The sequence below is a fragment of the Salmo salar genome, chromosome ssa21, assembly GCF_905237065.1.
Source record: "Salmo salar chromosome ssa21, Ssal_v3.1, whole genome shotgun sequence".
NCBI classification, from domain to species: Eukaryota; Metazoa; Chordata; class Actinopteri; order Salmoniformes; family Salmonidae; genus Salmo; species Salmo salar.
The window spans coordinates 32,486,209-32,630,387 of NC_059462.1; the positions used below are offsets into that span (position 1 = coordinate 32,486,209).

Below are 144,179 nucleotides of genomic sequence, written 5' to 3' on the forward strand. Positions count from 1 at the left end.
CAGACGTTTACTGGCACCGGCCATATATAACGGAGATCATCCGTTCACCTACGCTGCGTCTCACAAAGACACGGCGGTTGGAACCAAAAATCTCAAATTTGGACTCATCAGACCAAAGGACAGATTTCCACTGGTCTAATGTCCATTGCTCTTGTTTCTTGGTCCAAGCAAGTCTCTTCTTCTTATTGGTGTCCTTTTAGTAGTGTTTTTTTCCCAGCAATTCGGCCATGAAGGCCTGATTCACGCAGTCGCCTCTGAACAGTTGATGTTGAGATGTGTCTGTTACTTTTACTCTCTGAAGCATTTATTTGGCCTGCAATTTCTTAGGCTGGTAACTCTAATGAATTTATCCTCTGCAGCAGAGGTAACACTGGGTCTTCCTTTCCTGTGGTGGTTCTCATGAGAGCTTGTTTCATCATAGCGCTTGATGGTTTTTGCGACTGCACTTGAAGAAAGTTCTTGAAATTTTCCGAATTGACTGACCTTCATGTCTTAAAGTAATGATGGACTGTCATTTCTCTTTGCTTATTTGAACTGTTCTTGCCATAATATGGACTTGGTCTTTTAACAAATAGGGCTATCTTCTGTATACCACCCCTACCTTGTCACAACACAACTGATTGGTTCAAGCGCATTAACACCTGTTAATTGAAATGCATTCCAGGTGACTACCTCATGAAGCTGGTTGAGAGAATGCCAAGAGTGTGCAAAGCTGTCAACAAGGCAAGAGGTGGCTACTTTGAAGAATCTCAAATATAAAACATATTTTGAATTGTTAACACTTTTTTTTGGTTACTACATGATTCCATACGTGTTATTTTATAGTTTTGATGTCTTCACTATCATTCTACAATGTAGAAAATAGTTTTTTTTAAAATAAATAATTGAATGAATGAGTAGGTGTCCAAACTTTTGACTGGTACTGTAGTTTCACCCCTGACCAATTTCCTTTCAGGAGGGTTAAGAGAGAGAGAGAGAGAGAGAGAGAGCAGGAGGGCTGACAGTGAAAAAGAGAGAGAGAACATGGGGGTTGGCAGAGAATTAGAGGGAGAAGGAGAGAGCAGAAGGGATGAGGGAGAGAAATTAATGGCTTTCCAACAGTACAGTACAGCTGAGCCTATTCACTGCTTCTGTAGCGAAGCTTGTTTCTAAGCAACCACTTAATCAATACCTGCTGCATGCCAGAGTTGGGCACTACGCACAAAAAAAATAAAACACTTACACATGAAATTACATGAACCAACTACTACTGATATTCCGTGCATGGCTTCTGTAGGAATGACATCATTAAGAGACGCAATTAGCGCTCTGTGTGTGTGTGTGTGTGTGTCGATATATATGCACCTATGGATGTTCCCATTCTGTGTTCTTTCTGAGAATCATTGAACAGATCATTAAAATACATGTACGTGTGCGTGTAGTTGTACATGTGGGTGCATGTGCTGACACTATGTATGCACATGAGAAGGCGTTAAGTGTTACAGTAGGCTGTTTTAAAGTTGGGTAAATCTATTTGATGGGATGAAATGTTTAAATACAATAAAAAAATGGTGATAAAATCAAATCAGTGTATTAGAGTAATCGTAATAACTCCGTACACGATAGAGCAAGGCAAAATCAAGAGAGTATAAAATAGGCTTTTGTTGACATTTCAGCTACAGTTTTTCAAGACAAGTTAAATGAAATAAGCCAAATGAGAAGTCTTGATTATAAATCTCTCCATTTCTCCATGACATGTCAAAGAGACTGCTTGAGCAGGACACCCAAATCTAATCTGATTAATCTCAAGAAGTTTCATTTCTTGAGTATTTATGATTCATCAACTCATGCACTATATTGCGTCAACTCAAATGAACCATACCGCCATGGTGTTTTACCAGTATTAGAGCAGGGCAGTTGACTGTTACCTGCAAATCTTTCAGTGAACACAGCCAGAGTCTTTCCCCCTACACTGTGCATGGTCATTGGATGGTCCCGGAGGGCTCGTACCGACGCTGCCTTCTCCTCAAATGCAGACAGGGTGATCAGGTCCTCATTCAGTGTGAATGACACCTGAGGGACACACCACAGACCCATGAATCAGCTAACATCCCAGTATGGGTGCAGGCTTTTGTTCCAACCAAACAGTAACACGTCTGATTCAACTAATAATATTCTATGAATCTATAAACATGACATCCAATAATTCAACTTATATCCAATAATACAGCTACTGTTTTCTAGAATACTTCCAAAAGTTGGAGGTATTAGAGGATGAGGAGCAGTGTATGGGTTTACAGTGACACCATGTGGCGACAAGTACCAGACTTACATCTGCTTTTCCTTGTTTCCTGTTGGACAAAATACAAAAAGGAAACTACAACATAGACTACACACATTTTCTCATTAGACAACTGACTCCTACATTTTTTTTTTAACAGAATTTAGGACATTGATAACTGACTAAACACCATGGTGATGGAAGTTCTGATGAACTCCACCAGAAACGTCCTTCACCGTGGAGTTGAGATTAGTCAGCTAAGACATTAAGGCCTATTTACATGCAACATCACCAACTACCCAATTGAGCATAATGTCCACTGCAGAATTCAACATTTCTATTTTTGGCATTGTTGGAGCCCTCTGAAAATACATCATGTTTTCTGTAAAGAACAAATGTGGAGTTGTAGCCAAAGGCCAGTTCTTACTTTCCAACCTCTCCTTTTCCTGGGGCGTTGGCGCACTGCTGGGCTAGGTACTGGAAACCTGATCAGGTAAAACAAAGTGAAAAAGAGACCGGAGCAGAGGGGTACTGTAGTTTAGCTAGCTAAATGCTAGGCTAGGTCCTCAAGAAAACTGACAAGTGTGACCAATATGTTTATGGATATGACTTATCGTTCAAATACATTTTAGGCAACAAACCTTTACTAGCCATATGCCGTGGTTTTGCTTAGCTCCAGTTAAATCAACCTCGGTTTTTTCAGACATAGCAGCAAATCCTTTGATTATGTTCTTTGCGTGCAGTTGATAACAGTGGGGTCACAGACAGTTGACGACCCGAGGGGGAAAAAAACGCAGAAATTTGATCAATGACTCTACTGCAGCGACATGAAGTTACCACCCATCCATGGTTGAGAGTAAAAAAGATATATGTATTTTTTATTATTAAACTTCAAATTGTTCAAACATATACGACACTTGAATAATACATTCAAAATGCATATTTTGTAAAGAACATAACCAAGCACACACACACACACACACACACACACACACACACACATATATATATATATATATATATATATATATATATATATATATATATATATATACACACACACACAAACGTCAGAGGTTTTATACTGTACATTCAATTACACATATCATATCAGCTTGTATGTCTCAAAGGCAGCACTGCGTTTAAGGACATGTTTGTTTTTAACAAATCTTAATGATTGCACAAAAATATCAAGCTAACTTTTTTTTTAAATCAATAATAAGGGGGTAGTCTTCAAAAATCTACATTTGTGTACAAAGAATTTGTCTAAAACAATTATATTATTGACCAGGAAATTGAAATCGTTATCATCTTGTAATAAACCAAATTTTATGTCATTGTATGTCAACTTGTCAATATTAATATTCTTTGAAATGAATAAATCATGTAACTCCACCCAGAATGTGGTAATATGATTACAATAAAATATGTTCAGTAGTTTCAACGTCATTCCCACAAAATGTACAGTCATTACGCTTTACAGTGAATTTTGATCTTTAAAATTCATTTGATGGATAAATATAATTTAGAATTTTTAAATGATTCACTTTGGCCTTGGGCGGTATTGGGAAAGACAAATATTTTGTTCTTATTTTCTTCGTTACAGATACATAAAAAAATGGACAGATATAATTGATTTTTAATTGTTTTTGGAAATAACTTGTCTAACATGTTTATTGTTACACTTCTTATCCCACAAACAGCCATCTATGTACAAAGACAGTAGGCAAGGAGACACATCTGAACATAACATCCCTTTCACCAGCAGTACAAGACTTGAAGGAATAGCATTTATTACTGTACAGTATTGCTTAGGGCAACAAGGAAAGTCATGTGTTATCATAAAATCATTATAGCGGAGGATATTACCACTTTCATCTAAAAGAGCTGGAACAGACCAAATATTTTTGTTCATCCATTCTTCAAAGTATATGGTCTTGTTATGGTACAGAATACACCTATTATTCCACATTGGTGTGTTATGTGGAGTAAAGTTGTGTTTTATATGCCAATTTCTAATATAATAACACTTGTTGGCGAAATGCAGAAAGTTTCACAGGTAATTTGTTAATATTGAAGTTACATCTAAGCAAGAAATCTATTCCTCCAATATTTTTTTTAAAGAAAGTGGAGACACTGAACCACAGGCCATCCATATCACAGAGAAAAGACTGTAACCACATTAGTTTAACATACCATTCATACATTCAAAATCAATAACATTCAAGCTCCAATCCTTGTATGGTCTTAAAACATCACCCTTTCCTATGCAATGAAATGAATGGATGGTCATGTATGGCCGTAAGCTCAAATGTATCAATACCGTATAAAAATTGTGAAATTGGACAGCTTTGATGAATTACACGATTAATGTTGAATCGTGGAGAGATATAAAAACAAAGAGATTCACACACTCCATATGTATAACCTCCCAGTAATGTATTGGGTAAAAAAACACCAATGTTTCAGCGTCACTGTAACGCCTTCAGGGGAATGTCATGAATGCTTGAACCAGGTTATGTAGACAAACAGTGCAATTACTGCAACCAATGACAATAGTGAGGGGTATGTCGTAATTGCTAGGTTGATCAGAATGAATTGAGCGACACTGTTAAAAGACAATAGCCCACAGCATATTGAATATATTATGCCATTGTTATCATTGAGGTAATATGTACATGTAGGTAGAGTTATTAAAGTGACAATGCATAGATGATAACAACAGAGAGAAGCAGTGGTGTAAAAGGGGGGGGGGGCAATGCAAATAGTCTGGGTGGCCATTTTATTCGATGTTCAGTAGTCTTATGGCCTGGGGGTAGAAGCTGTTTAGAATCCTCTTGGACCTAGACCTGGCGCTCAGGTACCGCTTGTCGTGTGGTAGCAGAGAGAACAGTCTATGACTAGGGTGACTGGAGTCAATTTTTAGGGCCTTCCTCTGACACAGCCTGGTATAGAGGTCCTGGATGGCAGGAAGCTTGGCCCCAGTGACGTACTGAGCCGTATGCACTACCCTCTGTAGTGCCTTGCGGTCGGAGGCCAAGCAGTTGCCATACCAGGCAGTGATGCAACCAGTCAGGATGCTCTCGATGGTGCAGCTGTAGAACCTTTTGAGGATCTGAGGACCCATCCCAAATCTTTTCAGTCTCCTGAGGGGGAATAGGTTTTTTCATGCCCGACTGTCTTGGTGTGCTTGGACCATGATAGTTTGTTGGTGATGTGGACACCAAGGATCTGAAGCTCTGCCTCGCAAAACTCTTTAAATTCTAAGTCTATTGTAGGAATATGGCTTTTAATTTAAAAAAAATAATAATTGCAGGTCGGAAGTTTACATACACATAGGTTGGAGTCATTAAAACTCGTTTTTCAACCTCTCCACAAATTTCTTGTTAACAAACTATCGTTTTGGCAAGTCGGTTAAGACATCTACTTTGTGCATAACACAAGTAATTTTTCCAACAATTGTTTACAAACAGATTATTACACTTGCAACTCACTGTATCACAATTCCAGTGGGTCAGAAGTTTACATACACTAAATTGACTGTGCCTTTAAACAGCTTGGAAAATTCCAGAAAATGATGTCATGACTTTAGAAGCTTCTGATAGGCTAATTGACATAATTTCAGTCAATTGGAGGTGTACCTGTGGATGTATTTCAAGGCCTACCTTCAAACTCAGTGCCTCTTTGCTTGACATCATGGGGAAATCAAAAGAAATCAGCCAAGACCTCAGAAAAAAAATTGGAGACCTCCACAAGTCTGGTTCATCCTTGGGAGCAATTTCCAAACGCCTGAAGATACCACGTTCATCTGTACAAACAATAGTACGCAAGTATAAACACCATGGGACCACGCAGCCATCATACCGCTCAGGAAGGAGATGCCTTCTATCTCCTAGAGATGAACGTACTTTGCTGCAAAAAGTGTAAATCAATCCCAGAACAACAGCAAAGGACCTTGTGAAGAGGAAGGAAACAGGTACAAAAGTATCTATATCCACAGTAAAACGAGTCCTATATCGACATAACCTGAAAGGCCACTCAGCAAGGAAGAAGCCACTGCTCCAAAACTGCCATAAAAAAGCCAGACTACGGTTTTCAACTGCACATGGGGACAAAGATCGTACTTTTTGGAGAAATGTCCTCTGGTCTGATGAAACAAAAATAGAACTGTTTGGCCATTATGACCATTGTTATGTTTGGAGGAAAAAGGAGGATGCTTGCAAGCCGAAGAACACCATCCTAAACATGAATCAAGGGGGTGGCAGCATCATGTTGTGGGGGTACTTTGCTGCAGGAGGGACTGGTGCACTTCACAAAATAGATGGCAACATGAGGAAAGAAAACCATGTGGATATATTGAAGGAACATCTCAAGACATCAGTCAGGAAGTTAAAGCTTGGTTGCAAATGGGTCTTCCAAATGAACAATGACCCCAAGCATACTTCCAAAGTTGTGTCAAAATGGCTTAAGGACAACAAAGTCAAGGTATTGGAGGTGCCATCTCAAAGCCCTGACCTCAATCCCATAGAACATTTTTGGGCAGAACTGAAAAAGTGTGTGCGAGCAAGGAGGCCTACAAACCTGTCTCAGTTACACCAGCTCTGTCAGGAGGAATGGGCCAAAATTCACCCAACTTATTGTGGGAAGCTTGTGGAAGGCTACCCGAAACATTTGACCAAAGTTAAACAATTTAAAGGCAGTGCTACCAAATACTAATTGAGTGTATGTAAAATTCTGAACCACTGGGAATGTGATGAAAGAAATAAAAGCTGAAATAAATCATTCTCTCTACTATTATTCTGACATTTCACATTCTTAAAATAAAGTGGTGATCCTAACTGACCTAAGACAGGGAATTTTTACTAGGATTAAATGTCAGGAATTGTTAAACTGAGTTGAAATGTATTTTGCTAAGGTGTATGTAAACTTCCGACTTCAACTGTATAAATATATATTATTTCTGTAGCAATCAACTTTGGTTCTGACCTTTTATATTAACATACTATGAATTTAAAGCGTTCCTTTCCTTTTCCCAAGTCTGCTAAAGTAAGTGTTTTCTTTTCTCCTATCCACTTTGCCTTTGATCTGTTGGCCTTCTTTATGTTAACATCATCCCATTTTGATTGTAAAATGTGTATCTTATTTTTGTCATCAACAGACAAATCTGACTTGTTACAAAGGATATTGATTTCGAGGGCATGACTGTCTTTTACACTGAAAAACCTTTTTAATAAAAGAAAATTCACATATCTTAAATTTGAGATATTCCCATTTACTTCTGTACGCACATAACTCTCATCCTTAAGAAAATCAGCGTTAAATGTCCAAAAACCCTTATTAAGAGATTTATGGATTGTAGGTTTTAAATCTAGAGATATGACACAATGATCAGTGAGAGGAGAAGCTGAAATGGAAGTGTTACAGACATAGGTGGCTAAATAAGTCAATAATAAATTCTTGATTTACTGGGACCATTGGGTTTGAACCATGAAAATTGCTTAATAGCTGGTTTCTGAACTATCCACACATCCATTAATGCATAAGAGTCACAAAAGTTGGAGATAAGACTATTATAATGCACATAATATCTGGGGGGATATCTATTAGTTGACTCATCTGGGGCCATGTTGAAATCACCCCCAACAATTATATTCTCTGTAGGATATAACCCTTTTAATTCTGAGATAAGATCTTTCAGCTTGTTAAGTGGGATTAAGTTTTGGTTGTTGTCATTATAGCCATACACATTCATCATAGTAAAAAAAGTCCCTTCAACATTCAGTAACACAGCTAACCAGTGACTATTTTCCATCAACTTTGTTGAATGAAATAATTGTATTTTATTTGTCAACATGTCACGCCAGGATAAGCCTACACGAAACACAGACCTTTATATATGAAGTACAGTAGTTCTAAAATCCCAGACGCAAAAATGAATGGTGAAAAAACTATTGGAAGCATTACTGGGTTTTACCGCTAGGTTTTATGGGTATTAGGATGTTTCCACTGTGCCAAACTATTGTGCAATTGTGAAAAGCTTTCATGGTGAATTTGGTCAATTTTATTTACTGAAATATATTTTAAAGAGCACACTAGCTCTTAGCGTATTGATAAAGTTGTAACTATATATGGACCAGGTATTTGATTACAGTAAATACAGAGTTTAATTCTAGATGGGATGAGTTCTGTTCACTCAATGATTTATTGACATTACTAATCTATCACTAAATAGAGCTTTTCCACATGACTAGATCAAGGGAACAACTTCATTCACAATTGGGGTGATTAGGCAGATACAGTATGTAGGCTATTTATGTGGATAACCTGAACATTTTAAGTTCTCAAATATAAAAAATATTTGAGGTCAGACCACCAGGTCAAAACACTGTCCCCTGCTGCTCGTGTTGTTGACTAGACACATATCCTGTTTTCCTCAGCGATCTCACCACATTGTGACCCAGCGGCACCATGTCCTGGTCCACACAGCCCTCTGACTCCTAAACGACAGCTCTCAGAGCCTCTCAGCCTGACTACCGTTCATCACCTTCACATTTACCTCAGAACCTTTCACCACATCAGGGCACTTCACCCACAGACTTCCTTCAGCCTGGCAAGACTTATCTTCCTTATGGGAAAGTGTCGAAAGGCTATGAACAAGGACAGAGTTAGAGGCCAGCAGATCATGCGGTTACTGTACGGTAGTATCCACATAGGCACTCACTCAAGCTCGAGCACACACACATTACTGTAAGAACACACACGCATGCACAATCTCAATACACATGCTTTCAGGACCAGTCGGGTTGATGCATCAGAGAGTGATTAGCAGTATGGAGAATCCCTGGTGTACTCTAAGTTCCTATTCAGTAGATTCCCCACACACTTTTCTCAGGGCTCAGATTTCACTGTGACTGTGTCACAGTGGTTTTTCCTTAAACCTGAGAGAAGTGTTGACAGGCCTCTTGCATAACGTCAGAAACAGCTGAAAGATCCTCTATCCCATTTTTCATCATGAGCTAAATGAACACTGCCATGGCTATGACATAGGGCTTTGATTCTCCCGTCAAGGTCAACATTATTTTGAGGTTTACATTTATGTAATTGTTTATTTCACTTGCTTTGGCAATGTAAAGACATGTTTCCCATGCCAATAAAGCCCCTGAATTGAATTGAGAGAAGTATGGATAGAAGGAGAAAGAACCAATAATTCACCACTATTGTTGCTTTGATCATAAACTCTGTCCTATCACTCACTGCCCAGCACCCAGTAGAAGGATGGTTCATTCATGAACATTAGATTCAGTTAGCTAAGCAGTGTAACAGGACGATACAATACATCCCAGTCTCATATATCTACAGAGAAGGGGCCAAATTGAATCATGCTATGGCCACTTAACTTACTGTTAAAAGGAGAGCAGTGTTGTTTTACACCACTAAATATTTGTTTAGCACGCTGTTTGGCACTGTTAACTGTAATAGTCTTGTTATTTTAAAAACTATCAGTCAGATATTGTTTATTTTTCATTGCTCCAATTCATTGACTGACATATTGTGGGCTGTGCGTGACAAGTCAGTGATATGTGAAATGTATAAGTGCTGCTCTGTTAGCTGTAAGAGATGTGTGTTTATGAAGTGGCACCATAGAGGAGCTTTAAACGGTTGTTTCATGTGTGTTCAACTTACCTCTGTTCATGGATCATCTAACAAAGATGTAATATCTCCCTGTCTCTGTCACTCAGATAAGCTCCTTCCTCCTCTGGGCTAGAGAGACAGGACCAACGGGCAAGAGTAGAGCAGTTGTCACACCCTGATCTGTTTCACATGTCTTGTGCTTGTCTCCACCCCCCACCAGGTGTCTCCCATTTTCCCCATTATCCCCTGTGTATTTATACCTGCGTTTTCTGTTTGTCCGTTGCCAGTTCGTCTTGTATTGTCAGGTCGTCCCAGCGTGTTTCCTGGTTTTCACTGCTTTCTAGTTTTTTGTTTCTAGCATTTCTGGTTCTGACTTTTCTCCCTGCCCTGACCCTGAGCCTGCCTGCCGTCCAGTACCTGTCGGACTCTGATCTGGTTACGAACCTCTGCCTGTCCTCGACCTGCCCTTTGCCTGCTCCCCGTGTTATAATAAATGATCTGAGAACTGAACCATCCGCCTCCTGTGTATGCATCTGGGTCATATCCTGAGTCCTGATAGCAGTATGTGTAAATGACTGGATATGTATATGCAGTGCCTTCAGAAAGTTCTCTCACACCCCTTGACTTTTTCCACATTTTGTTGTGTTACAGCCTGCATTTAAAATTAGTTATTTTTTGTCACTGGCCTTCACGCAATACCCCATAATGTCAAAGTGGGATTATGTTTTCAGCGATGTTTACAAATTAAAAATAAAAGTAAATAAGTATTCAACCCCTTTGTTATGGCAAGCCTAAATAAGTTCTGGAGTAAAAATGTGCCTAACAAGTCACATAAGTTGCATGGACTCACTCTGTGTGAAATAATAGTGTTAACGGAGGGAAGACAGTGATCATGTTCTTTGCCAGAGCCAGCTTGTTAGCACTACATGAGTAACTGGAAAGAGTGAGAACACTGTAATTACCAAACCACTTCTGATGACCAATAATTGACATTAACCTCCAGACCAGGGGATGCCCAAGCTTTTGGACTCAGAAATGTAACTTCAGTAATCAGCTGCAGCCCACACTTTGGGCAGCCCTGCTCTAAACAAATCAAAACATTCTGGGCATGTAATGGCCAATCCAAAACTGAAAGTAAACATTAACAATGTGCTCAGTAAAATGACAATCCAATATCTCTTCTCTGATAGGATGGTGGAGCTGAATTGAGGAGGGATGGCTCATTATTAAACATCTTATTTCTTTTTATTTTATAATTCATTTTCTACCCCTAGTGAGTGTAGTATGTTAAATGTGACATGCATGACACCACTCCATTTGAACCTGTCCTCCACAATTGAACTACACCATTTAACTACACTTAACTTACAAGCCCTGCCTCTCCACGTGATCACAGACACTTATCTTCACAAGGATCTTCCTGGATGCAAGGGACAGTGTGCCGGAGTCTAATCTGCCAATATATTTGGGGCCTTCCTTTGAATCAGTGCCTTTGTAACATAGACGCAGGGAGTTGGGAAGCAAGTGCAGTTAGTGAGTTTAAACATGATTTTTGAAAGACTACCTCATCTCTGTACCCCACACATACAAGAAAAAAATGACATTTTGACAGTAAAATATAGCAACTATAGTCCAATTTATTCAACCAAAATTCATGACAATCACTGGATTACGTTGCACATCAAAATATCTTGAATCATGGATTCCTGCTTGTACATGTTACATGAAACAACTTATTTCTTGAATACCAGTAGTCTATTTATTATACTTAATGGCCCAGTGTTTTACAGTGCCTTCAGAAATTTCTCACACCCCTTGACTTTTTCCACATTTTGTTGTGTTACAAATTATTTTCTTCTCAACGATCTACACAAAATACTCTTTAATGTCTGTAAGAAAAAATCTTTTTTTTTTTTAAAGATGAATGAACAATAAAACCGTAATATATACAGTACCTTCAGAAAATATTCATACCCTTTGACTTATTCCACATTTCGCTGTGTTACAACCTGAATTCTACATGGTTTAAATCGATTTTTTTTCTCACCCATCTACACACAATGCATTTTTGTTTTTAGATAGATTTTTGCACATTTATCGATAATGAAATAAAGAAATATCTTGTTCACACAACTATTCACATCCCTGGGTCAATACTTTATAGAAGTGCTTTTTGCAGCGAGTACAGCTGTGTGTCTTTCTGGGTAAGTCTCTAAAGAGCTTTGCACATCTGGATTGTACAATATTTGCTCATTTCTATACTCTTCAAGCTCAACCAAGTTTGTTGTTGATCGTTGCTAGACAACCATTTTCATGTCTAGTCATAGATTTTCAAGCCGACGCAATTCAAAACTGTAACTAGGCCACTCATTGAATGTTCCTGCCGTCTTTGTAAGCAACTCCAGTGTATATTTGGCCTTGAGTTTTAGCTTATTGTCCTGATGAAAGGTGAATTTGTCTCTCACTGTCTGTAGGAAAGAGAAACTGAACCAGGTTTTCCTGTAGGATTTTGCCTTTGCTTAGCTCTATTCCGTTTCTTTTTATCCTAAAAAACCTCACTAATCCTTGCTGATGACAAGCATATCCATAAAATGATGCAGCCACCACCATCCTTGAAAATATGAAGTGGAACTCAGTGATGTGTTGTATTGAATTTGCCCCAAATATATAGTGCATTCGGGAAAGTATTCAGAGCACTTGACTTTTTCCACATTTTGTTACGTTAAAGCCTTATTCTAAAGTCGATTAATAAAGAAATATCCTCATCAATCTACACACAATACCCCATAATGACAAAGTGAAAACAAGTTTTTAGAACTGTTTGCACATTTATAAAAACAAAAACAGAAATACCTTATTTACAGTGCATTCGGGAAAGTATTCTGACCCCTTGACTTTTTCCACATTTTGATACATTACAGCCTTATTCTAAAATCCAAATCAAATCACATTTTATGTGTCACTTGCGACGAGTACAACAGCTGTAGACCTTACAGTGAAATGCTTACTTACAAGCCCTTAACCAAGTTAAGAAAAAAAAAGTGTTAAGTAGAAAATAGAAAATAAAATTACAAAATAATTAAACAGCAGCAGTAAAATAACAAGCAGGACTATATACAGGGGGAACCGGTACAGAGTCAATGTGCAGGGGCACCGGTTAGTTGAGGTAATTGAGGTAATATGTACATGTAGGTATAGTTAAAGTGACTAAGCATAGATTATAAACAGAGAGTAGCAAAAGCGTAAAATGGGGTCTAGGTAGCCCTTTGATTAGCCGGGGGTAGAAGCTGTTAAGAAGCCTTTTGGACCTAGACTTGGCGCTCCGGTACCGCTTGCCATGCAGTAGCAAAGAGAACCGTCTATGACTAGGGTGGCTGGAGACTTTGACAATTTTTAGGGCCTTCCTCTGACACCGCCTGATATAGAGGTCCTGGAAGGCAGGAAGCTTGGCCCCAGTAATGTACTGGGCCATACGCACTACCCTCTGTAGTGCCTTGCGGTCGGAGGTCGAGCAGTTGCCATACCAGGCAGTGCTGCAACCAGTCAGGATGCTCTCGATGGTGCAGCTGTAGAACCTTTTGAGGATCTGTAACGATCGTCTGGAAGAGGGGACCAAGATGCAGCGTGGTAAGTGGTCATAATTATATTTAATGAAACACTTTAAAACAAACAAGAAAACGAAAGCCAACAGTTCTGCCAGGTGAACACACACAAGACAGAAAACAACTACCCACAAAACCCCAAAGGAAAACAGGCTGCCTAAGTATGACTCCCAATCAACAACAACGATGTACAACTGTCCCTGATTGAGAGCCATACCAGGCCAAAACAAAGAAATACAAAAACATAGAAAAAAGGACATAGAATGCCCACCCAAATCACACCCTGACCAAACCTAAATAGAGACATAAAAAGGCTCTCTCAGGTCAGGGCGTGACAGTACCCCCCCAAAGGTGCGGACTCCGGCAGCAAAACCTGAACCTATAGGGGAGGGTCTGGGTGGGCATTTCTCCGCGGTGGTGGCTCTGGAGCGGGACGCAGACCCAGCTCCACCACTGGCTCACCCCACTTTGGTGGCGCCTCTAGAGCGGGGTCCCTCGTTGCGGGCCCCGGACTGGAGGGCGACTCTGGCTGCGCCGGACTGGCTCTGGGCGCAGGCACAGGATTCACCAGGCTGGGGAGACATGCAGGAGGCCTGGCTCTGGGAGCAGGCACAGGACTCACCAGGCTGGGGAGACATGCACAAGGCCTGGCTCTGGGCGCAGGCACAGGATCCACCAGGCTGGGGAGACATGCAGGAGGCCTGGCTCTGGGAGCAGGCACAGGACGCACCAGGCTGGGGAGACATGCAGGAGGCCTGGCTCTGGGAGCAGGCACAGGACTCAACAGGCTGGGGAGACCTACTGGAGGTCTGGTCCATGGAGGAGACACAGGATAGACCAGGCTGTGGGGGAGCACTGTAGGCTCCGGGCTGAGGAGCATCGCTGGAGGCTCCGGGCTGTAGGCCGTCACTGCAGGCTCCGGACTGTAGGCCGTCTCTGCAGGCTCCTGACTGTAGGCCGTCTCTGCAGGCTCCGGACTGTAGGCCGTCTCTGCAGGCTCCGGACTGTAGGCCCTCTCTGCAGGCTCCGGACTGTAAAACGTCGCCGGAAGCTCTGGACGGGAAACTGTCGCCGGAAGCTCTGGACACGGAACTGTCGCCGGAAGCTCTGGACGGGGAACTGTCGCCGGAGGCTCAGGACGGGGAACTGTTGCCGGAGGCTCAGGACGGGGAACTGTCGCCGGAGGTTCTCGACGGGGAATTGTCGCCGGAGGCTCTGGACTGGGAGTGCGCACTACAAGGCTAGTGCGAGGAGCAGGAACAGGACGTACTGGGCTGGGCAGGTGCACTGGAGAGAGAGTGCGAGAGGCAGGCACATGCTTACCACAAAAATCACGGGTAGTTGACTCAGGCCTCACCCCTGGTCCAGCCAAACTACCCGTGTGCCCCCTCTCAAAAAATGTTTTGGGGCTGCCTCTCGTTCTTCCCGGGTAGGCTCCGATATCTGTCGATCACCTGGCCCCAAGTCCAGTCTCTCCTCCCAATCCACTCCTGATGAGACCAGGTGTCCATCTCCTCCCGAGCACCTGCTTGATCCAGTTGTGGTGGGTAGTTCTGTAACAATTGTCTGGAAGAGGGGACCAAGATGCAGCGTGGTAAGTGGTCATAATTATATTCAATGAAACACTTTAAAACAAACAAGAAAACGAAAGCCAACAGTTCTGCCAGGTGAACACACACAAGACAGAAAACAACTACCCATAAAACCCCAAAGGAAAACAGGCTGCCTAAGTATGACTCCCAATCAACGACAACGATGTACAGCTGTCCCTGATTGAGAGCCATACCAGGCCAAAACAAAGAAATACAAAAACATAGAAAAAAGGACATAGAATGCCCACCCAAATCACACCCTGACCAAACCTAAATAGAGACATAAAAAGGCTCTCTCAGGTCAGGGCGTGACAGGATCTGAGGACCCATGCCAAATTCCTCCTGAGGAGGAATAAGCTTTGTCGTGCCCTCTTCGTGACTGTCTTAGTGTTTTTGGACAATGATAGTTTGTTGGTGATGTGAACACCAAGGAACTTGAAGCTCTCAACCTGTTCCACTACAGCCGCGTTGTTGAGAATGGGGGCGTGCTCGGTCCTCCTTTTCCTGGAGTCCACAATCATCTCCTTTGTCTTGATCACATTGAGGGAGAGGTTGTTGTCCTGGCAGCACACGGTCAGGTCTCTGACCTCCTCCCTGTAGGCTGTTTCATCGTTGTCGGCGATCAGGCCTACCACTGTTGTGTCATCGGCAAACTTCATGATGGTGTTGGAGTCGTGCCTGGCTGTGCGGTCATGAGTGAACAGAGAGTACAGGAGGGGACTGGGCACTCACCCCTGATGGGCCCCTGTGTTGAGGATTAGTGTGGCAGATGTATTATGTATTACGTCAGGAAGTCCAGGATCCAGTTGCAGAGGGAGGTGTTTAGTCCCAGGGTCCTTAGCTTAGTGATGAGCTTTGCGGGCACTATGGTGTTGAACGCTGAGCTGTAGTCCAGGTGGGAAAGGGCAGTGTTGAGTGCAATAGAGATTGCATCACCTGTGGATCTGTTGGGGCGGTATGCAAATTGGAGTGGGTCTAGGGTTTTTTGGATAATGGTGTTGATGTGAGCCATGACCAGCCTTTCAAAGCACTTCAGGCCTACAGACGTGAGTGCTACGGGTCGGTAGTCATTTAGGCAGGTTACTTTAGTGTTCTTGGGCACAGGGACTATGGAGGTCTGTTTGAAACATGTTGGTATTACAGTCTCAGTCAGGGACAGGTTGAAAATGTCAGTGAAGACACTTGCCAGTTGGTCAGCGCATGCTCGGAGCACACTTCCTGGTAATCCGTCTGGCCTTTTGAATGTTGACCTGTTTAAAGGTCTTACTCACATCGGCTACGGAGAGCGTGATCACACAGTTGTCCGGAACGGCTGGTGCTCTCATGCATGTTTCAGTGTTACCTGCCTCAGAGAGCATAGACGTAATCTAGCTCGTCCGGTAGGTGTGTGTCACTGGGCAGCTCGTGGCTGTGCTTCCCTTTGTAGTCTGTAATTGTTTGCAAGCCCTGCCACATTCGACGAGCGGTCGGAGCCGGTGTAGTACGATTCAATCTTTGTCCTGTGTTGACGTAGGAGGGCATAGCGGGATTTTTTACAGGCTTTCGGGTTAGAGTCCCATTCCTTGAAAGCGGCAGCTCTACCCTTTAGCTCAGTGAGGATGTTGCCTGTAATCCATGGCTACTGGTTGTGGTATGTACGTATGGTCACTGTGGGGACAACGACATCGATGCACTTATTGATGAAGCCAGTGACTGATGTGGTGTACTCCTCAATGCCATCAGAAGAATCCCATATTCCAGTCTGTGCTAGCAAAACAGTCTTGTAGTTTAGCATCTGCTTCATCTGACCACTTTCTTATTGACTGGGTCACTGCTGCTTCCTGCTTTAGTTTTTGCTTGTAAACAGGAATCAGGAGGATAGAATTATGGTCAGATTTGCCAATGGAGGGCGAGGGAGAGCTTTGTATGTGCCTCTGTGTGTGGAGTAAAGGTGGTCTAGAGTTTTTTTCCCTTCTGGTTGCACATTTAACATTCTGATAGAAATGAGGTAAAACTGATTTGAGTTTCCCTGCATTAAAGTCCCCTGGCCACTAGGAGCAACGCCTCTGGATGAGCGTTTTCCTGTTTGCTTTTGGCCGTATACAGCTCATTGAGTGCGGTCTTAGTGCCAGTATCGGTCTGCGGTGGTATATAGACAACTACGAAAAATATAGATGTAAACTCTCTTGGTGAATAGTGTGGTCTACAGCTTATCATGAGATACTCTGCATCAGGCGAGCAAAACCTCGAGACTTCCTTAGATTTCGTGCACCAGCTGTTGTTTACAAATATACATAGGCCATCTCCCCTTGTCTTACCAGAGGCTGCTATTCTATCCTGTCGAAAAAGCTTAAAACCCGGCAGCTGTATGTTAATCATGTCATCGTTCAGCCACGACTCTGTGAAACATAATATAATACAGTTCTTAATGTCCCGTTGGTAGGATATACTTGCTCATAGTTCGTCTATTTTATTATCGATTGATTGTAAGTTGGCTAATAGGACCGATGGAAATGTAGATTACCCTCCCGGCGACGGATCCTTACAAATCACCCAGACTGTCGTCCACGATACCTCCGTCTTTTCCCCTGCGAATGACGGGGATGAGGGCCTTGTCGGGTGTCTGGAGTAAATCCTTCTCATCTGACTCGTTGAAGAAGAAGAATTTCTCTAGTACGGGGTGAGTAATCGCTGCCCTGATATCAATAAGCTATTTTTGGTCATAAGACACGGTGGCAGAAACATTATGTACAAAATAAGTTACAAATAACATGAAAAAACATACACAATAGCACAATTGGTTACGGGATCTCCTTCGGCGCCATTGTGTCTTCTAAAATGGATTCTAAAATACAAATCCTCATCAATCTACACACAATTGATTAAATGTTTTTTTCCCCTCATAAATCTACACACAATAAATACCCCATAATGACAAAGCAAAAACAGATCTTTTTTTCTTTTTTGAAAATGTATTTAAAATAAAAACAGAAATACCTTATTTACGTAGGTATTCAAACACTTTGCTATGAGACTCAAAATTGAGCTCAGGTGCATCCTGTTTTCATTGATCATCCTTGAGATGTTTCTACAACTTGATTGGAGTCCACCTGTAGGTAAATTCAATTGATTGGACATGATTTGGAAAGGCCACACCTGTCTATATAAAGACAGTGCATGTCAGAGCAAAAACCAAGCCATGAGGTCAAAGGAATTGTCCGTAGAGCTCCGAGACAAGATTGTGTCGAGGCACAGATCTGGGGAAGGATACCAAAAAATGTCTCCAGCATTGATGGTCCACCGATCAGGCCTTTATGGTAGAGTGGCCAGACAGAAGCCACTCCTCAGTAAAAGGCACATGATAGCCCTCTTGGAATTTGCTAAAAGGCACCTGAAGGACTCTTAGACCATGAGGAACAAGATTCTCTGGTCTGATGAATCCAAGATTGAACTCTTTGGCCTGAATGCCAAGAGTCACGTCTGGAGGAAACCAGATACCACTCATCACCTGGCAAATACCATCTCTACAGAGAACTATGGTGGTGGCAGCATCATGCTGTGGGGATATTTTTCAGCTGCAGGGACTGGGAGACTAGTCAGGATCGAGGGAAAGATTAATGGAGAAAAGTGCAGAGAGATCATTGATGAAAACCTCCTCCAGAGTGCTCAGGACCTCAGACTGGGGCGAAGGTTAACCTTCCAACAGGACAATGACCCTAAGCACACAGCCAAGACAATGCAGAAGTGGCTTCGGGACAAGTCTCTGAATGTCCTTGAGTGGTCCAACCAGAGCCCGGATTTGAACCTGATCGAACATCTCTGGAGAGACCTGAAAATAGCTCTGCAGCGACACTCCCCATCCAACCTGACAGAACTTGAGCAGATCTGCAGAGAAGAATGGGAGAAACTCTCCAAATACAGGTGTGCCAAGCTTGTAGAGTCATACCCAAGAAGACTCTAGGCTGTAATCACTTCCAAAGGTGCTTCAACAAAGTACTGAGTAAAGGGTCTGAATACTTATGTAAATGTGACTTTTAATTTATTTATTTTTTATGAATTTGCAAACATTTCTATAAACCTGTTTTTGCTTTGTCATTATGGGGCATTTATTGTGTGTAAATTTATGAGGGGAAAAAAAACATTTAATCAATTTTAGAATAAAGCTGTAATGTAACAAAATGTGGAGAAAGTCAAGGGGTTTGAATACTTTCAAAATGCACTGTTAAGGCTTTACACTCAGTCATTTAGGTTTGTATTGTGGAGTAACTACAATGTTGTTGATCCATCCTGAGTTTTCTCCTATCACAGCCATTAAACTCTTTAACTGTTTCAAAATCACCATTGGCCTCAGGCTGAAATCCCTGAGCGGCTTTCTTCCTCTCCGACAAACTAAGTTAGAAGAAAACGCCTGTATCTTTGTAGTGACTAGGTGTATCGATACATCATCCAAAGCGTAATTAATAACTTCACCATGCTCAAAGGGATATAATCCTTAGGAGTCTATTGACGCACCCGTGCATTAATCTTATTAACATAATACAAAAATCCCCATCAAAATCCTTCAGTTTAAACTAGAGATATCTTTGTCTCAATCCACTGCATCTACCTATGTCAGCCTTCCGCATCTGCAATGGAAAGTTTTTCAGAAAACGTCTGTAGCATCCGAACAGTTTGGCCTACATACTATACTGAACAAAAATATAAATGCAACATGCAACAATTTCAACGATTTTACTGAGTTACAGTTCATAAAGGGAAATCAGTCAAATGAAATAAATTCATTAGGCCCTAATCTATGGATTTCACATGACTGGTTGGGGCGCAGCCATGGGTGGGCCTGGGAGGGCATAGGCCCACCCACTTGGGAGCCAGGTCTACCCACTGGGGAGCCCAGTCAATCAGAATTCGTTTTCCCCCACAAAAGGGCTTTATTACAGACATAAATACTCCTCAGCTTCATTAGCTGTCTGGGTGGCTGGTCTCAGACGATCCCGCAGGTGATGAAGCTGGATGTGGACGTCCTGCGGCTTGCGTGGTTACACGTGGTTTGCAGTTGTGAGGCCTGTTGGATGTACTGCCAAATTCTCAAAAATGACATTGTAGGCGGTTTATGGTAGAGAAAATAACATGGAATTATCTGGCAACAGTTCTTCTGGACATTTCTGTAATCAGCATGTCAATTGGATGCTCCATCAAAACTTGAGACGTCTGTGGCATTGTGCTGTGTAACAAAACTGAACATTTTAGAGTAGCCTTTTATTGTCCCCAGCGCAAGGTGCACCTGTGTAATGATCATGCTGTTTAATCAGCTTCTTTATATGCCACACCTGTCAGGTGGATGGATTTTCTTGGCAAAGGAGAAATGCTCACTAACAGGGATGTAAACAAATTTGTTTACAAAGAGTAATAAGATGTTTGTGCATATAGGACATTTCTGTGATCTTTTATTTCAGCTCATGAAACATGGGACCAACACTTTATATGATGCATTTACATTTTTGTTCACTATAATATGACCTGGGCCTCCCGAGTGGCGCAGCGATCTAAGGCACTGCTAAATGACTTAAGCGTCTGCTAAAGCGTCTGCTAAATGACTTAAATGTAAATGTAAAATCTCAGTAATTGAGATGTCACTACAGACCCGGGTTCGATCCTGGGATGTGTTGCAGCCGGCCGCAACCGGGAGAACAATGAGGAGGCACACAATTGGAACAGCGTCGTCCGGGTTAGGGGAGGGTTTGGCCGGATGGGATGTCCTTGACCCATCGCGCTTGCCAGTTGTATGGTGTTTCCTCCGACACATTGGTGCGGCTGGCTTTGCAGCGATGGGACAAGACTGTAACTACCAATTGGATATCACGAAAAATTGGGGAGAAAAAGTACAAAAGTTTAATATGACACGGGAGACTCTCATGAATACGATTGTATTCTCCATTTTGCTCCACGACCCCCACAACTCTCACGGGACTCGTCTGAAGGTAACCTGGTACCGGTTTAGAAATAATGAATGGAAGTATAGAGGTAGTTTTTGTGCCAACAAAAAAAGGGGTTAAATACAGTGACTTCAGCAAGTATTCACACCCCTTGACATTTTTCACATTTTGTTGTGTTACAGCCTGAATTTAAAATGGATTGAATTGAGATTTTCGTCACTGGCCTACACACAATACCCCATAATGTCAAAGTGGAATTGTGTTTTTCAAAATGTTTAGAAATGAATTAAAAATGAAAAGCTGAAATGTCTTGAGTCAATACGTATTCAACCCCTTTGTTATGGCAAGCTGAAATAAGTTAATGAGTAAAATTTGCTTAACAAGTCACATAATACAGTATGTTATGGGTATGCTTGTAATCGTTAAGGACTGGGGAGTTTTTCAGGACAAAAAATAAATGGAATGGAGCTAAGCACAGGTAAAATCCAAAAAGGAAAACCGGATTTAGTCTTCTTTCCACCAGACACTAGGAGATGAATTCACCGTTCAGCAGGACAATAACCTTAAACACAAGGTCAAATCTACACTGGAGTTGCTTACCAAGAAGACAGTGAATGTTCCTGAGTGGCCGAGTTACAATTTTTACTTAAATCTATGTCAAGATCTGAAAATGGTTGTCTAGCAATGATCATCAACCAATTTGACAGAGCTTGAAGAAGCTTGAAAAGAACAATGGGCAAATATTGTACAATCCAGGTGTGGAAAGCTCTTAGAGACTCATAGCAGTAATCGCTGCCAAAGGTGCTTACAAAGTATTGACTCAGGGGTGTGAATACTTATGTGAATTAGATCTTTCTTTCTTTTTCAATACATTTGCAAAATTTTCCAATTTTTTTTTTCACATTGTCATTATGGGGTATTGTATGTAGATGGGTGAGAAAAATAATTATTTCATACATTTTCAATTCCTTATGATCTTTTTTTGGACTGTCTGTTTTTTCATTTATGAATGTGTTATTCAATGTGTTTCTATGGGCTATTGTAGTAAATATATATTTTTTTATACCTACATTGGTCCTAAAATTCCAAATCAAATAGCTGAATGATCCATGGTATGACCATGTCACGTCCTGACCATAGAGAGCTCGTATTTTTCTATGGTAGAGTAGGTCAGGGCGTGACTGGGGGGTTTTGTCTAGTTTATTTTGTTCTATGTTTGGTTCTAGTTTGTGTTTTCTATTTTTTTTGTCTAGTTAAAATTTTCTATGTTGTGTTCTAGGTTATTTTTTCTATGTTGGGTTTTTGTCTAGTTTACATTTTCTATGTTGTGTTCTAGGTTCTTTTTTCTAGGTTGGGTTTTTTGTATGATTCCCAATTAGAGACAGCTGGTCATCGTTGTCTCTAATTGGGGATCATATTTAAGTTGTTGTTTTTCCCACTAGTGTTTGTGGGAGATTATTTTGAGTTTATGCATGTTGCACCTCTTTGTCACGTTTTTTTGTTTATTGTCTGTCTTGCGTAGTTTCACATAGAAATAAAGATGTGGAACGATATGCACGCTGTGCCTTGGTCTCTTTCATACGACAACCGTGACAGACCATCTTTAAACAATTCCATACGTTAGCTTAGTAGAAACCCCCCTCCACACTACGAGGTTGGAATAATACTGTGTAATGATTTGATATTGAGATAAAGACCGATGCATTGGGCCTTTAAAGCACTATGAATTACTCATGATTTGGGTCTGACCAAATCATGGGCTGGTACCACCAAGTGTAAAAGTTGGTGATACCAGTGGAAAATGTTAGTCTGGAGCCTTGTAATAGTAATTAACACTCATGGAAGGTGTTGATTCAGGGGAACATATATGACAGGCACTAATTTGCAATATAGCCTAAGTCATTACCTTGATGTTGATAACGTATAAGGCTTAAGCAGACAGGCAGAGAACAAGAAGAAGTACATAGTGACAGCAGAGAATATGCTCAGACAGACAGCACAACAGGGGAAGCACACAAACTGTCTAGAGCAGAGGAACAGTTATAGTGGTGAGCTGTATCTCCAGTGGTGTTTTTACATATTGTATTAGTTTTAAACATGAGCTAGATAAAAAAAAGTGGAGGTCCCTCTCACCAGTCACTTGTACAGAAATGGTTGAGAAACACTGTACAGCAATTTTATGTGTTAGCACTACTGCCTGTGTCTAAAGGCATATAGGGTCAGGGTGTATGTGTGGGGATGGGGTGTTTGTGTTTGGCTGGTGGCCCACCGGGGGTATGGGGGTGATATGAGTTGACGGAGCACACAGTGATATGGGATGGTGTAGATAAAATGCTGAATTTTTGTCCCAGTCCGCCCCTGTGCTATTCAACTAAAGAATTGATAAAGATACCAAATATTTTATTATATTCTGTAGCACTGTAGCAGTGGGGCTCTATATACAACACTAGCCAGGGCTATAGCCTACATGAGAAGAAAAAGTAATGAATGAATATGCGGGCCATAGGGTATTTAAAGTACTGAGTACAACAGACACATTTTCTGGTTGGCAGACTGTCCAACAAATAAGCCATTGGTTCCCATTCTCTCTCTCACACACACTCACACTCTCTCTCTCTCTCTCACACACACACACACACACACACACACACACACACACACACACACACACACACACACACACACACACACACACACACACACACACACACACACACACACACACACACACACACAGGGGAGGTTGAGTGGACACAAGGTCCAGACAGAGGGACTGACACTCTAGCCCATATCACTGGGCATGGCCGCTCTTCTCCCGACCCTAAGCCCCTGTTGTTTCAAGAATTCCTCTTCTGTTCACCAGTCACCAGTATGCTGAACTGAACTACATCCACAACAGCCTCCCTAGTATCAAGAGCTGTGAAATGCAGTATAGCCTATTGGTTTGCCTTTGAACACATTGAGGTGTAATTTCTTGTGTCTAACAACGTGTTGACTGGCTGTCCTGTGAAGGTTAAAAACCTGGGTTCCAGAGGTGCCCAATTTACAGTAGACCTACTGTTGTGTTGCATGTTGAGTAATACATCACAGAGAGATCATACATGTACATCACAGGAACACCTTTGTCATTCCTATCAGAGAAATGAGTGTTTACAAAATGAAAGCCGCGCCAGGTGTATACATTGAGCATTATTGTTAGGGCAGGACAATAGTGCTCAGTGTTTTGTTGTGGATTGCCAATGTGATTTAAAGCTGCTGACTACACCAGACGCTTACATTGCACTCGCCTCTCACTGGCTCTCTCTCTCCCTCCGTCATTTGTATGGATGGACACAGTCTGTCTGCCTGCACGGTTTGGTCATAGCCTGCTGTTGCCTGCCTGCCTGCCAGTTACCCACAATGGGCACATGTTCTCTCTCGCTCTCTTTGTCTCTGTCTCGCTATCTCCCCCATATCGCATTTCTCTGATTCTCTCATTATTTCATTCACTCACTTAATCTTCCTCTCTCTTCTCTCCCCTCCAAACACATTCAGTATCTCTCTCTCTCGACAACTCTCTCATATGCTCCATAAAGCATCCCACAGTGTAACAATCCGAAAGGCCTTCTGGTGTTTTAATGAACTAGTTGGTGGCTGTGACTGAGCCAAGGAGTTAGGGATGGGAGGAGGTGAGAGGAAAGATAATAGGAGGAAAGGAGAGGGAATAGGAGGAGAGGAGAATGTCTTGACGAAACAATAGTCAGAGAAGTTGGCCAAACAAAGCACATCCAGATTGGATCAGACTATCTGCTGTTATTCACTAAGACATTCACAACAACAGGTGGGTCTGTTCTGATAAAGCAGAAAGCACCGGAACACAGGGAGGTTGAGACACACACACACACGCATGCAGGCACAAATACACACACAACCAGAACACACTTCCTGGCAATGGGAGGGGTTGTTGACCTGGAGTACCAACACAATACACAACACACACACACACACACACACACACACACACACATACCTCAGCCTGGTCTCATAGACTAGACGTAACATAGTAAATGTAAATCCGAGATGCTTAAATTAGTATATGTTACGTTTGGTTTCGTTACATAAGCTCCCGCTGGGCTCCTGTGTGGCGTAGCGGTCTAAGGCACTGCATCTCAGTGCAAGAGGTGTCACTACAGTCCCTGGTTCGAATCCAGGCTGTATCACATCCGGCCATGATTGGGAGTCCCATAGCGCGGTGCACAATTGGCCCAGCATTGGCCGGGGAAGGCTGTCATTGTAAATAAGAATTTATTCTTAACTGACTTGCCTAGTTAAATAAAGGTTACATTTAAAAAAGATATATATATAAAAAATAAGAGATGGTTACAGGTGTGAGTCTCATCACGGACAAATTTAGCATTTTAGCTAATTAGCAACTTTTCAATTACTTATTACTTTTTGCGACTTTGCAACTACTTGCGACTTTTGCAACTACATGTTAGCTAACCTTAACCCTTTTAGCTAACCCTTCCCCTAACCTTAACCCTTTAACCCAGGGGTGGGGAATTCCAGTCCTTGAGGGCCTAATTGGTGTCACAGTTTTGCCCCAGCCCCAGCTAACACACCTGACTCCAATAATCACCTAATCAGGATCTTCAGTTTAGAATGCAATTTGATTAATCAGCTGTGTTTGTGAGGGATGGAGAAAAAGTGTGACACCAATCAGGCCCCCGAGGACTGGAGTTGCCCACCTCTGCTTTAACCTATCTCCTAAACTTAACACTAACCTTAAACTTAACCCCTAGCATAGCTAACGTTAGCAATCTAGCTAGAATTCGTAACATATGATACATTTTCAAAATTTGTAACATATAGTATTTTTGCAAATTCATAACATATCATACGAATTGTAATTCGTAATATATTATACAAAATGGATGATGGACATCCACAAATTAATACATACCATGCGAAACTTAACATATCATACTAAATTGTATTTCACAGATGTACGTACAGAATAATACAAAATGCTCTGAGACCAGGTTGCAGCCCTGCATGTAGAATAATCCTCAATGCAGTGAACACATGTGTCTGGTAGCTCTGTTCTGTCTGCAGAATAGTCCAGTACCTCTCTGCATGACTTTTGTTTCACAGTAAAAACACAACTGATCTTGTTGTTTGTGTTGTTCAGACCAAAAACATTTCCTTTTGTTCTTTTGGTCAGACATTAAAGGGAAAACAGAAGTCTGTGGCCCTATGATAACTGCATAACTATACATGGCTGATGGAACACATATGTACTTTGAGTGATTGATCACCTCATGTTGATACTCTCGTCTTCTGTTCATGAAAATGTGATTGGCATGATGACACTGATAATAACACATTTCCCTATCCATCTCATAAGCCTATTTGAAATTATGTTAACCACATAGAATTTTATCCAGTAAAATTGCCCAAGGATAATGGGAATATTCTGTAAGAGTCATTTAGTCCCATCGTCTGTGTCCATCGGTATTTTGATGATCTATTCTAGGTCTTCTGAAGCTAGTTTTTGTGAGTTGCCTGCCTGTCTCTCCGCTGTTCTCCCCCACCCTCTTATCCCCAGACTGCTTTATGTCTGGCTAGTCTGGGCGTCAGTGAGCATGCGCGGTCGCCATGTTAGCAAGTTCTCTCCTCCCCCTTCGGTCTCGTCACACACCAACAGCTCGAGTCACAGTGCAAGAAGGCGGACTGGCTGTAGATAGCTCTTGGAACAGGGAGTGATACAGCAAACATTGGACTATAACAAAGACTTGTCTGAATGGATTAAACTGTTTTGTGAGACATTTCAGTGGATATATTATCCCAAGGATAACCATATATCGGTAAAGGATTGCTTGTTTAATTTTTTGGGGCTTCTGAGAAATTAAATAATGCGACTCTCCACAGTGTGTGGATAGTGATGGAGCGAGCTAACGTTACACTTCTATCTCAGCTCTCGCTTTAGATGTGTACTACATACTCTCTTTGTGTTATTATAGCAATTTATTTTAGATAGCTACCTATTGAGATAAGATATTAAACGACGAAATGCTGGCTTGTGTGTGAGAACATACGCGTATGTGACTGGATAACAAGCCCATCAGCTGACGTTAGCCCAGCTAACTAGCTTGTTAGCATTTCGGCTCGCCAATCGACTGTCAAACGCGAGCATTCTCCGTCACGAGAGGGGACGTTTATATACCCATAAAAGCTAAATAATCGAACCTTGTCTTTAAGACGGATTTATTTATTGTCAGTTGATATTATATTGTTAAATATCAGTCTTTTGACCTAATCTTTGTCAAAACGGCGGCCCCAAAACATTGTAACGTTAGACGAGACTATCAGAGGCTAGCCGCTACCCCCTGGAATCTTTCAAAATGCACCATCCTGATTCTGCAGGAGACTCTGGCAGCGTCAGAAAGATGGCGCACCCGGCGAATTTTCCTAGAAGGGGTAGTAACATTAACACTGGTGCCGGGAGTGGCCCCATGTCAACACCAGCTAGTTCGGCTGTTAGCAACAGCCACGTCCCCGCTGAAGACTACCAATCCCCCCTCCTGATGCAGTCTCAACCCCTTGTTGGATCATCCTCCCCTGGGCCTCAGCACCCTCCCCACAGCCTGAATCTGCACTCCCAGCCACAGCCCCAGGCTCTGTCCTCTGGGTCACAGGTGAAGAAGAAAAGCGGCTTCCAGATCACTAGCGTGACCCCAGCCCAGATCTCTGTGAGCACCAACAACAGCATAGCAGAAGACACAGAGAGCTATGATGATCTGGATGAGTCTCATACGGAGGATCTTTCCTCTTCAGAGATCCTGGATGTCTCCCTCTCTAAGGCCAACGACATGGCTGGGGGTGAGAGGAGTTCCTCGGAGGAGACACTGAATAACTTCCATGAGGCGGTCACACCCGGGGCAGTCTCCCCCAACCAGCCCCCCCACTCCTTAATCCAGGGACCCCAGCACGGAGGGATGGTTAACGGGAATGTGCACCACCATCATCATCACCACTACCACCATCAGCAGGGGCAACATAATCATCCTCACCAGGCCCTGGCTCAGCCTCCTTCCTCAGCCCCCCACTCAACCCCCACGTCTGGAGGAGCTGGTGGTGGCCCAAAGATGCCTTCTGCCATGGGGGTCCTTCTGGAGAATGTTTCAGTGGGTTCTGCCAGTGTTGCTGCTCAGCCTGTAGCAGTTGTCCCTCTCCCTGGAATGCATGGCTCTACTGCTGGTGCTACCATTAGCATAGCTAATCCCCTGACCAGCAATATTAGTATTGTGGATATGTACATCTCTTCCAATGTGCCTGTGATGGGGGGGGTTAGCACCAGCGCTAGCAGCAGCAGTGGTGGTGGCTTCCCCCCCAGTGTGATGAGTAGCAGTGGTGGGGTTGGAGGTTTGATGGGGAGTAACTTTGGCAACACCAACTCCAATATCAATTTGATACAAAATCAAAGCTCTGGAACTGTGAACTCGAGCATCACTATGAATTCTGCTGCTGCCACTGCCTCTGTGGTGTTGGGGCCCTCCAGTGGCACCCAGGGTGGAGGAGCTGCCATGCCCCAGCCAGGGAAGAAGAGCTCTGGCATGGCTTCAGCCTCAGTCCCCTCCTCCCAGCCAGCCCCAACACCAGCTCCTGCCACCACCAGCTCCCGTTTCAGAGTGGTCAAGCTTGACTCCAGCTCGGAGCCTTTTAAAAAGGGCAGATGGACATGTACTGAGTACTATGACAAGGAGACCCCAGGTTCAGCCCCTGCCCTCTCGTTCCCTGAGGTTTCTCTTCCTAGTGGACGGGGTGTGGAGAGCATGCGACCGTGCGGGCCTGAGATTGTGACAGGGGGGTCGGAGAGAGAGGGCATCAGTGGGAGTTCAGTGAACAGCACAGTCAGCACACTGAGTCACTACACAGATAACGTTGGCAGTGGAGAGGCCGGAGCCCCCCCATTACTCCAGCCCCAGTCTCACTATCAGGACTACTCCAACCCCCCTAAGGCCTTCCAGACCTCCCACCCCAGCCTCCCCATGGGGGTGTCCCAGCCTCACCTGCTGACCACTGTGGCTCCCTCAGTCCCCGCCAGTGCTCATCAGCCTGCCACCATCAACATGGCTGGCCTCAAGACCACCCTAGGCCACCCTACCACTCCCATGCCCCAACAGCCGCTCACCTACGCCCAGGCAGCCTCTATCCCAGCCCCAGCCTCAGCTCAGGGACTAGTGGGGGTGCATCAGCAGCAGATGAGCTATGCTCTTCCCCAGCAGCCTTCTGTCCCTTCCCATGCAGCCCCAGTGCACAGGCTTAGCCAGGTTGGAGGTATGCATCCAGACTACCCTCACCCCCAGGCAGGCCTACCCCAACCTGCTCTCCCACAGGCCCTGCCTGGACCTGGGCAGATGGGAGTCCCGCAGCAGCAGGTGGTTGGCTCCATGCTCCAACCCCAGGGTCTTCTCCAACAGCAGCCCCAGCAGACCTCTCTCCAGGCCTCTGCGGCAGGAACGGGGCTAATGCCTCAGATGGGCCCAGGAGTGCCCGGGTTTGGGCAGCAGCCACAAGGACACCCTCTCCCCCTGGACCATCAACAACAGCAGCAGTCACTCCCAGGCCAAGCCCAAGGACTTGCCACCCAGCTGCCAGTCCCCCCAAACCAGGGCTGCCTAGCCTCCATTGTGCCTCATTCTAACCCCCAGAACGACCCCCAGCCCCAGAACAGCAGTGGACTGGCCCAATCTCACCCCCAGTCCCAGCCACCCAGGGTCAGCATGCCCCAGGCTGTGGCTGCCCAGGCCAGCGCCCTGTATGCCAGCCTGCCCTCCTTCACCACCACCCAGCTGGAGGATGCCCAGCGCCTGCTCTTCCAGCACCAGTCTGCCTTCCTGGCACAGGCCCTGCCCAAGCTGGCTGGGGAGGGTGGCTCTGAGATAGGCACAGGGCTGGGGACTGAAAGTAACCCTGCCGCCACCGTGGTCAGTGCCTTAACCGCCTCTGCCGGACTCTTCAAAGCTGTGGACGGAGACGATGATGGGTGAGTCCCAAATCTAAGCCTTTAATATAGGTTTTTGATCAATTGATTGCTTGATTTGATTTGGGGTATAGAACAATATTTCTTAAACATATCCACTAATCCACTACAGTAGTAGGCCTGCTGATACAGACAATATAACTAAAGAGATGGTCCCATGTTTTCTCATTTATCCGCAGCAAACAGTTTATTCCCTAATGTTGTTTCTGATGTGCTGAATGGCATTCAGACCATAAAATGTTTAGTCAGTGTTGGCCTTAAAATACAGTGTTCTGAACATGACGTTGCATTCTAGCCTTGTAGCAGTGAGTGCACTTTTTAGGGAGGAATCGGGGGAACCAGGGTACAACCAATTATTTATATATACACTAGATGACTGATCGGGGGCGCTGTGTTGAAGCCACGTGCCTCCATCTTGGCACTCCCCCAGCTTTTGTTAAAAAAAAAAATAATAATATTTTGCTAGACAGAAATGCAATTGTCTACTTTAGTTTTTTCCACATGTATACTATTACAGACACCTTAATGCATGCTATTACAGCCTTATTATAAAATTGATTACATTTATGAAATAAAAATGATATTACATTTACATAAGTATTCAGAGCCTTTACTCAATACTTTGAAGCACCTTTGGCAGCGATTACAGCCTCGACTTCTTGGGTATGACGCTACAAGCTTGGCACACCTGTATTTGGGGAGTTTCTCCCATTCCTCTCTGCAGCTCTTCTCAAGCTCTGTCAGGTTGGATGGGGAGAGTCGCTGCACAGCTATTTTCAGGTCTCTGGCTGGGCCATTCAAGGACATTGAGACTTGTCCCGAAGCCCCTCCTGTGTTGTCTTGGCAGTGTGCTTAGGGTTGTTGTCCTGTTGGAAGGTTAACCTTTGCCCCAGTCTGAGGTCCTGAGTGCTCTGGAGCAGGTTTTCATCAAGGATCTCTCTGTACATTGCGCTGCTCATCTTTCCCTCAATCCTGACTAGTCTCCCAGTCCCTGCCGCTGAAAAACATCCCCACAGCATGATACTGCCACCACAATGCTTCCATGTAGGGAAGGTGCCAGATTTCCTCCAGACGTGATGCTTGGCATTGTCTTGGTTTCATCAGTCCAGAGAATCTTGTCCTGTAGGTGCTTTTTGGCAAACTCCAAGCGGGCTGTCATGTGCCTTTTTACTGAGAAATGGCTTCCGTCTGGCCGGTCTACCATAACGGCCTGAATGGTGGACTGCAGAGATTGTTGTCCTTCTGGAAGGTTCTCCCATCTCCGCAGAAGAACTCTGGAGCTCTGTCAGTGACCGTCAGGTTCTTGGTCACCTCCCTGACCAAGGCCCTTCTCCCTATGATTGCTCAGTTTGGCCAGGCGGCCAGCTATAGGAAGAGTCTTGGTGGTTCCAAACTAATTCCATTTAAGATCGATGGAGGCCACTGTGTTCTTGAGGACCTTCAATACTGTAGACATTTTTTGGTACCTATCCCCAGATCCGTGCCTGGACACAATCCTGTCTTGGAGCTCTACGGACAATTCCTTTCGACCTCATGCCTTGGTTTTTACTCTGACATGCACTGTCAACTGTGGGACCTTATATAGACAGGTATGTGCCTTTCCAAATAATGTCCAATCAATTGAATTTACCACAGGTGGACTCCAGTCAAGTTGTAGAAAAATCTCAAGGATGATCGATGGAAACAGGATGCACCTGAGCTCAATTTTGAGTCTCAGCAAAGGGTCTGAATACTTATGTAAAGTTATTTGTTTTTTATTTTTAATTAAGGTGCCAAATTTTCTAAACATGTTTTCGCTTTGTCATTATGGGGTATTGTGTGTAGTTTGATGAGAGGGAAAAAAATGTTTTTAGTACATTTTAGAATAAGGCTGTAACGTAACAAAGTGGAAAAAGTCAAGGGGTCTGAATACTCTCTGAATGCACTGTACATCATTGGGTACTTCCTAGTGGAATGGTGCAACCTGCTGAGTGTCTGTGGTTGCTAGGATGTGTGCTGTGGTGGTTGAGCTAGTCTGGTTTGGATTGGGGGAATCCAGGTCGCCACGGCAGCACCGTGTGTGGGTGAATGGGATGCCAGACTGCGTGTGAGATGGTAGACAAAACAGTGTGAGACAGCACCTACTGTCTGAGAGAGCTCTATGCTAATCTGCCCCTCCTCCACCTTAGACACTAGACAGTGCAATGCTCAGCTGGAGGTGACATTTTGACTACTTCAGACTGCAGTGACTGCATTTAGTGTATGTATATACACACACATGCGCACACACACACACACTCATAGTGCCCCAGTCGTGTCAGCTTTTGACAGACGTCACAGACAGATCCATCCTGCTGCACAGACCACTTTCTGCTACCACAATATTGTTTTCACCCTTTCCAATCAGTGCAGATGAGAGGAAACAAGGAGAGGCTGGATTGCCATACACACTCAGCACTTTGATGTCTTACTGCAGGGAAAAGGTGGTTTAGGGTCCATGAACATTTAATGATCTGATAGAAGCCATTTAATGATCTGATAGAGGTAGGATAATGCAGGTGGATGTAATACTGGAGGGAAACTTGCTACTTATGTTAAATAATGTAATGTTAACTTATTGATTTGAATGTAAAGCTTTGCACACTAGCAGCTTTTAGGTTACCAACTTAAACTTTTTTTTACTTTTGTCTAGAACCGGAGTTTAGGTAATGGTTCTGGAATATGGTACCTCTGTGTGATCAGTTTAGAGCACGCCAACTTTGTAGAGAAGTGTAGTGAACCAGGGTTTTGGACCAACAATAACTTTGTCTTAATCGTTTTGAGTATTCTACAGCCAGCTAGACGTGGTCATGTGGAGGTCTTTGCTACTGTTAGAAACCCCTGGGCTGCGGCTCACCTCCCCAGCCGTAGCTATATTGGACCTGAGGGATGGCTACTGCTGTCACATGATGGTGTACTCTGAGGAATGTGTAATCTAGGAGGATAATGTGGATTATAGTCTTTAATAAACGCAGCATTTGAGCTCGCAGCCCAAAGCCCTTTTCACAAATGAGCAGATTGTCTTGGTGAATTAGCCTCCTAACCAGCGGTTTACCTTCTGTTTAAATAATTAATAACATTACATTGACTTGTATTGAGTTTAGCCTTATTCACCTCAATAAATACAATTATATTTTCTGCAAATGGGGATAGTATGGTCATTGATGTTGGTTAGATGTGTAGGCCTAGTTTTTTTCAGTACTTCACAGAGCTTGCTGCAACAGATGTCAGTAGGATGATGTTGGTGATAATGATGACTGGCTGTGTCAGTGGCACGCCTAAACAGCCTAGGCAGCTCCGCTGTCAGAGTTAATCAGCACAACCAACCAGCGCAGGCAGCGGGAAGGAATGAATGCTCACTCAGTGTAGGGTTGGGCGATGTCAAACTTTGTCCTATTGTGATTTAAGTACCCATAAAACATTGATATATGAAGGTATCGCCCTATATTGGCCAATATTTGTTTGGTTAAAAACGAAACAGAAAAATACATCTTAAAAGGACTGCTAGCACAAGCTCGCATTCTACGGGCGTGACAAGAGAAATCATGTCAAAATATATTTCGGAGCCAAATCTCTTTTTATCAGCCTTCCTTCATTTGGAGCTGTTGCACGAAAGAGGTGTGTGTCTGTGTGTGCCGACCCGCAAGTGACAGTAAGAAGCCTAGCTGGCTGTGTGATGGGTTGTAAATCATCAAGGTCCCGGCTGCAGGCAAACAACTCTGAGTTCCCCAGAACTGGATAATTATTCAATGATTAGCATTTTTTGCCTAATCTTCCTCTCATATCAGGCCTTACTGCCTAATTCTATACGTGGTAGGTAGGTTAGCCTATTTTACTAATAATAGGCTATGGAAATAGGCTGTGTAGAGTAGGCCTTTCATCAGATCTTTTTTTTTGGTCACATGCTTCGTAAACAACAGGTGTAGACTAACAGTGACATGCTTACTTACGAGTTGTAAGTAAAGATAAAAATTGAAATAGTGACACAGTGAATAACGAATAGCAATAACGAGTAAAAACATGGCTATATACAGGGAGTACCAGTACAGAGTCGATGTGCAGGAGTACGAGATAATTGAGGTACCTATGTACATACAGTGCCTTCAGAAAGTATTCAGACGCCTCTTTGCAAATGTATTAAAAATATATATATATGTCAAAATGGCATGTGTATATTGAGGATTTAAAAAAAAATCAGTAACATAATACCCCATAATGACAGGTTTTCTAAATATATTTGCAAAAATGTATAAAAAAGCAAAAACAGGTTATCATTATGGGGTATTGTGTGCAGATTGCTGAGGCAATAGTTTTCTTAAATCCGTTTTAGAATAAGGCTGTAACGTAAGAAAATGTGGAAAAAGTCAAGGTGTCTGACCGCTTTACTTTTTCCACATTTTGTTTTTCTCAGTAATATACCCACAATACCCCATAATGACAAAACATGTTTTTAGACAAAAAAACAAATACGTAAATAAGGTAAGTATTAAGACCCTTTGCTATGAGACTCGAAATTCAACTGTTTCCATTGATCATCTTTGAGATGTTTCTACAACTTAATTGGAGTCCACCTGTGGTAAATTCAATTGATTGGACATTATTTGGTAAGGCACACACCTGTCTTATATACGGTTACACAGTTGACTGTGTCCCCAAGAACACAGTGGCCTTGATCATTCTTAAATGGAAGAAGTTTAGAACCACCAATACTCTTCCTAGAGTTGGCCGCCCGGCCAAACGGCGCAATCGGGGGAGAAGGGCCTTGGTCAGGGAGGTGACCAAGAACCCGATGATCACTCTGACAGAGCTCCAGAGGTCCTCTGTGGAGATGGGAGAACCTTCCAGAAGGACAACCATCTCTGCAGCACTCCACCAATCAGGCGTTTATGGTATGACAGCCCGTTTGGAGTTTGCCAAAAGGCACCTAAAGGACTCTCAGACCATGAGAAACAAGATTCTCTGGTCTGATGAAACCAAGATTGAACTCTTTGGCTCGAATGCCAAGCATTATGTCTGGAGGCAACCTGGCACCATCCCTACGGTGAAGCGTGGTGGCAGCATCATGCTGTGGGGATGTTTTTCAGCTGCAGGGACTGGGAGACTAGTCTGGATCGAGGCAAAGATGACCGGAGCAAAGTACAGAGAAATCCTTGATGAATACCTGCTCCAGAGTGGACCTCAGACTGGGGTGAAGGTTCACCTTCCAACAGGACAACGACCCTAAGCACACAGCCAAGACAATGCAGGAGTGGCTTCGGAACAAGCATCTGAATGTCGTTGAGTGGCCCAGGCAGAGCCCGAATTTGAACCCGATCTAACATGTCTGGAGAGACCTGAAAATAGCTCTGCAGCAATGCTCCCTATCCAACCTGACAGAGCTTGAGAGGATCTGCAGAGAGGAATGGAAGAAACTCTCCAAATACAGGTGTGCCAAGCTTGTAGTGTCATATCAAAGAAGATCGAGGGTGTAATCGCTGCCAAAGGTGCTTCATCAAAGTACTGAGCAAAGGGTTTGAATACTTATGTGAATGTGATATTTCACTTTTTTTTAAATGTATTTTTTTTTGTTATACATTTGCAAAAATGTGTAAAAACGTGTTTTTGCTTCGTCATTATGGGGTATTGTGTGTAAATTGATGAGGGGGGGGGAATAATAATGATAATAATAATAATAATAATTTCAGAGTAAGGCTGTAATAATGTGGAATAAGTCAAGGTCTGAATACTTTCCGAATGCACTGTAGATAATTGAAAGTAGATGCAGCGTATGTGGTGAATGTGTGTGTGGCGTCATTATGCATGTGCGCGCATGTTATGTGTTTGAATGCAGGTATTCCGGATAGCCATTTGATTAGCTATTTAGCAGTCTTATGGCTTGGGGGTTAGAAGCTGTTCAGGGTCCTGTTGGTTCCAGACTTTGTACATTAGTACCGCTTGCCGTGCGGTAGCAGAGAGAAGTCTATGACATGGGTGGCTGGAGTCTAGGGCTGGGCGATATATTGAATTAATTCGCACGGCGCACCTTCCCACTCGCACACAGACACCAAGCCCCTTACTCTGCCACTCACATCAACAACGACGATGAAAGATCACTTCTTCCACTCTGACAACAAGCAGTTTAAGCTCTCTATTTGCATTTGAGGTTTGGTCCAACAGAATGGGTCATATGGACACTGAAACAGATATTATTTTACTGTAATAGAGAAGTTAACCTTTCTAATGATACCCTTTTTATGTAGAGCAGACCATACCAAAATGAGAGTATGAATGAACATGATTGTGAAAAATGTACGCTCAGTTTCTGTTGCGCGTGTCATTGCAGTACCACGTACCACTAGCAGCATTTTTGCAACAGACTTATGTGCTAGCTGTCTAGTCAGTGTTTTTTATAAATGAGCAATAAAATACCGTAAATTCTGGACTATAACCCGCAACTTTTTTCCCAGCTTTGAACCTCGCGGCTTAAACAATGACGCGGCTAATATATGGATTTTTCCTGCTTACATTTTTTTGGGCGGCATGAAGCTTTCATTAGACCAATGAAATTGCCGAACAGGTTAAGGTCAAAAACTTATTTGTTTACTGTTTAGATTAAATCGAGCGCTCTCAAACTTCCCATCATTCTGATTACGGTAGTCATTTTGTCACCCTCATCATGGCAAAGACACGGAGAAATGCATATGATGCAGCTTTCAAGTTGAAGGCGATTGATCTGGCTGTTGGAAAAGGAAATGGAGCTGCTGCACGGGAGCTTGGTCTTAATGAGTCGATTATAAGACGTTGGAAACAGCAGCGTGAGGAATTGACTCAGTGCAAAAAGACAACGAAAGCTTACTGCTCATTTTTTTTATGTTTTGTTACAAGCCGTGTTTCGTTAAAGCCTATTTATTTTTGTTACAAGCCGTGTTTCGTTAAAGCCTGTGTAAAGTTAATTTGTTTCAATGTACCGGTAGGCACCTGCGGCTTATAGACATGTGCGGCTTATTTATGTTCAAAATAATATATATTTTTTAAATTCAGTGGCTGCGGCTTATATTCAGGTGCGCTTACGGTACTAATTTATATCAGGAATTGGCAATCTGTTCTAATTCTGAGAAATAAGCATCTTCTTATCCATGTAGGCCACTTGATTTCAACAATCTAAACAAAGTGAACAGGCTATGTTGTTCGAACAGTTGGAGAATGACAGGAGGATGTAAGCCTATTCATAAGATTTCAACTGTTCTACCTTGTTAGCAAGCGAATATATCAAAGTTGGCATGACTTTAAATATAAAGATTGGCTGGCCCATCACTAGCACGTTAGCTTGTGCTTGAGAGATTGTTTGAGACCTGTGTTCATTTTCTATGCCTGCTACAATACGTTGGTCATCATTAGTGGATGTGATGGTTCTGGTTAAATTTGTAACAAATTGTCCTTTTCATAGACTTAAAAGTAAGATCAGTGACTATTGCAAAAAAGCAGGTTTAAGCTATTTTGATAACATTTTTAGTGGGTCTTATGGTTGAAGGCTTATATTTAGCCTAGTTATAATTTTACAAGCCCTGAATTCATTACATTATTCCTGACTGTTTGAAATGCAGTGTATTGACCTTTTAATTGTGCAACAAAGCTTATTTGGAGTGAACGTTGAAAAATCTAGGTCCAGTGCCTTCAGAAAGTATTCATAACCCTTGTCTTATTCCACATTTTGTTGATACAGCCTGAATTCAAAATGGATACAATTATTTTGCTCACCCATCTAAACACAATACCACATAAGGACAAAGTAAAAACATATTTTTGAAATGTTTGCTAATTTTATTGAAAATGAAATAAAGAAATCTAATTTACATAAGTATTCACACCCCTGAATTTATGCATGTTAGAATCACCTTTGGCAGCGACTACAGCTGTGACTCTTTTTGGCTAATTGTCTTAAGAGCTTGCCACTCCTGGATTGTACAATATTTGCCCATTTATTATTTTCTTAGTTCTTCAAGCTTTATCACTCAGGAAGATTCACTGTCTTGGCAAGCAATTCCAGTCTGGATTTGGCCTTGTGTTTTAGGTTATTGTCCTGCTGAAAGGTGAATTCATCTCCCAGTGTCTGGTAGAAAGCAGACTGAACCAGGTTAACCTCTAGGATTTTGCTTGTACTTAGCTCCATTCTGTTTCTTTTTTATCCTGAAACTCTCCTGTCGTTAACGATTGCAAGCATACCCATGTCATAATGCAGCCACCACTATGCTTGAAAATGTGGAGAGGTGTGCGGCCCCAAACATAACACTTTGTATTCAGGACAAAAAGGTAATTGTTTTATCACATTTTGGCAGTATTACTTTAGTGCCTTGTTGCAAACAGGATGCATGTTTTGGAATATATGTATTCTGTGTAGGCCTCCTTTTCACTCTGTCAATTAGGTTAATATTGTGGAGTAGCTACAATGTTGTTGATCTATCTTCAGTTTTCTCCTATCACAGCCTTTAAAGTCACGATTGGCCTCATGGTGAAATCAATGTGCGGTTTCCTTCCTCTCTGGCAAATAAGTTAGGAAGGACACCTGTCTCTTTGTAGTAACTAGGTGTATTGATACACCATCCAAAGTGTAATTAATCACGTCACCATGCTCAAAGGGATCTATTTTAATCCATTTTAAATTCAGGCTGTAACACAACAAAATGTGGAACATTTCAGGGGTGTGAATACTTTCAGAAGGCGCTGTATATATTGTGAATTACTCATAAATTTGAATACATTTAGATATGATTTTCAGGCTATATTGCCCAGCCCTACTGGAGTCTTTGACATTCTCTGACATCGCCTGCTATAGAGGTCCTGGATGGCAGGGAGCTCGGCCCCAGTGATTTACTGGGCCGTACTCACCACCCTCTGTAGCGCCTTGCGGTCGTGTGCCTTTCAGTTGCCGTGGTGATTCAGCAAGTCAAGATGCTCTCAATGATGCAGCTGTAGAAATGTTGATGATCTGAGGGTCCATACCAAATATTTTTCCCTCTTGATATTTTTTGCTCAATTTCATACCTTGTTGCATGCGATATTTGTCATTCAAAATAAAGCTGTGATAGAGAATCGCCTAGACTCTGACTTTCACAATTGTTCCCATTTGAAAGCGGCAACTTTAAGACACTAAACACTATTAGAATAGCCTATTTGGGAAATGCTCTTAACTTTACCTTGTCTTAATGCTTTTGATAGGCTATTTGAATTAATATGGCTTTTGGCCATTTGGTTTGCAATGACAGGTAAGAGGGATGCATGCATCATATCTTGTATGGTAGACTATGCTTTGCTCAACTGTAAGGTTTGTTCAAACTACTTGTTCTATCTTTCTGGTGTTTGTTCTACTTCTCTCATTATTAAGGGAAAGGGGATACCTAGTCAGTTGTACAACTGAATGCCTTCAAATGAAATGTGTCTTCCGCATTTAACCCAACCCCTCTGAATCGGAGAGGTGCGGGTGGCTGCCTTAATCGACATCCACGTCTTCAGGGAACAGTGGGTTAACTGCCTTGCTCAGGGGCAGAACGACAGATTTTTACGTTGTCAGCTCGGGGATTCCTTCCAGAAAACGTTCAGTTACTGGCCCAACGCTCTAACCACTAGGCTATCTGCCTATCATGTTTTTAGGTTATTCTGAAGCGACTTAAAACTTTCAGAGAGCGCTTAGCTCGCCGTTAGATAAATGTTTTGTTTGATCATGAAGTATCACGGCCGGAGAAAGTCAGCATGCATTACAACTGAAGTCATATTCATATCCAATGGAGATAAAATACAAAATTTGACTTTTAAAATAAGTAGACACTTGAGCGTCCACAAAACAAACAAAAGAAAGGTTCCAACTATATGGCCCAGAACATCTGACATTGAGAGAAAAAACTGAACACATTTTCTGACTGGACATTTTGCGCTGCTAATGGTGAATATCTTAGCTCTGTGTACATTGTTCTGTTGCATTCTGCTCTTTACTGCGTGGTGCCAGTCAAGTTGAAATAGGCTATACATCGTCTGTCACCATCGACGATGGCTGTCAATCATCTTTGATATCTGAAACTACCATAATATTGTTCAACCCTAACTCAGTGGTAACCTCATTACATTTGCTGCACACTCAACCAGGGTGTTAGTGTTAGGAGAGCGTGAGCAAATGACTGCCTACTAGGACTGTTCTGCCTCTATAGTACTAGATGACTGTTCTGCCACTATAGTACTAGATGACTGTTCTGCCTGGATTGTACTAGGCTAATTGACAACATGCCTTCCACTGTTTTCCCTCTCATCCTCAATGCTCATAGTGGCCTGATTTTTACCACCGTCAAATGCAAGGCATATGGAGTCATATTGCTGATGTTTGTTTTTTTCTGTTTAGTTGGATCCCATTCAAAACACAAGGTTTCATCACGTTATCTTTTTGGTTGCAAACCCTGCAAGTACCTATGGCTCTTGTCCTTAGCCAATAATAGACACATTGGATTGTCCTTGTGCCGGCAGATTCCTCAATTTCACTGATATGCATCTCTTTATTAGGACCAGGAGTTTTTTCACAACATTCACAGCCCTAACTCTGTTGTTGGACATAATGATGAAAACCTCTCACAGTGAATTGCGGTGTTGTTAGGTTGGGCTATTTTGGAGTTTCTTCTAGTTTACCATGACTGATACAAGTGGCAGTCATTGTTTTGTAAAGGACATGTCACTCTTCTTCCATGTAGACCAGGGCTGCCCAACCCACTTCTTGGAGATCTACTGTCCTGTGGGTTTTCAGTTCAACCCTAATTTAACACACCTGATTCTACTAATTAGCTGCTCAACAAGATCTTAACTAGCTGAATCAGGTGTGTTAAATTAGGTTTGGACTGAACCTACAGGACAGTAGATCTCCAGGAAAAGGTTTGGGCAGTCATGATGTAGGCTAATGATGCTGTGAAAACCAATTAAGGCATAAGAAGAAAAGGTCACCTGAAGAAGACCTCTGTGATGCAAGTTTTTCTCCATGTAGACTATAAATTACTGTCGTAGAGCAGCCAGCAACACTGTGTCGTAGGCCAGGACTCCTCTTTGTTCTAATGAGCAGAGACAGGCCATTCGGTCTTTGTTTGGTCCAACAGATTAATGACCGCTAGACAGCCAGGCAGGACAGGGCAGGCAGCTTGGTATGTTTATTTTAATGGCCTGCTCTAACCTCACTGTTGCTCATCTACAGTCCACTGTCAGTGTCTTGTCTTCATGTGGGAATCTCTCCTCTCGCTCTCTCTCTCTTCCGGGATACATGCCATCTTAGCCCTCCTCTGAGCCACTATGTAGATTTGTGAGTGTTGCATGATGTGTGTGACTCTTACATTAAGAGGTAGTTAATGGAAGATGTAGACTGAAAGTGGTATGTAAACTCAGCAAAAAAAGAAACGTCCTCTCACTGTCAACTGCATTTATTTTCAGCAAACTTGTGTAAATATTTGTATGAACATAAGATTCAACAACTGAGACATAAACTGAACAAGTTCCACAGACATGTGACTAACATAAATTGAATAATGTGTCCCTGAACAAAAGGGGTGGTCAAAATCAAAAGTAACAGTCAGTATCTGGTGTGGCCACCAGCTGCATTAAGTACGACAGTGCATCTCCTCATAGACTGCACCAGATTTGCTAGTTCTTGCTGTGAGATGTTACCCCACTTTTCCACCAAGGCACCTGCAAGTTCCTGGACATTTTCTGGGGGGAATGGCCCTAGCCCTCACCCTCTGATCCAACAGGTCCCAAACGTGGAATTGAGATCCATGCTCTTCGCTGGCCATGGCAGAACACTGACATTCCTGACTTGCAAGAAATCACGCACAGAATGGGCAGTATGGCTGGTGGCATTGTCATGCTGGAGGGTCATGTAATTACACTTAAAAATCTTAATGTATTCGTTTTCTTCCAGACCCCCCCCAAAAATGTAAGCGTTGACATGAAATCAGAAAATCCAATTTCATTGCTTCACTATGAACAATTGTAATTTTAAGAGTGAAAAACAATCTAAAACCATATATTTTCCAAAATATGTTATGTAAAAATGTAACAGAACTTTTGGCGATATTGCCAAAATATATGATAATTTTCAAATGTGACGGTGTTTTATGTTTTTGATTAATGAAAGTTCTACATTTGCTTTATGAATAGTGCGTGACCCTAGGGTGGCAACACACACACACATTATATATATATATATATGTATATATATATGTGTGTGTGTGTGTATGTATATATATATATATATATATATATATATATATATATATATATATATATATATATTCTAAATTATTTCAATGGGTGTTTCTCCATTCAGATTGTTTTATACTGTTCAATTCAACTTTAAATCATTTCCTGCATTTCCATCAATTTCTGCACTCATTTGAGATCATTTCCACACTGCCACGATATGGGCAAAAATACTAGGCCTTATTTTTAACCAAATGTTGCAATTGCGATTTAGATCAAAACCCTTGGGTGAACTTTTGGAATCATGGAAATAGAATGTTTATTATAATTCTATAGTTAGAATATAAATAATAGTGGGCACTTTGAATACAGTGTTTGACATGAGAATGAATGAAAATGCCATGTATGAGTTATTGTGACAGAGTAGGAACCAAAGTGATGTTCATTGTTTCCTATGGGACCCTATAGTCTTTGGCTGCATTAAACTTATTCATGCTTCGCCTATTCCTCTTTGATTTAGAAGATACTGTTGCACAAACAACATGCTGATTTTGGCCTCCACCAGTACTGCTATTAGCTAGCTACGTTTGCTCTGAGTCAGTACTTTTATTAGCTAGCCAGCTAACTAGCGATTAGCATTAGTGGCTAACACAATTTAGCTTAACTTACTAAGAAAATACAATCTAGCTGTTTGCAGATGTGAGAAACACAAACTAATATTGTAATTATAGAACGCTTGTCGCGTTATATTAAGGTCAAAGTAGAAACAACATCGTCATCAACATTGTTGCATGTGCTGCATTGACCATGCAGACTGAACGAAAGTGTATTGTGGTCAAGCAACAACATGCGCTCCTTGAGTGATGAGGTGGGACTAGGTCTGTGTGGAAAGAGAGCGGAGAGGGATGACTCAAGTAGCGTAAACTATAAAAATGGACGTTACACACGGCGTATCACATTTAACAAACCAAACATTTAAAATACCGTTATAGAAGGTAAAGTAGAAACCCAAACGGGTCCGTGCATCGGTATACTGCCCAGCCCTAGGACCCCCTTAGTAGTAGTTTATCAACCATTTTTTACAAGGTATATTGACAAAGAACAGTGCACTACTTTCTCTTGTACATTAAGAACCTGGGAAGAGATGCAGAGGAGAAGAAAACAATGTGCCTATTTGAAAGCTAGATACAAATAAGTAGCTTGCGACGTTTCATTTTTTTAAGTAACTTCCATGCTGGAGAAGGTTGGAGACCTCTGGTCTAGTGAGTGTGCATAGGTCCAGTGCAAGATGGTCAGTGCAGATGGATTGGGTTCCATTACTTGACTATTTAGCAGTCTTATGGCTTGGGGGTAGAAGCTGTCTCGGAGCCAGTTGGTCTGAGAGCCGATGCTTCTGTACTGTTCCCCGGACGGTAGCAGAGTGAACAGTCTATGGCTTGGGTGGCTGGAGTCTTTAGAAATGTTCTGACATTGCCTAGTATAGAGGTCCTGGATGCTTGGGAGCTCAGCCACAGTGATGTACTGGGCTGTCCGCACCCCTCTGTAATGCTTTGCGGTCTAGGGCAGTGCATTTGCCATACGAAGCGGTGATGCAGCCAGTCAAGATGCTCTCGATGGTGCAGCTGTAGAACTTTTTGATGGTCCGAGGGCCCATGCCAAATCTTTTCATCCTCCTGAGGAGGAAGAGGCGCTGTCGTGCCTTCTTCGTGACTGTGCGGAGGTGTGTGGACCATGTTAAGTCCTTAGCGATGTGGACACTAAGAAACTTGAAGCTCTCTACCTTCTACACAACATCCCAGTTGATGTAGATGGGGGCGTGCTCTAACCTCTTTCTCCTGTAGTCCACGATCAGCTCCTTGGTCTTAATGACATTGAGGGAGAGATTGTTGTCCTGGCACCATACTGCTAAGTCTCTGACCTCCTCCCTGTAGGCTTATTCATCGTCGTCAGCACACAGCACACAGTCCTGGGTGAACAGGGAGTATAGGAGATGACTAAGCGCACACCCCTGAGGGGCCCCCATGTTAAGGGTCAGCATGGCAGAGGTGTTGTTACCGACTCTTACCACCTGTGTCCGACCTGTCAGGAAGTCCAGGATCCAGTGTCAGATAAAGGGGTTCACTCCCAGGGTCCCTAGCTTGGTGACAAATTTGGAGGGGACTATGGTGTTGAATAGGGAGATGCTTATCTGTGTTGTCTCTGTTGTGAATGTGATGTCTGTGGCAGTAGGGCAGGGAGCCATAGGAGTGAGTCTGTGTGAGGCTGTCATTGTGTGGAGATCATCTAGATTAGCTCCCAAATTAACACCAGGGACAGAGAGAAAGTGGCTCGGGTCAGCCCAGTTTGGACCAGTTTAGACCAGTACTTAGAACTTGGAACAAACTGGAGTGAAGTGGGGAGCATGTCATCAGATGGTCACTAACTGAAATATGAAAAGCACTCAGACATCCAATGATTCTTTATGCAGGTCCTTGAAAATGTTTAAGTTATGACTTAGAGAGAACATGTTGGAGCATGTCACCGGTCACTATCTGGCCATGCTACAGTGAGGGAAAAAAGTATTTGATCCCCTGCTGATTTTGTACGTTTGCCCACTGACAAAGAAATGATCAGTCTATAATTTTAATGGTAGGTTTATTTGAACAGTGAGAGACAGAATAACAACAAAAAAATCCAGAAAAACGCATGTCAAAAATGTTATGAATTGATTTGCATTTTAATGAGGGAAATAAGTATTTGACCCCCTCTCAATCAGAAAGATTTCTGGCTCCCAGGTGTCTTTTATACAGGTAACGAGCTGAGATTAGGAGCACACTCTTAAAGGGAGTGCTCTTGATCTCAGTTTGTTATCTGTATAAAAGACACCTGTCCACAGAAGCAATCAATCAATCAGATTCTAAACTCTCCACCATGGCCAAGACCAAAGAGCTCTCTAAGGATGTCAGGGACAAGATTGTAGACCTACACAAGGCTTGAATGGGCTACAAGACCATCGCCAAGCAGCTTGGTGAGAAGGTGACAACAGTTGGTGCGATTATTCGCAAATGGAAGAAACACAAAAGAACTGTCAATCTCCCTCGGCCTGGGGCTCCATGCAAGATCTCACCTCGTGGAGTTGCAATGATCATGAGAAGGGTGAGGAATCAGCCCAGAACTACACGGGAGGATCTTGTCAATGATCTCAAGGCAGCTGGGACCATAGTCACCAAGAAAACAATTGGTAACACACTACGGCGTGAAGGACTGAAATCCTGTAGCCCCGCAAGGTCCCCCTGCTCAAGAAAGCACATATACATTCCCGTCTGAAGTTTGCCAATGAACATCTGAATGATTCAGAGGACAACTGGGTGAAAGTGTTGTGGTCAGATGAGACCAAAATTGAGCTCTTTGGCATCAATTCAACTCGCCGTGTTTGGAGGAGGAGGAATGCTGCCTATGACCCCAAGAACATCATCCCCACCGTCAAACATGGAGGTGGAAACATTATGCTTTGGGGGTGTTTTTCTGCTAAGGGGCCAGGACAACTTCACCGCATCAAAGGGACGATGGACGGGGCCATGTACCGTCAAATCTTGGGTGAGAACCTCCTTCCCTCAGCCAGGGCATTGAAAATGGGTCGTGGATGGGTATTCCAGCATGACAATGACCCAAAACACATGGCCAAGGCAACAAAGGAGTGGCTCAAGAAGAAGCACATTAAGGTCCTGGAGTGGCCTAGCCAGTCTCCAGCCCTTAATCCCATAGAAAATCTGTGGAGGGAGCTGAAGGTTCGAGTTGCCAAACGTCAGCCTCGAAACCTTAATGACTTGGAGAAGATCTGCAAAGAGGAGTGGGACAAAATCCTCCTGAGATGTGTGCAAACCTGGTGGCCAACTACAAGAAACGTCTGACCTCTGATTGCCAACAAGTGTTTTGCCACCAAGTACTAAGTCATGTTTTGCAGAGGGGTCAAATACTTATTTCCCTCATTAAAATGCTAATCATTTTATAACATTTTTGACATGCGTTTTTCTGTATTTTTTGTTGTTATTCTGTCTCTCACTGTTCAAATAAACCTACCATTAAAATTATAGACTGATCATTTCTTTGTCAGTGGGCAAACATACAAAATCAGCAGGGGATCAAATACTTTTCCCCCTCACTGTACTATTAGCCTACTAGTTGGTGGGTGTTGCCTACCATGTAGCTTTGTGGCTTCACCTACCACCTAGCTCTGAATCACTTCCACTCTGTCATTCAACAGATAAGAATAGATGATCTGAAGCAGCAGAAATTGTCTGACTGAGGCCACAGCCTCATCTGTTTCCCTTTTAGAATGCAGATCCATCAAATGAAAATGTATTTGTCATATGCTTTGTAAACAAGTGTAGACTAACAGTGATGGAAGAAAAAAATAATAACACAAGGAATAAATACAGAGTAAGAAAAACATGTATACAAGAGGTAGCAGTAACGAGTTGATGTACGAGGTAATTGAGGTAGATATGTGCATATACAGTTGAAGGAGGAAGTTTACATACACTTAGGTTGGAGTCATTAAAACAACTTGTTTTTCAACCACTCCACAAATTTCTTGTTAACAAACTATAGTTTTGGCAAGTCGCTTAGGACATCTACTTTGCGCATGACACAAGTAATTTTTCAAAATTGTTTACAGACAGATTATTTCACTTATAATTCACTGTATCCCAATTCCAGTGGGTCAGAAGTTTACATACACTAAGTTGACTGTGCCTTTGAACAGCTTGGAAAATTCCAGAAAATGTTTACCTGTGGATGTATTTCAAGGCCTACCTTCAAACTTATGCTTGACATAATGGGAAAATCAAAAGAAATCAGCCAAGACCTCAGAAAATAAATTGTAGACCTCCACAAGTCTGGTTCATCCTTGGGAGCAATTTCCAAACGCCTGAAGGTACCACGCTCATCTGTACAAACAATAGTACGCAAGTATAAACACCATGGGACCACGCAGCCGTCATACCGCCCAGGAAGGAGACGCGTTCTGTCTCCTAGAGATGAACGTACTTTGGTGCGAGAAGTGCAAATCAATCCCAGAACAACAGCGAAGGACCTTGTGAAGATGCTGGAGGGAACAGCTACAAAAGTATCTATATCCACAGTAAAACGAGTCCTATATCGTCATAACCTGAAAGGCCGCTCAACAACACATTTGGCAGAAAATCGTTTTCATAAGATTAGAACAGAACTGCAATGCTATTTGGCATTCTTTGCAAAAACAGTGCACGGCCATCATATTTCAAATGGTTATCATAGAAAGAATGTAGCCAGCTCCATGTCCTAATGTTTCCTTGAAGTTAATCTTGCATTTTATCTCGCTAACGGAGAAAACTAGCTTACACAGTCAGAGCGCTGTCTGGTGATCCAATGATGAGAGAAAATATATTTAATCTCAGTGGAAATGTGCAACTGAAGCACAAAATTTGTCCTTTTACATGCATTTGATTTGGAGACTGAAGCAGAGTAGAATTTACAATAAGAAGCATTTTAGATCTGCTTTTACCAAACGCAGCAAGATCTTTTTTCCTGTGATTTATCTTTCCTTTTCAGCTTGAAAACACAGAATCCTGAGTTAGGCTAACACAACCCATGGTCTGTGTCTGGCTGTGTGTGTCTTTGTTCCTGGAGCGCTCTAAGACAAATGACTGCTTTATCAGGACTGAAACACGATCTGGGACCCAAAATGGCATCAGCAGTCTCTCACTGTCACCTGTCCTGACTGTCTTGTCCCAGCTGTGTGTGGACCGCAGTATTGGATTTTATAAGCTGATTTATGTGTTTACCGCTTGTGTTTAGATCCCTGGCTTTATACTAATTATTTCCTCTGCTTTATTGGATACTAAAAAACTTGTCATGGTCTGTAAACATTGATTATAGGCCTCCTACTAGACTACCATAGCAGCATGCACATTGTGCTTGGTAATACAGGGTGGAGTGGAGAGAGGCTATATTTATGGTCCTAGTTGGGAAATAGTTTTGGATTATTTATCTTCATGCAGCGTACGTGTTGCTTTCTGCGTAAGTATACTACCAGTTTCCGTTTGCCAGTAATAGCCGGCTTTTGGCCTATTAAAAAAAAAAATAGAATAGCCAACAAATTAAATTGCCGCTGGCCAATTGTCCGGGAGAAGAAAAAATCCCATTGCAAAATAATGCTTTTTTTGCCTATTGATGGAAATACCAGTCGATGTAAATTCATTTGATTGGTCATGCTTATCGGTCTATAGGTTAATTTACATAATTTAGTGGAATTAAATTGGCGTGTGTGTCGGCTACAGTGTATCTTATTTCACACCCATACAGCAAACTGAGCCTTTGAGTGGAAAATCTGTCACAGTGGGAGAGCTGCTGCAGCATCTCAAATGGCAGCAGAAGGCAGTCTTCATCAATGCGTCACACACCACCTTGCAATGAGCTGGAGGCAGTAGGCTAAGCATTTTGAAAAAGTATACTTATTTGTTTGAAACCTGCATGTTTCATGCTTCAAAGTAACCTATTATTAGATATCCTCTTTCTAACCCCCCCCCACACACACACGTTATTCAATCATTGCATCCAAACTGCTTGCTCGTGTCAATGAGCATCTGCGTAGCCAGGTGCTAAAATGGTACTTGGTTATATTTTTGAAGCTGCAAGTCCCACCTCTCCCATCTCCTCATTGGTTTTTAGGAGCATATACCCATGTGGCTGATTTGAAAGTTGAACTGAGGTTCACACTCCAGTCCAGTTGGTAGTGGTAATGCACCTTAAAGTTGGTTGCCGACCGCCATATAAAGTCCAAAGAAGAAGATTGAAGGAGGAGAGGTACTAGAAACTAACTAGGTTTACAGTTTTATCTGTGGATTAATTGTCGGAGTAGAGGACCTTGTGCATTTCAGGTAAAATAACGACCCGACATTTATATCCCAGGACAAATTAGATAGCAACAGCAAGCTAGCTAAATTGCCATGAATGTTTCATGCGTTTTGACCTTTCTGCATGTCCTGATTGCATCTGGTGTGGATGGACAAAATCAAAATGTGCGATGGCTCATGCGGACGGGCGTGCGTGCCCGGTCTACTCAGCATGTCAGCTTGTCTGGGCATGGACTCTACAGGGTGTTGAAAGCGTTCCACAAGGATTCTGGCCCATGTTGACTCCAATGCTTCCCACAGATGTATCAAGTTAGCTGGATGTCTTTTGGTTGGTGGATCATTTTTCAGCTGTACTGTTACTTAGGGTTGCACTATCAAAAAGCCTGTGTGTGTGTTCTGTTATTCATCTGTGTGATGTGATCAATCAGTTTATTCCAGTTCAGAACGAAAATGATTTATTGTATTTTAACAGCAACAGTTACAGGTATGTTAGTGTTTTTAATGGGGGAAAATAAACATGAATTTATATTTATATGGATATTTCATTATTTGTTTTTGTTTATATTGCATTTATTTTAGGCATAAGTGCAATATGAATGAAAAAGGAAACCGCACACTGCTCTTGATAGTATCACTGATCATTAATAAGATTACGAATCGGCCTCACGACCTTCGTCAGAGCTTTTGTGAGGTTTTTTAAATTAGCACCCTTATGTAGACTTAGCCCCACCCACATCCATTCCACGCATCGAAAGGGGTTTGGCGGCGAAGGAAAAACATAAGTGCTACCAAATATAACAATATGCATTTCATAAATATTCAAATAAAGTGTGTAAATAAGACGTATTAAACACGTTTGTAAAACCACAATGAGGACATAGACCTACCGAGCAAGTTTTCATTACATTTTGTGTACATCGTACGAAAAACAGTCATCTTAAATAGGGGCATAATTCATGTTCAAATTCACAGCATAACATACATAGGCATTTCATCATTAAGACCTTCAGGAAATAATGTCTGGAGGGTGAAAATCCAAAAACATTCTCTTTTACTCAGAGTATTATTAACATCACCTCCCCTGTCTGATATCTTAACTTTCTCTATGCCACAAAATCTAAAGGTAGAAATGTCATGCTTTAGGTCATTAAAATGTACTGCGACTGGATAATCCCTGTCGTTTCTCCTGATTGAATTTTTATGTTCACTGATTCTCTGTTTGAGAGCCCATATGGACATTTAATAATGTAACTAACATGGGTGGTGGAACACGTAATAATGTAATTTATTTGGAACCGTTTTCCTGTGTGTGGGTGGCAGAAATATTCACACTTCATCATATTGTTGCACGGTGCGCATCCTCTGCCTTTATAGCTACCATTTGGAAGAGGGCGTAAAAGATCCTGGCTGATTTTCTTTTGTGGCTGGCAGTTGGCATCAACCAATTTATCGAGTAAATTGCGACCTCTCCTATACACAATAAGTGGTGTTTTTTTAAAATTCAGCCGGCAAAACTGGGTCCAATGATAAAATATACCAGTGTTTCTTTACCGCATCTCCCACTTTTCGCGAGTTCAAAGTATATGTGGTTTGTGAACATTACGGAGTGTTCTTTAGCGGGTCTTTTTTTGTAGCAGTTCATCTCGTGTTTTTCCCTATGTCAAATTAAGAGCTTCATCCACACATTGTGGCGAACAGCCTCTTCTAATGCGCATCTCCGCTGCTTTTTCTACGTAATCCTCTGCATATATACAGGCGCAGTCTGAAAAACTGGCTTCTTGGAAGGCCTCTTTTTTTTTTAATGGCTCAGGGTGGAACCTGTCTCCATGTAATAGACTGTTTCTGTCCGTTTCTTTTCTATACAGAGTTGTAAACAGGGTTCCATTTGATTTCTCCATCCACATATCGAGGTAATGAACACGTTGAGTGTCACATTCAATAGTGAATTTGAGATTGGGGTCAATGTCATTGAGTAGTGCCATAAAGTATGACGGCTCTTTTTCCATTCCTTCCCATATGCAAAAAATGTCATCAATATATCGATACCACTTCAGGACTTTATTCAAAAATGGATTTTCGTTTTCATTATTAACAAAAAGTTCTTAAAAAATACCCACATAAAGGTTAGCGTAGCTCAGAGCGAATGTGGAGCTCCAGATTAGAGCATATTTCCCCTTGGAACACCTGTGTGGGATCAACACTCAGTTTTCTATAGAAACGTTCATTGCTGAGTTGTCTCTGAAATTCTTCTTTAGATTTTTCATAGTCGAAAACAACCACCGCACCCCCCTTATCTGCAGGCTTAATAACCAAAGATGAATATTTCATTAATTGATTAAGTACCTGTTGTTCAGTTCTAGTGAGATTCTTCTGAATGTGGTTTGTTTGTCGCGTATATACTGACATGGCTTCTTGTTTGACTAACCTACAATGGGTATTAATCTAGGAGTTGTTAACCATAGGACAGAATTTGCCTTTGGGCTTAAAATGGGTACCAGTTCTTTGATGTGTTTCTAGGCCCAAAACAGTGTTTTGAGAATGCATGCTTAAGTTTAATCTTGCGAAAGAATTTAAACATCTACTTTTGTATCGAATGGTTTATCTATACATGTAGGTACAAAAGAGAGGCCCTTTAGATAAGACTGAGACTTGTGCGTCAGTAGGGTCTTTTTTGGAGAGGTTAATTACTGTGTCCTGCTGTAGCCCCGTGTCCATGGCCTATGTTCCTGGTCCCGTCTTCGACCGCTTGCCTCTCCTACATCGTTTCTTTTCTTTCGTGGAGCCTTGTGTTGCTTCCGGGCTAAAAAAAAAACGACTCTGTGCGATGGTAGCTGGAGTCGCTGTCTGTAGGGAATTCTTTCTCAGTGGATGCCTCTGTGTCCAAGTTTCCATGTCGGCCTCTGCTCATGTCCTTGGGCCTTCCCATGCATACACCTGGTTGAGCTGGTAGTCCTCTGTCTCACTGATATTTCTTGATCTTTGTTGCTTGTAGAAAGTCTCTGTATTTCCCAATGGACTGATTGATCGTGTCGTCTATGGCTGAAATTTTGACCTAGAATCTCCTTCATTATAACCTCATGTTCGCTAATCTTAACTTCAACTTCTTTTACTTCCTTCGACACATGTTCAACGATTAATAGCATTAAATCTAAAGAACATTTGTTGAGGATTTCACCCCATTTCTGATTTTAAGTTTGACAGTCTAGTGCGGAACTGGGTTGTCCATGTTGGAGGTAGGGAAAATAATCTTGTTGGTGTCTTCTTGTGTGAATGAAAGGATACTCGCACAATGCGTGGTAAGTGAGTTGATCTCTCGTAGTGGATCCATTGTATACTTGGTACTACTTTTTATTTTTGTGTATACCTACAGGATTTCAGAGTGAAACAGTAATTCAAAATTCAAAAGGCACTCGCACATCTGAGCAATCTTTTTTGCAGGTGCATGGTAACGTACGCTAACCCCATTCCGTACAAATGTGCACAACCGCGACATTCAAACGAGGCTGCAAAACAACTAATGGGACTGTAGCGACTGTTTTGACATCAAAATCTGGGGTGTGAACTACGTTTCTATTCAAGCGTTGATTGACATGGTAATGGCTCAATAGTATTGGAGAAAAGTTGAAAAAATTGACACTTCCGACGCTGTACGTTACATCGTGACGTGTCATGGCGTAACGTACAGCACGCATGAAGCAACTATTTCTGTCTTACAGCCTCACTCCACCAGGTTGTAGCACTTCTCTCATCGTTTAAAACAAGAAATGGACAGTGACGGGGCTAAGGGGGAATACCTAGTCATTTTTTGCGTCATCACTGCAAGCTATCATGACTCTCAAAAGCCGCTGTTTACTTCTGATGATCACTTTAGCACCACCCTAAAAACCCGATTCAAATTCGACACAAACCTTCAAATAGGTATGTAATGACACATTATATAAACTCTTTATACTGTTTTATTTACATTGTAGAGGCGATAGGTGATAAGTTGGACAGATCGAGTGAAAAAAGCCGTTGCCCCACACATCTCTCCTTCTCACTATCACACAATAGGTTTAGCTTCCCCACACGCCATTTTTAAAAAGACCAGACGGAGCTCATTGCCTTCATGAATCATGCAGAGATGGTCATCATGAAGGTCTCGTCATTGATTTTGTTCGAAAGGAGAGAAATTGTGCTTTACAATGGTATTAATATTACAGTTGATCTGGAAGTATTATGTTTTTGGGGCGCTAAAATAAGGTAAATTGTACGGACAAGCGCGATGTACAAAAGTGAGTGCGTTCACGTTAACAGTTGAACAAGATGAAGGAGAAAGGAAACCGCACACTGCTCTTGATAGTATCAATGATCATTAATAAGTTTACGTATTGGCCTCACAGCCTTCGTCAGAGCTTTTGTGAGTTTTTTTTTAATTAGCACCCTTATGTAGACTTAGCCCCACCCACATCCATTCCACGCATCGAAAGGGGTTGGAGGCGAAGGAAAAACATAAGTGCTAAGGCCGTGAGGCCGATACGTAAGCTTATTAAAGATCAGTGATACTATCAAGAGCAGTGTGCGGTTTCCTTTTTCCTTCATGTTCAACTGTTACCATGCACCTGCAAAAATGATTGCTCAGATGTGTGAGTGCCTTTTTGAATTTAGGCATAAGTGCAATGAAATGTACTGATATTTATGTATAGTTGCTTATTTTCCTAAGGGTCCCAGGAAAACACTGAATTTCTAATTTGGGTCCCAGGCTGAATTAATTTAACCTGTCTGGGAACCTGGGACGCTTGCGTCCCACCCTAGTCAACAGCCAGTGGAATCGCGTCGCGCGAAATACAAATACCTCATAAATGCTATAACTTCAATTTCTCAAACATATGACTATTTTACACCATTTTATAGATACACCTCTCCTGAATCGATCCACGTTGTCCGATTTCAAAAAGGCTTTACAGCAAAAGCAAAACATTAGATTATGTTAGAGTACCCTGCCAAAAAAAATCACACTGCCATTTTCAAAGCAACTAGCATGCATCACAAATACCCAAAACACAGCTAAATGCAGCACTAACCTTTGACAATCTTCATCAGATGACACTCCTAGGACATCATGTTACACAATACATGCATTTTTTGTTCGATAAAGTTCATATTTGTATATAAAAACAGCATTTTACATCGGCGCGTGACGTTCAGAAAATATTTTCCCTCAAATGCTTCTGGTGAATCAGCGCTACAATTTACAAAATTACTATTCGAAAACATTGTTAAAATTTAATATTGTCATTCAAAGAATTATAGATTAACATCTCGTGAATGCAACCGCATTGCCAGATTTAAAAATAACTTTACTGGGAAATCACACTTTGCAATAAACGAGGTGGTATGCTCAGAAAAATAGGCTAGGCGATACAGGTTAGCGCCATCTTGGAACCATCTAAAATCAAATATACTATTGTAAATATTCCCTTACCTTTGATTATCTTCATCAGAAGGCACTTCCAGGAATCCCAGGTCCACAACAAATGTAGTTTTGTTCGAAAAAGTTAATAATTTATGTCCCAATAGCTCCTTCTTGTTAGCGCGTTCCGAAGGCTACTCAAAATGTACTGTAGCGCGCGGGACTTGTCGTCATGAATGTGCAAAAAATATATATTGATGTTCGTTCAAACATGTCAAACGTTGTATAACATAAATCTTTAGGGCCTTTTTCAACCAGAGCTTCAATAATATTCAAGGCGGACGATTGCATTGTCTTACTAAACGTTTCGGAATGAGAGGGTACCCATTGGCGCCCGCGTCATAGTAGTAATGGCCCTCCCCCTGTGACCAACTTCCCAAGCCTCTCTTTCGGTCAGTTTCTACCATAGAAGACTCAAACCACTTTGTAAAGACTGTTGACATCTAGTGGAAGCCTTAGGAAGGGCTAAATGAATCCTAACTCATGGTGTGTTTCATAGGCAAAGTGTTGAAGGTGATTCCACAAATCAGATTTCTACTTCCTGCATGGAATCTTCTCAGGTTTTGGCCTGCCATATGAGTTCTGTTATACTCACAGACACCATTCAAACAGTTTTAGAAACTTGAGTGTTTTCTAGCCAAATCTAGTAATTATATGCATATTCTAGTTACTGGGCAGGAGTAGTAACCAGATTAAATCGGGTACGTTTTTTATCCGGCCGTGCAAATACTGCCCCCTATCCCCAACAGGCTAAGAACCCCTGTGCTAATTTGCTGACTAAGTGGCTAGATGTCAAGGTCAAGCTTCTTGATTACAGCAGAGAAATTAAATCAGAGAGATCCTATTAAATTACTATTAGTATTCTAATTCTTAATTATATGCATTAAATCACCTCCTGGATCGAAATCCCTGTTGCCTAAATAGTTTTGTGCGTCTCCACAAAAAAAAAAAAAAAATGGTGCCCCTTGTCTGCACATTCGGTAAAACCGTATACCCCGGTATGGTACAGAAACAGTATGAAAATGTGCATACCGCCCAACCCTACTAAGTACTCTCGGCCAGGAAACACCATTGGTGTGTCTGAGCCCTAAGTACTGTTATAATACTCCACTGTCTGTGCTGCTGCAGGGCTCTGTTAATTGAATCAGACCTAGCCAGCCTCTCTCTTTGGAAAGCGCTTCAATGTAAACAACATTTATTATGCTGAAGCCTCTCTCTCTCTCGTTGTCTCTCCCTCTTCTCCCATACAACACAGCAGAGCAGCAATGTGTGTGTCTGTGTGTTGCATCGTGTTAGTGGAAATTTTATTACCACTATTTGATCCAGGTGCAGATGTGCCTTTGCTTTCTGATGTTTTATCTCTCTCTTTTGATGATTTCTGTTTTTATTCTAGCCATTAAGGGGATCAATTGGTGTGCGCGTGTGTAGGCCTTGTTATTGCTAATGGGTTATAATGGACAATAATGGCCTGTGTTTGTAGTTGACCTTTTCATCTCAGAGGCTTTAGAGCTTTAGATGGCATAACACCCTCCTTCACCAATAGATAGGAGTAGGAGGAACCACCTTTATATCAAGTAGATGTGGGACACAATTTTAGAGTCAAGCTTTTCAACAGGCACAACTCCCCCTTTTAGGCCTAGCCTTTTACCTCCTTGATGGGGTTTGATCACATTGTATTGGAACTCTTCTAATTCGAGCAGCGTTTCATTTAAACTTCAGTTATTGTGAATAAAGCTCAGGTGTAAGTCATTCGCTCTGTCCCCTCTCTCGGTGTCTGTCTCTCTGTCTCGGTCTCGCCTTCTGTTGCGCTCTGGTTCTGTCTCGTTCTGTCTGGTTGTTGCGCTCTCACTCTGTCGTGGTCGCGCTCTGTCATCGTGTCTGTGGTGGTCCGCTCTGTCGTGCGGTCGCGGTCTCTCTCTGTCATGGAGACAGAGCTCTGTCTCCCATGCTCTCTGTCTCCCATGCTCTCTGTCTCCCATGCTCTCTGTCTCCCATGCTCTCTGTCTCCCATGCTCTCTGTCTCCCTTTCTCTCCCTATATTAGTATTGAGAGATGTTGATGGACTCTACTAGTCTGTCAGCTTTCCGCACATGTTATAATGTGCTGAATCATGCCTGAAATTCCTGTGACAATACGCTGTCCAGTCAGGACCAGGAATGTGTACACACACACACACACACACACACACACACACACACACACACACACACACACACACCTGCGATTAATGACTTTGTACATCACACACTGTCTCGATCTGCCTGACCCCCCCCCATCTCTGTGAATGTGCTGCAGCCTTAAATGAGTGCTCATGTGGCTCTGCTGCTCTGGTGAGCAGGCACAATGACATTTCTCCTCCTTGTGTCACTGGCCCAGTCTAACCAAGCCAGGGAGCCCTCCTTAACGGCCTGCCCAGCCCGGCCCAGCCATGTGAAATTAGGTCACTGGGAGACAATGGCTTGGTCTGGCACAAAAGGATTTTATCCCCCTCTTTCTTCCTCTCCCACTTGTCTCTCATTGCCTAACCTATAGTCCAAGAAAGTTCTTCTGAATTTGCAAACTCCCATATTTTCCCTCCTAAATGAGCTGCCTCAAATCGGTAGTACGTAGTCACACATTCTTGAAGACCTGTTTGGGTTTTAGCTGCCATTTAGATATTAGCTACCACGTCATCAAGCAACAGATTTCAGCAAAGCACACAACAGAACACTGTCTACTGTCTACACTCGGTTTGTTGTTTTTATGAAATAGTTTTAATTTAATGGTTTTTAATCATAGCTGAAGTTTGTGTTGCTACTGGTTCTGCGACTGGTCCGCCTTTACAGCTGGGAATGCAGGTTTGTGTCCGGGATTCCTGTTAAGTAGCAGTTAGTGTTAGCTGTTAGCCATTATGAAAATGGAGCAGGCTATCTGTCCTAGCCCACCAGTGTTTTTATCCACGGCTGGGCACAAATGCTTCAGGTGTGAGATGATTTCCACACAATCACAAGATGCAGATAAGGTGAAAAATGGACACGGATTTGTCTGCCCTAAATGCACTACCATCAAGCATCTTAGGGAGAGATCCTCCGGCTGTTAGCTCGGCTGAGAGAAAAGGAAAACCTGCTTTCTAAGTACACCGACCTTGCTGTAACCCAGACAAACCCAATCTCAGTTTTAAATTCCTCCTATAGCAAAGCTTTTGAGTCCAGCAGTGTTGATCTGTCCCAATCAAACGCTCAGATGTTAAGCCATGGAAGACTGGACACTCGCAAGCCGTAGGAGATCAGGGAGGCAGTCTTGGCCACCCATCTATCCAAGAAGATCCGGTCCAGCTATCAAACAGCTTTGCCTGGCTTGAGACCAACCTACCAGCCCCGGGAGTCAGCACGGATCCTAGGTGTATACCAGCCGCCGGCCGCCCAGTGGCACCCTTTTGGCCTGCCTACTGTCTGTGGACCGACCCAGGAGCACGTGTTATTGCCCACAGTTCTGACCAACTACTCCAATATTTACACCATCACTCACACGGGTTTTAACAACCTTTGTTTTAGGCAATCTGAGGGAGGACTACAAACACATTTTTTACCGACCCTCGCTAGCACAGGGAAGATCATTTTTCCTGGCCCACTCTCGTGCTACCGAAGGGGTTCGGAACGCTTTAGCTGACTCTTTGCCTTAAATGTGAATGTCTCTTTTTGTGTCAACTTTGATTTGCTGTGGGAGCAACCAGCACTTTTTAAAAGAGACTGGATTCATCCTAACCGCAGGGATTCCAGGATTATTTCCAGCAACATCGCAAACTGTTTGGTAGTGCTACAGTTCTCTTTGTCAGAATAAGCAACAGAGGACTTGGAAACCATACCAACTCCTATAGAAATGGCACTATGGTCATTATGAGTGACCTAATTTATGTTCCTTTAACGCCTCCTTCTAGTGAGTTTATACAAACTCATCTCTTACCATTCTGATAGATTGAAGACGGTCAAAAAACGTGGTTGTAACGTTAATAAATTGGTTGTTATTCCATTGGTTACCTCTAGGCAGATACCACAGAGGCAAAGTAGGGCCCACTCATTGAATATGGCACTGTCAAATGTTAGAGCAATCACTAGTAAAACCATTCTCGTGAATGAGCGCAAAGTTGATTGCGTGTTTCTAACTGAAACCTGGCTGTCTTCAGACTGTAGTGCCGCTCTTATTGAAGCCTCGCCCCCGGACTACAGCTTTTCATACTCTAACAGAAAAGTTGAAAAGGGGTGGGGGGGGGGGCATCCTCTATTTTTACGAGTGCTCTGCTTTAAGGGCTTTTCATTTGGCGACTTTGGATCTTTTGAGCATCTTGCAATACTGTCTAAATATCAGCCACCATTGCTGGCCATAACCTTGTATAGGCCACCAAAACACTGCCCACTTTCTTTATTGATTTCTCTTAACTATTGGCTATTGTCCTTGAGAACTATGATCTATGACAATCGTAAAAATAAAGAAAAACCCTGGAATGAGTAGGTCCATTCTTACGAATGGTACTGTATAACAAGGCAATTAGAAATGCCAGACGGGCTCATTTTTCACTCATACTCTGAATAATTAGTTCTCTTCTCGACCATTGATGTCTTGATAAATCCTTCCCCCGCAAACCTATGTGAACTTTCCTCCACATCTAAATGTAATGATTTTGCGGCATATTTCAGAGATAAGATGACAAACATTCGGCTGGGTATCAGTCAACCAAGACCTCCCCTAGCCTACCACGCAAAGGCACTTTGGATTTATTTTCCCTGGTTGACACAGACGTGCTCAGCAAGGTGATATCACAAATTAAGCCTTCTACCTGCCTTTTTCGATTCTATCCCCATCACCTACTTTAACCTCTTGGGGCTAGGTGGGACGCTAGCGTGCCACCCGTGGTGCACTCCATCAACAGCAGGTGCATTTCAAGAGCGGCAAATTTGAATCCAAATAAATGTCAAAATTCAAATTTTTCAAAAATACAACTATGTTACACCATTTGAAAGATAAACATCTCCTTAATCTAACCACGTTTTACGATTTCAAAAAGGTTTTACGGCGAAAGCATAAATTTAGAGTATGTTAGGACAGTACATTTACAAGAGTTGTGTGTAATGTTTTGTCAAGTCAAAGACAGGGTCACCAAAACCATAAAACCAGCTAAAATGATACACTAACCTTTTACAATCTCCATCAGATGACACTCCTAGGACATTATGTTAGACAATGCATGCATTTTTAGTTCTATCAAGTTGATATTTATATCCAAAAACAGCGTTTTACTATGGCATTGATGTTGAGTAAATCGTTTCCCTCCAATAACCGGCAGTCAAGTCAGCGTCACAAATTAAATAATTAAAATTAGAAAACATTGGTAAAATATTATATTGTCATTTAAAGAATTATAGATTTACATCTTTTGAACGCAATCAACTTGCCAGATTTAAAAATAACCTTACTGGGAAATCACACTTTGCAATAATCTGAGCACTGCGCCCAGAAAAATACGCGTTGCGATACAGACTAGACGTCATGTTGGGGAGATCTAAAATCGAAAATACTCTGTAAATAATCCATTACCTTTGATTCTCTTCATCAGATGTCACTTCCAGGTATCACAGGTCCATAACGAATGTAGTTTTGTTCAAAAAAGCTCATCATTTATGTCCAAAAATCTCCGTCTCGTAAGCACATGATGTAAGCCAGCCGGACTTCTCGTCATGAACGAGGGGAAAAAATATATTTCCGTTCGTTCAAACATGTCAAACGTTGTATAGCATAAATCATTAGGGCCTTTTTTTAACCAGAACATGAATAATATTCAAGGTGGACGAATGCATACTCTTTTATAACGTATTGGAACGAGGGTACCCAACATCAACTCGCGCGCAAGGTGTCTAATGGGCCATCATCGTTCCATGGCTCTTGTTCGGTCAGATCTCCCTCCAGAAGACTCAAAACACTTTGTAAAGGCTGGTGACATCTAGTGGAAGCAATAGGAAGTGCCAAAATATTCCTAAACCCCTGTGTTTTTCAATGGGATAGGTTTAAAGTCAATACAATATCCACTTCCTGTCAGAAAATGTCTCAGGGTTTTGCCTGCCAAATGAGTTCTGTTATACTCACAGACACCATTCAAACAGTTTTGGAAACTTTAGAGTGTTTTCTATCCATATATAATAAGTATATGCATATTGTAGTTACTGGGTAGGATTAGTAACCAGATTAAATCGGGTACATTTTTTTATCCAGACGTGCAAATGCTGCCCCCTAGACCCAACAGGTTAAGTTTTAATTGCATATCTGAAGAAGTGCAAGCTACTGTTAATCACTCCATTTTCACAGGCACATTCCCCACTGAACTAAAAACTGCTAAGGTGAAACCCCTTCCTGAAGAAAAGTAATCTAGATTATTGAGCTCTTAAAGTGGTAAATGATCTTAGAGCCAACACAGATGCCTAACAGCTCTCTGTCCTTGTGCTCTTTGATTTAAGTGCTGCATTCAACACTGTTGACCATGTCCTTCTGGACAGACTGGAGAGGTGGGTTGGCCCTTCTGGTCCAATTCTAAATTGGTTTAGGACCTATAACCGGTCGAGAGCTTCTTGTCACCCTTGGTGAACATTACTCAGAGAAAATAAATATCACGTGGCGTTCCACAAGGTTTGATTTTGGGTCCGGTACTGTTCAGTTTATATGTTACCCCTTGCCTGCGTTATCAGAAAGCACAGCATTGATTTTCACTGCTACACAGACGATACATAACTTTACATTTCTGTGTCACCAGAGAATTTTAGCACCACGTATAAATTATTCCACTGTATTAGTGATTTTAAATACTTGGATGGCTCACAACCTCCTCTAGCTAAATCAAGACCAGACCGAGGTACTTACTGTTGGAGCCAAAGCACAGAGAGAGAATCTGGCCGCACGTTTTAATTCATGGGAAATAAAGACACAACACCAGGTAAAAAACCTACGTGTTATTTTAGATTCTGAACTCCATTTAGAATCACACATTAGCAATGTGACCAATATATTTTGCCACCTGAGGAAAATTGCCAAGGTGCAGCCTTTTAACTATCCCAAAGCCTAGGACAAAGAGGCATGGAGAGGCATCCTTTAGTTACTGTACCCCCAGCCTCTGGAATAGGCTGCAAGAGAACCTGAGGGGCTCTGGAATAGGCTGCTAGAGAACCTGAGGAGCTCTGGAATAGGCTGCTAGAGAACCTGAGGAGCTCTGGAATAGGCTGCTAGAGAACCTGAGGGGCTCTGGAATAGGCTGCTAGAGAACCTGAGGAGCTCTGGAATAGGCTGCTAGAGAACCTGAGGAGCTCTGGAATAGGCTGATAGAGAACCTGAAGGGGGGCCAAAACTGGACATGTTTAAAATCTCTTAAAACACGTATTTTTAGCATGTCAGCATTATCATATAGCGCAACCCATCTCTACATTAGCCTTTAGCTTACCCCTCTGTAGCATGCTCATCCCTTGTTCTTTCCTTCAGCACTGAGTAGCCCTTGTTCTTGCCCTTAGCTTATCATTCAGTCATTGTTTTAGTATCAGTGCTGTGGCTGCCAGGTCCTCACCCTTCACCACACCACTGACTACCCCCTCTCTCCCTGGCTGGCCAGCACTGCTCCATACCCCTTTGCCTGTGTCTCCAATGACACCCTATTCCACATATAGTGCACTACTTTTTACCAGAGCCATATAGGGCAACACATTTTGTGCACTATGTGAGGGATAGCTAGTCATTATGAGTTTTATTCAGCCTGTCTGAATGAGGTAAGATGGCAGTGGGACAGACAGACAGTCTGTCTGACTGACTGGCTGGCCTAAAGCCCCTAGCACAGCCATTCTCCAGCCAAGAGTGACTGCATCACCCTCAACAAGCCTCTACACACACATACACACACAGAGGCAGCAGCACCACCTCTCAATGTCACAATCACGCTTCATGCAGAATGGAAAATCTCCTGGATTATGTTTATGCATATTGTATAGACGGGTGGGTTGTTTAGCAACAGAACCGATGCATGCACAACAGTGGAGAAAACATGCGCGGTTGGCTTAGAATTAAAGGACTGTTGACAACATGTAAACTATTTCCTCTCAATCTTTATTGAAACCATAAATACATTTGCAAAATGATCACTTGTTGTCTCTCAAATACATTGTTTCGGAGAGGGGGAGTGAAGAGGTGCTTCAGGGATTTGTTGGCTGCCCATCCTCATAAGAAGGAAGGGAAACCTATGTATGTTCTGCCATGGCATGTTCAAAGTTTAAAAGTGCGGCAGCTTCTGTTCTTCTACAGTATATCTTCAATCGCCTGGGGATTGAGGCTTCAGTCAGCCATCTGACCCCCATCTAAACTCCAACCCTTCAGAAGCCTGTTCAGTGAGTCAGCAGGTTTAACCAGCCTCTGATGACAGGGCTGTTCTGTCTATGCTGGCATAGGTCTCTCTGACAGGTGCCATTTACTGTAGTGTTGCCCCGGGTACATCTTACCGTACCTGCTTATCTGGGCTCTCTGCCGAGTTTGTTTCTCCCATACTTCCTCACATCCTGTAATTACCTTTTTATTTGTTCTTTCACTCAGGTGCTTTCCACCGCGGCAACCGCAACTGCTTTGAGTTATTATCTAAATTAAGAGGGTGGTGACCGCTTCTGAATAACAGAAGGCATGACAGTCATTCTGATCTTTGCACTACAGGGGTGTGTGTGTGTGTGTGTGTGTGTGTGTGTGTGTGTGTGTGTGTGTGTGTGTGTGTGTGTGTGTGTGTGTGCGTGTGCTAGGTCATAAATTGAGATGGGAACTTTTCAATCAATTGTCATCGTTTCTGGTTCCATAGCAGGTGTTGTCTGGCTGTACCCAGGTCCTGGAGCTCTTCATATTTAGAATGTGTAAAACCACATGTTAGTTCTGTTATTTTACTAGCAGTTTATTGTTATGATGACTAGTTTTCATGGTACCCAGTCTCTTGTGCCACGTCGTACACATACATACGTACGCAGACACACTGACATTCAGAGCTCCAGTACCAGTATCATGCAGTATTGATGGGGGGGTGAAGATATCAACAGATATAAAATATACATCACCTCAACTCAGGGCTGCTCTTTCACAACTGTTTAGTGTTGCATCAGATACACGACTGCTAACAGGGTGTACGTAGGCTATGTCCTGCAATAACCACAATACAGGTTGTTTTCTTAAAGCTACTGTTTAGTCTCAACCACACACTGACGTCATTGGCAGTGAGTCATGCTGACCTCGGTCAGAGCTCGTTAAAGTCCTAATATTACACAGATCGATTGTCAGAAATCATATGTCCCAACCTGGTTCATTCTTAGTGGTGTGAGTGAGAATGGATTTTGTTTGTACATGTCTTTTCAGCTGACAGAACACACCCACAGGCATAGAGCATACTGAAGGCACTGGGTTCTTTTCTAAAGCTGCATGCATTGGACACACCCACCTAGCTACACCCACACAGCCCTGTGGTAATAGAGGTGTATGAAGTAGAGGAGCAGGATTCCCCCTCTCTCATGTCTCGGATTCCCCCTCTCTCATGTCTCGGATGGATGTGTTGCGTTCAGAACAAGGAGGAGATGTTTTAACAGACTTTTTAGGGCCAGCAATCACGGAACCAAACATGTCATCCATTTATTTATTTTCCAAGTTATATCACACACTATTTTACATACAGCAGGTTCTTAAAGAGCAAAAGAGTGATCTGCTTCATGTTTTCCTTTTTGCCATGGAAACAATATTGTGACACTGGTATTGTCACAACCTTATTACTTTATTTTTGTTTTGGAACCAGCTAGTTCAGGTTACATTACATCATCCTGTACTTACTCATGCTCACATGAATAGTCAGTGAAATTATAGTTCTTCAAAACATTCATGCATCACCTACACTGAGTACACAAAACATTAGGAACACCTGCTCTTTCCATGACAGACTGACCAGGTTAATCCAGGTCAAAGCTATGATCCCTTATTGATGTCATTTGTTAAATCCACTTCAATCAGTATAGATGAAGGGGAAGAGACGGGTTAAAGAAGGATTTTTAAGCTTTGATACAATTTAGACATGGATTTAAGTGCCTTTTGAATGGGGTATGGTTGTAGGTACCATGCGCCAAGAACTGCAACGCTGCTGGGTTTCTCACGTTCAAAGGTTTGCCGTGTTTGTCAAGAATGGTCCACCACCCAGGCACCCAAAGGACATCCAGCCAAGTTGACACAACTGTGGGAAGCAGTGAAGTCAACATGGGTCAGCATCCCTGTGGAATGCTTTTTACACCTTGTGAAGTCCATGCCCTGATGAGGGGTGCACTTAATATTAGGAAGGTGTTCCTAATGTTTTGTACACTCAGTGTAACTGCACAACAACTTTAATTAACTATTTATTGAGTTTTATAAAGGCACGCTGATGCATTACCTTGCCGACTCTTGCTAGGTCTCTGTTACTATAATTCTTTTGACTCATTACATACGCTGCTGCTACTGCTTATCTATCCTGCTGCATAGTCACTTTACCCCTACCTATATGTACACTACCATTCAAAAGTCACTTAGAAATGTCCTTGTTTTTGAAAGAAAAGCATGTTTTTTTTGTCCATTTAAAATAACATCAAATTGATATCTGAATATGAACTGTACAGTGGCTTGCGAAAGTATTCTCCCCCTTGGCATTTTTCCTATTTTGTTGCCTTACAACCTGGAATTAAAATAGATTTATTGGGGGGGTTGTATCATTTGATTTACACAACATGCCTAACACTGAAGATGTAAAATATTTTTTCTTGTGGAACAAGAAATGAGACAAAAAAACTGAACTTGAGCGTGCATAACTATTCACCCCCCAAGTCAATACTTTGTAGAGCCACCTTCCCCACAGCGTGATGCTGCCACCACCATGTTTCACTGGGATGGTGTTCTCGGTGTGATGAGAGGTGTTGGCTTTGCACCAGACATAGCGTTTTCCTAGATGGCCAAAAAGCTTTTTATTTTAGTCTCATCTAACCAGAGTACCTTCTTCCATATGTTTGACGAGTCTGCCACATGCCTTTTGGCGAACACCAAAGGTGTTTGCTTGTTTTTTTCTTTAAGCAATGGCTTTTTTTCTGGCCATTCTTCCGTAAACCCCAGCTTTGTGGAGTGTACGACTTAAAGTTGTCCTATCGACAGATACTCCAATCTCCGCTGTGGAGCTTTGCAGCTCCTTCAGGGTTAGATTTAGTCTCTTTGTTGCCTCTCTGATTAATGCCCTCCTTGCCTGGTCTGTGAGTTTTGATGGGCAGCCCTCTCTTGGCAGGTTTGTTGTGGTGCCATATTCTTTCAATTTTTTAATAATGGATTTAATGGTGCTCTGTGGGATGTTCAAAGTTTCTGATATTTTTTTTTAACCAACCCTGGTCTGTACTTCTCCACAATTTTGTCCCTGACCTGTTTGGATAGCTCCTTGGTCTTCATGGTGCCGCTTGCTTGGTGGTGCCCCTTGCTTAGTGGTATTGCAGACTGGGGCCTTTCAGAACAGGTATATATATATATATATATATATATATATATATATATATATATTACTGAGATCATGTGACAATTAGATTGCACGTAGGTGGACTTTATTTAACTAACTAATTATGTGACTTCTGAAGGTAAATGGTTGCACCAGATCTTATTTAGGGGCTTCATAGCAAAGGGGGTGAATATATATGCACGCACCAGTTTTTCTTTTTTTTGAATTCTTTGAAACAAGTAATTTTTTTTATTTCCCTTCACCAATTTGGACTATTTTTTTGTGTATGTCCATTACATGAAATCTAAATAAAAATCAATTTAAATTACAGGTTGTAATGCAACAAAATAGGAAAAATGCCAACGGGGGTGAATACTTTTGCAAGGCACTGTAACTCAGTAAAATCTTTGAAATTGTTGCATGTTGCGTTCATATTTTTGAAAACTGTATATATATTTTTCTGCACTGTTGGGAAGGGCCCGTGTAAGTGAACATTTCACTTTTAGTCTACACCTGTTGTTTACAAAGCATGTGACAAATTGATTTGATAAAGGTTGGGTAAAATGTATCAATGTCTGTTTGGAGAGAGGAGCATTTTGCTAATGTGTAGAGTGGACTGGGTCTGTAGGGTCGGTAGAGCTTTTAGGTACAAGGTCAGTATCTGCAGACTCGACAGGACTCAGGAGAGACTCGGAAGGTAATGGATCTATGACAAGGCAGGACTGAGGAGAGACCAAGGTAATGGGTCTCATTTCAGCCATGAGTCACTTCTCTCCTGAAACGTGTGTGTTTGGTAGTCTTTGCTAGTCTTTGGGGACATCTAGTGGTTATTTGGCTGTCAGGATTCAGTTTTTTTTCTAAGCAAGCAAAATACATTGTTGGCGATTTTAGCATGTAAATCTTGGTGGGGCAAACACAACAACAAAATGGGGGCTGCATGCCAGCAAAGCCACTACACAACACTAAACAATACATTAATTGCACTAGAACGGTGACAAACGGTGCCCACAAACTGTTAGGGCCTACATAAAGCTGTCCCAACAGCAGAGTCCCAACAGCAGTCCCAACATCTTACCACTGCTGCACCTGGCTATCAGCGGAGCCTTGTCTGGCAGCGAAACAGTTCATTCAGCCTCATTTAATGCCTTTAAAAGAAACATAGCTGATAAGGCTGACTTGCTTTAACAAATGTGCTTTCTACTGACAATTGAGATGTACAAACTATGGCATAAGGGGACAACAAGCGGAAAAGAGGCAATCTGTTTCGATTAAGACATTAATTAGCTAGCTAGGACGATCGTAGACAATATAACTATTTATTCAGCACTTTTGAAACGTACAGCGACAGAATTCAGAACATGGGCCGTTCTTAGTGTTCCCCCTGTACACCAAGTCAGAACCGTAGGATAAATAAAGGGGGCATGTAAGCAGACAATGAAAGCTCTTAGAATATTCAATGATTGCATTTCTCTAAAACAGGTTAAAGGCTACATGTAGTGGTGCAACGGATCACAAAACTCACTGATCGGATCACGGTTTTGAGTCAGGGATCGTATAATTATTTTGGATCAGGGAAAAAAAGGGAGACAAATATAACTTTGCTTTCCATTTATTACTTAAAGAACACTTACAGCAAGGAACTTTTCAATGTTTAAATACAATATTAAAATAAAATATTCAATACTGAATTAAATTAAAGTTAAATAAAAGTGCAATATGAGGCATGATACCTTCTTCATTTGAACAATGGTGAATGAAAAAATAGCCTTTGTCCACATCATCAAAAAAAAGAAAGAAAGCAAAGCAGACCTGAGCTTATAACGCCAAATTATTTTTCAAAAAGATGAGGATGTCTACATTGTCTGGGGAGAGGGTAGACTTCTTTGCAGTCACTATGTCCCCTGCCGTGGAGAACACCCTCTCACTAGGTAATGAAGTGCCAGGCACAGCCAAGTAGCTTCTTGCCATCATGGCAATGTGAGGGTATTTACACTCCATTGCTTTTCCACCATGCCAGTGGATCACCATCCACTGGAATACCGCTTGCTGCCTTGTAGGATGACGCCACCTCTTTGATGGTGTTGGCAAACGTGTTGCCTGTGTCCTTGCTCGCAAAGGTCTCCCCGAAAAGCTCCTTCATGGCCAAATGATTTTGTGGAGGAGATGCCTCTGAGTCTGCTCCTGTCGACTCTGTGGCTTGACCCTGCAGAAAAAAATGACTTGATCTATTCAACTAATTACTTATTTTCATATTTCATAGAAGTATAATTATGGCAATAACATTTAATACAATTTCAAATAAAATAATAATAGCAATAGCATAGACTAAGATTAGACAGCACCATATTTAGTAATTCAGTAATTCACTCTTTTTTTTGTTACCTCTTCAGTGGCCACAATCTCAGTGGTGAGACCACTGTATGTCCTCCGCCATAGGGCAGGGTCTAGGTGAGACAGGGACTTGAACCTTGGATCCAGTGCAGTAGATCTAGGAAAGTAGTCCTGTACATTAGGGGGGTATCTGGGGTGCAGGGCTCTCTAATGACAGGCTTGACATGTCTTGTGATGGTGCGGTCTTCCTCACTTGGGGCCATGGATTGTAGAATCCTTGTTTTCAGAGGTAGGATCATGGACAAAGACGTTGCAGTTTCAGTGCTCAATAGGGTTGTAACCAGTTTGAGCACCTCCCCTGCCACTTTCACGTCATCATCCGACAAGGTGATGATATCTTTCTTTTTTTCAGGATCTTGTCTGTCAGTACAGACTATACAGCTGCCTGCTGTTCAAGATAGCGCTCCAATATGTCATTCCATCTTGTTGTGACATCGTGTAGCACAAACTCCAAAAGGTTCTGGGACACTGTAAAGTCCATGGAGAATAAGAGCACCTCCTCCCAGCTGCCCACTGCACTGAGGCTAGGAAACACTGTCACCACCGATAAATCCACGATAATCGAGAAATTCAATAAGCATTTTTCTACGGCTGGCTATGCTTTCCACCTGGCTACCCCTACCCCGGTCAACAGCTCTGTACCCCGCCACTGCAACTTGCCCAAGCCTCCCCCATTTCTCCTTCACCCAAATCCAGATAGCGGATCTTCTGAAAGAGCTACAAAATCTGGACCCCTACAAATCCGCTGGGATAGACAATCTGGATCCTCTCTTTCTAAAATTATCCGCCGCAATTGTTGTGACCCCTATAACTAGCCTGTTTAAACTTCTCTTTGGTATCGTCTGCGATCCCTGAAGATTGGAAAGCTGCCCCGATCATCCCCCTCTTAAAAGGGGGTGACACTCTAGTCCCAAACTGTTACAGAGTATTATCTATCCTACCCTGCCTTTCTAAAGTCTTCGAAAGCCAAGTTAACAAACAGATCACAGACCATTTCGAATCCCAACATACCTTCTCCGCTATGCAATCTGGTTTCCGAGCTGGTCATGGGTGCATCTCAGCCACGCTCAAGGTCCTAAATGATATCATAACCACCTTCGATAAAAGACAATACTGTGCAGCCGTCTTCATCAACCTGGCCAAGGCTTTCGTCTCTGTCAATTACTGCATTCTTATCGGCAGACTCAACAGCCTTTGGTTTTTCAAATGATTGCCTCGCCTGGTTCACCAACTACTTCTCAAACAGAGTTCAGTGTGTCAAATCGGAGGGCATGTTGTCTGGACCTCTGGCAGTCTCTATGGGGGTGCCGACTCTTTTCTCTGTATTTATCAATGATGTTGCTCTTGCTGCTGGTGAGTCTCTGATCCACCTTTACGCAGACTACACCATTCTGTATACTTCTGGCCCTTCTTTGGACACTGTGTTAACTAACCTCCAGACGAGCTTCAATGCCATACAACTCTCCTTCCGTGGCCTCCAACTGCTCTTAAATGCAAGCAAAACTAAATGCATGCTCTTCAACCGATCGCTGCCCGCACCCGCCCGTCCGTCTAGCATCACTACTCTGGATGGTTCTGACTTAGAATATGTGGACAACTACAAATGCCTAGGTGTCTGGTTTGACTGTAAACCAAGCCATGAGGTCGAAGGAATTGTCCGTAGAGCTCCGAGACAGGATTTTGAGGCACAGATCAGGGGAAGGGTGACAAATGTTCTGCAGCATTGAAGGTCCCCAAGAACACAGTGGCCTCCATCATTCTTAAATGGAAGTAGTTTATAACCACTAACACTCTTCCTAGAGCTGGCCAAACTGAGCAATTAGGGGAGAAGGGCCTTGGTCAGGGAGGTGACAATGAATCTAATGGTCAGTTCCTCTGTGGAGATGCGAGAACTTCCAGAAGGACAGCCTTCTCTGCAGCACTCCACCGATCAAGCCTTTATGGTAGGGTAGAATGGCCAGGTGGAAGTCACTCCTCAGTAAAATACCCTTTGAGAGGATCTGCATAGAAGAATGGGAGAACTTGTAGTGTCATACCCAAGAAGACTCAATGCTGTAATCGCTGCCAAAGGTGCTTCAACAAAGTACTGCGTAAAGGGTCTGATTACTTATGTAAATGTGATAGTTGTTTTTTATTTTGAATATATTATCAAACGCTTCTAAAAACCAGTGTTTGCTTTGTCATTATGGGGTATTGTGTGTAGATTTGATGAGGGGGGGGAACTATTTAATACATTTTAGAATAAGGCTGTAACATAACAAAATGTGGAAAAAGTCAAGGGCCCTGAATACTTTCCGAATGCACGTTATATATATTTGTTATGTTACAGCCTTATTCTAAAATGTATTAAATAGTTCCCCCCCCCATCAGATCTACACACAATACCCCATAATGACAAAGCAAACACTGGTTTTTAGAAATGCAGTAAGACAGTGTGTGTGTGTGTGTGTGTGTGTGTGTGTGTGTGTGTGTGTGTGTGTGTGTGTGTGTGTGTGTGTGTGTACACAGTCATTGCTGTTATGGGAAAACTCTAAACTGTGCTGTTACCTCTAACGTCCACCAGATGTCAGTGTCATTCCTTTAATCATCATCCTCCTCCCTCTGCTGTTCACTGGAGAATCTCCCTGATGGGCAGAGTTTGCCTGCTGGTTTTGGGGAGAGAGAGAGAAAACTGTGGACTTATACTGTGTAAATATTCCCCACTGGGTCTGAAGTGGTTTATAAAAATAAATAATTATGTATGCCATTTAGCAGACGCTTTTAAGCGACTTGGTCATGTGTTGCATAGGTATATTTCTTCAAGTATGGTTAGAGATTTGCTGTACTGGTGTGAAGTGGGAGGAGACCAGTGGACAGTTACCTAATGATGTTACTTTGAGTAACAATGACAAAACCACACCCCGGCCTCTGAATGTATGGAACACATAGCCTTACCTAGTCATGGCCTAGAGGAATAGGCCTGTTTATGGCTATGGTGTAGTAGTGTTTAAGATTAGGCTGGGTGAGGATAGGCCCTATCCTAGTGAGGATAGGCCCTAAGAGGGTGTGCGTGTGTGGAGTGACTTGTGGCACGGGTATCTATACTACTATGGGCATTTGTTAGGAAGATATTTTCTGTTGTGTAACCGTATAATGTAACCTACACACAGGCTCTACCAATAATTGTTTTGCTCTACCCTCCCTTTTGGCCTAGTCACTGTTCCTGCCCTAACCTTCACCTTGCCTAACCCCACTATTTACCTGTGTATTACTTACACACACACACACACACACACACAGAGAGAGAGAGAGCCTGCATTCACTGTAAACCTACAGTGCATTCGGAAGGTATTCAGACCTCTTGTCTTTTTCCACATTTTGTTATGTTAGTCTTATTCTAAAATGGATTAAATAGTTTTTTTCCCTCACCAATCTACACACAATACCCCATAATGACAAAGCAAAAATAGGTTTTTACCACAAGTGGACTCCAATCAAGTTGTAGAAACATCTCAAGGATGATCAATGGAAACAGGATGCACCTGAGCTAAATTTCGAGTGTGATAGCTAGAGTTGCACATTTTGGGGAATATTCAGAAGTGGAAACTTTCTGTGGGAATTAACGGGAATATATGGGAATTACCGTGAATATATGGGAATTAATGGAAATATATGCAAATGAATAATAATAACATTTAAATGTAGATGTTTTTTGCATTGGATATATGTACCATTTCATATGGAGACAAACATAAGCCGTTTACCTTATCATAAGTAGACATAATTGCAAATTATTAAAACCTTACAATAGAAATAAAAAACAATTTAGTTACGAATTTAACTTAAATTAGTTGACTATTCACATGGGATGATTTCACTGAACAACAAAAGAAAGGGAATATTGAATGATCCCCAATGGTCCATCCAAACGTTTTTAACATACATCTGTAAAATGATAGTCTAGAAACTAAAGCTTTGGTTGTCTTCCTCTCTGGCTTCCATGTCTTCTGACCTCCTCAATGTCCACCTCTTGAAAATCAGACTCTGAGGCCTCATCTTCACTGTCACTTTCCAACCTTGAGGATGGATCGTTGTCAGGCTCAAAAAGCCTCAAATTTGCACGGATGGCCACCAATTTTTCAACCCTTGTATTGGTCAGCCTGTTGCATGCTTTGGTGTGTGTTCCCAAACAAGGACCAGTTGCGCTCTGAGGCGACTGATGCTGTTGGGATTTGGAGGATGATGGAGGCAACAGGGGAAAGAGCCTCAGATCCACAAAGTCCCTTCTACCAGGTGGCTGATGAGATATGTTGGCATGACTGCCATTGTGCATCTCCATCCCAAAGCCCTTGCTTGGAAGTGTACTTCGCCAGACTGCCACCACCTCGTCCAGACCAAGGTGGTGAGACATGGTTGTGATGACACCGTAGGCCTTGTTGATCTCTGCACCAAATAGGATGCTCGTGCCAGCATACTTGGGGTCAAACGTACGCTGCGGCATGGATGGGCTTCAGACAGAAGTCGGTGCGCTTTTTGATGTATTTCAGAACTGCAGTTTCCTCTGCTTGGAGCAACAGTGAAGTGGACAGGGCAGTACGGATTTCTTCCCTTACATCTGCAAGCAGAGTCTGAACATCAGACATGATGGCATTGTCTTCCCCTCCAGGAGACTGTCAAATATGATGACACCACCCCAATGGGTGTTGCTGGCCAGCTTCAATGTGGTGCTCTTATTCTTCTCATTTTGCTTGGTGAGGTAGATTGCTGCTATAACATGATGACCATTCACATACCTAACCATTTTGTTGGATCTTTTGTAGAGTGCACCCATTGTTTTGTGTCCCATGATGTCCTTGATGAGCAGATTCAATGCATGAGCAGCACAGCAAATGGGTGTGATGTGTGGGTAGGACTCCTCCACTTTAGACCAAGCAGCCTTCATGTTGTCAGCATTGTCTGTCACCAGTGCAAATACCTTCTGTGGTCCAAGGTCATTGACTGCCTTCAGCTCATCTGCAATGTGAAAACCGGTGTCTGTTGTCCCTTGTCTGTGCTCTTGTAGAATACTGGTTGAGGGGTGGAGATGATGTAGTTAATTATTCCTTGCCCACGAACATTCGACCACCAATCAGAGATGACTGCAATAGTCTGCTTTCTCTGATTTGCTTGACCTTCACTTGATCTCTGTTGAACTCTGCATCCAGCAAATTAGTAGATAAAGCATGTCTGGTTGGAGGGGTGTATGCTGGGCGAAAAACATTCAGAAATCTCTTCCAATACACATTGCTTGTGAGCATCAGAGGTGAACCAGTTGCATACACAGCTCGAACAAGACATTAATCAGCATTTCTCTGACTACGTTCCGCCATTGAGTCAAAAAAAAATCTGATTCCAGGAGGACCATGAGCTGTTGCTATCGATAAGATGTCCAATTCATAATTTTCATCTAGAATAGAAGTAGAGGGACTTTTGTCAGAGGTTGCTTGTTGTGAGCACTGAGGGAACTATGCTCTTGGCCAGATGATTCTGCATCTTTGTTGCGTTCTTCACATATGATTTGGCACAGTATTTGCAAATGTACACCGCTTTTCCTTCTACATTAACTGCAGTGAAATGTCTCCACACATCAGATAGTGCACGTGGCATTTTCCTGTAAAGATTAGAAGAAAAAAAAGGTAAAAAAAAAAAAACTGAATTCCATGTACAGATAAATTAGTTAAACAGTTAGATTAAACAACTCCTTTGTAAGATGTTTTAAAATGAAACATGTATGGAAACGGGTGAATTAACGCTCCTCAGTTAGCAGGCTCATGCAAGCGAAAACCCACATGGTAGCAAAAACTAACTAGCAGAAATTGTTAACAAGTTAGAAATGATTTAAACACACTTTGCTCTAGGCTACTATTTACTAGTTAACCTCTTTGCGGTAGGTGGGACAGCGCCCCGCATACAAAAGCATTACAAACATTTTCCAAGCAAGCAGAGGTGTCACGAAAGTCAGAAATAGCGATAAAATAAATCACTTACCTTTTGAAGATCTTCCTCTGTTTGCAATCCAAAGGATCCCAGCTACATCACAAATGGTCGTTTTGTTCGATAAAGTCCTTTTATCCCAAAAAGGTGCGCTTGACTCAGTTATCCACCGGTTTCCCTCGTTCAAAATGCATACAAATGAATCCCAAAGGTTACCAATAAACTTCGTCCAAACAAGTCAAACAATGTTTATAATCAATCCTCAGGTACCCTAATATGTAAATAAACGCTAAAATTTAAGACGAAGAATAGTATGTTCATTACCGGAGATAAATAACAAAGTGCGCGCCCTCACCGACGCGCGCCCTCAGTCAACTTTTTTGATGAATTTTATCAAAATTCCCAGGCTTAACTTCCCATCAAAGAATTCAGGAAAAATTCCAGAAATGTACCGAAAGTTTCTGACCCTTTGCAAAGGGTCTGAATACTTTTGTAAATAAGGTATTTCTGTTTTTTAATTTTTAATGTTGCAAACATTCCTAAAAACCTGTAGATTGATGAGGGAGAAATTACATTTAATCCATTTTAGAACAAGGCTGTAACGTAACAAAATGTGGATAAAGGTAAGGGGTCTGAATATTTTCTGAATGCACTGTATACCAAATGCTGTTCAGAAGTGACTTGTGGCAGTCACACCCTTGTTGAACTTTGTGAATCATGTGTGGATGTATGTATGTACTATACTGTATGTTAATCTGTTGTTTTGTCTCCCTTCCCCCCCATGTTCTCTCCTGACCTACCCTTTTGCTGCCCACCTGTAGGTGAGTTCCCTTATGCCATTACATTAAACAGTGAAATATGTAGTTAGTAGGGGCGTTTCACAAAATGAGTGCCTTTTGTGTCCCTTTGATATTATGAATAGAAATTGTCCACCCATACTGCATTCCAAAAGCCTGTTATATTAAATAGTGCACTTTTAATATAGACCACATGGAAAGTTCAATATATGAATAAAGGCTTGCTAAAGTGCAAACATTGCAGCATTTTCACATGTCCCTCCAACCCTGTCACTTCTAAAAATATTTTTATCCACTTAATCCTAAAATGTCTCCAAGTTTGACCGTCATTGTAAAGCCTTAGTTATTTTTGTTGCTCTGACAGTCATTTCTGAAGATTATTATTTATATAATACAATTTAGTGATTAATTTGTCTGTCCCTTATTTTAAGGTCAACCCTGTTACGTGAACTGAACTCTCGTTTTAATATGGTGAAACTATACATTTTTAAAAAGGAAATTGAAAAGAAACATTGAACATATTATAGTCTAATCATTGAGTAAAAGCAGGTGAGCTGGTTCTATGCTTTTCGGCAATTTTGTGGTGGAAAACTGAGCGGGTCGAGCATAACACGTCAAATCTGTTGCCCGTAGATACAGGCTAGAAATGTTTTAACAATTTCATTTTTTGACCATAGCTGTATTTGTATAATCATGCTAACTGCACTAACCTTACTATTTGTCACCTAAATTGAGTATGTAGTATGCTTATTGGTCATAGTATGGATATAGTAAGTATGCCAAAAGTTCTCCGTTGACGTACTACATATACAAGCAGTGGACACTATTTCCGTGTTTTTAGGGCCCATAATGCAATTCTTCAGGCATTGGGCGTAGCTTCGCAATATTTTCTGATTTGAAGAAAATTGAGGTAAATATGCAGCCGAAGTCCGATGAGAGAGGATACAAATTCATTGCTTTAACTAATTATGACAAATGTTGAGCAATGAAATAAACTAATGACTAAGTTACATTATGTTGACTGACAATTTGTTAGCTACGCTAGCCTTACAAACCGCATAGCATGTCATTACAGCAGTTGCTTGGTGTGTTAGCTAGGTACCTAACGTTAGTTGGCTACCAATACATCGAACTTGCCAGTTTATTAACTATATGCTATCTAACTCAACGTTTGAGTTGAATATTCACGTAATTCTTAGCTTAGCTAAGTGGTATATTTGTTGTGCGTTCTCAATGGACATTGTTAATGAAGTCGTAAGATGTCTAGATAGTAATTTGTTATGGTAACAAGCTAGCAAGAAGTTGCATAGCAACAGCATCATTCCGGTTGACAGGCGAAGCGCTAGTATACTCAACTGAAAGGATATCGTTTGTTTACAGTATACTAAAATGAACTAATAGTATGTAGTGTATGTAGAATACAGTGTGGGTATTCGAACACGGCTCGTTAAAATAGGTGAAATCCCCCCCCAAAAAATGTTACACTTCTCAAAAGACACCAAATTGGTGAAATGACCCAGTAATGTTAAGACTTCACTCTGACCACTTGACTGTAGTTTGGCAGGGTTGACCAGTGACGGCATTAGATGGTAGGCCCTAAATGGCCACAAGCCCATCCAGCCCTGTGCTATTACTTACTGCTGCGGGCATCTGGTTAAAGCATCCTAACTGGCCTGCAGTGTTGTGATGCTGTAATAGGGCCTGTCCTTTAGAACAGTCAGTCACAGCTGACCGGTTCAAACCTGTTCTGCTCTGCATCTGCCCCCGCACCACAGCTATATCTCTCGCTCCATCCTTCTAGCTTTCTCTTTTTCTGTTCCTCTATCTTTCTTTGTCCCTCTGACCTCTGGGCTCTCAATGTCATAATATAAACACACTCTCAAATGCGCACAGCGTCTCCATTGGCCTCAACAGTAGTATCCAGGCTAGAGGTTGTATCTGTGTGTTACTGCCCAGGACACAGGTCAGTGTCCGAGTTAACTAGCACAGGAAGACCTTTCTGAAGGTTTCTATGAAAGTAGCATATCCGAAGATGGACTCACTCTCCTCTGTGTTAGTGGTCCAAAAATGGTGCATTCGGAAAGTATTCAGACCCCTTGACTTTTGCCATATTTTGTTACGTTACAGCCTTATTCTAAAATGGATTAAATAAAAATGTCCTCATCAATCTACACACAATACCCCATAATGACAAAGCGAAAACAGGTGTTTAGAAATGTTAGCACATTAATAAAAATAAAATTTAAAAAAAACTTATTTACATAAGTATTCAGATCCTTTGCTATGAGACTCAAAATTGAGCTCAGGTGCATCCTGTTTCCATTGATCATCCTTGATGTTTCTACAACTTGGTTGGAGTCCACCTGTGGTAAATTCAATTGATTGGACATGGTCTGGAAAGGCACACACCTGTCTACATAAGGTCCCACAGTTGACAGTGCATGTCAGCAAAAACCAAGCCATGAGGTAGAAGGAATTGTCCGTAGAGCTCTGAGACAGGATTGTCGGCACATCTGGGGAAGGGTACCAAAAATGTTCTGCAACATTGAAGGTCCCCAAGAACACAGTGGCCTCCATCATTCTTAAATGGAAGTAGTTTGTAACAACCAAGACTCTTCCTAGAGCTGGCCGCCCGGCCAAACTAAGCAATCAAGGGAGAAGGGCCTTGGTCAGGGAGGTGACCAAGGTGACCAAGAACCCGATGGTCACTCTGACAGAGCTCCAGAGATGGTGGAGATGGGAGAAACTTCCAGAAGGACAACCTTCTCTGCAGCACTCCACCAATCAGACAGAAGCCACTCCTCAGTAAAAGGCACATTGACAGCCTACTTGGAGTTTCCCAAAAGACACCTAAAGGACTCTGACCATGAGAAACAAGATTCTCTGGTCTAATGAAACCAAGATTAAGCTCTTTGGCATGAATGCCAGGCATCACGTCTGGAGGAAACCTGGCACCATCCCTACGGTGAAGTATGGTGGTGGCAGCATCATGCTGTGGGGATGTTTTTCAGCTGCAGGGACTGGGAGACTAGTCTGGATCAAGGGAAAGATGAACGCCGCAAAGTACAGAGATCCTTGATGAAAACCTCCTCCAGAGTGCTCAGGACCTCAGACTGGGGTGAAGGTTCACCTTCCAACAGGACAATGACCCTAAGCACACAGCCAAGACAACGCAAGTGTGTCTTCGGGACTAGTCTCTGAACGTCCTTGAGTGTCCCAGCCAGAGCCCGGACTTGAACCCGATCGAACATGTCTGGAGAGACCTGAAAATAGCTGTGCAGCAGTGCTCCCCAAGAAGACTCTAGGCTGTAATCGCTGCCAAAGGTGCTTAAACAAAGTACTGAGTAAAGGGTCTGAATACTTATGTAAATGTGGTATTTCAGTTTTTTATTTTGAATAATTGGTCGTTATGGGGTATTGTGTGTAGATTGATTAGGGGGGATAAAAAAAAATCAATTTTAGAATATGGATGTAATGTAACAAAATGTGGAAAAAGTCAAGGGGTCTGAATACTTTCCGAATGCACTGTACACACTCGAGGTGTGTATATCCCAGTCCATGTATGGATCTGCAGCCACTGAGCTATGTGTTTTCTGTAGGATTAAGCGGTGCTTATGTTTGCCCTCTGTCGTCACTGCCTTTGGCCTGATGCAGTCTCTCTAGTTATTCCACTCGCTTCTTCCTCTCTCTCTGAACATCTTATAAGATACACCAACACGCACGGGAAGGAGAGGGGTCCGGGCCTGTAGGCCTACAGGCCAGGGTTTAGCTGTATATCCACCCAGAATGAACTTCCATGATCAACTTCTTCTCTGAAGCGGCAGATAAGCAAAGCTCAGGTGTTGGTCAACTGATGTCTTTAACTCAAGACCAGAAACTGAGAGAAAGGATAATGGTTAGAGGTCTGTACTACACACCTTTTATAGCTAGCATCAATCATCCAATTTCCTGAAAGGGCTATTCAAGTGTTTTAGTTGGTGTTTAAGTGTACCAGTTGTCACACTAACTACTCTATAGGTTTACACGTACAGATACTCACGGGGAATAAAGGAGGATTTGAGGGAGCAGTAATGGCTCTAATTTGGAACTGATGTAATTTCTCCTATATTCTGAGATGACAGACAGACACCTAAGGAGACGGGGGTATTGGAGCTCGTAATCAGTAGGCTCATTCAGGGAGCTAAGCGCTATTATTATATAACATCGACCACCGCTTATTTCATTACTGTACACTATTTGCTACTAGCATTAGGCACTTAGTTAAACTACTTCATGTCAAGTCCCTGTCCTATAATGTGCAGATAGTTACTCATTATTAGGCTATACTGTAGCATGTTAGAGAAGCAGTGAGGAAAAAGCAGGCTTGTGTGCGCATGCTCTGCGTGCTGTGGCTTTTTATCTGCACATTATAGGACGTGTGTTTGTGGCTCTGGGCAGTAGCTCATGTGCTCTCTCTGTGTGTGCATGAGTATAGTCTGATAGTCATAAGGGTGTATATCACTGAGCCCCAGCAGTTCATGTCTCTGTGAGAGGGCATGGATGGATGGGTAGGGCTGGCTGAAAAGCTGGCAGTGGACAGAAGCTAGGTCCTCTCTACCCTCTGTTCTCAGCTAACTGCTGTGTCATGGAGCTGTAGGTTGGAAAGCTCTTTGGCTGTCTTTCTCTCTTTCTCTCCCTCCCTTTCTCTCTCTCTTTTTCCAAACCGGATTGTAGCTATTCCTCACTACTGTTCCAGTCAGAAGATGGACAGAGCAGTCATCAGCTGACCAGACAGATGGACAGCTGAAGAGCGGAATGGAGGGGGAAGGGAAGCAGGGGGAGATTGTTGAGTGGTTGTGGGAAAACAACATACACTACCGTTCAAAAGTTTGGGGTCACTTAGAAATGTCCTTGTTTTTGAGAGAAAAGCAAATTTTTTTAGTCCATTAAAATGACATCAAATTGATCATAAATACAATGTAGACATTGTTAATGTTGTAAATTACTATTGTAGCTGGAAACGGCAGATAAAATTTTTTAATAATGGAATATCTACGTAGGCGTACAGAGGCCCATTGTCAGAAATCAATCAATCAAATGTATTTATAAAGCCCTTCTTACATCAGCTGAGGTCATAAAGTGCTGTGCAGAAACCCAGCCTAAAACCCCAAACAGCAAGCAATGTAGGTGTAGAAGCACGGTGGCTAGGAAAAACTCCCTAGAAAGGCCAGAACCTAGGAAGAAACCTAGAGAGGAACCAGGCTATGAGGGGTGGCCAGTCCTCTTCTGGCGGAGCTTATAACAGAACATGGCCAAGATGTTCATAGATGACCAGCAGGGTCAAATAATAATAATCACAGTGGTTGTCTAGGGTGCAACAGGTCAGCACCTCAGGAGTAAATGTCAGTTGGCTTTTCATAGCCGATCATTCAGAGTATCTCTACTCCATAGCCACAGGCAGAACAGTTGAAACTGGAGCAGCAGCACGGCCAGGTGGACTGGGGACAGCAAGGAGTCATCATGCTGAGGCATGGTCCTAGGGCTCAGGTCTCCCGAGAGAGGGAAAGAAAGAGAGAATTAGAGAGAGCATACTTAAATTCACACAGGACACCGGATAAGACAGGAGAAATACTCCAGATATAACAGACTGACCCTAGCCCCCCGAGACACAAACTACTGCAGCATAAATACTGGAGGCTGAGACAGGAGGGGTCGGGAGACACCGTGGCCCCATCCGACGATACGCCTGGACAGCCAAACAGGCAGGATATAACCCAACCCACAGCAACCATCACTCCTGTGTTCCAATAGCACGTTGTTAGCTAATCCAAGTTGATCATTTTAAAAGGCTAATTGATCATTAGAAAACCCTTTTGCAATTATGTTAGCACAGCTGAAAACTGTTGTGCTGATTTAAAGAAGCAATTAAACGTCCTTCTTTAGACAAGTATCTGGAGCGTCAGCATTTGTGGTTTCGATTACATGCTCAAAATGGCCAGAAACAAAGAACTTTCTTCTGAAACTCGTCAGTCTATTCTTGTTCTGAGAAATGAAGGCTATTCCATGCGAGAAATTGCCGAGAAACTGAAGATCTGGTACAACGCTGTGTACTTCTCCCTTCACAGAACAGCGCAAACTGGTTCTAACCAGAATAGAAAGAGGAGTGGGTCAGAAGTTTACATACACTTAGGTTGGAGTCATTAAAACTCATTTTTCAACCACTCCACAAATTTCTTGTTAACAAACTGTAGTTTTGGCAAGTCGGTTACTCTACTATCTACTTTGTGCATGACACAAGTAATTTTCCCAGCAATTGTTTACAGACAGATTATTTCACTTATAATTCACTTATAATTCACTGTATCACAATTCCTGTGGGTCAGAAGTTTACATACATTAAGTTGACTGTGCTTTTAAACAGCTTGGACAATTCCAGAAAATTATGTCATGACTTTAGAAGTTTCTGACAGGCTAATTGACATCATTTGAGTCAATTGGAGGTGTACCTGTGGATGTATTTCAAGGCCTACCTTCAAACTCAGTGCCTCTTTGCTTGACATCATGGGAAAATCAAAAGGAATCAGCCAAGACCTCAGAAAAAAATTGTAGACCACAAGTCTGGTTCATCCTTGGGAGCAATTTCCAAACGCCTGAAGGTACCACGTTAATCTGTACAAACAATAGTATGCAAGTATAAACACCATGGGACCACGCAGCCATCATACCGCTCAGGAAGGAGACGCGTTCTGTCTTCTAGAGATGAATGTACTTTGGTGCGAAAAGTGCAAATCAATCCCAGAACAACAGCAACGGACCTTGTGAAGATGCTGGAGGAAACGGGAACAAAAGTATCTATATCCACAGTAAAACGAGTCCTATATCGACATCGGCTGCTCAGCAAGGAAGAAGGCACTGCTCCAAAACCACCATAAAAAAAACAGACTACGGTTTGCAACTGCACATGGGGACAAAGATCATACTTTTTGGAGAAATGTCTGGTCTGATGAAACAAAAATAAAACTGTTTGGCCATAATGACCATCGTTATGTTTGGAGGAAAAAGCGGGAGTCTTGCCAGCCGAAGAACACCATCCCAACTGTGAAGCACAGGGGTGGCAGCATCATGTTGTGGGTGTGCTTTGCTGCAGAGAGGGACTGGTGCACTTCACAAAATAGATGGCATCACGAGGCAGGAAAATGATGTGGAAATATTGAAGCAAGACCTCAGTCAGGAAGTTAAAGCTTGGTCGCAAATGGGTCTTCCAAATGGACAATGACCCCAAGCATACTTCCAAAGTTGTGTCAAAATGGCTTAAGGACAACAAAGTAAAGGTATTGGAGTGGCCATCACAAAGCCCTGACCTCAATCTTATAGAAAATGTGTGAGCAGGACTGAAAAGGCGTGTACGAGCAAGAAGGCATACAAACCTGGCTCAGTTACACCAGCTCTGTCAGGAGGAATGGGCGAAAAACTGAGGTTAAATGTATTTGGCTTGTATGTAAACGTATGTAAACTTCCGACTTCAACTATAGATATTCCATTAAAAAAATCTGCCGTTTCCAGCTACAATAGCCATTTACAACATTAACAATGTCTACACTGTATTTCTGATCAATTTGATGTTATTTTAATGGACAAAAATGCGCTTTTATTTCAAAAACATGGACATTTCTAAGTGACCCCAAATTTTTGAACGGTGGTGTAAATCTGGTAGTTTAGTAAGTGTTGGGACAATAGGGATTAGAATGGGGACGTTCTAGTTGAAGAGGTTACAGATCAACACTTGAACCTTCTGTAAGGACTGGCCTCACTTCTCTGAAATATCAGACTTTGGACTTTACAGCCAGTGTACTTCACTATTCTGTCTTCTCTCTTGTGTATGTGAGTGGGGGAGGGGTGTGTGTTTTAGTGCAGTATTTATGCTCTGAAGCTGCTCTCTGTTACCAAGAGGGATTACTCTTGTTCAGTAGAACATGAGCTGCACAGGAGTACACAGCACATCACACAAACATGAACACACATGCATGAACACACACACCTCATTTAACAGAAAAACATTCCTTATGCAGGAACACAATGTCCCCAATTTATAGGACATTTGACGCGTGTCTCTATTGCATTTCAGTGGATGTGGGTAAAGCAGTTGGCTGGTTTACACTCTACATGAACTGTACATGTCTGCCCTCCGATTAACCCTCTTATGGCAGTATGAATGTAAGGGATGTGTGTGTGATAGAGCCTGTGTGTGGTGCATTGGTCTGTTAATCTTGGTCTGTTAATCTGTGTGAATCCTATCAGTTGATTACTGACAGGATATTGATGAGGACCTTTGCTATGTTACATCACTTACAAATACTGTTCTTTTTTGATGACTTTTCAGCTTTTATATTCCAGGAAATAAAAACAAGTGATAGTGTACAGTATGTACTAGATGGTGGATTAGGATCTGTTATCTGGTAGTGTGAACTCCTGGTCTGTTTGGAAACAATCAAACCACCCATCTGTGTTTGGGTATGTGCGGACAGTAAGTGTCCTGAAGATAAGTGTGTGTGTGTGTGTGTCTCCTGAGGTTAATAGTGTGAAAGGGCCAACCAATCATGTTTGATTAAGACTCATGCCGGGGGTCCATATAACGCACTATAACATGACTATGTGACTGACCCAAACAGAACCGGTGAGTGTACAGTATCATACATCCAGCTCAGCCCTCCCAGTTCACTCAACTGCTGGAGTGGAAGTAATGTTCTGGCTTGACTAGCCGTCTGGAGCTAGAACATCATGTTCTAGGCCAATGTACAGATCCCCCGCTCTTCCTTCTTTCGCTTTCCTCTATCCTCATTGCCCCCGCTTTCTCTCCCATCGCCCCAAATTGGACAGCTCTGCTATTGTCTCTGGGGATAAGCCCCAGTTCACACCGCAGTGACCGCACACACGCACAAACACACACTGGAGTGGTCCCGCCGTGTTGGTGGTTGCGTGTGGAGGGGAACATCAGTTGGTTCTAGGCTCCAGTAAAGGCTTCTAACATCACACCCCCCCATGTGTCACTTCTCATCAACAGCCCAGTGACTCCACACAAAGACTGATGAGGGAGACTACTGTTACAGCCGCAGGCACGACTGACTCTCTCTCTTCCCCCTCTTTCTCTCTGTCCCCCTCTCATTCCCTCTCCCTTTCTGTCCCCTCTCTCTCTGTCTCTGCTTTCTCTGTATTCTGTCTTTTGCCCCTCTTCATGGTTCATGTAAGAATCTCTAGTCTTTCTGCAGCTTTCTCTTTGAGCGTATTCAAAATGTCTTTGAGCGGTGCATCGTGCCCCAGAACGATGTGTGGGAGTGTTTTATGTGTGTTAGACCTGCTAATGCCAGGTTTCACTCCACATTAGTCATACCTGTAGCCTTTGTTTTTCTCACACCATCTATGTAATGACTGCTGTGTAGATCAGCACACGACTTTGTCAGACACCTTTCATAGGGCTGAGAATTGCTAGGGACCTCATGATACAATATTGTCACGATGCTTACAGTTGAAGTCGGAAGTTTACATACACTTAGGTTGGAGTCATTAAAACTCGTTTTTCAACCACTCCACAAATTTCTTAACAAACTATAGTTTTGGCAAGTCGGTTAGGACATCTACTTTGTGCATGACACAAGTAATTTTTCCAAAGTTGTTTACAGAGAGATTATTTCACTTATAATTCACTGTATCACAATTCCAGTGGGTCAGACGTTTACATACACTAAGTTGACTGTGCCTTTAAACAGCTTGGAAAATTCCAGAAAATTGTCATGGCTTTAGACGCTTCTGATAGGCTAATTGACATCATTTGAATAATTTCGAGGTGTACCTGTGGATGTATTTCAAGGCCTACCTTCAAACTCAGTGCCTCTTTGCTTGACATCATGGGAAAATCAAAAGAAATCAGCCAAGACCCCCACAAGTCTGGTTCATCCTTGGGAGCAATTTCCAAATGCCCGAAGGTACCGCGTTCATCTGTATAAACATAGTACGCAACTATAAACACCATGGGACCATGCAGCCGTCATCCTGCTCAGGAAGTAAACACGTTCTGTCTCCTAGAGATGAACGTACTTTGGTGTGTGTGAAAAGTGCAAATCTATCCCAGAACAACAGCAAAGGACCTCGTGAAGATGCTGGAGGAAACGGGTGCAAAAGTATCTATATCCACAGTAAAACAAGTCCTATATCAACATAACCTGAAAGGCCGCTCAGCAAGGAAGAAGCCACTGCTCCAAAACCGCCATAAAAAAGCCAGACTACGGTTTGCAACTGCACATGGGGAGAATGATCGTACTTTTTGGAGAAATGTTCTCTGGTCTGATGAAACAGAAATAGAACTGTTTGGCCATAATGACCATCGTTATGTTTGGAGGAAAACGGGGGAGTCTTCCAAATGGACAATGACCCCAAGCATACTTTCAAGTTGTGGCAAAATGGCTTAAGGACAACAAAGTCAAGGTATTGGAGTGGCCATCACAAAGCCCTGACCTCATTCCCATTAGAAAATTTGTGGGCAGAATTGAAAAAGGGTGTGCGTGCAAGGAGGCCTACAAACCTGACTCAGTTACACCAGCTCTGTTAGGAGGAATGGGCCAAAATTCACCCAACTTATTGCGGGAAGCTTGTGGAAGGCTACCCAAAATGTTTGACCCAAGTTAAACAATTTGAAGGCAATGCTACCAAATACTAATTGAGTGTATTTAAACTTCTGACCCACTGGGAATGTGATGTTAAAAGTAAAAGCTGAAATAAATCATTCTCTCTACTATTATTCTGACATTTCACATTCTTAAAATACAGTGGTGATCCTAAGTGACCTAAGACATGGATTTTTTACTGGGATTAAATGTCAGGAATTGTGAAAAACTGAGTTTAAATGTATTTTGCTAAGGTGTATGTAAACTTCCAACTTCAGCTGTAGGTGCCAATACAATATTTATTGCGATTCTCACGATTCTGTATGTATTGCAACTCGATATTGCGATTTGATGTTTCAAACATATTGTTCACTAGATGTCTGTTGCAGAGAGATGAGAGAGCATGAGAAAACGAGTTTTGATTAGTGAAGTAAATAAAAGTGCTGTAAACATGTTGGCTCAATATTTAAAAAGAAGATGAAGTAAATGCTATAGGATGAAAAATACTGGTGTTTTTGCACATGTACAGCCGAATAGCTTACGCTACCTAATCATCCCCATCTTACAATCAGCTCATTCATCGCCACCTCCTCTCCCCTGTAACTATTCCCCTTGTCGTTGCTGTCAATGAGAATGTGTTCTCAGTCAACTTACCTGGTAAAATAAGGGTTAAATAAATAAAAAACCGACAGTAGCAAGTTTATTATTTGTATCTTAATTTTTTTTGTAATCGATACTTGGAGTAAGATATCGATATAATATCATCCCAAAATAATATGACGATATGTAACTATCGATTTCTCCCCCACATCACTACTATCCAGTGATCCCTATCAGACCATACATACACATAGCAGAGCACCTTCGAGAACTCAGCTTAGTAAACCTGTACGTTTCTTAGTAATGTTTGGGGATATTTGTTCAATGGTGGGCTGTAAAACGCCATCTGAACCTTTCATGAACTATTGGATCCACTTGACCACATGTTACATATGGGAATTACTATAATATAGGAATGTAACATTTTACCAATTTGCATCGGTCCGTGGGAGCCCAAACCGATCCAAATTAAGCTTGCATCGGTCAGAAAACGGATTATTATATTAGGAATTGACCGTTTTTACTCATTCAGATTTTATTTAGGTTGTTCAGGTTCACAGTAAGAAAATAGTTTTTGGTAGTTTTGCTTTAAACAGTTTGTGTATTTGGTCATTTTTACATGTACAGGGTAATTTTGTAAAGGACAGCTATAATTTTGCTTTCATGGAACAAGCTCTCCTAACTTTACAAACGTTCTAACCATTCGCTTTTGAGACCAGGGTAAAATCCAAAGGTGCATTATATTAATTGGCTAAATGCCATGCTAATTCCTAAATATAAATATTGACTTACTGTAATACTAGCTCAAAACATTTTCAATCTGCAAAAATGACAAGTGGGTGATGGCGAGACAATAGTGGTAGGCCTGATTACCAATAATGATGAGACAGGGAGGAGGTGAGAGCCCTGGCGGAGGGGTGCCAGGAAAATAACCTCTCCCTCAACGTCAACAAAATGAAGGGGCTGATTGTGGACTACAGGTGATAGCAGAGAGAGCACACCCCATCCACATTGACGGGGCCGCAGTGGAGAGGGTCCAAGCTTCAGATTCCTCTGTGTGCACATCACTGACAACCGGACAACCGGAAATGGTGCCTTCATGCAACAGCGCCTCTTCAACCTCAGGAGGCCCGTGGGACCCTCACAAATTTCTACACCATTCAGAGCATCCTGTCAGGCTGTATCACCGCCTGATACAAGAATTGCACCGTCCGCAACTGCCGTGCTCTCCAGAGGCTGGTGCGGTCAGCCCAACGCATCGCACGGGTACTAAGATCCATGTATTTCATACACCTCTATCTCTCTCCGCCTCTCTGAGATGGTGTATCTGGTCCATTCTTCTCTGTTGAGAGTGAGAGCTGGAGAGAGGAGGACTCAGCTCTGTTGTGTGTCCTGCTGCTCTTAGTCCAAATATTCAAATGGCACCTGTCTCTCCCTCTCCCTTTCTACCTCTATTTCATGTATAAGCTGAGTGACATTCTCCAAATCTCTTTCACAAAATAAATGGTATCACCATCATAGTCAGTGAATGGTTTAGGACTTGCTATTTATAAACTGGTGGTTGTGTAAGAAGTAGGCTACACATTCACACACGTTGGGTTGACATATACATACATACACATACACACACACACACACACACACACACACAGATGGTAGGGATCAGACTGGCAGATCAGGGATAGCATCTTTAGCCCACTATTTCCCAAATCCCAAATGTACCAAACAATAGAATATGACTGGATCAATCCCTTCAGGGTTAATTCAACCAGGCATAATCAGCAACACAATTACAATACAGTATGTTGCTCTATAACATACTGTGTTCCACCCCATCACCATCTGTGGGCTTTCACTTGAGTTTACCAACCAATCAGAGCACTTGTAGACATAAAGTGTCGTAGTCAATATGGTATAAGTTATTAGATGGCTTATTAAGTGTGTGTAGTCAGTTGCGTGTGAAAGAGGTTGCTGTCCCATCATGGGTCAAGTCCGTATTCTTCAGGCTAATGTAAACTGCCCCAGTTGGACATCTGAACAATAGAAAGCCCACTCTGACTCAGGCCTCAGTGTATTTGAACAGGTAAATCCCTCTGCTTTGTCCTTGTCTGTGTTGTTGTTCCCCTAACCCAGGCTGCTGGCTGACTAAGTTTGCAGACGCGTGTGTGTGTTGTACTCTTTCTGTGTGTGCAGGCGTTAAGCCCCCCATTAGCCCACCCTGTTGATGAGAAGTGACAGGATAAGACCTGGCTCAAATACAGGGGCCAGACTCAGCCCTCCTGACATACCCTGCCTTTGGGGGGGCAGGGGTCTCCTAAACACAGAGGGGGGTCCAAAACCACCCTGGAGGAAGGTAGAGGGTGAGTGAGAAGAGGTGAATGTTTGGATAACGGTGGAGTAGAGTGAGAATGGTAACCACCTCTCTTGTCTGTTGGAGGGTAGTAGACCCAGGGCTCACCGGGGAGGAGAGAGGGAAAGGGGAGGATAGGAGGAGGAGAAGTGCTCATCAGGGAAGAAGCTAATCTGTTTTGATGGTTTATGTAACACTAGGTCACATGACTGCACGCAGGACTGTGATGTCATAGGTGCCCTACTCTTGTTTTTGCTCAATCAGTCGCTAGTTCGCCTGCCTTGGAGAAGCACACAGAGGCTAGAGACATACATACACAGCCCTGGCTTGTCCCCACATCTCCACCAATGCTCTCCAGACTGGTGGAACTGATAAGGAATATACAGTGATTTTAAGAGAGAGAAAGGGACCGAGGGACTAGAAAATAGGAATATATCGGATTCTATTGGAGGAGAGTTGACGGACAGCCCGATGAGAGAGCTGGTGGTCCGGGTGCAAAGCCGGGACGAGATGGCCATGAAGCTGTTGTTCAGGGAACTAGAGCAACACCTCAAGAGGTAAACGAAGACTCATACTGGAGATAAACAATGCTGACTTAGTCCTCCCTTACTGGAGCTAGTCTACTGTTGACAATACTTACCTAGTCTCTTTGTCTACCGTGTCTGCTAACAGGGTTAGTCTCTTAATACTGTCACTGAAGAGGTATAGACTCTGTCTGCTCTAACTGTACAGGAGTCTGGAAACAAGCCAACGGAAGGAAGACACTAAGCTGCATTGTCTCTATTGCTCTTGGCTTTGTCAGTCTAACCATTTTGTTTAACGATTGGTATTACTTGTTTCATTTGAAACATGGATAGTGATTAGATTTAATACAGTTGTAAAATTGGAATGTGCGCATGTCAGTATTAAAAAATTGACTATGATAATGTTATGAAAAAATCGTTATGCATGGTACATAGTAAAGATTATGTAGGGTAAGGGTTATTTGTTTGTCTTGTTTTTTACAGAACAAAATTAACTTAAGCAGGGCATATATTGTGTATGCTTTTGTGTGTTGATAGTTGTGTGCCTGTTCAGTTGTTTTAGTAGTTGCATGGTTTAGGGGACTGATGATGTCACTATTTGTCAGTTGACAGTTTGTGATGGTTGCTTAGTTGTTGCCTGCTGGTTCCATGGTATTGGTCAGTATGTAATTGTTGCATGCATGATGTAGGTGAGTGTATTGGATTGGGGCCAGATCAGATCCTTACTGTGTCTTCAGTAGGTCTCCTGCCCTAACCATATACGATACAGCAATATGGCACAAAGTACATAGTCAAAATGTAGGTTAGCTTATCTTAGATATGGGTTTAACATTATCTACCATCACATTGAATGGACAAGAGAAGCAATATTGTCAGAATTGGTGTGCAAGTACATTAACTAAATTAGTAAGTAAGCCTTGTCTGGGACATTAACTGCTTATAATTTCTTTATTATATATATTTTTGGAGTTAAGGGTAGGGTTTATTTTATATACAGTTTAAGTCGGAAGTTTACATACACCTTAGCCAAATACATTTAAACTCAGTTTTTCACAATTCCTGACATTTAAGCCATTTTTCCACAACTTTGGAAGAATGCTTGGGGTCATTGTCCATTTGGAAGACCCATTTGCGACCAAGCTTTAACTTCCTGACTGATGTCTTGAGATGTTGCTTAAATATATCCACATCATTTTCTTGCCTCATGATGTCATCTATTTTGTGAAGTGCACCAGTCCCTCCTGCAGCAAAGCACCCCCACAACATGATGCTGCCACCCCCGTGCTTCACGGTTGGAATGGTGTTCTTCGGCTTGCAAGCCTCCCGTTTTTTCCTCTAAACATAACGATGGTCATTATGGCCAAACAGTTCTATTTTTGTTTCATCAGACCAGAGGATATTTCTACAGAAAGTATGATCTTTGTCCCCATGTGCAGTTGCAAAACGTAGTCTGGCTTTTTTATGGCGGTTTTGGAGCAGTGGCTTCTTCCTTGCTGAGCGGCCTTTCAGGTTATGTCGATATAGGACTCGTTTTACTGTGGATATAGACTTTTGTACCTGTTTCCTCCAGCAACTTCACAAGGTCCTTTGCTGTTGTTCTGGGATTGATTTGCACTTTTCGCACCAAAGTATGTTCATCTCTAGGAGACCGAATGCGTCTCCTTCCTGAGCGGTATGATGGCTGCGTGGTCCCATGGTGTTTATACTTGTGTACTATTGTTTGTACAGATGAACGTGGTACCTTCGGGCGTTTGGAAATTGCTCCCAGGGATGAACCAGACTTGTGGTCTACAATTTTTTTCTGAGGTCTTGTCTGTTTTCTTTTGGTTTTCCCATGATGTCAAGCAAAGAAGCACTGAGTTTGAAGGTAGGCCTTGAAATACATCCACAGGTACACCTCCAATTGACTCAAATTATGTCAATTAGCCTATCAGAAGCTTCTAAAGCCATGACATCATTTTCTGGAATTTTCCAAGCTGTTTAAAGGCACAGTCAACTTGGTGTATGTAAACTTCTGACCCACTGGAATTGTGATACAGTGAATTTTAAGTGAAATAATTTGTCTTTAAACAATTGTTAGAAAAATTACTTGTGTCATGCACAAAGTAGATGTCCTAACCGACTTGCCAAAACTATAGTTTGTTAACAAGAAATTTGTGGAGTGGTTGAAAAACGGTTTTAATGACTCCAACCTAAGTGTATGTAAACTTCCGACTTCAACTGTATTTTTTTACCTTTATTTAAGGATCTGATCTGGCAAGTCAGTTAAGAACAAATTCTTATTTACAATGACGACCTACCAGGGAACAGTGAGTTAACTGCCTTGTTCAGGGGCAGAACGACAGATTTTTACCTTGTCAGCTCGGGGATTCGATCCAGCAACCCTTCCGGCCCAACGCTCTAACCACTAGGCTACCTGCTGCCCCAGGTAGAAAAAAGCACTTCTGTGATTGGAAAATGCTGTTGACCAGATAGTCACCGCCGACCTCCGTTATATGTTGCTTGTCATTGGCTGGGGACCTACAGGTCAGTGACACTGAGAGGGAACAGAACATTGGTTAAGCACAGCTTCCTGGAAGCCTGTCCTAGTATGGCCCTAGTGCTTTATGAATGGAGCCCAGTATAGCTCAGGGCTAAGTAGCTGTGGTGTGTGTGTGTGTGTGTGTGTGTGGTGGACTGAGGTCAGACTGTGCACTTCCCAGGTATATATTTGGGCCTGTGTAATAGGTTAAAGCCACCTCCAGTCAAAGAGGACAGGAAGAGAGAACAGGGCATTGAGCCTCTTACTTAACTGCAGGGCCTCAGTGGGAACAGTGCTGCTGTAATTAGGATGGATGGACTCAGTACAGTACTGAGCACCTCAGGCTAAACACAAGCCAAGTTCTGCAGAACTAGATAACGTTTTGTGAATTGTGTGTAAAGATGGACGCCTTTCCTATGACTGAAGAGGGCACGACAAAATCTATTCCCCCTCAGGAGACTGAAAAGATTTGGCATGGGTCCTCAGATCCTCAAAAGGTTTTACAGCTGCACCATCGAGAGCATCCTGACGGGTTGCATCACTGCCCGGTAAGGCAACTGCTCAGCCTCCGACCGCAAGGTACTACAGAGAGTAGTGCGTACAGCCCAGTACATCACCGGCCAAGCTTCCTGCCATCCAGGACCTCTATACCAGGCAGTGTCAGAGGAAGGCCCTAAAAATTGTCAGACTCCAGCCACCCTAGTCATAGACTGTTCTCTCTGCTACCGCATGGCAAGCGGTACCGGAGCGCCGAGTCTAGGGCCAAGAGGCTTCTAAACAGCTTCTACCCCCAAGCCATAAGACTCCTGAACATCTAGTCAAATGGCTACCCAGACTATTTGCATTGCCCCCCCGCGCTGCTGCTACTCTGTTATTACGTATGCATAGTCACTTTAATAGCTCTACCTACATGTACATAAACTCAGCAAAAAAGAAACGTCCTCTCACTGTCAACTGTGTTTATTTTCAGCAAACTTAACGTGTAAATATTTGTATGAACATAACAAGATTCAACAACTGAGACATAAACTGAACAAGTTCCACAGACATGTGACTAACAGAAATGGATTAATGTGTCCCTGAACAAAAGGGGCATCAAAATCAATAGTAACAGTCAGTATCTTGTGTGGCCACCAGCTGCATTAAGTACGGCAGTGCATCTCCTCATAGACTGCACCAGATTTGCCAGTTCTTGCTGTGAGATGTTACCCCACTCTTCCACAAAGGCACCTGCAAGTTTCCGGACATTTCTAGGGGGAATGGCCCTCACCCTCCGATCCAACAGGTCCCAGACATGCTCAATGGGATTGAGATCTGGGCTCTTTGCTGGCCATGGCAGAACACTGACATTCCTGTCTTGCAGGAAATCACGCACAGAACGAGCAGTATGGCTGGTGGCATTGTCATGCTGGAGGGTCATGTCAGGATGATCCTGCAGGAAGGGTACCATATGAGAGAGGAGGATGTCTTCCCTGTAACGCAAAGCGTTGAGATTGCCTGCAATGACAACAAGCTCAGTCCGATGATGACACACCGCCCCCAGACCATGACGGACCCTCCACCTCCAAATCGATCCCGCTCCAGAGTACAGTCCTCGGTGTAATGCTCATTCCTTTGATGATAAATGCGAATCCGACCATCACCCCTGGTGAGACAAAACCGTAACTCGTCAGTGAACAGCACTTTTTGCCAGTCCTGTCTGGTCCAGCGACGGTGGGTTTGTGCCCATAGGCAACGTTGTTGCCGGTGATGTCTGGTGAGGACCTGCCTTACAACATGCCTACAAGCCCTCAGTCCAGCCTCTCTCAGCCTACTGCGGACAGTCTGAGCACTGATGGAGGGATTGTGCATTCCTGGTGTAACTCGGGCAGTACTTGTTGTTTCATCCTGTACCTGTCCCGCAGGTGTGATGTTTGGATGTACCGATCCTGTGCAGATGTTGTTACATGTGGTCTGCCACTGTGTGGACTATCAGCTGTCCGTCCTGTCTCTCTGTAGCGCTGTCTTTGGCGTCTCACAGTACGGACATTGCAATTTATTGCCCTGGCCACATCTGCAGTCCTCATGCCTCCTTGCAGCATGCCTAAGGCACGTTCACGCAGATGAATAGGGACCCTGGGCATCTGTCTTTTGGTGTTTTTCAGTCAGTAGAAAGGCTTCTTTACTGTCCTACATTTTCATAACTGTGACCTTAATTGCCTACCGTCTGTAAGCTGTTAGTGTCTTAACGACCGTTCCACAGGTGCATGTTCATTAATTGTTTATGGTTCATTGAACAAGCATGGGAAACAGTGTTTAAACCCTTTACAATGAAGATCTGTGAAGTTATTTGGATTTTTACGAATTAGGGTCCTGAAAAAGGGACGTTTCTTTTTTTGCTGAGTTTATTACCTCAATTACCTCAACACCGGTGCCCCCACACATCAACTCTGTACCGGTACCCACTGTGTATATAGCCCTGCTATTGTTATATTACTGCTGCTCTTTAAATATTTGTTTTGGGTATTTTCTTAACTGCGTTGTTGCTTAAGGGCTTTTAAGTAAGCATTTCACTGTTGTATTCGGCACGTGACAAATAAAATGTGATGTGATCTGTGAATAACTGGATGAAATGGTGGCCTTACTATGTAGTAGCCCTTACTATGTAGTAGCCTATTTTGTACATTTAGTATTGGATCTTAGTGCAGTCAAAAACTTGATTGTCCTGGTTTCTGTATATATATTTCCACACTGGGGTTGAAATAATACTGTTAAAATGATATGCTCTGGCTCTAGTGTGCCTGTAACTCTGTCTCTGTTTGGTATTAATCCCTACACCTTGCTGGAAGGATTGACCATTCTTCAATAGCAGCCTCTTCCCTCTTTCCCTCCCTGTACGCCACCTTTCCTCTCTCCCTCCTTTCCTACCAGGTAGGGTGTGTAAAAGAGGGCACGCATAAATCACCCCAGCTCAGCCTATACACAGCGATGTCAGATTTCTTGTGTGTGGAATGTGAGAGGTGGGTTCACTTGAGGTGTGAATGGAATCTATGTATGAGAAGTGTTATGGCTGCATGTAGGGGTAATGTGTGTTTTTGAGGTGCAGTTGAAGTCTGACGTTTACATACACCTTAGCCAAATGCATTTAAACTCAGTTTTCACAATTCCTGACATTTAATCCCAGTAAAAATTCCCTGTCTTAGGTCAGTTAGGATCACCACTTTATTTTAAGAATGTGAAATGTCAGAATAATAGTAGAGAGAATGATTTATTTCAGCCTTTATTTCTTTCATCACATTCCCAGCGGGTCAGAAGTTTACATACACGGAATTAGTATTTGGTAGCATTGCCTTTAAATTGTTTAGCTTGTGTCAAACGTTTCGGGTAGCTTTCCACAAACTTCCCACAATAAGTTGGGTGAATTTTGGCCCATTCCTCCTGACAGAGCTGGTGTAACTGAGGTTTGAAGGCCTCCTTGCTCGTACAAGCCTTTTCAGTTCTGCCCACAAATGTTCTATGGGATTGAGGTCAGGGCTTTGTGATGGCCACTTCAATACATTGACTTTGTTGTCCTTAAGCCAATTTGCCACAGCTTTGGAAGTATGCTTGGGGTCATTGTCCATTTGGAAGACACATTTGCGACCAAGCTTTAACTTCCTGACTGATGTCTTGAGATGTTGCTTCAATATATCGACATCATTTTCCTGCCTCATGATGCCATCTATTTTGTGAAGTGCACCAGTCCCTCCTACAGCAAAGCACCCCCACAACATGATGCTGCCACCCCTGTGCTTCACGGTTGGGATGGTGTTCTTCGGCTTGCAAGACTCCTGCTTTTTCCTCCAAACATAACGATGGTCATTATGGCCAAACAGTTCTATTTCTGTTTTATCAGACCAGAGGACATTTCTCCAAAAAGTATGATCTTTGTCCCCAACCGTAGTCTGGCTTTTTTATGGCGGTTTTGGAGCAGTGGCTTCTTCTTTGCTGAGCGGCCTTTCAGGTTAGGTCGATATAGGACTTGTTTTCTGTGGATATAGATACTTTTGTACCTGTTTTTTCCAGCATCTTCACAAGGTCCTTTGCTGCTGTTCTGGGATTGATTTGCACTTTTCGCACCAAAGTACGTTCATCTCTAGGAGACAGAACACGTCTCCTTCCTGAGCGGTATGACGGCTGCGTGGTCCCATGGTGTTTATACTTGCGTACTATTGTTTGTACAGAAGAACGTGGTACCTTCAGGCGTTTGGAAATAGCTCCCAGGGATGAACCAGACTTGTGGAGGTCAATTTTTTTTTCTGAGGTCTTGGCTGATGTCTTTTGATTTTCCCATAATGTCAGGCAAAGAGGCACGGAGTTTGAGGCCTTGAAATACATCCACAGGTACACCTCCATTTGACTCAAATGATGTAAATTAGCCTATCAGAACTTTCTAAAGCCATGACATCTTTTTCTGGAATTTTCCAAGATGTTTAAAGGCACAGTCAACTTAATGTTTGTAAACTTCTGACCCACTGGAATTGTGATACAGTGAATTATATTTGAAATAATCTGTCTGTAAAACAATTGTTCTAAAAATTACTTAATTATTCTTCCCCCCAGTATTGTTAAGATGGCAACACTCAAGCCTTGAAGGCCTTGTCTGCTGCACATATGTAGGCCAGCCAGAATGCTCATCCACATCATTGTCGTTTTATAATTTGGTTTCCATTCAAATGAATATAGAAACAGTTGTATGGTTCACTCAATCATTTTCTCAGCCAAAACTTTTAGCAAACGAACAGAAGCTTTTTCTTTGACTAACTCCAGGCTATTTTACTGACAGTTACTGTAGATGGATTACCACAAATGTCATATTTAAAGACAACCGTTAGGCCTTTACTGTAACTTCTGTGACGAGCAATGCGGGTCCATGTGTATTCTGTACATCCTAGTACTGAAGTTATATAACAAGAAAAAGTATATTTATTTTACTTGCATTCAGTGGCCAGTTTGAGGTACACCCATCTGGTACCAGGTCGAACCCACCTTTGCCTCCAACACAGCCTGAATTCTTTGAGGCATGGAAATGTTACTCAATTGGTTTCCAGGGACCTAACGTGTGCCAGGAAAACATTCCCCATACCACTGCCTCCAGCCTGTACCATTGACACCAGGCAGGGTGGGGCCATGGAATCATACAGCTTACGTCGAGTCCTGACGCAACAAGAACCGGGATTCGTCGGACCAGGCAATGTTTTTCAACTCCTCAATTGTCCAGTGTTGGTGATCATGTGCCCACTGGAGCAGCTTTTTCTTGTTTTTAGCTGATAGGAGTTGAACCCAGTGTGGTCGTCTGCCGCAATAGCCCATTCATGACAAAGACTGACGAGTTGTGTGTTTCCTGAGATGCCATTCTGCACACTACTGTTGTACTGTGCCGTTATTTGCCTGTTTGTGGCTTGCACGATTCTTGCCATTCTCCTTCGACCTCTCATCAACGAGCTGTTTTTGCCTACAGGACTGCCGCTGACAGGATGTTTTTTGTTTGTAAATCCTAAACACTGTTGTGCGTGAAAAGCCCAGGAGACCGGTCGTTTGCGAGAGATGCTGGATTCGGCCCGCCTGGCACCAACAATCATACAACGCTCAAAGTTGCTTAGGTCACTCGTTTTGCCCATTCTAACGTTCAATCGAACAATAACTGAATGCCTCAATGCCTGTCGGTCTACTTTATATAGCAAGCCATGTCCACCTGACTCACTGTCTGTAGGAGAGAACCATTTTCGTGAACGGGGTGGTGTACCTAATAAACTATATATATTTCTATATATAGTTTGGTGTAGTTAACCTGTTGGGGATAGGGGGCAGTATTTGCACGTCCGGATAAAAAACGTACCCGATTTAATCTGGTTACTACTCCTGCCCATTAACTAGAATATGCATATTGCAATTGTTTGATTTGGATAGAAAACACCCTAAAGTTTCTAAAACTGTTTGAATGGTGTCTGTGAGTATAACAGAACTCATTTGGCAGGCCAAAACCTGAGAAGATTCCAAACAGGAAGCGCTCTCTCTGACTATCTTGGCCTTCTTGATCATCTCTAACCAAAACAGGGGATCTCTGGCATAACGTGACATTTTCTAACACTCCCATAGGCTCTCAGAAGGCGCCAGAACGATGAATGGTGGCTTTGCAGGCCATGGCTGAAAAACATTAGTGCATTTGGATAGTGGTCGATCTGAGGACAATGAGACTGGAGGCGCGTGCACGAGCCGACACCATGTTTACTTTCTCTCTCTTTGAACGAAAACAACGACTCCCGGTCGGAATATTATCGCTTTTTTACGAGAAAAATAGCATAAAAATTGATTTTAAACAGCGTTTGACATGCTTCGAAGTACGGTAATGGAATATTTTGAATTTTTTTGTCACGAAACGCATCGGGCGCGTCACCCTTCTTTACCCTTCGGATAGTGTCTTGAACGCACGAACAAAACGCCGCTATTTGGATATAACTATGGATTATTTGGAACCAAACCAACATTTGTTATTGAAGTAGAAGTCCTGGGAGTGCATTCTGACGAAGAACAGCAAAGGTAATCAAACTTTTCTAATAGTAAATCGGAGTTTGGTGATTACCACACTTGGTGGGTGTCAAAATAGCTAGCCTGTGATGGCCGGGCTATCTACTCAGAATATTGCAAAATGTGCTTTCACCGAAAAGCTATTTTAAAATCGGACATAGCGAGTGCATAAAGGAGTTCTGTATCTATAATTCTTAAAATAATTTATGTTTTTTGTGAACGTTTATCGTGAGTAATTTAGTAAATTCACCGGAAGTGTTCGGTGGGAATGCTAGTCACATGCTAGTCACATGCTAATGTAAAAAGCTGGTTTTTGATATAAATATGAACTTGATTGAACAAAACATGCATGTATTGTATAACATAATGTCCTAGGATTGTCATCTGATGAAGATCATCAAAGGTTAGTGCTGCATTTAGCTGTGGTTTGGGTTTATGTGACATTATATGCTAGCTTGAAAAATGGGTGTCTGATTATTTCTGGCTGGGTACTCTGCTGACATAATCTAATGTTTTGCTTGCGTTGTAAAGCCTTTTTTAAATTGGACTGTGTGGTTAGATTAACGAGAGTCTTGTCTTTAAAATGGTGTAAAATAGTCATATGTTTGAGAAATTGAAGTAATAGCATTTCTAAGGTATTTGAATATCGCGCCACGGGATTACACTGGCTGTTGAGTTGCAAGCGTCCCACTGGCCCAGAGAGGTTAAGAATCCACTGTATCAGCAGCAATGAACAGATATTATCCTATAATGGCTGATGTGTGATGAGCTTTCTCTGTCGTAAAATTAACCTGTTGCCCCAGGTTAAGTAACCCCGTTCCGCTAGCAGAACCCCTCGCCAACAGCCAGTGAAATAGCAGGGCGCCAAATTCAAAACAACAAAAATCTCATAATTCTAATTTCTCAAACATAGAAGTATTATACACCATTTTAAAGATAAACTTCTCGTTAATCCAACCACAGTGTCCGATTTCAAAACGGCTTTACGTCGAAAGCATACCATTAGATTGTTAGGACAGCGCCTAGACAAGAAAAACCACACAGCCATTTTCCAAGCAAGGAGAGACGTCACAAAAACCAGAAATACAGTTAAAATGAATCACTAACCTTTGACGATCTTCTTCAGATGACACTCCCAGAACTCAATGTTACACAATACATGTATGTTTTGTTCGATAAAGTTCATATTTATATCCAAAAAAAAAACATTTTACATTGGCGCGTAATGTTCAGAGATGTTTTGCCTCCAAAACATCCGGTGAATGAGCACATCAATTTACAGAAATACACATCATAAACTTTGATTAAAGATATGAGTGTTTTGCATAGGATTAAAGATAAACTTCTCCTTAATGCAACCGCTTTGTCAGATTTCAAAACAGCTTTACGGCGAAAGCACATTTTTCAATATTCTGAGTACAGCGCTCAGCCATCAAGCAAGCTATACAGTTACCCGCCAAGTTGTGGAGTCAACAAAAGTCATAAACAGCGTTATAAATCTTCACTTACCTTTGCTGATTTTCGGCAGAATGCACTCAAGACTCCCAGTTCCACAATAAATGTTCGATAAAGTTCATCTTTATGTCCAAATACCTCCTTTTTGTTAGCGCATTTAGTTCACCAATCGAAATTCACAAGACACGCGCAAGTCCAGACGAAAAGTCAAAAAAGTCTATTACAGTTCGTAGAAACATGTCAAACGATGTATAGAATCAATCTTTAGGATGTTTTTATCATAAATCTTCAATAATATTCCAACCAGACAATTCCTTTGTCTTTAGAAATGAAAAGGAACGCAGCTCACGGCCGTGCGCGTGACTTAGCTCATGGCATTCTGCCAGACACCTGGTTCAAACAGCTCTTATTCTCTCCCCCTTCACAGTAGAAGCCTGAAACGACGTTCTAAAAACTGTTGACATCTAGTGGAAGCCTTAGGATGTGCAATATGACCCCACAGACACTGTATATTGGATAGGCAATCACTTGAAAAACTACAAACCTCAGATTTCCCACTTCCTGGTTGGATTTTTCTCAGGTTTTCGCCTGCAATATGAGTTCTGTTATACTCACAGACATCATTCAAACAGTTTTAGAAACGTCAGTGTTTTCTATCCAAATCTACTAATAATATGCATATATTAGCTTCTGGGCTTGAGTAACAGGCAGTTTACTCTGGGCACGCTTTTCATCCGAACATGAAAATACTGCCCCCTATCCCAATGAAGTTAAGCAATAAGGCACAAGAGGCAATGCTGTATCATCAATACAATCACAGGTAAATGACGTTATTCAGCCCAATGTGATAGCCTTATTGCTTTTATAGAACTGTTACCAACATATTGAAGAACAATGAATTGCATATTTTCATTAAAATGTTATTTTGATAAGTAAATTAGCTAATAACATTTAATTCTTTCACCAGAAGATATAGTACAGACACAAAAATCTGCTCGTTAGTTCTTTTGGTCATGTTGCTAATTAGCGACCCAGTCGCTAATTATTTTTGCATTGTTGCTGTGCAAAAGGACTGGTCGCCCGTTCTAAACAAAATGGTATGCAGGCTAGATATCGTTCTTGTCACTTGCTTGCTAGCCAGCCAAATTCCGCTAACTCAGTCACGTCAAAAATTGAACCTGGGATGTCGGTATACTTATACTCTAGCTACATTTCCGTTTGATTGTTTTTTTTCTGTTGGCATTTATTCGGGTATGTCCCATAATAATGACGATGTGTGATTTCGATTGACTCAGAAAAAGTTGTCTGGCACCGTTCACTCCATGTATGATACTACAGACATCTAAATTCAAAAGTGAAACATTGTTTCTGAGGTCGGACAGGCAGATAAGCGAGGCTTATATTAACCTCCGCTGTACCAAACTAAATGCTAGGCAGGAAGTAAGGGGAAATAATGTGCGAGTTGTGATAATTACAAGAGATGATTGGGACAGCAACATTAACATGATATTCTTATGGAGGCGCAGTGATAATTTTCAGATGGAACTGTTAGCAGGCATAGGTGTGTCTGTGATGGCCAATACACCAAGGCTTGAAACACTGCTTGTCCAATCAGCATCCAGGATCCAAACAACCAGTTTTATTATGGATACCATGACATCACCCAGTTGCTTGCTACACTGAGGTGTGTTTCTTTGCCCCATACAATAAAAAGTGCTTGGAGCATCTGAACAAGTGCTATTTAAAACCAACCCCTTAATTGAGTTAATGGACATCTCTTACTTCAGACTGAAAATATCTAAAGGCTAGCTATAGCTTGGGGTCAGGGAGAAGCCACAGGCACTAACCTATAACATAGTTTCTGAGTCTGTAAATACGAGGAAGTGAGCAGAGGAACAAAAATTTGATTTAAAACGGCAAAACGTTCTCTCAGCTCCGTTTTGTAGAATTGCATGAAATGTTTTAAAATTACAACATTTTCTCTCAGCTGTATGGCAAAATGTGTACAATTGCAGGTAATTTGCTTAAAAACAGATTTTTATTTATTTATCTCAGCTCCTTGGAGAAATGTTCTGTAAAATTCAGCCACCCCCTGCCACCTAAGCCCCTTTTTGTTCCAGAAAAAAATCCCTAATTTATCGAATGATGTGATTGACGATTAGGTGACCACTTTGGATCAACTTTGCTAGTTCTGGAATACAGAAAATAAGTATACAGGCTCAGGGTGCTCAATGAGATGTTTGGAAAACACTGGTTCAGTTTCTAAGTTTTTCTAGCATTGTCTTTTCCAGAACATTTATAAAATTATCCACTATCCATCTTGCCAGTCAAGTCACTTACCCACTTCTTAGTGTTTTGCTCACAGTCAATAGGTCTTTTGTGAGGCTACATTGTTTTTGTTTGGAGACTGACGCACGGCATCTCTTCTCCTAATTTCTGAAGCACTAAAAAATGTAGCACATGCGTCTCTGGCTTGTCTCAGTAATTTGAGGCATGATGGATGGAGGGCTTCCCTCACGTGATTGGGTTAGTGTCTGACTCATCTATAGTTAGTCTGGCAATCCTGTGTCCCAGGCACACATACACAACTTGTGCTGGAAGAGATCTGAATGAATCTGTTTACTTGTTGTTATTGGGTATTTTCTTAATTGGTTGGAGTAAACCCTGTGTGGACTGTCACTGGAGTGTCATCCTTTTCATACATTTTAACTCTGCATTGTTGGGAAAGGGCTCATGAGTAACCATTTCACAGTAAAGTCTACACCTGTTCTATTCAGCTCGTGACAAAATTTGATTTGATCCTTGTCTTGTGTGGGACTCTTGTTCTCATAGTAACCGCCAGGGGGTGGTATGTTAACATTGAAGTCTTTTTTTGTTTTTGCACCTGCAAGGGTCTTGAAAGGTTATTTTCTACTATATGTGAATGACTTCTTAGTTTTTGTTTATAATATCTACTTTCATCGGGTTTACAGTCATTTTGGTTGTTGTAAATGCACAAAATACATCCGTTTATTGTCACCTTTCTCGTGTTGTGGTTGCCAGTAATTCATGGTATTCAGCCAATTGTTGGTAGCCAAATTCTCGACAAGTAAACATCCCTTTGTGTCTTGGAGGGACTGTTGTGTTCCTCCTCATCTCATCCGGTTTTTCCCAGTTTCGGCGGGTGAGGGCGCATCTCTGAATAATTTATGATAATGTGTCGGCTGAGCCGCAGGTAGGGGCGTTCCTACATAGATTATGCTAATATCAGTATCCCTCCACCAATGGGGTGATTCGGAGTCCTGTTTTTCTTAGATAAATTATGCAAATGTCCCAGGCTGCAGATTTTCTGCCGAGCTGAGATGAGCTGACCTTGGATATTCTTTGTGGTGCAGCAGTAGATGTACAGGCTCCCCGGGATAGGATGATTTTCTGACGGGACACAAAGTGCCTAATACCTCCTCTCCGAACCACGGAAGTAGAGAATGTGATACACGATAATCGTCGAGTTTTCCGTTGGTTAAAGCTTAGTTTATCTGTAATATAGCATGAATACTCCGTGCTATACAACAGTGGCGATGGATCTCGGTGTTTGCCAGCTAAGGAATTTTTCTATTTCGTTTTTATCTTCGTTGCTGAGCGCGGATAGTTCGCCTGTCAGGCTCAACAATAGGTAAATATAGCAGTGACTTGCTGCAAGGAGGATGCCTAGTGTGGGCAGTTTATAGTCTGTATGCTGAAAGAAACCCTCGTTTATACTCGGAGTCAATCTATTATAGAGAACTTTATCATTGAAATACAAGTATAGCCTAATGATTCTTTTTATTTGGTTCAGTAAGAGAGAAAATGTGACTTGTCGTCATGATGCCTTACTGGGTTGGCTTCGCTTACTGTTGGCTCGGGAGATGCTGTACCTTAACTGTACACATCACCCATGGTTCATTTTTACATGGATGACAATGAAATAACATATTCGGATTATTTGGGAGGAATATTGTCTACGGTCATTTCAGTACACCCTGAACACTTTGCTCTAGAATGGTCTTTAGCGGAAGTGGTCACCTGTATAAGGATAATTATACTGTATTCCACTGTGTATTGAAATGGCTGGTATTAGATCTGCAACATCGACAGTATGCCTATCTTTTAATCATTCATTCTTACCGATGCAGTGTGTTAAGACTTTTTTCTTTTCATTCTTCCAGTTCGTCAGGAGCCAGTGTGGTGGCCATAGACAACAAAATCGAACAGGCTATGGTAAGTTGATATATTAACTCACCTTTCTTGTCTGCTATCTATACTACATCTATACTACATATGCATATATAACGTAGTTCGAAGAATGATCAGTTCAGAAGAAAACGTTGCATCAGTCAGCTTAATGAATGGATTACATAACCACGTAACCGACCAGAACTGGGAAGTCACGCAAAATACAGACCTATTGCTGATTCTCTTTGCAATATGCCTACTACTGCAGTTGAAACATCATGTCGCTCTTGATTTCCTCGTTTCTTTGTAACCATTTTTTGGGGCGCTGTTACATAGATGATGGCTCGTGAATACCTTGATGCTCTGGCAACTATGTAGCAGCATATGGTGTTATGTGCCTTGACGTCCGTTTAATACGTCGTTTGCCAAAGTGTATCTATGGGGGCATTAACGTTAGCCAGGTATCATCATTGAAAGTCGTATCAGTATGACATGGACTTTTACCATACAGTTTACCATGGTGGCACAATCGCTTTATTTTAATTTTTGTAATCTGTAGTAAGGATTCAGTTCTGTAAAACATTCCGTTTCGATTTCTACCTGAAGCTACCATTTATTTGAATAAACTCGTTGACACAGGGAGATGAGCGTGCGTGCAGACTTTTATTTTCAGTTCCTCATGGTTGTGATGTTTTATTGTCCCTGGATCCCTGCCTGCTGAGGACGCTCTCTCTCTCTCCCACGCCATCCCGTGCTTGGCTTGCCGTTGTTGCTAGGCAAACATAGTCTTTGACCCCTGGGTATAAATATCGCGGGCTCCGATTTGCTAAAGCCTATATGTGGGCCGGCCATTTTGTGTGTTTGGTGACGTTGCGTCCTGGCTTCAGAGGAAGGGGAGGGTTAGACCCTAGGATTATTTGTTTTATAATCTACAGAATCTTTCTTTTGATTTTCACCACATGTTCAACAGATTGTGTTAAACATCAGACTCACTTCTTATATTAAAACAGACCACAGAAGCTACTGACAATATTACATAGTAATTCCCATAGAAAGGGCAGTAGTAATGCTATGCTTACTCTTGATATGATAAAAATGTATGATATATGTTTAAGGTCATTTGAAAAACAGAACACAAACTTAAAATTGTTTTTTGTTTGTAATTATGGTCACATTATGCATTTCATGTATGGGTGGCCCCAGGAATCAAACCTACAATCCTGGTGTTTTAAAGTACCATTCCCTACCAACTGAGCCGTACAGGGTCATTTCAGAAGTATTTTTTTGTATGTGTAATTATTGCCATGTTAAACTCTGTTCTCTGTTCCTCTCTGTGCCTTTAGGACCTGGTGAAGAGCCACCTGATGTATGCAGTGAGGGAGGAAGTGGAGGTTCTGAAGGAGCAGATCAAGGAGCTGATTGAGAGGAACTCTCAGCTTGAGCAGGAGAACAGCCTTCTAAAGACCCTGGCCAGCCCAGAGCAGATGGCTCAGTTCCAGGCCCAGACCCAGGCGGGCTCCCCTCCCACCTCCACACAGCCACCGGCCCAGACCCAGGCACCAGCCCTACCCCCAACCCAACTGCAGCCAACCTCACACAACTCTGGACCCTCAGCATAGCATCACCGCCTACCCCGGGAGAGGGGTGGATGAAGCAACCTATCAACCAACCAGGGTCTGACTGACTGTCCTCAGACATATTCTGTTCTAACACTGCAGAACAACCAGGCCTTCACTGCAGGAGGCTACGCTGTTAAGACAAGAATTTGCACATATTTAACTCTGGGAGCGGCGACGGGTGGTGTTGTCGTTTCAAGGCGCTTTATAACACAATATCAAAGACAATCTACCTAGGAGAGGAGAAAAGGAGGCTGTTATAGGAGAATGAACATTGCTCAAAAATACATGGAAGAAAAACTTAACAAAGAATCACTGTGCCTGTATCAATGGATTTCAGGTGATGTCGACTTCAGTGGTAACAATGATGGAGGGAGATAGTGATGGGAGTCACCATGCTTCGCTGAATCCTAATAATGTAAATAAATGCAGCTGTTCTCTTTTTTTCTGTGCGATACAGAGAGGGACAGACGGAGAATAGAGCCCCTCTCATTGTGACAACTTCAATAATCTGTGAGGATTTATCATCGTGTAATAGTCCCCATCTGGCATGGGGCGAGAGGAGAGGAGGTCTAGAGGGAGAACACAACACTTCCATTGACGTCATCATTTTAACTGTGAGGTTGAAGGGTGTAGTAGCCTACATTTGCTTATTAAAGGAGGGATGATGATAATGAGGGTTTTTCCCTGTATTTAAGTTTAAGCCCCTCAGCCCTGCACCCTGTTATCTTGGTGGATTCTCTATTCATGTAATGAAGCTGAGGGGTTGAGATGTTAGGCTAAGCTGCATTTTCAAAGATGAGTTGATGGCCTTTCTACATGATGTATATCTCTGTATATTTAGTGTAAGTACTGTGTAATATAGTGATATAAGGAGAGAAGACCAGATGCTATGTAGGTGAAGTACAAATGAAGAGGGAGCTAGTAATGGGCTGGCCTGAAGATTTGTGCAGTCTCTTTTATAATGCTGTAATTCAGGAGTATGGCGAGCTGTGGAGGTTATTTAACAGACAGATGACTGTATCCACTATTCATATCCTGGGTTACAACATTAACGGTTACTGTAAACCATTGTTCACTTGAAATTATTTGAAGTATTGCACCCCTCGTGAATTTTTATTTCATTTGTTTTCATTTTTTGACAGTGAAGTACTTCCTGATCAACTCTTTAACTTAACAAACACCGTACTCTGAATATCATAAAGAAAAACAAATCGATTTTTTGCATTCTATGTATAAGTTGTAAGCTCATGTTCTGTGCATGTTTCCTCAAACCAGATGAGGTATTGTAAACATACATAACACAATTACAGTTGCACTTCACAACTTTCAATAAAAATGTTAAAGGAATCAAAATCCACTTGTTCATGTCTCTCCTTGCGATTCATGCTTCTATAGTTAAATAGATAACCTTAATTTACATATGTACTTTAAATAATTTACCTTATTTAATCTGTAGGATATTTTTGGTCAAAGTCTGTCTCGTGAGATTTGCGAGAGGATAGAAAATAAATTGTCACGAAATGAAAGGCGGCGTAACAGTTTTTTGTGAGTTTATTTTATTCCTGCCCACAGCTTGCAGCACCCAAGTAATCAATTAGGAGCGCAGCCGATGGTAATGCCCATGGTCAATTTGGTTGGACATTCGATATCCCTATGGGGCTAGCTGGGAACCAGCAGTAAATTACACAATTACATGGGACAATATTTTAAAAGGTCAATATCTCCAAATTTCAATGACTTAAAAACATCAAACCAACTATAAATTGTAGAAATTCTTATCCAAATATTGAAAGTGTTCAGTGAAACAACTTAAAGATGTGCAACATGAAAATAATGTCCCATTTTACATTGTGTAATGTATTGGCCAATGAATTGGCGGTCCCTAACTATCCCTAGAGAGGGGCTACCCAAAGTCCAGGGTTGGATATTTTTGCTGGTAATGGATAACACTTACTATTTTTTTGTAATCCATTACATGTAAAGGTTTACAAACTAAACAGGAACTTTAATCCGTTACCAGCAAAAATATTGTAATCAGATTCCAGATACTTTTGAATACCTAGATGAGTACTGAGAGGATTACTTTTAAATTCAGAAAGGATGTTTGCGAGTCTGACCACAAGTCAAGACACTACTATGATGACACCAAATGTGTCTGATCAATTGCGGGAAAAGAGAAAGAAAAGAAAGAAAAAAAGAAAGAAGGCTTTTGTCGGCTACAGTCCAAGCTATGTCTTCCAATCGTGTGACTGCTGTCAGCATCCAAAGATTATGCAGTGGTGTAGTCTACTGCGATACGGATATACAGCTGAAGTCGGAAGTTTACATACACCTTAGCCAAATACATTTAAACTGTTTTTCACAATTCCTGACATTTAATCCCAGTAAAAATGTCCTGTTTTAGGTCAGTTAGGATCACCACTTTATTGTAAGAATGTGAAATGTCAGAATAATAGTGTAGGGAATGATTTATTTCAGCTTTTATTTATTTCATCACATTCACAGTGGGTCAGAAGTTTACAAACACTCAATTAGTATTTGGTAGCACTGCCTTTAAATTGTTTAACTTGGGTCGAACGTTTCGGGTAGCCATCCACAAGCTTCCCACAATAAGGTGGGAGAATTTTGGCCCATTCCTCCTGACAGAGCTGGTGTAACTGAGTCAGGCTTGTAGACCTTGCTCGCACACGCTTTTTCAGTTCTGCCCACAAATTTTCTATGGGATTGAGGTCAGGGCTTTGTGATGGCCACTCCAGTACCTTGACTTTGTTGTCCTTAAGCCATTTTGCCACAACTTTGGAAGTATGCTTGAGGTCATTGTCCATTTGGAAGACCCATTTGCGACCAAGCTTTAACTTCCTGACTGAGGTCTTGAGATGTTGCTTCAATATATCCACATCATTTTCTTGCCTCATGATACCATCTATTTTGTGAAGTGCACCAGTCCCTCCTGCAGCAAAGCACCCCCCACAACATGATGCTGCCACCCCCGTGCTTCACGGTTGGGATTGTGTTCTTCGGCTTGCAAGCATCTACCTTTTTCCTCCAAACATAACGATGGCCAAACAGTTATATTTTTGTTTCATCAGACCAGAGGACATTTCTCCAAAAAGTACGATCTTTGTCCCCATGTGCAGTTGCAAAACGTAGTCTGGCTTTTTTATGGCGGTTTTGGAGCAGTGGCTTCTTCCTTGCTGAGCGGCCTTTCAGGTTATGTCGATATAGGACTCGTTTTACTGTGGATATAGATACTTTTGTACCTGTTTCCTCCAGCATCTTCACAAGGTCCTTTGCTGTTGTTTTGGGATTGATTTGCACTTTTTGCACCAAAGTTCGTTCATCTCTAGGAGACAGAATGTGTCTCCTTCCTGGGCGGTATGACGGCTGCATGGTCCCATGGTGTTTATACTTGCGTACTGTTGTTTGTACAGATGAACTTGGTACCTTCAGGCATTTAGAAATTGCTCCCAAGGATGAACCAGACCTGTGGAGGTCTACAATTATTTTTCTGAGGTCTTGGCTTATTCATTTTGATTTTGAAGGTATGAAGGTAGGCCTTGAAGTACATCCACAGGTACACCTCCAATTGACTCAAATCAGGAGCTTCTAAAGCCAAGTGAAATAATCTGTCTGTAAACAATTGTTGGAAAAATTACTTGTGTCATGCACAAAGTAGATGCCGAAACTATAGTTTGTTAACAAGAAATCAGTGTAGTGGTTGAAAAAACAGTTTTAATGACTCCAACCTAAGTGTATGTAAACTTCCGACTTCAACTGTAACTACATAGCGCATGGATGTGAATCACACTGCTGCTCTCTCATTTAACTATTTGCGCCTTAGGGATTGTGGTTGTTGTGGATGGCTGTTCACAAATCTAAATGTGTATTTGAACCCAATAATGGTTGAATTCAAGAAGTTTAAGCTGCCTATCAATCATTGTTTTTGAAACCAGTGCACAGCCAGTGAAAAATGCGCTCTTGCAACAGCCGCATAGTGCGGATCCCAGCCAATGGAATAAAAGTGGGGCTTTTATTGCTCAATCTAATTCATGCTGATAAAATAAATGAATCCATAGGCCTAATGGACACATACTCAAACTTGCACACTTTTTACAGACTTAAAGGGGCAATCTGCAGTTGCTACATCCATTTTTGGACTTATCAATTATATATATATATCCATTGACTCTTGAAGAATATAACTTATAAACGCCTCGTGCTTAGTTGAACTGTCACACTCCATCAGAACCCAAAATATAAGCTTGTTTTTCTCCAATGTTTGTAAACATTTTAAATGTAAACACTGTATAGCATAACATGGTTAAAACAATCATTTTGATATCATGGATGGTCAGTCTTTGCATCCATAGCTCTGTCTATTAATCTGAGAGTGGTTACATTTCTCCAGGGCCGTGCCTCAGAGGCGGGACACCCATTTTGTTATTGATCCATCTGGATTTGCCCTTTAGATAGCTGCATATTATCAAGATATCAAAGTGTCACCAACAAAAAGGTAAACAATAGGCCTATAGCAAATGCAGCATATGGCATTCATTTTTCACATGTAAAATCATTATTTCACATATAACATTTCAGTAGTGCTCAGCGCATGCCATTCCATGAGCGCAGCATTTATTTTTCAATTCGAAGCAATGAGCCCAATCAGTCCTCTATGACAACAAAATCATAAACAGAGTAGGGCTGGCTAATAAGTCCTTCGTTTTGGGGTTATGCTCAGGTAAAATAATTTGGCTAATCTATGCTTCCATATTCCAAATCCTATTCTTGAAGATCTTTGGTTTTTATTGTAAAGATATCGTTTAATTGTTATGTTATATGTAGTAGAAAGCGATGGGTTTAAAAAGTAACCTACCCAACCCTGCCAAAGTCAAACCAATTTTTCCAAGGTCTCACACCAGCCTGGTTGAAGCTAATTGGCGAAATGATTTGATTAACTATTCCCAGCTGCGAACACACATCAAACCACACCCCGAAACCAACTCATGTTTGAATTCAGTCATGGCCGCTAGCATGAACCAAATCTAAAATGAGGCCAAATCAGGAAGTCACCCTTTAACCATTATGGAGGGGGAATGTAAAACTGGCCTTAGATCAGTGTCTGGACTAGAGCAACATCATCCTACTGTACACTGAAGAAATAATATATGAAACAGACTGCTGCACTGCCTGTATACTGCGAGCTATTGGTTGAGCTCTTCCTTGCTTCCTGCTTTTCACCAGGGTCGGCCTTAGGTAGCAGCTGCATAGATTACATGGTCCACAAATCACCCCAACTTCCGAACAACTGGGAATGAAAAGCGCCTTGCTCAGGCTGATGATTCGTGTGAACAAACAGCGATTATATAACTCCACACCTCACTGAACAGCATTCCATTCAAATGAAGATCTGCCACCTGCCTTGAAGTAGGATGGTTTGGGGAGACCAATTGTGTAAAGTACTTAAGTAAAAATACTTTAAAGTACTACTTAAGTAGTTTTTGGGGGTATCTGTACTTTACTATTTATATTTTTCACAACTTTTAATTTTAATTCACTACATTCCTAAAGAAAATAATGTCACTACATTCCTAAAGAAAATAATGTACTTTTTACTCCATACATTTTCCCTGACATCCAAAAGTACTAGTTACATTTTTAATGCTTATCAGGACAGGAAAATGGTCCAATTCACACAATTATCAAGAGGACATCCCTGGTCATCCCTACTGCCTCTGATCTGGCGGACTCACTAAACACAAACGCTTCCTTTGTAAATTATGTGAGTGTTGGCGTGTGCCCCAGGCTATCCGTAATTTATCATTTAAAAAAGGAATATAAGGAATTTTAAATGATGTATACTTTTACTTTTGATACTTAAGTATATTTTAGCAATGACATAAACTTAAGTATCAAATGTAAATGTAATTGCTAAAATATACTTCATTATCAAAAGTTAATTTGAAACCAAATACTTCAAAACTATATTTTACTGGGTGACTCACTTTTACTTGAGTTATTTTTTATTAAGGTATCTGTACTTTTTCCACCCCAGAAGGAGACATAAGGTTGAGAAGCTGAGTAATAAGACATAACCCGTTTCATACAGATACTGTATGTTAGTTGGAGAAAGGGCATGACATTTGAATCCTGGTAATTAGTCATGGTACTTTAGCACCTGGAATTTAGACACCTGCATTTCGCAAGTGTGTGGTTCCATGATAAGTTACAGTGCATTCAGAAAGTATTCAGACACCTTGACTTTTTCCACATTTAGTTACGTTCCAGCCTTATTCTAAAATGGTTTAAATTGTTCTTTTTCTCCCTCATCATTCTACACACGATACCCCACAATGACAAAGCAAAAACGGGTTTTTTGAAATTTTTGCAAATGTATTAATACAAAACTGAAATATCATATTTACATGAAATATTTAGACCCTTTACTCAGTACTTTGTTGAAGCACCTTTGGCAGCAATTATAGCCCAGAGTCTTCTTGCGTATGATGCTATAAGCATGGCACACCTATATTTGGGGAGATTCTCCCATTCTTCTCTGCAGATCCTCTCAAGCTCTGTCAGGTTGGATGGGGAGAGCCGCTGCATCGCTATTTTCAGGTCTCTCCAGAGATGTTCAATTGGGTTCAAGTCCGGGCTCAGGCTGGGCCACTAAAGGACATTCAGAGACTTGTTCCAAAGCCTCTGCGTTGTCTTAGCTGTGTGCTTAGGGTCATTGTCCTGTGCAAAGGTGAACCTTCCTCCCAGTCTGAGGTCCTGAGTGCTTTGGAGCAGCTTTTCATCAAGGATCTCTTTGCACTTTCTCCGTTAATCTTTCCCTCAATACTGACTAGTCTCCCAGTCCCTGACACTGAAAAACATCCCCAGAGCATGATGCTGCCACCACCATGCTTCACCGAAGGGATAGTGCCAGGTTTCCTCCAGACGTGACACTTGGCATTAAGGCCAAAGAGTTCAATCTTGGTTTTATCAGACCAGAGAATCTTGTTTCTCATGGTCTGAGTCCTTTAGGTGCCTTTTGGCAAACTAAGCGGGTTTTCATGTGCCTTTTACTGAGGAGTGGCTTCCGTCTGGCCACACTACCATAAAGGCCTGATTGGTGGAGTGCTGCAGAGATGGTTGTCTGATGGTTGTTGAGATGGAAGGTTCTCCCGTTTCCACAGAGGCACTCTGGAGCTCTGTCAGGGTGACCATCAGGTTCTTGGTCATCTCCCTGCCCAAGGCCCTTCTCCCCCGATTGCTCAGTTTGGCCAGGTGGCCAGCTCTAGGAAGAGTCTTGGTAGTTCCAAACTTCTTCCATTTAGAGACCACTGTGTTCTTGGGGACCTTCAATGCTGCAGACATTTTTCGGGACCCTTCCCCAGATCTGTGCCTCGACACAATCCTGTCTCAGAGCTCTACGGACAATACCTTCGATCTCATGGCTTGGTTTTTGCTCTGACATACACTGTCAACTGTGGGACCTTACATAGACAAGTGTGTGCCTTTCCAAATCATATTCAATCAGTTGAATTTACCACAGGTTGACTCCAATCAAGTTGTAGAAACATCTCATGGATGATAAATGGAAACAGGATGCATTTGGGCTCAATTTCGAGTCTCATAGCAAAGGGTCTGAATACTTACATAAATAAGGTATCTGTTTTTTATTTGTAATTAAATTAGCAAAAATGTATTAAAACCAATTTTCGCTTTGTCATTATGGGGTATTGTGTGTAGATTGCTGAGGATAATTTTTTTATTTTTTATTTAGAATAAGGCTGTAACGTAACAATGTGGAAAAAGTTGCGTGGTCTGAATACTTTCCGATTGCACTGTATATAACACACGTACTGTACACACACCAGGAAACAAATAGCTAGGAATCCCCAAATTAACCACACTGTAAACAGGCTTAATTTGCGGACAACATGCACTGGGATAGGAGCAGCCAAAGTGGAACTGAAACCAGACATTTCCCAAACAAAGTCACATTTATTTAAAAAAAGGTTCTCACGCAACACAGATAAATATAGAAACACAGCAGTATGGCACATTGTCAGCAGCCAGTCACATCTTGGACTGCACACACTCTCTCATACACACAAACACTCACACATATGAGCAGGTATAAGACACACTGTACAAGGTTCATCCAGCCAGTTGTTGTGGTTCAAACTGTCAGTAGAAAAGCTTTCATCTTCCTGCCTGGAACTCTGTAAACGTGATCGAGGACGGCAGGGGGGAAGGGTGGTCCATTCCTCTCCCAGGCCTTCCCTGATGGACAAAGAGCTGTCCTGAGTCGGGCCTCCTGGAGGTGTTAGGGACGTAGGGTAGCGAGCAGCCCCAGGTCTGGTGAGGGGGAAAGGGGAGTCTGGTGGGGCCTCTGGATCACATTCCCATCCTGATGCTCTGGATGATCTGAAAAATGGCTGAGAGAGAAAGTGGCTGTTGTTACACAGAACAACATCCAGTCAGGTGAAGTCACTGAGCAGAAAACTGAAGAGAAACTGAAATCTGGTTAGTTCCCTACGTGAGTAATATCAAGGCTAACGTGAAACAGAAAGTTGAACTCCTGATTGAATGAATGAGTTTCCACAGTTCTCTCACACATCTCCACAGAATCTGGGCATTACCTGATCCACAGACGACGAAGACGAACAGAGCCAGGAGCCAGGGCCCCACGGGGTACTTCTCCTCCTGAGGTCGCTGAGAGGGAGTGGAGAGAGAAAACAACAATGTTCAACCACTGAGACATATAGGTCAAATGTCATTAAAACTTCACTATGTGATATGTGTTGTCTTTAGTGCTGAGAGATTAGTGCCATTTGAGGTCGGTCCAGTTTCGATTATTACAAATTATCACGGTTTTCCATTTCAGTTTCAATAATTGTTTTAAACATTAAATGCACTATGCATTGTGGGTTGAATGCAGTAACAACACATAATAAAACAATTAATAAAATCCCATGATGGTAGAGTAGGGTATTCATTTATTAATCCCAATCTGGGAAATTGTTCTATTACAGCATGCATCATCAATAACTTACAAGGACAGGACACGTAACAATGACGGACACATAAAAAAAAACACATTGACACATGAAGGTACATGCACCTTAGTATCTGTAAAATAATAAAGTCAATTTCAAGTGCTGTTTTCTATCTTACTCAGGAGGAAAAACAAGCAAAAACACCGTTCACAATAGGAAGACATCAAACTGTTAATCAATTACACTCGTTATAAAGCCTCATGGCTGTGGGTAAACATGGCCATCTAAACCTCTCTGTGGAACTTCTGGGCAGGATGAAACTGCTACTGAAGCTTATCCTGTGTCGTGTTAGAGTGCTGTGGAGTGGGTGTGTGTCATTGTCCATGATCATGTGTGTTTTTGCTTGGAGCCTTTTTATAAACATGTCCTGCATTGATTCCAGGCTGCAGCCAATTGTAGCACTGGCTTTCTTGATGATTTTGCCAAGCTTGTTTAAGTCCTCCTTGGCTAAATTTCCTTTCCAGCACACAATGGAATAACTCCCTACACTCGCCACAACACTGCTGTAGGAAATCTGACCATTACTCCTTGTCACTTATTTTTTATTTATTTTTATTTATTTCACCTTTATTTAACCAGGTAGGCAAGTTGAGAACAAGTTCTCATTTACAATTGCGACCTGGCCAAGATAAAGCAAAGCAGTTCGACAACATACAAAGAACACAGAGTTACACATGGAGTAAAACAACATACAATCAATGATACAGTAGACAAAAATAAGACTATATACAATGTGAGCAAATGATGTGAGATAAGGGAGGTAAAGGCAAAAAAAGCCATGGTGGCAAAGTAAATAAAGTATAGCAAGTAAAACACTGGAATGGTAGATTTATAATTTGAAGAAAGTTCAAAGTTAAAATATAAATAATATGGTGCAAAGGAGCAAAATAATAGATAAAATAAATAAATACAGTAGGGGAAGAGGTAGTAGTTTGGGCTAAATTATAGATGGGCTATGTACAGGTGCAGTGATCTGGGAGCTGCTCTGATAGCTGGTGCTTAAAGCTAGTGAGGGAGATAAGTGTTTCCAGTTTCAGAGATTTTTGTAGTTCGTTCCAGTCATTGGCAGCAGAGAACTGGAAGGAGAGACGACCAAAGGAGGAGTTGGCTTTAGGGGTGACCAGAGAGATATACCTGCTGGAGCGCGTGCTACAGGTGGGTGCTGCTATGGTGACCAGTGAGCGGAGATAAGGGGGGACTTTACCTAGCAGGGTCTTGTAGATGACCTGGAGCCAATGTGTTTGGCGACGATTATGAAGCGAAGGCCAGCCAACGAGAGCGTACAGGTCGCAGTGGTGGGTAGTATATGGGGCTTTGGTGACAAAATGGATGGCACTGTGATAGACTGCATCCAGCTTGTTGAGTAGGGTATTGGAGGCTATTTTGTAAATGACATCGCCGAAGTCGAGGATTGGTAGGATGGTCAGTTTTACGAGGGTATGTTTGGCAGCATGAGTGAAGGATGCTTTGTTGCGAAATAGGAAGTCAATTCTAGATTTAACTTTGGATTGGAGATGATTGATGTGAGTCTGGAAGGAGAGTTTACAGTCTAACCAGACACCTAGGTATTTGTAGTTGTCCACAAATTCTAAGTCAGAACCGTCCAGAGAAGTGATGCTGGACAGGCGGGCAGGTGCAGGCAGCGATCGGTTGAAGAGCATGCATTTAGTTTTACTTGTATTTAGGAGCAGTTGGAGACCACGAAAGGAGAGTTGTATTGACCATCAGTTATTCACATTACTTAAAGAAAATATTTATTTTGTGTATATTACATTTGTTTTATTTGATGACTTTATCATTTAATTCCAAGTCATCATCTCTATAGAGTGGCTGCCTATGCTGTCTGACAAAATCACTATTTTAGTTGTTTTTCAAAGTAAATAAGGAATATTTTTATGACTGCTGAATACCAACTACTAAATCACTTAGATCATGTATTTTCAGGTAGACGCCTCGCGAAACAACAGCTCTCAATCACACCTTCTTCCATCTCCTCTCCCTCCGTGTCTTCGCCACACTAACCGAATGTAGCAGGCATAAAAGAAACACATGGGACGCGTTCGATAGCTTCAAAACTGTGGCGTATCATGGGGTAAATTGTGACCGACTGACTAATCTACAAATAATAGTGAGTAGTTATTTAGGATGCAAGGTGATTTGTAGATCAATCAGTCTCAATTCGCCTTTAAAGTCGGCTGTAATGATGAACTCGCCCACAGACTGGCCAGTAGGCGCGCAATGGATTATGGTCATTGTAGTTAATTACCACGTTTTCTGTGCTAAACTATGTAGAATATTGGCCTGTTGGAAACTACAATTCACAGTTGGGCATGATCTGATTTATCTCTAGAGAAACTGTGCAATGTGCACACTGCGCTCATAGAAAAAATTTACAAAATGGAATTCAAATAATTGAACCTACGTCAGTCAATTAGTTGTTTAAATAGTTGTTAAAAACCCCAAAATGTTGGTTAATGTTGGCCACACACACCGAACACAAAGTCGGACATAAGGTTAAAGTTAGTATGACGATCAAGGTCAGACGTTGTTTAAGGGCGGTCAAATCATGGCAGAATATGGCCCTGCAGGAAACAGAACTTGGTGGAGGAAGACCAACCAGGTTGAACAAACATCCAAGGGAGGAAGGTTCTTACAATGTTATTATCTCTAGACTTACATCAAGAGAAAGTGCTGAATGGGGAAAGTTTCCGACCAGGTTTTAAACCCTGCCCTCATCACTGTGTAGGTGTTTTTTACACAGTCACACCAGAATAGGCCTGAGTGGATCTAATAATAATCTGAGTTATGCAGAGTTAGCATGGCTGTCTAGACCTGTAGCACGTGACTCGCCAACATAAACTATTACAAAGTCTGGTCTGGGTGATGTGATCCAGTTGGACAGCACTCGTGTGCTTTCTGATGGTGGTGTGGTATTATTGTGGATGACACAATAGCTATCTAGAATATACAGTGTAAACCCCAAGTATTCCTTTATTCTAATACACACAATGACAACAATCTGTATCCCACGGTGAACTAGCTATTCCATGCAGTGTCACCTTACACAATGCAGTCATGTTGACGGCAGGTAAAGATTTCTGGTATAGTTTCATAATTCAAGGTTGACAGAAGATAAGCAGGCATCTCAAGGAGCACCAATAAAACAAATCAGCCAGCCTTAAAAGGAATCTGTTAGAGGGTGGATAGATTGGGAACCAAATACTGTAACTTTATATTCAGCAGTTATGACAATTAGGGATGTACGATATATCAGTGAGCATATCGGAATCAGACGATATTCAATAAAAATGCCAACATCGGCCCAATGTCTAGTTTAACGCCGATGTGCAAAACCAATGTCAAAGCTGACGTGCATACCTATATAACGTAGGTACATGACGTAATGATGCCACGAAAAGCACAGCGCTACACAGAACAAAAGCAGAAAAATACTAAGCTCACACTTCCAACAACTGAACAAGTTCAAGTCCAGCAGTCATTTGAAAAGAGTAAGAACATTTCAGCGAGACAACTCAAAGGCGAAATCGACTAACGCCAAGATAATGGAATTCATTGCCCTTGACAATCAACCGTCCTCTGTCGTGGATGATGTTGGCTTTTGCCGACTGGTCGATCCCCGGCATACACTATTTTTCAGATGTTGCCCTACCGGAGTTACACAGTATTGTTGAAACGTACATCTATGAGCTACTTGCTATGGGCGTAACTGTTATTAGATTCACGACTGACATTTGGGCCAGCGATGTCAGCCCCATGAGCATGCTGAGTTTGACAGCACAGTGGGTCGACGAGGATTTCATACTGAGGAAAGCCGTATTGCATGCTCAAGAATGTGCTGGTTCTCATACCACTGCTGCCATTTCAATGGCATTTGAGAACATGTTTGAAACTTGGAAACATGAACACAGTCCTAGCTCCATTTGAACAACTGACTGGAGAAATAAGCTCAACTGTGTCTGCAGCAGACGTGATACCCTCTGTCATGGCACTGAAACACCTGCTCAACAAAACTGCTGACAGACCATGGGGTTAAAACTTACAAAAGTACTTGAGGCTGTGAACAAGCAATTCGGTGGCATTCTCTCTGAGCCTCTTTACTGTGTTGCCACCATGCTTGATGCTATGTATAAGGACCGCTACTTCGATGCAGACAAGAAACAGGGTTTACGTGAAATGTTACAGACACAGCTGGACAAGATGGAAACGGACACAGTGACAGTGTGCACCGAGGAAGAGAGGCCACGGACAGACAGGGCTGAAACTTCACTGCTTGACATGTATGATGAAATCCTGGTTGAGAATGAAACGACTGAACAAATGAACAACCAAACAGCACAGCAAGTAAGTGAAAGAAATAGGTTTTGATTATGTTTTACTGGTAATGGGGACATACGTAAATGCCAACAAAATAACTTTTTTTGTCAGTGTGGTGTGGTGTGGTGTGGTGTGGTGTGGTGTGTGCGTAACCTTTATTTAACTTGGCAAGTCAGTTAAGAACAAGTTCTTATTTACAATGACGGCCTACCCCGGCCAAACCCAGACAACATTGGGCCAAATGTGCGCCGCCCTATGGGACTCCCAATCACGGCCGGATGTGATACAGCCTGGATTTGAACCAGGGACTGTAGCCTCTTGCACTGAGATGCAGTGCCTTACACCGCTGCGTCCGTGTGTGTGTGTGTTAACTATTTAACTACTAGAATGATTAAAAGGCCTCTAAACATTTTGAATATCGGTTATCGGTAACGGTTTTTTTTGTAAGGAAAATATTAGATATCGGTGCATCACTAATGACAATGTAATAAAATGACTCACACCTCCCATTTCCCTAAGGCTATAGGCTATTACAGCACACAATTGAATGTACAGTATCTCTATCTAAACTAACACAGGACAGTGTAACCTATTCATATCAGAAAGGGAAACCTACATTCCAGGATTACATATTAATCAGTATCACTATCTGTCATATATCCTTTCTGTCTGTCTGTCTGTCTGTCTGTCTGTCTGTCTGTGAGTGAGTGAGTGAGTGAGTGAGTGAGTGAGTGTCTGTGTGTGTGTGTGAGAGAGTGTGTGTGAGACCTGGTCAGGATACAGATGGACCATAGAGTTCATCAACAACCTCAGGCTCTCTTTATGGACTGAACAGCCATATGATGACACCATCCATATTGACAATCTAGACCGTTATCTACGTGGCATTGATTTCTCAGAAATTATTGATCAGGAGAATCCCAGGCTGTAAACCGTGTGGCAAACCGCCGGTTTTAGCATGAAGACCACCAGACCATAAAGGAAACATACAGCCATCAATGATCAACAAACCAACACGTTAACCTATGGACCATGAATAACAATACATGGAGAAGGGCTTGAACTCACGTTCATTGCGCCCTGTGGTTTGGGTATTGATCCGAACGATTTAAAATGAATCATATGAAATACAACATGCCGAGTCTGATGTGACGAGAGAGATGAGCCATAACATAACATCAGATACACAATTAATAATTTATCATTATGAAATGGATGGGTCACATTTATTTAAATTATGCCATTCTAAGTGACGATTAACTGAATCGGTGTCATCATGCTTGCACCTCCTTTCGTCTGACGATGGAACCCACACAGCCTGAAGAAAAGCGTCGCCTCACCAGGGTCTTTGCAACGTTTCCTCTCTGCGTGATGTTTTTGCTGTGCTTTTCGTTTGCCATACGGATCCTTTGTTTTGCTACCATCTTCTGAGAATGTTATATTGATGTAAAAGTATTATATACCGGTGTTATTTTGATGCAGTGATGATGAAGCCACGAGACCCCACTTCTCTCTGTCTGCACCTGCTGACGTGCGCGTGGACGGAAGTGCGCCTCCATGGAGCTGGGCGCGCGTGCGCTGCAAAACTGTTTTTTTTTCTGCCTCACCTCTCAATCTAACCAGCCATATAGACAAACTACTTATTGTTGAAAAATGTAATGGATTAATAGTTATGCCATTTGCCAGAGAAAAACACTTTTAGTTGTCACCAATGCACAATCAGTGGTCTATTAAGTTCTTCTACCTTTCTCAAACAGAAGCTGTTGTCAGGGCCTTGCCTATGAGCTGCACATGCCTGGGGTGTCTGGAGAAAGAGCATCATGTGTTTATTTGAACAAACCTTACATACAGTACAGGACAGTAACTATGGTGGTCTAGAAAATGATGCAGAATTAGGTTAGAAACATTTAAGTGACCTGTTTTTTGTATTTTAAAAACGTAATAGTTTAAGTCTGATTTTCAACCCTCTCCACCACTTATAACTAACATATAACTAACAGCTTCAGTTTTTTTAATACTCACAAAATAATATAATATCTTTAGATGTGATTATGTTGGTAAAGTAGGGGTACAGCTTTAAAACAACGAAGTGCATTATGGGTAACGTAGTAATTTAACTTTTGTTTTTGACCCAGTTGTTGTGGTGGCGGAGATGTAACCAAACTGTGAGCTACGCGCTTTTTGCTCCATTTGCCCACTATTTTATTTTGTCGTTCAGACTACCTCACATGGTGTACAAGTATAATAAATGTCAACTACTTAAGTGGAATTCCAGACTAACTCGTCATTAGCAGCGGATAAGATCCACAAAGGTGGGAATTACCCCAGAGCATCCGTGAATTGCTCTGGCCCTGGAGCTAGCAAGTGAAGGCTCCCCTGAGCCGTCTCGACTGCGGTCTGGAGGCGAGGCAGGAAAGGTAACACTGGGGGCTCGTCCAGTATAAAGGAACCAGAAGGTCAACTGGCGAAGTGGCTCGAGAAGTTTGGGGAGTATAACTTACATCGTTCAGGACGCCACCACGAAAATGCTAACGTCCTGTTCAGGAGGCCCTGCCGCCAGACTTGCTCCTGCACTATACAGGACCAAACCCAGAACAATGACTGTTTCAGGCACCAGGAAGTGCAGTGTGGCCTCGGTCCCAGCATAGCTGATTACGAGGTGGAATCAATCAATCAAATGTATTTATAAAGCCCTTTTTACATCAAAGCCCTTTTTACATTCAACATGTCGAGTCTGATGTGATGAGAGAGATGAGCGGCGTTATCGATAGCCAATTTGAACCATAACATAACATCAGATACAGATACACAATTCATCATTTATCATTATGAAATGGATGGGTCACATTTATTGAAATTATGCCATTCTAAGTGACAATTAACTGAATCGGTGTCATCATGCTTGCACCTCCTTCGTCTGATGACGGAACCGACAACGCCTGAAGAAAAGCGTTGCCTCACCAGGGTCTTTGCAACGTTTCCTCTCTGCGTGACGCCGCCAGACTTGCCCCTGCACTGTACAGGACCCTACCCAGAACAATGACCATTGCAGGCACCAGGAAGTGCAGTGTGACCTCGGCCCCAGCATAACTGATTACACTGTGGAATCAATCAATCAATCAAATGTATTTATAAAGTAATTTTTTACATCAGCCGATGTCACAAAGTGCTATACAGAAACCCAGCCTAAAACCCCATACAGCAAGCAATGCAGGTGTAGAAGCACGTGGCTAGGAAAAACTCCCTAGAAAGGCATGAACCTAAGAAGAAACCTAGAGAGGAACCAGGCTCTGAGGGGTGGCCAGTCCTCTTCTGGCTGTGCCGGGTTGAGATTATAATGGTACATGGCCAAGATGTTCAAACGTTCATAGATGACCAGCAGGGTCAAATAATAATAATAATCACAGTGGTTGTAGAGGGTGCAACAGGTCAGCACCTCAGGAGTAAATGTCAGTTGGCTTTTCATAGCCGATCATTCAGAGTTAGAGACAGCAGGTGCGGTAGAGAGAGAGAGTCGAAAACAGCAGGTACGGGACAAGGTAGCACGCCCGGTGAACAGGTCAGGGTTCCATAGCTGCAGGCAGAATAGTTGAAACTGGACAGGGCCAACCAGGCAGGATATACCGACAGATACTACCTCATGTGTTCCGGACGGACAGAATGAAGCAGATGCATGACGGCCCAGTAACCAGTCACTTTGGCGTGGAACGAACACTTGCCCGGCTGCAGACAAGATACTACTGGTACCGAATGAGAGAGGATGTCACACTATGGTGTCGTACATGTACCAGCTGTGCCGCTAAAGCCAGACCTTCGACGAAGCCCCAAGCACCTATGGGCACTGTTCTCGTGGGAGTACCTATGGAGAGGATCGCCCCATGAACAAGACAGAATGCTAGAATCGCTACATATTGGTGGTTCAATACTATTTCACAAAGTGGGTGGAAGCCTACCCTCTACCCAACTATCAAGCCGCAACAGTGGCAGAAGTTCTGACAGCTGAATGGGTGTGTCGCTATGGAGCCCCACAGACACTCCACAGCGACCAAGGCTCCAACTTCAAATCAGAAGTCTTCCAAAGAATGCGTGAACTGTTAGGAATCGAGAAGACTCTCACAACCCCTTTCAGACGGCAATCTGACGGGCAAGTCAAAAGATTTAATGCCATTCCACAGGAGATCTTAGCCACTACCACAGAACGTTGTCATTGGGACTGGGACCTTAAACCCCCTGAAGTATGTGGGTCTGTAAATTGTGACTGTTTTATATTCTATGCATTGAGACGTGGGCCATGTTTTGGGAACTGTGTTATTTTGTATGGGAAGAAAAACTGGTATTTTTGTAAACAGAAGGAAACATTTTTGAAATATAACAGTTGTTGTAAATTGCAAGTGCTAACCTTTTTCCTTTTCAGGAGAGATAAATAGGGGTCCTGCATTCACACTGGAATTACATGTGCAAGCCCTACAGTGGACTGCTAGGTACTGGAACCACTGACTTGCCTTCCTTTCTCTATGTATCCTCATCTGAAACCAACAGCCTTTGGGGTGACAGGTAGCCTAGTGGTTAGAGCGTTGGACTAGCAACCAAAGGTTGCAAGATCGAATCGCTGAGCTGACAAGGCAGTTAACCCACTTTTCCTAGGCCGTCATTGATAATAAGAATTTGTTCTTAACTGACTTGCCTAGTAAAATTAAAATAAATCAAAATCCTACCCACTGCTCCATGTGCTTTTAGGGAATATGGACTGTATTGACTACTTGCTCTGTCAGGACAGGACAAGTTCAGAGGACTTTATCGACTGAAAATAATAATATTAAAAAAACATTGCTCTGGCAGGAAAGGTAACAATTTGCTTAAGTACTGAGAAAGAGAGGAGAGAGAAGAAAAAGATGAGAGCAGAGACGATATAATAGTGCCGGAAGGGATGGCTGCCGTTTTACGGGCTCCTAACCAACTGTGCTATTTTGATAGTTTTTTCGCATTATTTGTAACTCATTTTGTACATAATGTTGTTCCTACCGTCTCTTATGACTAAAAAGAGCTTCTGGACATCAGAACATTGATTACTCACCTCGAACTGGAAGAAGATTTTTATTTAATGAGTCCGACGCGAAGGATATACTGCTTTGTCAAGACAAGGCCCAAATCTCCATCATCAGCATGAAGAAAAGACAAAGGAAAAGGGGAAGGAGGGTGGGGTGCCTTGTAAGTATTTGCAGACGAGTAGGTAAATCACCACTTCCCTCCATATTATTGGCCAACGTGCAATCATTGGAAAACAAACTGGACAATCTACGATTAAATCCTCTTTGGGCAAGGTGGGACACTAGCGTCCCATCTGGCCAACATCCAGTGAAATTGCAGAGCGCCAAATTCAAATTACAGAAATAGTAATAATAAACATTCATGAAAATACAAGTGTTATACATTGGTTAAAAGATAAACTTCTTGTTAATCCAGCCGCTTTGTCAGATTTCAAAAAGGCTTTACGGCAAAAGCATACCATACGATTATCTGAGGACAGCGCCCTGCTTACAAAAGCATACAAACATTTTCCAACCAAGTAGAGGAGTCACGAAAGTCAGAAATAGCGATAAAATGAATCACTTACCTTTGAAGATCTTCATCTGGTTGCAATCACACGGGTCCCAGCTACACAATAAATGGTTGCTTTGTTCGATAAAGTCCCTCTTTATATCCCAAAAACTCAGTTTTGTTGGCGCGTTTTGTTCAGTAATCCCCTGGCTCAAAGGTGGTCAAAACATGCAGACGAATACACCCTAATAGTACCGGTAAAGTTAATCGAAACATGTCAAACAATGTTTATAACTAATCCTCAGGGTGTCAATTATCTAAATAATCGATAATATTTCAACCGGACAATAGCGTATTCAATAGAAAGGAAAAACAACAAAGAGCGCACACACAGTTACGCGCGCAAACCTGTACTGCATGATTCCATAGTCCCCTGACCAAAAGGTCTCATTCTTCTTCATTTTTCAGAAAACAAGCCTAAAACCATGTCTAAAGACTGTTGACATCTAGTGGAAGCCATAGGAACTGCAATCTGGGCCCTAACCCATTACATAGTCAATAGGCATTCAATGGAAAACCCACTCACATCAAATAAATCCCACTTCCTGGATGGATTGTGCTCGGGTTTTCACCTGCCATATCAGTTTTGTTATACTCACAGACATTATTTTAACAGTTTTAGAAACTTCAGAGTCTTTTCTATCCACATCTACCAATTATATGCATATCCTAGCTGCTGGGCCTGAGTAACAGGCAGTTTACTTTGGGCACGCTTGTCATCTAGACATCAAAATACTGCCCCCTAGCCCAAAGAAGTTTTAAGACTATCCTACCATTGGGACATAAAAAAACTGTAATATCTTATGTTTCAGTGAGACGTGCCTGAACGATGACACCGATAATGTAGAGCTGTCTGGCTTATTCGTGCATCTGCAGGACAGAGCAGCTACGTCTGGTAAGATGAGGGGCGGGGGTGTGTCTATTTGTCAATAACTGCTGGTGTGCGATGTCTAATATTAAAGAAGTCTTGAGGTATTGCTTGCCTAAGGTAGAATACCTCATGATAAGCTGTAGGTTACACTATCTACCAAGAGAGTTCTCATTTACATTATTCATCGACGTCTATTTACCACAACAAACTGATGCTAGCACTAAGACCATACTCAACGAGCTGTATAAGGCCATAAGCAAACAAGAAAATGCTCATCCAGAAGCGGTGCTCCTGGTGGTCGGGGACTTTAATGCAGGCAAACTTAAATCCGTTTTACCTCATTTCTACCAGCATGTCACATGTGCAACCAGAGGAAAAAAATCTAGACCACCTTTACTCCACACACAGAGACACATACAAAGCTCTCCCTCGCCTTCCATTTGGCAAATCTGACCATAATTCTATCCTCCTGATTCCTGCTTACAAGCAAAGACTAAATCAGGAAGTACCAGTGACTCGCTCAATACGGAAGTGGTCAGATGACACGGATGCTGAACTACAGGACTGTTTTACTTGCACAGACTGGAATATGTTCCATGATTCATCCAATGGCATTGAGGAGTATACCACCTTAGTCACTGGCTTCATCTATAAGTGCATCGATGACGTCGTCCCCACAGTGACCGAACGTACATTTCCCAACCAGAAACCATGGATTCTAGGCAACATCCGCACTGAGCTAAAGGCTAGAGCTGCCACTTTCAAGGAGCAGGACTTTACTCTGACCCTTATAAGAAATCCCGCTATGCCCTCAAACGAACCATAAAACAGTCAAAGCCTCAGTACAGGACTAAGATTGAATCCTACTACACCGGCTCTGACGCTCGTCCGATGTGGCAAGGCTTGAAAAATATTACAGACTACAAAGGGAAACCCAGCCGTGAGCTGCCCAGTGCCACGAGCCTACCAAATTAGCAAAATGCCATTTATGCTCGCTTCGAGGCAAGCGATATTGAAGCATGCATGAGAGCACGAGCTGTTCCGGACGACTGTGTGATTACACATAGCCAATGTGAGCAAGACCTTTAAACAGGTCAACATTCACAAAGCCACGGGGCCAGATGGATTACCAGGACGTGTACTCAAAGCATGCGCGGACCAACTGGCAAGTGTCTTCACTGACATTTTAAACCTCTCCCTGACCAAGTCTGTAATACTTACATGTTAGAAACAGACCACCATAGTCCCTGTGCCCAAGAAAGCAAAGGTAACCTGTCTAAATGATTACCACCCCATAGCACTCACGTCGGTACCCTTGAAGTGCTTTGAAAGGTTGGTCATGGCTCACTTCAACACCATCATGCCAGAAACCCTAGAAACCATAGACCCCTTCGCATACCACCCCAACAGATCCACAGATGACACAATCTCAATTGCAGTCCACACTGCCCTTTCCCACCTAGACAAAAATACACCTGTGTGAGCATGCTGTTCACTGACTACAACTCAGCGTTCAACACCATAGTGCCCACAAAGCTCATCAATAAGCTAAGAACCCTGGAACTAAACACCTCCCTCTGCAACTGGATCCTGGACTTCCTGACGGGCCGCCCCAGGTGGTAAGGGTAGGCAACAACACATCTGCCATGCTGATCCTCAACACGGGAGCCCCTCAGGGGTGCGTGCTTAGTCCCCTCCTGTACTCCCTGTTCACCCACGACTGCGTGGCCAAGCACGGCTCCAACACCATCATTAAGTTTGCTGATGACACAATAGTGATAGGCCTGATCACCGACAATGACAAGACAGCCTATACAGAGGAGGTCAGAGTCCTGGTCGTGTGGTGCCAGGACAACAACCTCTCCCTCAATGTGAGCAAGACAAAGGAGCTGATCGTGGACTAAAGGAAAAAGGGGATGAACAGGCCCCCATTAACATCGACAGTCCTGAAGTGGAGCGGGTCCAGAGTTTCAAGTTCCTTGGGGTCCGCATCACCAACAAACTATCATGGTCCAAACACACCAAGACAGTTTGAACGAGGGCACGACACACCTTTTCCCCCTCAAGAGACTGAATAGATTTCAGAAAGTTATACAGCTGCACCATCGAGAGCATCCTGACCGGTTGCACCACCGCCTCGTATGGCAACTGCTTAGCAACTGACCGTAAGGCGCTACAGACGGTAGTGCGTACGGCCGTGTACATCCCTGGGGCCAAGCTTCCTGACACGCCAGTCACCCAAGTCAATGACTGTTCTCTCTGCTACCGCACGGCAAGCGGCACCGGAACTCCAAGTCTAGGACCAAAAGGCTCCTTAACAGCTTCTATCCCCAAGCCATAAGACTGCTGAGCAATTAATCAAATGGCCACACAGACTATTTACATTGACCCCCCCAAATTACCTGGACTAACATTGACTTGGTACCGGTTCCCCCCTGTATATAGCCTCCTTATTGTTATGTAATTTTCTTGTGTTACCTTTTGATTATTATTATTTTTTTTTTTTACTTTAGTTAGTGAATATTTTCTTAACACTATTTCTTGAACTGCATTGTTGGTTAAGGGCTTGTAAGTAAGCATTTCACAGTAAGGTCTACTACACCTGTTGTATTCGGCGCATGTGACAAATAAAATTAGATTTGATTTGATTTGAGATAACGTCAGTGTAGTCAGCAGTGCTACAATGGGACCCATGGTGCTAATGAGTGGTTGCCTAGCAACTGCATCTAGGGGTGGGCCAGCCAGGTTTTCACAGCAGCACCGTGCCTGGGCAGGGAGGACTTCAGACATAGCTCAACCCATGGATGGATTCCATTCTATTTACTTTACTTTATTTATATACAATTAATAAACGTCTAATAACATTGTTTTATCTATTAAAAGTCTGTTACAGCCTATGTTTAGATTTCCAGTAATTTCAACCAATGAATTGTGTGTTCTGTGTTCACAGTGTATAATTTTGACTCTGTTTTATTAATCGTGTTGTTCTGGCGTTGCACAGCACTGAACATTGTTAAGTCAAATGCATCAGTTCACTTTGCAACAACAGTTTGTCTCCTCTTCTCCAAAGTATCTAGGCCTATATTCAGCCAAATTGCAGCGCAACAACCTCCAATAGGAATCACTCAGCTTTGACACACCCCTCTTTTTAGCTACTGCTACTCTCTGTTCATCATATATGCATAGTCACTTATATAACCATACCCGCATGTACATACTACCTCAATAAGCCTGTCTAACCAGTGTCTGTATATAGCCTTGCTACTCTTATTTTCAAATGTCTTTTTACTGTTGTTTTATTTCTTTACTTTCCTACACACACACACACACACACACACACACACACACACACACACACACACACACACACACACACACACACACACACACATACCTTTTTTTTCTCGCACTATTGGTTAGAGCCTGTAAGTAAGCATTTCACGGTAAGGTCTACACCTGTTGTATTCGGCGCACGTGACAAATAAACTTTGATTTGATTTGATTTAGATGTGTTGTTGTGTGTTTATTGGGACTATGCAGTGAGTATGTGTGGTCTGCCTTGCTTCTGTATGTGGAGGGCGGTCTCAGCCCAGCCCAAGGACACACGGAAAGCAGAGGACAGGGGAAAGGAGGGAGGGGAAGAAAGAGGAGAGGGGAGGAGAGGAGGGAGCAAGGAAAGGTAGAGGATAAAAGGCCGCACTGAGAGATGAGAGAGAAAGCGAGAGAGAGGGAGAGAGAGACAAAGATAGAGGGAGAGAGAGAGACATAAATAGAGAGACAGAGAGAAAGAAAGAAAGAAAGAAAGAAAGAAAGAAAGAAAGAAAGAAAGAGAGAGACAGATTGGAGATTGAGGTCCTACATGCCTGCTCCTATTGAGGATCCATGACTATATTGCTTATTCTACTCAGGCATGTCCCAGCCTACCTCAGCATTGAGGAGCATGCCAATGACTCCTCTCATGTACAGAGAGGCTGAATGTGACCCCTGTGAGTTTAGCTTGTGTGTGTGAACCATATGAATTCAACATTAAACCAGGGCTCTAATCAATGGGAATGAGGATGGATTTCACAGCAACATACTGTGTTGTTATTGTGCCAGTAGGACACTCTCACCTGGTTTAACAGACTCACATAATAGAGTCATTGCCTGTGGAAATCATCTCATTGGCAGTCTGAACATTGTTAATGCTTGATGGTATGTTGGCCAACAGAAACTCAACCCTGGTTTTGGGACAGTTCTATAAGTAGTCAGTGGAGTCGTCTTTCACCCTGTAGTTCCCTGTAGCCTTTGTTGTCTCTGATCGATGGCTGGGTCAGACCTTTTATTTACCCTATGACTGCTTAAATCCCATTCTAACCCCTCTAACACTATGGAATGAGTCCAACTCTGGTATGGTACTTTGTCACAGAAAACAAAATACATGCAGGACAGGAGGTGTAACCTGTTATAGTGTACACACCCAGACCCATAAACCCCACACGCACGCAGGCAGGCAGGCACACACACACACACACACACACACACACACACACACACACACACACACACACACACACACACACACACACACACACACACACACACACACACACACACACACACACACACACACAGGAATGTTGACATGCAGAGCTAATAACACACTATACAGTTCAACCCCATCCTTTGTGACAGTAAAACCCTGTCATTGTAAGACAACTCCACCCTCTATAGTACACCATCTATTTCTGCAGTGAAACAGAGAAAATATCTGACCCACTTTCAGACCAGTTTACCTCCAATTTACCCCCTAATTATGCTGCTGTTGCTCCCCCCATTCTACAGACATCTGTGTATATGTATGCACAGCACTGAGTGTACAAAACATTAAGAACACCTTCCTTTTGCCCGCTGAATAGCCTCAATTTGTCGGGGCATGGACTTTACAAGGTGTCGAAAGCTGGCCCATGTTGACTCAAATGCTTCCCACAGTTGTGTCAAGTTGGCTATGTGTCCTTTGGGTGGTGGACCATTTTTGATACACATAGAAAACTGTTGAGCATGAAAAACCCAGCAGCGTTGCAGGTCTTGACAGAAGCCTTGCACTACCATACCCCGTTTAAAGGCACTTCAGTATTTTGTCTTGCCTGTTCATCCTCTGAATGGCACACATACACAATCCATGTCTCCTCCCCATCATCTACACTGATGGAAGTGGATTTAACAAGTGTTTATGTTTTTACTACAGGATCAGAGAGGAAGGTAAATAGCAGCTGTCACTTGCTAAACACAGGCCTGAAACAGGAGAGGAATCCAGGCAATGTTAGGCAGATATGGAGGATGTGTGTGTGTGTGTGTGTGTGTTTGTGTGTGTGTGTGTCTGCTTGTGTGTATGTGTGTGTGCTTGTGTGTATATGTGTTTGTGTGTGACAGGATGGTAAGGGGTGAAGGTGTCAGATGAACAGAATAGCTAGGTCTCTGAATAGTCACCCCCCCCCCCCACACACACACACATGCTACAGTAATTGCTTGGGGATCATATAATACCCTCAGTGACTCAGATGACATTTTAAATGTCACACAGACACACACCTAAACAAATGCTATATGATGATCTGAGAGAAAGTTGTTTTTTTACTCCTTCACTTTCCCAATTCCTATCCAGCATTGTAATTGGGAAGGAAGAAAGGCTTTCTCAGCTTCTGCCTGCTGTATTGTTTGAGCTAATCTTCTTCATCATGTCTCTGTGTGCTGCTCTCCCTGCCACTCTCCCCAGACCCTGTATGGTAGGCTACTCTGCTCTAGTGATGAATAAGAGATGACATAAATGCAGCTCCAGCTTTTACATGCTGCTGTTCTATTCTGTCTCTCAGTACTCTCGTGTCCTGGGTTCAACCTGCCACACTACCACACTGGCTCTGCATCCCACTATGCCACATTTTCTGTATTAATTAAGTGCATTTTCCGATTTTTTTCTGAATTGAGAACTGAGTTAACCCCATGGAAGCATTGAAGAGAACTACAGAGAGAGAGGGAGGTAAGGGGAGAACGAGGAAAGGAACAATATATGTGTGTCAGGTATGACATAAGCTAGTGGCTGTTTTGGTTCTGGTGTGGGCCTATTTTTGAAGTTATACTGCTCTCTTCATGTACAGTGTTTCTCAACAGGACACAACTTGTCATTATCCCTTTTCATAAGGCACTCATCAATATCCTGAGCTAGACCACCACTTCTAACCACTCTGTACCTGCAGGCACTGCCATCCACTGTGGCAACATCCTTTGATTGAATATTCATCTAACTTGAAAACTAGAAACCTTTCTGCGCCCTTACAAAAAAAACAGGTGAAAACTTCACGTGTCTGAAAACCACATGTATTTTTTCTCACATGAAAAATTCACGTTATTTTCTTTGTAAGGGGCATAGCCAGATATCCAGAGAGAATCCACAGTCTCTCTCCCATTGTCTCTTGGCAGTTACATCTGGGACGCAGCAGGCTAGTAAAGAGAAGACAAGCAGATGCAACAGATATTTAGGTCAGAAGTTGAAAGTGGGCCAAGTGTTTCCATCACACCCCTCCCCACCCCTCCCTTGGGTGTCTATCCACTGTGGATTATTCTCTCTTCTGGCCATTAGGGGCTTAATAGAAAGCTGACAGGCTGATGTACGGTACACGTGCACCATGTCCTGTACTAGGACCTGGAATGGGCTTGTTTGGCGACAGGTGATTGACTGGACTAGAGCTAGTGCTGTGACTGGAAATGGATCTGGGGCTGCAACCACAAACACAAAGCTTTCTACATCTACATATGGCAGCTGACAGACAGGACAGTCAGTCCTAGTTAATAGAGGGTTTGTAAGTGAACGTTATTGTTATGATAACTGAAGCCGTCGATGATGAGTTGTTGAGGCTGTATGGGTGACAGAGTGGAATGCGGCTAATCTTAAAAGAGGGCACATGTGGACTCATACACAGGCATGCATACACACCCTCCAGTGACCCCAGACGTTTTGACTGAAGCTCACCTCACATACCAGTCACACAGGTACATGAGCGAGGAGAAAAAGGGTAGGAAAAACAAATAAAACAGAATATGGGGTAAAGACTAAGGAGGGTACAGGCAACAAGGCCTCGGGCAGGTGACAAGGGGGAGAGAGAAAGAGGCGAAAGAGGGATGGGATGTTTAGGAGGGTGATTGAGGTCAGCGATATAGAGGCAGGCAGGGTAGAGGAGATCAGTGTTCTAGTAGATTCAGTTACTTATTCATTAGTTACTGATTCACTATCTTCCCTCAGGCAGAGGCTGAATCAACAGGTTCCTTCTGTAGCCACAACCAGATGGGCTAGTCTGTCTCTCCCTATGTCTCTGTCTCTCCCTCTCCCTCTGTCTCTGTGTCTCCCTCTCCCCATGTCTCTGTCTCTCCCTCTCCCTCTGTCTCTGTGTCTCCCTCTCCCTCTGTCTCTGTGTCTCCCTCTCCCTCTGTCTCTGTCGCTGTCTCTGTCTCTGTCTTTGTCTTTCCCTCCCTCTTTCTCTTTCTCTCTCTCTCTCTTCATTTATCTGAGTAAATACAGGCTTGTAATGATCCGTGTGAAACCCCAGTGGGTCATAAAACACACACACACGTCTGGAATCAATATTTAATAATGGGTGAAAAAACTGCCTCAGCTGCTACTCAGACCAACTGACAGATTTTAAACTGCCACTTAAAGAGAGAGAAAGAGAAAGAGAAAGAGAGATGAGGGTGAGAAAAAGTGGTTAGCATCAGTAGCATCTTCATATGTGCAGCAACAGGGGCTCATATACTATAATCAGCTAATAAAGAGAGATAGAGAGCAAGAGAGAGAGATAGCGAGAGAGAGATAGTAAGAGAGAGCATAGACTGGGGTCTGAACAGATAGTTCAGTCCTTCTGATCTTTTCTATTACCTGTAAGTAACAGAATATATGGTGTATACTTGGCATGTAGGTTTCTCACTTATGGGTGGCACAATTTGTGATTTGGGGAGGGAAATGGGTAGGATGTGTATGCAAATTAAATACTGGAGTATTTTCTATATTTAAAAAGGTGTAGTGTTTTTGCTGACATTACTGTAATATTTACCGAAGTGCTTTTTTGCGGATTTTACTGTTGTATTTACTACAGTATACTACAACATTCTATAGTAAGTACTGCACATGACTGAGGAATACTACAGTGTGTAGTATAGTATTCTTGTCACGTTCTGACCTGTAAAGGTGTGATTTGTTAGTGTTTAGTTTGGTCAGGACGTGGCAGGGGGTATTTGTTTTATGTGGTTCAGGGTGGTTGTGTGTATGTGTCCATGTAGAGAGGGGTATTTGATTTATTAGTCCATGGTTTTGGTTAGTGTTTTGTTAGTTTATTTCTATGTTCTGTCTAGTCATTTGTATTTCTATGTTTAGTTAATTGGTGTTGGGGCCTTCAGTTGGAGGCAGCTGTCTATCGTTGCCTCTGATTGAAGGTCCTATAATTAGGGGTGTGTTTGTATTGTGGATTGTGGGTACTTGTATTCTGTTTTGTGCTTGTCACCTGACAGAACTGTTAGTGTCGTTTCTGTTAATTGTATATGTATTTATTTTGTTTCTCGCTTATATATTAAAAAGAGAAGATGAGTTGCGTCTTGGTCCACGACACGCGTTACAATTCTACAGTTTACTACAGAATTCGATAGTTAGTACTGTAGTATTCTATAGTAAACTGTAGTATTTTTTATGTGTGTGTAGACAGGATTCAGCTCACACACACGCACACAGCTCAGCTCACATTGTCCACACAGCAGTGCATGAGAAAACCCCAGCGTTGCGGTCTGTTTTAGCTGCTAACCTTTACAGGGATAAAGCAGCACTGGACAATAGAACCACAATGACCACAGGCCTGAAAAACCCAGAGAAGGCAAGAATGAGGGGCAGCGGGCCCAGAGTGCGCATTGGCAAAGGCGCACACACACACACACACACACACACACACACACACACACACACACACACACACACACACACACACACACACACACACACACACACACACACACACACACACTCAAATGCTGAAACGCATGCACGCAGCATTATATGGATGGATGAAGCTTGCCATTACTGTGTGCGTTTCTCACCCTGTCTTTCTCCCCCTCTATCCAGGGTGTGTGCCAGTATAAACTGGGAGGCTGTCTGCTACTTTGATGTTCCTCCCTCAGTAAGACGAGACATGGCCACTTTTGTACCTGTACTCACGACAGCATTCCTCTCGTTGTTTTCACTGTATCTCCCATTCCTTCTCTCTGTCCCTCCCTCTACCCCACCCCTTCTCTCTGTCCCTCCCTCTACCCCACCCCTTCTCTCTGTCCTTCCCTCTACCCGCCCCCTTCTCTCTGTCCCTCCCTCTACCCGCCCCCTTCTCTCTGTCCCTCCCTCTACCCCACCCCTTCTCTCTGTCCCTCCCACTACCCCACCCCTTCTCTCTGTCCTTCCCTCTACCCGCCCCCTTCTCTCTGTCCCTCCCTCTACCCGCCCCCTTCTCTCTGTCCCTCCCTCTACCCTGCCCCCTTCTCTCTGGTCCTCCCTCTACCCCGCCCCTTCTCTCTGTCCCTCCCTCTACCCCGCCCCTTCTCTCTGTCCCTCTCTCTACCCCGCCCCTTCTCTCTGTCCCTCCCTCTACCCCGCCCCCTTCTCTCTGTCCCTCCCTCTACCCCGCCCCCTTCTCTCTGTCCCTCCCTCTACCCCGCCCCTCTTCTCTCTGTCCCTCCCTTTACCCCGCCCCTTCTCTCTCTCCCTCTCTCTACCCCGCCCCTTCTCTCTGTCCCTCCCTCTACCCCGCCCCTTCTCTCTGTCCCTCCCTCTACCCCGCCCCCTTCTCTCTGTCCCTCCCTCTACCCCGCCCCTTCTCTCTGTCCCTCTCTCTACCCCGCCCCTTCTCTCTGTCCCTCCCTTTACCCCGCCCCTTCTCTCTGTCCCTCCCTCTACCCTGCCCCTTCTCTCTGTCCCTCTCTCTACCCCCCCCTTCTCTCTGTCCCTCTCTCTACCCCGCCCCTTCTCTCTGTCCCTCCCTCTACCCCGCCCCTTCTCTCTGTCCCTCCCTCTAACCCGCCCTCTTCTCTCTGTCCCTCCCTTTACCCCGCCCCTTCTCTCTGTCCCTCTCTCTACCCCGCCCCTTCTCTCTGTCCCTCCCTCTATCCCGCCCTCTTCTCTCTGTCCCTCCCTCTACCCTGCCCCTTCTCTCTGTCCCTCCCTCTACCCCGCCCTCTTCTCTCTGTCCCTCCCTTTACCCCGCCCCTTCTCTCTGTCCCTCCCTTTACCCCGCCCCTTCTCTCTGTCCCTCCCTCTACCCCGCCCCCTTCTCTCTGTTCCTCCCTCTACCCCGCCCCCTTCTCTCTGTCCTTCCCTCTACCCCGCCCCTTCTCTCTGTCCCTCTCTCTACCCCGCCCCTTCTCTCTGTCCCTCCCTTTACCCCGCCCCTTCTCTCTGTCCCTCCCTCTACCCTGCCCCTTCTCTCTGTCCCTCTCTCTACCCCGCCCCTTCTCTCTGTCCCTCTCTCTACCCCGCCCCCTTCTCTCTGTCCCTCCCTCTACCCCGCCCCCTTCTCTCTGTCCCTCCCTCTACCCCGCCCTCTTCTCTCTGTCCCTCCCTTTACCCCGCCCCTTCTCTCTGTCCCTCTCTCTACCCCGCCCCTTCTCTCTGTCCCTCCCTCTATCCCGCCCTCTTCTCTCTGTCCCTCCCTTTACCCTGCCCCTTCTCTCTGTCCCTCTCTCTACCCCACCCCTTCTCTCTGTCCCTCCCTCTATCCCGCCCCCTTCTCTCTGGTCCTCCCTCTACCCCGCCCCCTTCTCTCTGTCCCTCCCTCTACCCCGCCCCTTCTCTCTGTCCCTCCCTCTACCCCGCCCTCTTCTCTCTGTCCCTCCCTTTACCCCGCCCCTTCTCTCTGTCCCTCTCTCTACCCCGCACCTTCTCTCTGTCCCTCCCTCTATCCCGCCCCCTTCTCTCTGGTCCTCCCTCTACCCCGCCCCTTCTCTCTCCCTCTCTACCCCGCCCCCTTCTCTCCTGTAGTAGTATCCAACCACTGAGTTCAGTTTAACATTCCTTCTCTTAACAATAATAACACTTTTATTGTATCAAATATGCTTAATTGGCATGCCTGGTAAAGGAACAAGCTTTGATTGAGATATTACAGTGCCCTCCTGTGTTAATGGATGGTTTAAAGGCCTGGTCTAGTTTTAATGACCTTATGAATATGTAACAGCTCAACACAGACCTCCCTCCCCTCTCTTGCAGTCTGCAATATCATTATTTCTGCAATGGTATCCTGTCATGCTGTGTGTGTGTGTGTGTGTGTGTGTGTGTGTGTGTGTGTGTGTGTGTGTGTGTGTGTGTGTGTGTGTGTGTGTGTGTGTGTGTGTGTGTGTGTGTGTGTGTGTGTGTGTGTGTGTGTGTGTGTGTGTGTGTGTGTGTGTGTGTGTGTGTGTGTGTGTGTGTGTGTCGGTGTGTTTTAGGTAAACAGACTGGTAAATGACTTCCCTCCGTGGCCCTGCCCTGCTGTAAAATGCTGAGGCCTGTTCAAAGGCAGCTGGATCTCTTACAAGCAGCCAAGGTCAACACACACACACCAGGCAGGTTTCCACAACACACACACGTGTGTGCCAGCCTTGGTGAATGACCCGCTGTCCCTCTGTTAGTGCTGACCATTGGTGCCAACCCACAGCAAGGAAACTGGGTCGAGCTCTGACAGGCTGAACACACACACACACATTCACACTTGTCTTGCACGCGTGAGGTGCAGAAATTCTTCCTGTTTTGTGTGTAGTGGGTGATGTCCATCCAATGAAGTTGTCATGGAGAGATGATGTGTTTATTTCAAAATTATACCATTTATTTATTTCATCTTTTATGGCAGAATGGACCACACACTCGGACCCCTAATGCCATGTGTGTGTTGCTGCACACGAGGCCAAGGTGAGATGGATACTGGATACTCTCATGGTTTCTCACTCTGTCCCCAAGCAGACAGTCCAGAGACTGACGGCCTAGGGGTTTCAAAATAGGACACACAAAAGGAAGCTGATTCCAAAGATATCCCTTACTAACCCTGCATTCAAGGATTCTCAGTAACACAGAGATGGAACACACTGAACCAAGACTTAACTTCCTCACTTCTCAGACTGTTTTAAAAACACACACCATCCTGTCTGCTGGACCAGTCGACCAGATCTTTCATGCCGGAGAACCCTAGATATAAGTTGCCTGTAGTTGCAGGGGCAGATCTAGGATCAGCTTACCTTCCCTGAATCATTGGGGTGTGAGAGAGGAACCATACACGGTGCACCAATGTGTGTAAATGGGACATGACAAAGGTATGTGACACTCCCATCCCCACTCCTGCCTGCCAGCTCCTGGAATGCCATACATGGGACGGCACGGGGCGGCAGGTAGCCTAGTGGTTAGAGCATTGGGCCAGTAACCGAAAGGTTGCTGGACTGAATCCCAGAGCTGACAAGGTAAAAATCTGTCATTCTGCCCCTGAACAAGGCAGTTAACCCACTGTTCCCCAGTAGGGTGTAATTGTAAATAAGAATTTGTTCTTAACTGACTTCCTTAGTTAAATCTATATATTTTTAAACATGATAGGGCCGTGATGTATAGTGTTTCCATGTACTGCAATATGAATGGCCAGGTAATGTTTACCAAGGACTGATATGGCTGCAGGGAGAGACAGGGTGAGCTGTCTCTGATGTTTTCCATCCGAAGGAATCCTCATCTGCTATAACTGCTAATGGACTGCTGTATCAGGCAGAACCAGAACAGAACACACACACACAGCCACCTGTGGATTTGATTGTAATTGTATGTGAGCTGGAAGAGTGCTCAGAACATTGTCTTCTCTGCTCAGTCATCTGAGAGGTTTTTCACACAGTCCTCTCTTTCAGACACGACAATACTAACCCTACTACCCACACCGTAACTCTCTGACAACCAGACTTACAAGAATTCAAGTATATATTTACTTGAACACACATGTAGCATGTACGCACCATTCCATATCAGGATTACCATTCTCATTACCATATCTTTCTGGGAGTGACAACGGAGTCAAGAGTCCTCAGGAAGGTGATGTCACTCACAATGATAGACAACCAGTTGACAACCAGTTACAAACACACAAACATTTTTTCCTGCTAATTATCCTCCTAGAAGTAACACAGACCTACAGAGTGTGTCTCCTCTGTAGCTATACACTACAAGTCAAAGGTTTTAGAAAAGGGGTTTTCTTGGGGTCATAGGCAGCCTTCCTCCTCCTCCAAACACAGCGAGTTGAGTTGATGCCAAAGAGCTCAATTTTGGTCTCATCTGACCACAACACTTTCACCCAGTTGTCCTCTGAATCATTCAGATGTTCATTGGCAAACTTCAGACGGGCATGTATATGTGCTTTCTTGAGCAGGGGGACCTTGCGGGCGCTGCAGGATTTCAGTCCTTCACGGCGTAGTGTGTTACCAATTGTTTTCTTGGTGACTATGGTCCCAGCTGCCTTGAGATCATTGACAAGATCCTCCCGTGTAGTTCTGGGCTGATTCCTCACCGTTCTCATGATCATTGCAACTCCACGAGGTGAGATCTTGCATGGAGCCCAAGGCCGAGGGAGATTGACAGTTATTTTGTGTTTCTTCCATTTGCGAATAATCGCACCAACTGTTGTCACCTTCTCACCAAGCTGCTTGGCGATGGTCTTGTAGCCCATTCCTGCCTTGTGTAGGTCTACAATCTTGTCCCTGACATCCTTGGAGAGCTCTTTGGTCTTGGCCATGGTGGAGAGTTTGGAACCGGCCAAACCCGGACGATGCTGGGCCAATTATGCGCCACCCTATTGAACTCCCAATCACGGCCGGTTGTGATACAGCCTGGATTCGAACCAGAGTCTCTGTAGTGACGCTTCAAGCACTGAGATGCAGTGTCTTAGACTGCTGTGCCACTCGGGAGCTCTCCAGCTCCATCACTTTATAAATCCCTTTCTCTCCTACTTTCTCTGTCTCACTCTCACTCTCTTTCTAAAACACAGACCTTCTGTTCAGCCTCTGGTCTTTTATTTCTCCAACTCCCTCTTCCTCTCTCTCTCTCTCTCTCTCTCTCTGCTTCCCTCTCTCTCCCTCTGTCTCTATCTGTCTCTCTGCCTCCCTCTCTCTCTCTCTCCTCTCTCTCCCCTCCCTCCATCTCTCTGCCTCCCTCTCTCTGCCTCCCTCTCCCCCTCTCTCTCTCCCTCCATCTCTCTCTCTCTCTCTTTCTATCTCTCTCTCTCTCTCTCTCTCTCTCTCTCTCTCTCTCTCTCTCTCTCTCTCTCTCTCTCTCTCTCTCAATTAAATTAAATCTCAATTTAAGGGCTTTATTGGCAATGGAAACATATGTTAACATTGCCTTACCAAATTAAGTAGATAATAAACAAAAGTGAAATAAACAATACAAATTAACAGTAAACATTACACTCACAAAAGTTCCAAAAGAATAAAGACATTTCAAATGTCATATTATGTGCAAATAGTTAAAGTACAAAAGAGAAAATAAATAAACATAAATATGGGTTGTATTTACAATGGTGTTTGTTCTTCACTGGTTGCCCTTTTCTTGTGGCAACAGGTCACACATCTTGCTGCTGTGATGGCACACTGTGGTATTTCACCCAGTATATATGGTATTTTATCGAAATTGTGTTTGTTTTCGAATTCTTTGTGGGTCTGTGTAATCTGAGGGAAATATGTGTCTCTAATATGGCCATACATTTGGCAGGAGGTTAGGAGGTGCAGCTCAGTTTCCACCTAATTTTGTGGGCAGTGTGCACATAGCCTGTCTTCTCTTGAGAGCCAGGTCTGCCTACGGCAGCCTCTCTCAATAGCAAGGCTATGCTCACCGAGTCTGTACATAGTCAAAGCTTTCCTTAATTTTGGATCAGTCACAGTGGTCAGGTATTCTGCCACTGTGTACTCTCTGTTTAGGGCCAAATAGCATTCTAGTTTGCTCTGTTTATTGTTAATTAATTCCAATGTGTCTCTCTCTCTCTCTCTCTGTCTCTCTCTCTCTCTCTCTCTTTCTCTCTCTCCCTCCACCTCTCTCTCCATGCCTCCCTCTCTCAGCCTCCCTCTCCCTGCCTCCCTCTATCTGCCTCCCTCTCCCTCTCTGCCTCCCTCTTCCTAAGAGGAAGAATATAGATGTGACTATATAACTAATGGTGACATCATTTAGTGTTCCCTGAATTAGACAATGATTGACAGCTGCAGTATGTGCAGAGTGGCCCAGTTTCTGTTTGCCTCACTATCGTTCCTCTCTTTCTCTCTCGGATGACATTCAAATGAGGGCCTGTGTGTCTGTGGAGACTATGACATCATTTATTGTTTGTCTTTACATTGAAGTCAAATTCCTTGGTACAGTTTTGACTTTGGTTGCATAGATACAATCACACTCTCACAAACATAGACACAGACAAGTACATTATTGTCCTCCACACCCGAAGGAATCCCGATGTGGCTGTGCTATTCTTCTTGCGTCAGACCCTAAAGTTCCCTCCCCAGTGCGGCAGACAGATGGACACTCTAACAAGGTAATGATAGTGATTCATATGATATGGAATCTAATCAATCTGATTGCTCTTCTTATCAGAGAGGCTCTTCCTCCAATTACACTCTCACTCATTACAGTAGATGACATTGATATAGACCTGCCCTGGAACGTACACACACACATACGCACACACGCACACACTAACATATGTCATAAAGAGGTGGTTGTAAAGCATAAACTGAACTGTTGACTGTAGAGCCTGTGGGCAGTTGTGTGTTGTGTATTGTGTGTTGTGTATTGTGCGTTGTGTACTGTGCATTGTGTGTTGCATATTGTGTGTTGTATATTGTGTGATGTATTTTGTGTATTGTGTATTGTGTGTTGTGTGTTGTGTATTGTGTGTTGTGTGTTGTGTATTGTGTGTTGTGTGTTGTGTATTGTGTATTGTGTGTTGTGTATTGTGTGTTGTGTGGTGTGTATTGTGTGTTGTGTATTGTGTGTTGTCTGTTGTGTGTTGTGTATTTTGTGTTCTGTATTGTCTGTTGTGTGTTGTGTATTGTGTGTTGTGTGTTGTGTATTGTGTGTTGTGTATTGTGTGTTGTGTGTTGTGTATTGTCTGTTGTGTGTTGTGTATTGTGTGTTGTGTGTTGTGTGTTGTGTATTGTGTATTGTCTGTTGTGTGTTGTGTGTTGTGTATTGTCTGTTGTGTGTTGTGTATTGTGTGTTGTGTATTGTCTGTTGTGTGTTGTGTGTTGTGTGTTGTGTGTTGTGTATTGTGTATTGTGTGTTGTGTGTTGTGTGTTGTGTATTGTGTATTGTGTGTTGTGTATTGTGTACTGTGACGGGTCTGGACCTAGATATTCCTAAACAGACCACTACACACACACACATGAACGCGTGGGGTAGAGGGGGTGCAGCTAAAAGGGTTGTGGGACAGGAAAGAGAAGAGCGGACCCCCACCCTCAATATGGAGGCTCAAGTTGCTTTACCTTACGTTACAAAAAGAAAACATCACATGTAAGAAAAATACAGTGTGTGAGTCTGTTTGTTTTGGGGTTTACAGCACATGTGACACTCTTCGTGGAAGTGAATTGGGGAAGAGGAAGAGCCATGATGACAGGATATGTCTGGCCAGATGGGCAAACCCAGATGTGGCCATACCAGGTGTCAGCCCAGGTCACAGAGCTGGAACACTGCGTTCCCTTCATCTGTTCCATCCCTACCTACCACCCCCTCACTCTATCCATCCCTTTATCCCTTCATCTGTCTCGTGCTGCAGGATCTGCTGACAGAGAGAGAGAGAGAGAAAAATGGAGCTAGAGATAGAGAGAGAAGGAGAGGTAGGAGAGATGGTGTGTTTACCCTCAATGCAGAGCTGACGTGTGATGTGAGCCCTGCCACTGAGTCGGACCAGACACACACTCTCTCTCTCTCTCTCTCACTCTCTCTCTCACTCTCACTCTCACTCTCTCTCTCTCTCTCACTCTCACTCTCTCTCTCTCTCTCTCTCTCTCTCTCACTCTCACTCTCTCTCTCTCTCTCTCTCTCTCTCTCTCTCTCTCTCTCTCTCTCTCTCTCGCTCTCTCTCTCTCTTGCTGCCTCTCACAACAGAGCATGGTACTGTTTAAAGCCCTGGCAGCATCACCTTAGTATTCCCTCTCGCTCTACACACTTCACCTATCTCTATCTCTCCTATCTGCAGTCTAGAGGGGGGAGACATAGCTGAGTTATTGGGCTTTCCACCGGACTGTGTGTCTGCCAAAACGAACTTGATGACCTGTACCCTCCTTCCTTCTCTCCTCTCTCCTTCCCTCTCTCATCTCTCCTTCCCTCCTCTCTCTCATTCCTTCTCTCCTCTCTCTCATTCCTTTTCTCTTCTCTCTCCTTCCCTCTCTCCTCTCTCTCCTTCCTTCTTTCCTCTCTCCTTCCTTCTCTCTTCTCTCTCCTTCCTTCTCTCCTCCCCTCACTCTACTCTCTCCTTCCTTCTCTCCTCTCTCCTTCCTTCTCTCCTCTCTCCTCTTTCTGCTTCCTTCTCTCCTCTCTCCTTCATTCTCTCCTCTCTCCCCTTCCTTCTCTCCCTCCTTCCTTCTCTCCTCCCCTCTCGCCTCTCTCTCCTTCCTTCTCTCCTCTCGACGAGGACAGTGAGCAGTGCATACACGATGAGTCTCTCTGGGATCAGATCCAGAGTTTCTGTTTTATCTTCTGGTCTACTAACTAGAGAAAGCACACTCCATCGCTTCAATTAGATATATGACATCCAGGGAAAAGACAAATATGTGCCTCATCTGTGCCGGTAAAATTCCAATTCTTTATATCTATACATTCAGCTTGTGTGTGTGTGTGTGTGTGTGTGTGTGTGTGTGTGTGTGTGTGTGTGTGTGTGTGTGTGTGTGTGTGTGTGTGTGTGTGTGTGTGTCGTTATGGCAGCTCTTCTCCTGCAGGTGTGTTGAAGCTGCTAGCTACTGCCACAGCATTAGTTAGAGAGGGGAAGTGGAAAGATCCACACTGCAGCCCAGCCAACAGTTCTATACCACTGTACCATTGTACCCGGTCCAAGACTCTACCAGTCCACACTGCAGTGAGGCCTTCCTTCTCTCTCTAGCCAGGCCAAGCCCAGGGTATGATGCCTAGCCAGGGTATAGAGTTAGGGCTGCAGACAGTAAGTTCTATATAAGAGGAAGTTGAAAGTCTAACAATACCTAACGCTCTAAAGAAACACTGTTTCCTGGCTACTCCGTGAGGAATTTAGAACTTCATCTAAGAGTTCTAACTTCTCTAATCTGTCTCAGCATTTGCACGACTTCTTATTTGAGATCATTTTTGTTATTTGAACACTGCTTTCGGAGCTAGCACATTTGGTTTCTTGGAAGTTGTGGGAATGTACGTTTTCGGTTCCCAATTGGTTCTAGGAATGAAGCTATGTTTCCTGACTGGTAAAAAGTTCTGAGAATGGAAGTAAAAATGTTGCCTTTTTTTCTCTAAACATGGCAACATGTTTTAATAAGACTGCTAGCTTAGCTTTACTGTTTTGAACTCCAACCACAGATAGGACCCATGGACACATCAGTGAGATTTGAACTGATGATCTTCTGTTCTTTATCCATGGAAGTAGTCCACTGCCCC

At 42.8% G+C, this 144,179-nt stretch overlaps 2 protein-coding genes across 5 annotated transcripts; one reads left to right on the top strand and one right to left on the bottom strand.

Moving 5' to 3' along the window:
* Nucleotides 1-26,679: 26,679 nt before the first annotated feature.
* Nucleotides 26,680-107,026, top strand: LOC106582217 (TSC22 domain family protein 1). Of its 3 annotated transcripts, none has more exons than XM_014165072.2 (3): nt 26,680-30,026; nt 104,048-104,099; nt 105,398-107,026. In XM_014165072.2, exons 1-3 carry the CDS (start codon nt 27,382-27,384, stop codon nt 105,671-105,673), a joined length of 2,973 nt encoding a protein of 990 aa, XP_014020547.2. In that variant the 5' UTR covers nt 26,680-27,381; the 3' UTR covers nt 105,674-107,026. The 3 variants fall into 3 exon arrangements, with proteins under 3 accessions (XP_014020547.2, XP_045560642.1, XP_045560641.1); XM_045704686.1 differs by lacking the exon at nt 26,680-30,026 and adding an exon at nt 89,077-89,374; XM_045704685.1 differs by lacking the exon at nt 26,680-30,026 and adding an exon at nt 103,199-103,515.
* A 6,616-nt stretch (nt 107,027-113,642) lies between these two features.
* On the bottom strand, nt 113,643-120,597 carry LOC106582177 (stress-associated endoplasmic reticulum protein 2). 2 transcript variants are annotated; one of them, XM_014164989.2, is made up of 3 exons: nt 120,396-120,597; nt 114,304-114,376; nt 113,643-114,099 (listed from the first exon to the last, which is right to left on the bottom strand). In XM_014164989.2, the coding sequence occupies exons 1-3, from the start codon at nt 120,477-120,479 to the stop codon at nt 114,059-114,061; spliced, it is 198 nt and encodes a 65-aa protein (XP_014020464.1). In that variant the 5' UTR covers nt 120,480-120,597; the 3' UTR covers nt 113,643-114,058. The 2 variants fall into 2 exon arrangements, with proteins under 2 accessions (XP_014020464.1, XP_014020463.1); XM_014164988.2 differs by having other exon boundaries at nt 120,342-120,597.
* Nucleotides 120,598-144,179: the final 23,582 nt, after the last annotated feature.

Excerpts from the sequence above, each read along its gene's own strand:
- LOC106582177 (XM_014164988.2), bottom strand. The coding sequence starts at position 120,479 with ATGGTAGCAAAACAAAGGATCCGTATGGCAAACGAAAAGCACAGCAAA. Across the intron at positions 114,377-120,341 it reads CCATCGTCAGACGAAAGGAG|CGACCTCAGGAGGAGAAGTA; the intron begins GTGCAAGCATGA and ends ACTCCCTCTCAG. Across the intron at positions 114,100-114,303 it reads CTTCGTCGTCTGTGGATCAG|CCATTTTTCAGATCATCCAG; the intron begins GTAATGCCCAGA and ends TTTCTCTCTCAG.
- LOC106582217 (XM_014165072.2), top strand. The coding sequence starts at position 27,382 with ATGCACCATCCTGATTCTGCAGGAGACTCTGGCAGCGTCAGAAAGATG. Across the intron at positions 30,027-104,047 it reads GTGGACGGAGACGATGATGG|TTCGTCAGGAGCCAGTGTGG; the intron begins GTGAGTCCCAAA and ends TCATTCTTCCAG. Across the intron at positions 104,100-105,397 it reads ACAAAATCGAACAGGCTATG|GACCTGGTGAAGAGCCACCT; the intron begins GTAAGTTGATAT and ends CTGTGCCTTTAG.